This window comes from Callospermophilus lateralis, chromosome 11, assembly GCF_048772815.1.
Source record: "Callospermophilus lateralis isolate mCalLat2 chromosome 11, mCalLat2.hap1, whole genome shotgun sequence".
Lineage (NCBI taxonomy): Eukaryota > Metazoa > Chordata > Mammalia > Rodentia > Sciuridae > Callospermophilus > Callospermophilus lateralis.
The window spans coordinates 23243536-23373509 of record NC_135315.1 but is presented as its reverse complement, the minus strand read 5'-3'; the positions used below and the strand labels follow the sequence as shown (position 1 = coordinate 23373509).

General features: G+C 43.8%; 3 protein-coding genes and 2 pseudogenes across 5 annotated transcripts; 2 read left to right on the top strand and 3 right to left on the bottom strand.

Annotated features, from left to right (window-relative positions):
• The first annotated feature begins 19444 nt into the window (after positions 1-19444).
• Mrpl45 (mitochondrial ribosomal protein L45) lies at positions 19445-35567 on the top strand. Its single transcript, XM_076869741.2, has 8 exons — positions 19445-19554; positions 20777-20954; positions 21356-21473; positions 25689-25787; positions 32499-32547; positions 33809-33958; positions 34640-34813; positions 35116-35567. Exons 1-8 carry the CDS (start codon positions 19489-19491, stop codon positions 35200-35202), a joined length of 921 nt encoding a protein of 306 aa, XP_076725856.2. The 5' UTR covers positions 19445-19488; the 3' UTR covers positions 35203-35567.
• Positions 35568-39566: 3999 nt separating this feature from the next.
• Gpr179 (G protein-coupled receptor 179) lies at positions 39567-54833 on the bottom strand. The gene is made up of 11 exons (XM_076871325.2): positions 54040-54833; positions 52455-52563; positions 50393-50480; positions 49748-49983; positions 48861-48929; positions 48401-48510; positions 47909-48147; positions 47588-47726; positions 46848-46953; positions 46141-46287; positions 39567-44594 (listed from the first exon to the last, which is right to left on the bottom strand). Exons 1-11 carry the CDS (start codon positions 54831-54833, stop codon positions 39567-39569), a joined length of 7065 nt encoding a protein of 2354 aa, XP_076727440.2.
• Positions 54834-56755: 1922 nt separating this feature from the next.
• On the bottom strand, positions 56756-57039 carry LOC143410480 (large ribosomal subunit protein eL39 pseudogene; annotated as a pseudogene).
• A 6446-nt stretch (positions 57040-63485) lies between these two features.
• Positions 63486-109911, top strand: Socs7 (suppressor of cytokine signaling 7). 3 transcript variants are annotated; one of them, XM_076870256.2, is made up of 10 exons: positions 63486-64623; positions 72234-72298; positions 75498-75602; positions 76062-76163; positions 77092-77222; positions 77686-77854; positions 81192-81320; positions 100862-100997; positions 101335-101485; positions 104295-109911. In XM_076870256.2, the coding sequence occupies exons 1-9, from the start codon at positions 63653-63655 to the stop codon at positions 101453-101455; spliced, it is 1929 nt and encodes a 642-aa protein (XP_076726371.1). In that variant the 5' UTR covers positions 63486-63652; the 3' UTR covers positions 101456-101485; positions 104295-109911. The 3 variants fall into 3 exon arrangements, with proteins under 3 accessions (XP_076726371.1, XP_076726372.1, XP_076726374.1); XM_076870257.2 differs by lacking the exon at positions 76062-76163; XM_076870259.2 differs by lacking the exons at positions 75498-75602; positions 76062-76163.
• On the bottom strand, positions 76490-76600 carry LOC143411147 (U4 spliceosomal RNA; annotated as a pseudogene).
• Positions 109912-129974: the final 20063 nt, after the last annotated feature.

Here is a 129974-nt window from a genome sequence, read left to right as displayed (position 1 = left end):
TCTAAATAAAATACAAAATAGGGCTGGGAATGTGGCTTAGTGATTGAGTGCCCCTGAGTTCAATACCCAGTATCCCCTCCAAAACAAAAAGAAAAAGAAAAGAAGTTGAGCTGTAGTGGCATCTTAGAGACCTCACCTCAGTTTGGGAAGGGGGTGGTCCTTCATTCACCTATGCTGATTAGTCTTTGGATGCAAACCATGAGAAGAGGGAGTGAACTTAGGCAAGTCAGGGCTCTTTAGCTGAGGCAATCACTGAAGTGGTCTGACAGTTAAGGGCTGTTTGCTGGCAGCCTTCCCAATAGCTGAGGAATAACTCTTTCTTCCAGAGAGGAGAATTTGGATGATATATCATAGTAATTACTGCAAGCACCTTTTCATGGCTTAGTGGCCATTTATCTATCTTTATGAAGTATCTATTCAAATCTTTTGCCCATTTTTTTTTTAAACAATTGACTTTATTTATTTATTTTTTAATATTTGGCAGACACAACATCTTTGTTTGTATGTGGTGCTGAGGATCGAACCCGGGCCGCACACATGCCAGGCAAGCGCGCTACTGCTTGAGCCACATCTCCAGCCCCTTTTGCCCATTTTTTAATTGGATGCTTCATCATTTTGTGGTTGCTTTATATGGAATGCCTATAAATATATGTATGTAGAATGTATGCGTATATATGTACTGTCAGTGTTTTTCATAGTACATAATATCATATTCAAATCATAATATGAATGTTTCCCTTTCACAGCACTTTTGCTTCCATGGTCATATTCTGTGTTTCATGTCCCCTCCCCCCTATCTTTCTCTACATCCTTCATTGTCTCTTTGTATCTATTCTCTATGTTCATCATTGTAGAAACTACAAGATAGGGGCTAGAACTGTGGATCAGTGGTAGATCACTTGTCTGACATATGTGAGGCCCTGGGTTCAATCCTCAACACCACATATAAACAAATAAAGTAAAAAAGACCCATTGACAACTAAAAATACATATTTAAAAAAGAAAAAGAAAAAGAAACTGCAAGATAGTCATAAATCCTAAAAACATAGACTGGAATTTATTTTGTACAATTTGGACTCCTGTTATTATTTCTTCCAGGATATGTAGGTTTATTCAATGAAAACCAAAGATAGCTGGGACAGGGGCACTCACCTATAATCCCGGCTAGTCAGGAGGTTGAGGAAGGAGGATCCAAAGTTTGAGGCCAGCTTAGGGAATATAATGAGATACTGTCTCAAAATAAAAAATTAAAAAAAAAAAAAAAAGAAAAAGATCAACTGAGACAAGGTATCACAAACTTGTTTGCAAGGATTGATAGAAATTCCTCAGGGCCATTGCATGCACAATTGATACAGCACATTGAACTAAGTGTTCTTTTTTTTTTTTTAATGTTTATTTTTAATTGTAGTTGGACACAATACCTTTATTTTTTTTTTATTTATTTTTATGTGGTGCTGAGGATCAAACTCAGGGCCTCACATGTGCTAAGTGAGTGCTCTACCACTAAGCCACAACCCCAGCCCTGAACTAAGCATTCTTAACAATATATTTATCATATCTTATAATATTATTGATCATATATTTTATTGTTTATATTCAGCTATGTTTTAGATTTCATGGCTACTTGTAGTTCATCAGCAGATTTTTTTCTTACCTTTTACATTCTCTACGATCCATATTTCTTCATTGGTATTCTTTTCATTAGAACTGGCTCGTGTTTGGGGGCTGTGGATGTAGCTCAGTAGTAGAGCACTTGCCTAGCATGTATGAGGCACTGGATTCAATCCTCAGCACCGCATAAAAATAAATAAATAAATAGTATTGTGTCCACCTACTACTAAAAATAAAACAAAACAAAACAAATCTGGCTCTTCCCCCCCCTCCCCCCTCCCCCCCCCTCAGATTTTAATGACTGAGCTTTGAAGACAAAATCGAAGGCTTAAGTGGAGTCTCTTGAGAATCTGAAGTTGTAAAACAGTTTAGTTCTATTTTGGCCCTTTCACATTTGTGACAACAGCCAGAATTTCTGTCCCAGTTAAGAGGAGGAAATTATTCAAGAGAGGCCCCTTAGCAACACCCAGCATCCATTTAAAAATGACATATCATTTTTAAATGGTCTTTTTACTTTTCCAAAGCAGTCTGAGAAATTATTAAAAACAATAAAATAAATCTCTACAGAGGATTTTTTACTAAGGACACTAAATGTTTCTTATTCCTTTCTTTCCTTTTCCACAGTAGTATTAAGAGACAAAAACTTCTTATTCCCACTGCACAAATAAGAAACTGGACATAGATAGGTTGTGAATTTCTAAAGCTCACAGAAGTTGCAACAGACCTAAAACCAGAAACTGCATCTCTCTGTGGATTAGGTCTCTTTCCAGGGCTTTCTATCCTGCAAGAAGCTGTCTAGTTAATGTTAAGGATGTGGCTTTCTTATTCATTACTCTTGGAAAACAAACCTCTCTCTTCCTTCCTCCCAATTAAAAAAAAAAACAAACAAACAAACAAAAAAAAAAACCTTGGGTTTTTTAATTACTGGAGATCAAACTCAAGGCTTGTTCATTTTATTAAATGAACAAGAAAAAAAATTTAATTCCTAGCAGTCTGCCATTGGGAATGGCTCAGGTGTTGGTCAGCCACCTAGAGGTAGGGAAATTACTGAGGTCACTAGTGATTTCAGTGATTTTTCCCACCACTAGCTGTCATCACAATTTCCAGAAAAGCTGCCAAGAAATATCAGGAATTAAACACACACACACACACACACACACACACACACACACACACTGTCATGGGTCCTGGAACTTTTCCCAGCTGCTCTTTGCCCTCAGACCTTCCTTCCCCCACCATTCCAGATAAACAGGCAAGGTATTTGACTCATCTACAGTTGAAGAACAGGGTGCAATTTTTTTTAATTACTGGAGATCAAACCCAAGGCCTCATACAGGCTAGGCAAGCACTCTACTGACTCACAGGGTCTCCTTAACTTGCCAAGGCTGACCTCAAACTTGAAATCCTCCTGCCTCAGTCTCCCTGGTAGCTGGGATTACAAGTATGCATCACAGTGCCCACCTAAACTTGATGCCCTTGAAGTTGCCTCCCACTGCAGCAACCCTTACTGACTTCTTTCTTTCCCTAATGGGGATTGTTTTCTTTAAAAAAAAAAAAAAAACAAAAAAACCTGGGCTGGGATTGTGTCTCATGGTAGAGCTCTTGCCTAGCATGTGTGAGGCCCTAAGTTCAATCCTCAGCACCACATAAAAATAAGTAAAATAAAGGTAAAAAATAAAAAATAAGAAACCCCAGGGATAAGCTTTCTCTTTTCCCTTCCTCCTCCAACTGGCTCTCATTCCAAACAGCTCATTCAGGCACTTATTACACTTAGGTAACTGGTAATTGAGGTGCTTATCTTCATTTGTCAAACATGTGATTGTTTATGTTGTACCCCAACACAGCACAGTAGGTATGGTCCATTGTTGGAACGGACTCAATAAAAGTTTACTGAATAGCCTTTGTCTGACTTGGCCTCAGGCATCTCCTGAGTTTCAGTGCGCTGAGTTCCAGGGAAAAGGAGATTGACCAGGCCAATTGCTCCCTTCCTGCCTGTGAAGACACACCCAGAGATCAGAATAGGGAGGTTGTACCCCTGCAGAGGTGCATATTGACAGTGATCCCACCTCCAACTTTCTCCTCTGCCACAGGCTAAGACAGTCCTGGAACTTTTTTTCTATGCTGATCCTGACCCTTTTACAGGGCAGAGCTAATTCATAGAACAGGTTGTGGGTAGGTTTGAATCAAGTTAGAGACCTGAACCTTAATTGTACTGCAGGAATCACAGTGAAAGTTAGTTTAGGATTTGATAGGGGCCTCAAGACTAATCCAAGAAAGGCTTCAGTAGGGATGAAGAGTGTGGTCTCTAAAGACCTGCTCCTGCAGAGCTGGTGGTGCAAGTCTGTAATACCAGAAACTCCAGAGGCTGAAGCAAAAGGATTGCAAGTTTGAGGTCAGCCTTAACAACTGTCTCAAAAATTAAAAATACAAAGAGCTGGGGATATATAGCTTAGTGGTAGGGTGCCTCTGAGTTCAGTCCCCAGTACCACAAAAAATAATATCAGTAACAAATAAAGAACTGCTGTCTAGATTCAAATAGTATTGGTAGAACTTCAACACTGTATGAATTTACAAAAGTTACTTTTCTATACTTCAATTTCTTCACTCATGAAACAAGAATGGCAATAGTATTAGCATCATAAAATTGTTGAAAGCATTAAATGGATTAAGATTAATGTTGTAGCTCAGTGGTAGAACACTTGCCTAGCACATGTGAGGCACTGGGTTCAATCCTCAGCACCACATAAAAATAAAATAAAGGTAATATGTCCATCTACAACTAAAAATATATATTAAAAAAAGTTTTGGGGACTGGGAATATATGGCTCACTTGGTAGAGTGCTTGCCTCACATGCACAAAGCCCTGGGTTCAATCCCCAGCACCACCACCAAAAAAAAAAAAAAGTTTAATGTTAGTAAAGAGGGTGGCAGCGAGTTTACTATGCCAAGGTGTAGTTTGCAGGACCAAGCAGAGTTAAGCAGAAGAGTTTGGAGGCAGTAGAATCTCTTTGTATAATTTAAACTTTGGGGTTGTTGGGTGGAGAAATTAGAAGTGAGAGAGGGAAAAATTAGAGCAATTTTAATTCTTCAGAGTACCTTTAAATAACAGATATATTTAATTTGAAATTGCTTATGTTGCTAAGATCTAAACCATGACTCAAGTAAAATAGTGCAACTCTTTGAGGAGCAATTTGGCAAGATCTATCCAAATAAAAATGTACGTATCTTTGGATCCTTTAATTCTATTTTCAGGAATTTATCCTACATTATCTACACGTTAGTGTTTGCAAATAAATTCATTATTTCTTTGTAATAGCAAAAGTTTAGAAAGCACCTAAATGTCCATCATCATTGCATATCTGTGTGATGGAATACCATAGAGTCATTTAAAGGAGCAGATATGCCAAGCCCGGTGGTGCATGCCTGTAATCCCAGCGACTTGGGAGGCTGAGGCAGGAGAATCATTGTGAGCTCAAAGCCAGACTTAGCAATTTAGCAAGACCCTAAGCAACTCAGCAACACTCTGTCTCTAAATTAAAAAAGGAGGGGGGCACTGGGGATGTTGCTCAGTGATTAAGCACTTCTGGGTTCAATTCCCAGTACCAAAAAAAAAAAAAAAAGATTTATATATATATATATATATATATATATATATATATATATATATATATATATTCCTCTCATGTATATATATATGAGAAAGAAAGAGATATCAGATAAGGGTAGAGACCCTGAAATTTTATATAATTTTTATATATGTAAATGTAAAATATATGTATATGTATATATGTATGCATAATAACTTACATATAAATAAAACATATATACATATACATATAATATATGTATACATATCTATAAAATACCAGTTAAGAAAAATACATATAGTGCTGGGGTTGGAGGCAGGAGGATTGGAAGTTCAAGATCAACCTCAGCAATTTAGTGAGGTCCTAAGCAACTTAGTGAGACCCTGTCTCAAAATAAAAAAATAGGGCCTGGGATGTGGCTCAAGTAGTAGCATGCTCACCTGGCATGTGTGTGGCCTGGGTTCGATCCTCAGTACCACATACAAACAAAGATGTTTTGTCTCCCAAAAATAAAAAATAAATATGAAAAAAATTCTCTCTCCCTCTCTCTTTAAAAAAAATAATAAAATAAAAATAAAAAAATAAAAGGACTGGGGATTTAACTCAGTGATAAAGTTGTCCTGGGTTCAACCCACCATACCAAAATAAAATAAAGAAAGTTAAATAAACAATTCAGAAATTAATTTTTTTATTATTTAAATTAATTTTTCAGAAATTAATTATTTAGGTTCATCCCCAGTACAAAAAAATTAGAATTTTCATTGACAAATAAATAATCAAATATCTTTGTGGGGTACAATGTGGTGTTTTGATGTATGTTTACAATGTGATCAAATCATCCTGACAGATTGGAACAAAGTGTCAAAATCAACAAGGTGAATTTTTTTTTGGGGGGTAGGGTACCAGGAATTGAACTCAGGGGTACTTGACCACTGAGTCACATCCTCATCCCTATTTTGCATTTTATTTAGAGACAGGGTCTCACTGAGTTGCTTAGTGCCTCGCCATTGCTGAGGCTGGCTTTGAACTCGTGATCCTACTGTCTCAGCCTCCCAAGCTTCTGGGATTACAGGTGTGCGCCACTGCACCTGGCAACAAGATGAAATTTAACACAAATAAAGTGAAGACCTACGGTTAGGTTGGAAAAAAAAAAAAATCAACTGGGTTTAATGGTGGAAACCTCTAATCCCAGTGACTCCAGAGGTGAGGCAGGAGGATTGCAAGTTCTAGGGCAGCTTCAGCAATTTAGCAAGGCCTGGTCTCAAAAAATAAATAAAAAAAGCTCAGTGGTAAAGAACCCTAGGTTCCTGCTGGGGTTGTAGCTCAGTAGTAGAGCAATTACCTAGCACCAGTGAGGCACTGGGTTCAATCCCCAGCACAACATAAAAATAAATAAAATAAAGGTATTGTGTCCATCTACAACTAAAAAAAAATCTTAAAAAAGGAACCCCTGGGTTCAATTCCCACTACCCCAAGGGTGAAAAAAATTGCACAGGAAGGAGCAAGACTGGCTTGACAGCATTTTAGGTGAAAAAGGGTTAGGCCTCACTAAACACAGTTCAGTCACAGTTTCATGAGAAGAAACAATGTTAGATACAGAGAGATAATCTCACTCTATTTTGAACTGACAAGTTCTGGTCATACCAGTTAAGAAAGAATTGAGGAACTAGTGTTCCTCGATTTTATGAAGTGAGAAAGAATTTGATAGAATTTAGAGATAACTAAATATGGAAGAAAAGACTAAGATGATAAATAACAGTGTCCTCAAGTAGTGAGTTGTCAACTATAAGGCTAACAATATGAAATTGGTCATGGTCACATTCAACTGTTTGGTCTATGAAAAATGGCAATTTCATTTGGTTTGACTTAATAGAAAAGGACGTAGACTCATTTTGTAATGCTGCAGAGGGCAAACCAGAATCATTGGGTGAAAGAGGAAAGCAAATATTACATCAGTATAGGAAGGAATTTGTCACAATCGGACACTCAAACGCAGAATGAGCTTCTATACAAAGACCCAAGTTCCCTATCACTGCAAGAGCCTAGCTAGAGCTGGATAATATTCTGCTGGGGATATTTAAAAATTCCACATTCAATGGGGAGACTCTCCATGATCCAGCCTGCATCTACAGTCTGTGAAGCTGGACCCCACAATCTCCCAATTAGTCATTCCGCAAATTCCAATTATCTCTCCAAACTTGAGTGTGGCCCCACTTGAATTCCCCAAATGATCCATCAAGCTCTCCTTTGCGCCACCTTGCACTTTGTGCTTACTTCTGTAGTGGCTCTTACATTCTTTTGCAATCTTTTGTGCACTTATCTCTTTCTTGACAAATATGTGCTGGGCGTGGTGGTGTGTGCCTGTAGTCCCAGCAGCTCAGAAGGCTGAGGCCGGAGGGTCACAAGTTTGAGGCCAGCCTCAGCAACTTAGCGAGGCTCTAAGAAACTTAGCGAGACCCTGTCTCTAAATAAAATACAAAAAAAAAAAAAAAAAAGATGAGGATGTGGCTCAGTGGTTAAGTACCCCTGGGTTCAATCCTTGGCACCAAACAAAAAAACAAATGTGAGAGAGGCTGGCCCAGTGGTAGAGTGCTCGCCTGGCATGCGTGAGGCACTGGGATCCATACTCAGCATCACATAAAAATAAAATAAAGGTACAGTGTCCAGGGATTGGAGATGTGGCTCAAGAGGTAGCACGCTTGCCTGGCATGCGTGCGGCCCGGGTTCAATCCTCAGCACCACATACAAACAAAGATGTTGTGTCTGCAGAAAACTAAAAAATAAATATTAAAAAATTCTCTCTCTCTCTCTCTTTAAAAAAAAAAAGTACTGTGTCCACCTACAACATATATATATAATATTTTAAAAAGAGTCTATAAAAAATGTGAGCCACTGGTGGGCCAGAAACATTTTTTTGATCTTTATATTCCTAGTGATTAGAGTAATATCTGCCACATGGTAAATGCTCAATAAATATTCATTAAATAAATGAGGTTGGGTATTTTATTTTCGTATAAATGCAACATCAAAATGTTATTGTGCTGGGGCAGGTTGTGGCTCAGTGGTAGAATGCTTGTTTAGCATGTGTGAGACACTGGATTCGATTCTCAGCTCTACATATAAATAAATGAATAAAATAAAGGTTTATTAACATCTAAAAATATTTTTTAAATGTTGTGATGCATCAATTTTGACTCAAATATTATTGGCCTTATGTAAGAGGAGTTCACTTGATGCTTTGATTATACCCCTTGTTGCTTTGAAACTTACATGTTTTTTTCTTTTTCCCAACTTTCTTCTCCTTGACCTTCTCCTCCCTGGTCTTCTTTCCCCTAACCTTCTCCTTCCTGATCTTCTCAGTGATCTTCTTTTCCTTAACTTTTTCTGTGATTGTGTCCTTCCTGATTTTTTCTCTCTAATCTCATTTTCTTTGAATCACTTTTAAAAAAGAGAGGAGAGAGAGAGAGAGAGAGAGAGAGAGGGAATGTTAATATTTATTTTTTAGTTTTCAGCGGACACAGCATCTTTATTTGTATGTGGTGCTGAGGATCGAACCCAGGCCGTACAAATACCAGGCGAGTGCACTACCGCTTGAGCCACATACCCAACCCCTCTTTGAATCACTTCTTTTAAAATCCCCTGTTCCTGCTGATGGGCAGAATCACAGCCTTTGGGACAGGAGCCCCCTGTGTTTCTCCTTCTCTAGCAAAGCAATAAACCATTTTTTTTCCCTTTCTCTCAAAATCTTGTCCTCTTTATTGAATTGGCATCAGGGACAAGGAACAAACTCTCAGCAACACTTACTATGTGTAATGCACATTGATTTTTTTATTCTATTTTATTTCTAAATATGGAAGTCATGACCTAGGTTCCAAAATTAACTTGGATTTCTAGTTTCATCCTGAAGAACACCGAACTGCATGATTCAGAGATGATTTGATAATTTTTTCTCTCCCTTTCTTCCTTCCTTCCTTCTCCTTTTTTTTTTGGTACTGGGGGATTGAACTCAGGGGTGCTTGACCACGGAGCCACATCCTAGCCCTTTTTTGTATTTTATTTAGAGACAGGTTCTCGCTGAGTCGCTTGGGGCCTTGCTAAGTTGATGAGACTGACTTTGACTCTTGATCCTCCTGCCTCAGACTCCCAAGCTGCTGGGATTACAGGCCTGCACCACTGTGCCCAGCTCGTTCGTTCATTTGTTCTTTCTTTCTTTCTTTCTTCCTTCCTTTCTTTCTGTGTGCTAAGTTTGTGCTCTATCACTGAGCATTCAAATGGAAATTATGATCATGAAACCCTTTGAGAAACTAATGGAAACTATGGGTCTTCTTACCAAAATGAAGCATATGTGCACTAAATTGACATTCAATTTTAGAAGCTCCCTGGACTCACCTGAATCCTTCTGAGAAAGTTCCTTCTAATTCTGCAATCTTATTTTTTCTGAGGAGTATTAAGAATCCCTAAGACTCATCCATAGGAATAGCACAGGATTGAAAGGGAGGTACATAAAGAACAAAGGTTGGGAATAAAATTCTGAAGTAGGAGAGGTAGGGTAGAAATTTATATGTGAAAGATAAAGGAGTAGGGAAAGAAGAAAAAGAAAAGAAATCCTGGCAAATGGTTAAGGAGGGAGAGATGCAGCAATGCCAGGAGTGATTTTTAGTCTGGAATCTGATTTTCTTTTCAGGCTATGGAGCTTGGGTTCCAGCCCTGAAGTTTTCTTCCTTCTCAATGGCTCACTCTCCTTGCCTCACCTTTAGACAGCCCTTATGGAAATTCTGAAACTCTTTTTTTTTTCTTCCAGATGGGAAGCTCTGGCAGAAAGAATGTTCCGGCCCATGTGTAATGACTCCATTCTCTTTGCCAAGGGATAAAGCTAAAATCTTGCTTTCTTGGAAAGCAGCTCGTATCTTCAGGAAGCATGACCCTAGTTTGGGAGAGATTGGGACCTTTGAATAAAGGGAAGGTGAGAAAATAAAGCATCCACTGATACAGGGATTCACAAATGCCACAGTCTGGCTGCAGCAAACTAGCGGGGGGGGGGGGGGGGGGGGGGGGGTTGGGGGAGGGTTGGGGGGGTGACGAATAACGTGTACGTTGATACAGCAGGAATGAGAGCCGTTTATTGTAGGACAGGAGCGGTATTTATACATTTTACACAGCTTATCTAATTAGCATAAAATAGATACAGCAGTTAACCAATAAGGAATCTCCACACTTAATGGCTCGCTTTTGTTACTTCACAAACCACTCCCTCTGGCATTTTGCCAGGCACCATGCAGACTTGTTTACAGACTCTAACATTTCTCTGGCAAAATAACAGGTGCCAATCTGACTTGTTTACAGACCTTAACAACAAAGATATTAGGACCTTCAACAAATGATTTTTTTTTTAAATTTTTTTTTTCAAAGAGAGAGTGAGAATTTTTTAATATTTATTTTTTAGTTATCGGCGGACACATCATCTTTGTTTGTACGTGGTGCTGAGAATCGAACCCGGGCCGCATGCATGCCAGGCGAGCGCGCTACCACTTGAGCCACATCCCCAGCCCTTCAACAAATGATTTAAAAATGTGATCTCCTGTCTCCAAGATCTAACCTTAGGATCGCAGGCTACTACTTGGTCTTCTTTAAATTTTTTTTTTTTTTAAAGAGAGAGTGAATTTAAATTTTTTTTTTTTTAAAGAGAGAGTGAGAGAGAGAGAGAGAGAGGAAGAGAGAGAATTTTAATATTTATTTTTTAGTTTTTGGAGGACACAACATCTTTGTTTGTATGTGGTGCTGAGGATCGAACCCGGGCCACACGCATGCCAGGCGAGCGCGCTACCGCTTGAGCCACATCCCCAGCCCCTTCTTTAAATTTTAAATAACTCTAAAGTGTTTGTTTAAAAAAAAAATAAAATATATATATATATATATATATGTGTGTGTGTGTGTGTGTGTGTGTTATATATATAACACAGCCACATCAATGTTTATAACAGCACAATTCACAATAACTGTGGAACCAAACTAGATGCCCTTCATTAGATGAATGGATAAAAAATATGTGGCATATAGACACAATGTACTTTGAATAATAATGATCATCACGTTCCACTATCATTTCTAACCCCATACCCCCTCCCTTCCCCTCCAACCCCTCTGCCCTATCTAGAGTTCCTCTATTCCTCCCATGCTCCCATGCTCCCTCTCCCTATCCCACTATCCCACTATTAATCAGCCTCCTTATATCAAAGAAAACATTCGGCATTTGGTTTTTTGGGTTTGGCTAACTTCACTTAGCATTATCTTCTCTAACTCCAGCAATTTACCTGCAAATGCCACGATTTTATTATTTTATTGCTGAGTAATATTCCATTGTATCTACATTGGTTTGAATATACTTTGTATACAACCAAAGATATGAAAAATTGTTCTCTATATGTGTAATAAGAATTGTAATGCATTCTGCTGTCATATATAAATTTAAAAAATTAAGAAGTATATATATGTATATAAGTATATATATATATGGTATAGATGGACACAACACTACAACACTTTTATCTTATTTATTTATTTATTTTTATGTGTTGCTAAGGATAGAAGTATTATATTAATAATAAAAAGGAATGGTTCTTCACATTAAAAAAATTTTTTTTAGTTGTAGGTGGACACAATGCCTTTTTTTTTTATATATTTATTTTTATGTGGTGCTGAGGATCAAACCCAATGCCTCATCTGTGCTAGGCGAGTACTCTACCACTGGATAGAACCCACTGCCTCACACCTGCCAGGCAAGCACTTTGTCACTGAGTCACAACCCCAGCCCCTCTAAAGTATTTTTGACAATCCATCTAGGAGGCAACAGAAATATATCTCACATTTTCCACAGGACAAACAGTGAAAGGGTCACATACAAAACCCAGAAGTACAATACAATTGATTTCCTATTGAACTCTCAGGATAAGAACTTTCATAAAGTCCAAAAAACCCAGAATAATTGGGTAGTCTGTAAGTAGTAAAGGAAAGAATGGAATTTGGGGTGGTGTTGGGAAACCTGAATTATGTCCCTAGATAGGCCCCTGACTCACTGTGTGATAATGGCCAGTCACTTCCTGGCTTCATGTTCTAGTCCTTACCTCGTCTCCCCGCTTCCCTTTTCGTTATGTAAGTAAAAGGAGATAACCATTTCATTCTTTCTGGAGAAAATTAAGCATGACTATTTTCATAAAACAATCTGGAAAATAGTAAGTCCTGTAATATGGCAATGTAAGATGATTTTGTTCATTTTATAACCAATGGAAGCTTCTGGGTGGTACATACAATCAGGAAGACTATAAACTCTCTGTTTGTGGTTGAGGATCCTCAAACGGGGATGAAATAAATAGGTGGTCTGCTTTCTCCTTCTCTTGTGCCTTCTGTCTGGGGTGACACCATCGTATGGCTAAGACAGGACCTTGGAGAAGTATTTGGGAGATAACTAAGTAACACCCACCTGGGCCAGAAAATGAGTCAGGGCTCAAGGACTCAATACCAACCTCTCCCACTCCTGCCAGGAAACCTCTGGGGTGAGACAGGGATGAGAGAAGCCAAGGGGCGGGCCTCCGGTTGCCTGCCCTGGGGCCTCTGGCTTGTGGTTTCACCCTGGTTTGCCCTGTAGCTGTAACGTGTCTCCTGACACGCAAGCCCTCACACTCTGGCTCTCCCTCTTTCCCAAACCTCCGCTCTGTCTCAGAAACCCCAGAAGTGACTGTAGGAGAGAGGAAAGGAAAGGGGAAGCAAGTATAGAGCAAGGTGGGGATGTGGCATTTCAGGAAAACACGGGGCAAGATACAAGAGACTTTTTGCGGAGGAAGGGAGGAGGAAGTAGAAACTAAACTCACCTCCTAGGAAACCAAGATAAAGAAAGGGCAGAGGAGTGTCATGGCTAGGCTACTGAGGATGATACAACACAACTGAGGTATGACCCCAAATGCTCAGCTGTGCCAGCCTGCATACCTCCAAGACTCAAGAGCAAAATAGCAAAAAAGCCACACTTCTCATTTGGAGGAAGTGGCTCCTGGAAATCCATCTCTCATTCTCAACACTGCAATTCTCTACGTTTGTGGCAGGCCTTAGAGCTGTCTGTCAGCACGGAAACAGCTTTGGGCAACTCTGCTGTGTCAGGCACATGTTTCTACATATTATTTCACTTAGTGCTTACAACAGCCCTATGAGGTAAGTTTTGTGATCCCTATTTCATAGATGGGTACGCCAAGCTACAGTGGATTTTATTAATTTGCTCACAGAGTTTGGAAATCATGAAGCAAGGTTCACATCAGTTGCCAGAATCCTATGGACTCCAAGATAACAAGCTGCCTTTGATTTAAAGTGAAATCAAATCATAGTGATGCCAAAATAGCAGAGACCTCTTGAGTCTATCAAGGCACACTAAGAGATAGACCATGTGATGAGCAATGAATGAAAGTCTTTCCATCTCTCAACACAGATACTTAAACATCTTGAACTGTTGGGTCTGCAAGGCCCTCCTTGCAATATAATGAGATCCCAGTGCAGCCTTGGTACCCTCTAGTGGAAGTTTTCTGCATTCACACACCCTCATCTAGTCACTGAAAAATATCCCAAAATAATGTCAGGGGGAAGACATGGTTGTATGTTAGGGTCCAAGGAAGGTAGAGGAAGGAACCCAGACTAGAGAGAATGTATGCTTAGCACCAGGGTCACAAAGGGCCTCTAAAAGAGTAATTTTCAGTAATTCATGAGCTCAGGCCTTTGGGCACTTTTTTTTTTTTTTACATTTTTTTACTTTTTTAGGTGTAGATGAACACAACACAATGCCTTTATTTTTATGTGGTGCTGAGGATCGAACCCAGGTCCCGCCGTGTTAGGGGGGCTCTCTACCGCTGAGCCACAATCCCAGACCCTTTGGGTACTATTAATGGGAGCTCAATACACATCACATGAAACTGTGGACTTTTTAGGGCTCTAGAGAGAGATTTTTTTTTCTTTCTTTCTTTCTTTCTTTTTTTTAAGAGAGAGAGAATTTTTAATATTTATTTTTCAGTTTTTGGCAGACACAACATCTTTGTTTGTATGTGGTGCTGAGGATTGAACCCGGGCGCACACATGCCAGGCGAGCAGGCATCCCCAGCCCCCCTTTTTTTTCTAATGGGAGGAAATTAGGGATCAGAAATGCAAAGTGACTTTCCCAAGGTCATAGAACAAACCTATGCAAGCAATAGTGGGACTACAATCCATGTCTCCTGATTCCCAATCCAGAGCTCTTTCCACCACATCATACTTCCTTATTTGTTGGCTGACTGAATTCAGCCACAACTAATGTGAGCATATAAAGACACAAGACTTGTAGAAACAACCCGAGTTTGTTTTTGCCTTCATCTGCTCACAATCTGTACATTTTTTATTCTTTCGTTCAACACAATTATTGAGTGCCTATTATTGCCAGACACTAGTGTAGACATTGCTTTTCAAATCTGTGGACCTTTTTGCAGGGTACTCCAGCATGTACCCTAGATTCCTGGGACCCCATGCCCACAGGCCTCTAGGGCCCTCCTGGAGCTTCCTCCCCAAGTTCCCAAACAAGGTGTTAGATTTATTTCTGTCTCCCTCCCCCTGCGGAGGTAATCCCTGAGAATGGAAATGGGTTAGAAACAGATTACTCTGATCCAAGGGCTTTGCTTTCTCCTTCCTAAACATCATGTTGGGGGGGGGGGTGGTGGGCAGGGAGTCACAAATAGCCTGAAATTCCCTTTTAGGATTATTGCTTGATTTAGTCAGCTGGGGTGAAAGTGGAGCAAGAAGAGGCAAGGGATTAATTCTGGGCCTGACTTGAACAGCAGGATGTATGGGCTTCTTTCTCTGCTGTGCCAGGATGAGCAATAGCTCCTCCTAAACATACCTTTAGAATAGGGAATCTAGGGCAGGCAGAAAGAGGCAAAGGCAAAGGCTTTGTCGCCCACAGCAGGGGTGAGTGGAAGGATGGATGAGAAAGAAGGGCAGGTGACAGAAGAAAGTTATACAACCCAGGAATGAGGATTTGCTTCGGGGCTTGGAAACTACCTGTATTTTGGTAGTCTTAACTTCAACAGAGATGAGAAATGCTCATTAGGGGAAAAAAACTAACATACAGGGAATTTCTAGTTCATGACTCCTTTGGATCTCTCTTACTTTAGGGACATTGCACTGGGATGAACTCTGGAGGCAAGAATGTTCTCTGTGTCCAGCACAAAGAGCAGATACACTTACTAGGATTCTGCTAAGCCCTATATATCCCCTCCAAGGCTCTCATGATGTTTGGAAGTAGTGGCCATAACTAACCAGAGAGACAAGTTTTAATTTATTTCACTTTAATGAGTTAATAACAATTATGTGAATTAGGTACAGAATTATTCCCTTTCTACAAAGGAGGGAAAGCAATTGGAGCTAAGATGTAAACTCAAGCACTATATCATTCTTTTTGATGTTTTGTTTTGGTACCTGGATTAGCCACTGAGCCACATTCCCAGCTCCTTTTTTATTTTGAGACAGGATCTTGCTATGTTGCTTAGAGTCTCACTAAGTTGCAATCCTCCTTGCAATCAGCCTCGGCATTAGGCCTTTCTTAATCATTATGTGAAAGCCATAGATAGTTAACTTGGAGTGACAAAGAAGCTCTGCTAACATTGTTAGCTAAAGATCAGTTGGGAGTACTTCTTAGAAGTCAGGATTCTTGTTTCTCTTGTGGCACCTGGTCTTAGACAACTCACTTCTTTTTTTTGTTACCAGGGACTGAACTCAGGAGTGCTTAACCACCGAGCCATCACCAGCCCTTTGTATATTTTGAAACAGGGTCTTGCTTAGTTGCTTAGGATCTCACTAAATTGCTGAGGGTGGTTTTGAATTTACAATCCTCCTGCCTTAGCCTCCTGAGTTGCGGGATTAGAGGCTTGTGACACCACCATATGACTGGCCACAATTTACTTCTTTTGCTCTTGGTGTTCTCACTTTAGGGAGGGGAAATACAATATAAACACAAAGCTAGCCTATTTCTTTTTTCAATTCAGGTATAATGCTATTTGGAATCAAATTCTTCCAATTCACCAGAAGAATTTGTGGCTTACCGCTGAACCACAAATCAGCTGTGCTGTTTAAATTGGCTGTGCTTCTCCTAGATGTAGGCTACTCAGCAAAATTTCAGAAGTTCCAAACTTTGATGTTATCAGCCACTGGGAGGGGAAAAAATTACAAGTATGTGTCCCACTGCTCATGGGAAGTCCTACCCTCTTTGGGCCCTGCTTAGAAGTTTCAATAGGACAACAAGGGAGTCTAGGAACTCCTAGGAACTCCCGTGTTGGGAGAAATAGGGAATCAATATTTTTATTTTTTAGTTGTAGTTGGACAAAATACCTTTATTTTATTTACTTATTTATTTTTATGTGGTGCTGAGGATCGAACCCAGGGCATCACATGTGCTAGGTGAGCGCTGGACCACTGAGCCATAATATCAGTCCCAGGAAATCAATTTTGCCTTCTGCTACATCATAGTTCATCTCAGATTCTCCTTACCCATTTATTGATTAAATATTTGAGTGTATTCTATGTACAAGACTGTTCTTTTCCAGGCTGAACCCCTACTCCTGTATTTCTTCCTCTAATTGCAGATTTCCCTTCTCTTGTTCTCATCATTAATGATGAGAAATGTGAACTACCACAGTGGTTGTAAGGATGAAGAAATATTCTTTGGTAATATTATCTAAGCAAAGAGCTTCCAGTTATCCTTGGAGTTAATGGGGTAGGAAGATGATATGAATTTTCCAAGACAGCAGCTAATCAAACAACACTCACTTAAAATTCATCTTTAGAATTAATTAAATGATATTGACTCCCCTTATTATTTCATCCTGGCCGATATGGATCAAGCCTGCAGTACCTGAGAAAGTGAGCAGAGAGCAGGCAGAAATGATGTGGGATGTGTTGGCTACTGTATGAGGCCTAGGAAAAACTCAACAGTAGAGAAGATAGTCCTAGAGAGACTATATCAGTGTTATGTATAGTCAATAACCACTAACTACTCATCCATGGAGTGAATTTCCTCACTTGGTGGATATACCAGTTAAAAAAAAAAAAAGAAAAAGAAAAAAATATATATATATATGTTTTATTTTCTAGGGCTAGAATGAACAGATAGGAGTATGTTAAGAAATGATACTTCTCAGAGCTGGGGTTGTGATTCAGTGGTAGAGCACTTACCTAGCATGTGAGAGGCACTGGGTTAGATTCTTAGCACCACATATAAATAAAAATGATTAAAAAAATTAAGCTTGGGCTGGGGATGTGGTTCAAGCGGTAGCACGCTTGCCTAGTATGCATGCGGCCCAGGTTCGATCCTCAGCACCACATACAAACAAAGATATTGTGTCCGCCGAAAACTAAAAAATAAATATTAAAAAATTCTCTCTCTTAAAAAAATTAAGCTCCATCAACATCTAAAAATATTTTTTAAAAGAAATAATACTTCTCATTGAAATAATATATATTTCACAACACATACAGCATCTAATTTCATGTCACTATTAATACGACATCTTATAGGTTTGGTGCTGTGGCTAGAATTTGTGGAGAAATTCTTACCCTTGAAGATTTTCAGTGTAGTTAAAAAGTTAAGATTTAAAACAATATACAATACTTGTATATTGGGCATGGTGGCACACCCCTGAAATCCCAGGGACTCAGGAGGTTAAGGCAGGAGGATCTCAAATTCAAGGCCAGCCTGGACAACCTAGTGAGACCCTGTCTCAAAATAAAAATTAAAAAAGGAGGTATAGCTCAGTGGTGGAGCACCCCTGGGTTCAAGCCTCAGCATCTCTCTCTCTCTCTCTCACACACACACACACACACAAAGTTAAAAGTGATGTATGTGATCTCCATACCCATAAGTAATCTCAGTTTCTCTTATAGTCCCTACCACTTTATTTCAACCTTTTTAGGAATTATCCTCCAGCCTAAAAGCTCTTGTATGCACAGACCATAGTTCCTAATTCATTGCAAAATATTGTAGATAGGTGCTCAAACAGTAATTGATAAAATAATAACCAATGGGTAAACTGGCTTGGTGGTGCACCCCTATAATCCTAGTAACTCAGGAGGCTGAGGCAGGAGGATCACAAATTGGAGGTCAGCTTCAGTAATTATTCCAGATCCAGTCTCAAAATAAAACATAATAAAGGCTGGGGATGTATCTCTGTGGTAAAGTGCCGCTAGGTTCAATACCCAGAACCAAACCAAACCAAACCAAAACTACAAACAACAACAAACCCAGAAAGTAAGTGTGGAATATGTTTGCTTTGACAACTGAATTTTTCAGGATGATCCCCAAATCTTGACTCCTTTAAGAACTGAATGTGAGAAGTACGACCATAGTGGTTAAGAACATGGATTCTGGAGTTAGACTGTTTGGATTTGAACTTCAGTTCTGCCAGTTTTTAGCTGTCTTAACAGTAAATAAATTACTTAATTCCTCTGTGATTCAACCATATAATGCAAAATGGGAATATTGTTCTTATTTGGTGAAGATTGAGTTAAAGGATGTAAAATGCTTAGAAAATTGTCAGGCAGCTGGTAAGTGATTTAAGTATCAACTATTATTAAATTTGTTAATATTAAGCCTGTGACTTTTCTGAAATGACAAATCAAAAATGTCTTGGGTATCTTTTGCCTTAGTAAACACAATGGACAATTCTCCTAATTCAACAATAAGACTTTTCTTCCCAGGGAGATAGGGAAAACTTGAGTCTCAGGTTTTAGGTTACACAGCATATAATATAAGGTCAGATAAAGATCCAGAAATTACTCATTTTCGCCCTTTCTGGGATCCAATAAACCTTCAATGAACTCCTGGCTTTTAAGGTAAATACTTGTCTCCTCAGAACTCTCTTGAGTTCAGAGGGAACACCTTTTTATTTTTTTTACCGAACGTAAGTAAGGTGCAGCAAGGTGTCAAACACATACGAATGCAGAAACCCCAAGCCGCTAGACAGCCTCATGCGCACGCGCAGCTGGCACTCAAGCATTCTTCAGCCGGCGCGTGACAGCCGTGCATTTCTCCATACCCCCAACTGCGCACGCGCGCGTCCGTACGCGACCCTCTCTACCCCCGCGAGCACGTGCGCGTCCACGGGGCTCACATTTCGTCAGAGGGCGCGCTCCCTGGAAAATTCCACTCCCGAGCTAGCTCCACCCTTTGCGCCTTCTTTCCTACCTCACACTTTTCTTGCACAGCCCCCATCCCAGCGGCCTTTGCGTGAACAAAATGGCAGCCCCCGTGCCTCGGAGGTTGTCTTGCTTATCCAAAGCTTTGGGATGGTGGTCTCGGCAGGTGGGTAGGGACAGGACAGATAGGACGCCAGGGACTGGAGAAGGAGGATAGAATAGAAGGGAATATTCGTTGCGCAGTTGTCCTTGGTGCAACTGGGCCAAGCGGCCAGACCTAGTTTGGGGAAAAGTTTTGAGATGGACGAGATTCCCTTACGTGGCTCGGTGACTTAATGGGGAGATCCTGTGCGGGGCCTTAAGGTCAAATGAATTAGGTCCCTTCAGTTTGGATTGGGTCTATCTGGAGGTGTTAAAGGGGAAAGAAGTGGAGCCTTGGCGGGTGGGTCCGCTTCTCCTAGATTCTTATACATAGTCTAAATTGAATGGTAGCTGGAAAGGTGACCTGTAATCCCAGCGACTTGGGAGGCTGAGCCAGAAGGATCCCAAGTTCGAGGCGAGCCTCAGCAGTTCAGTGAAGCCCAAAGCAACTTGGGGAGACCTAGTCTCAAAATAATAAAAGGGCTGAGGATGTAACTCAGTGGTAAAGTGCCCCTGGGTTCAATGACCAATTTAAAAAAAAATAAAAAAGGTAGCTGGAAGGGCTGAGATTTGTGGCTCAGTGTAGACCACTTGCCTGTCATGCATGACGCACTGGGTTCGGATCCTCAGCACCACATAAAAATAAAATAAGAATATTGTATCCACCTAAAACTAAAAAATAAGTATTTAAAAAAAAAAAAAGGTAACTGGAAAGGAGGGAGTCCTTTATTGTCACTGCCCCTTCCTGAGCAAATCTTATGATCAGAGTGAGCAGGTCACCTGGCCTTTAAATTATTTTTTTGTTCATTGGGAGCTAGAACAGCAGAATAGTTTCCAGTGAGATTCCTGGTAGAATGAGCAAAAGGTGTCAAGAAGAGAACTTTGCTTATATTTCAATAACAGCGTTCCACGCATGTGGGTATTGGGTTGATATTAAAGTTCCTCATCAGACTGAAAAGTTCTTTAAAAGTGCTTTGCTTTAATAACTCTGTATCTAGTAGTACTATGGAATGTACTAAAAGAAAGCTTTTTGTAAATAAATGTTGAGTGATATTAATAAAAGTTGCTAACTGGAGTCTGATATGTCCCTAGGTGTTAAGGCATCAGTGCATTTTCTCCATTATAATTCTTCCTGAAACAATCTTTGGATATGCCTTTTCTTTAAGGCATTGCTTAGAGTTTGTTCAAAATATATATATATATATTTTTCAGGTTGCCTATACTCTAATCTGTTCCTTATATTTCAGTCACTCTTGATGACTCAGTCTACAGCTGTTGTTCCAGTAAGAACTAAAAAACGTTTCACACCTCCTGCTTATGAACCCAAATACAAAACAGAAAAGGAGTTTATAGAATATGCCCGGAAAGCAGGATTGGTTATTCCCCCAGAACGTTTGGATCGGCCCATACATGTGGCCTGTACAGGTGAGGTGCAGTATTTTGGGGATCTTTACCCAATACTCTACTATCAGAGACCTTCTGGAACTTGGAATGTCTTGAACTAAGATTGATAGCATTTAATTAACCACTAAATCAGTTCAGCCTCAAAATTTATTTTATATACATTGTGTTTCACAAAATCTTGATCTTGTTTTCACAGTATTTCTAGAAAGCAAATGTGAAATTTCCACATTTTGTAGAAGTAGAAATAGATTTTTAAGTTATTCTGTTTTTTTTTCCTAGTATAACATGGTTTCTTCTGTGTGGAAGTCTATTTTATAGATTAGTTTACTTTTTATCCAGGATCCTTCCCAATTTTAAGTGACCTGAAGGTGATTTTTTTATGATTCTTTTAAAACCTATTTAGTTTTCTTCTCTCCTTACAGCTGGTATCTTTGATGCTTATGTTCCTCCTGAGGGTGATGCTCGAATGTCATCTCTTTCAAAGGAAGGACTGAAACAGAGAACTGAGCGATTGAAGAAAAATGCAGCATCACAATTGTCGTAGGTGTTGGAGACAATTATGGGTCAATGTTCAAATAGAAGTTTCTTATTGTTACTTTATCCCAGAGATGCCTTCTTGGGTTAATTGGGTTGAGTATAATTTCTTTAATGTTTTGGCAGTATTTTGAAATAGATTTGTATTTAATGCAGAATAATGCAGGCATTCTAATTCCTTTATTTTTGAATATTTATTTTTTAGTTGTAGTTGGACACAATACCTTTATTTTGTTTATTTATTTTTATGTGGTGCTGAGGATCAAACCCAGGGCCTCGCACGTGCCAGGCGAGTGCTCTAACCGTTGAGCCACAACCCAAGTGGCATTCTGATTCTTAACATCTCAACCTTTATTGATAATTTAGTCAAATCAGTTAATATGTGGACCCCTTTTTTAAAAAAAATATTTATTTATTTATTTTAGTTTTTCGGCGGACACAACATCTTTGTTTGTATGTGGTGCTAAGGATCGAACCCGGGCCGCATGCATGCCAGGCGAGCGCGCTACCGCTTGAGCCACATCCCCAGCCCTATGTGGACCCCTTTTACAATCACATTTAAATTTTTTAATAAATAATAATAAAGGCAGCATATTTATTTAAGAAGTATCTTAGAGTTAAAGCTTCAAAGAGTAAGAAAAGTTTAAAAAAAAAAAGGGTCAAGAAGACATCTGTTACAGGGAACGAATAGGGCCTTAAGGAGCAGGATCTTGAACTTCTTAATTGAAAGTACAAAATCACTTAATATTTGTCACTTTCTGAATCTAAATTATAAGTGCTTTGGGATTATGTATAAGTGCAAGTATATTGTCAGTGTTAGTTTTTCACATGGCCATGACTTACTTCTCTAAATACAGATCTTATCATGTCACCTTCTCTGCTTTAAACTCTATGGTTCTCCATTGCCTGAAGAATAAAATCCAGATTTCTTCAGTGATAGGCAACACTTGTGATCTGGCCCTTGCCACCTCCTCTATCATCATCTTTTGCCCCTTGTTCCATTTTTCTCATCCTAAACTTCAGCATTTCTGAACTAATTGCCAATTCCTTAAAGTTCTGTGCTGTGCTTCTCTCTTTGCACATCCTGAAAACACCCTCCCCTTGCCTTACTAACATAAAACCCATTTCAAGAGTAGTGTCTGCGGCCTGGGGATGTGGCTCAAGCGATAGCGCGCTCGCCTGGCATGCGTGCGGCCTGGGTTCAATCCTCAGTACCACGTACAAACAAAGATGTTGTGTCCGCAGAAAACTAAAAAATAAATATTAAAATTCTCTCTCTCTCTTAAAAAAAAAAAAAAGAGTAGTGTCTGCTGTTAAGCCTTCTCTAACTCTTTTTAGTGCTGCTTTTGCTTTAATTGTAACTGAATACTTAGACTTACTTTTTCTAATAACTATACTGCTAATATTTGCTCCTGAACTGTGGGGTCTCTGATAATTATGATGAACAAAACTCATACAATTTTTTCATAGAGTTGCCATCCTAGGAAGGAAAAACAGTCATTGTAAATACTGATGGCATACAATTAAATAATTATAGATAAGCTGAAGTATGAGTGCTGTGGAAGCACATGACAGGGAAAGATGACAATCTGGTGGAGCAGGGAAGGCTTCCCTGAGGAAATGATATTTTAAAGTTGGGACCTAAGGGATTGTTTGGAGTTAGCTGGGTGGAGAAGGATAGCAGGGAATGGCATTCTAGGGAGACAGAACAGTACAAGCAAGGCTCTGTAGTGAAAAACATTATTAAAAAGGTGTTGGTTTTTTGTCAAATGCCACCCCATTCCCATCCCATAATGTGGATTGAGCCCAGGGACACTACCACTGAGCTTCATCCCTAGTCCTTTTTTTTACATTTTTAAAATTTTGAGACAGGTTCTTCCTTAGTTGTCCAGGCTGGCCTCAAACTTGTGATCCTGTGCCTCAGCCTCCCAAGTAGCAGAGATTATAGACATATACCACCAACGACTGTCAAATGCTTTTTTGGTGTCTTTTGAGATGATGGTCTATTTGTCTTTATTCTGTCCATATGGTATGTTATACTAATTGACATTCAAATTTTAAGTTAACCTTGCATTCCTGGAATAAATTCTACTGGATGATGTTCTTCATACTTTGAATATATTTATAGTTACACTCTGATTAAATCAGGATTCCCTAGTTATATAATTATAACTCAAAATGCTATTGACTTGTGAATCATATAATACATTATGAATGTTTTTCCTTTCCAACATAAATTTTTTTTTCTGAAGGTCATGTTTTCTATTTTGCTTTAAAAAACCTGTATTTATGTAAATCCCCTTTTATTGCATTTAAAACATTAAGTATTTATCAATTTAATCCTCAAGAAATTGTTCCTGGAACCTATCTATTTCAGTCTTAGTTGCTTTTTGGGCCCCACTGTACATCTTGGGATCTATTTAGTCAACAGCCTAACATTCCTTTTTTTTTTTCTCTTGTGTTGTATTCCCTGTTTCTTGGATCCTATGTCTTCCCCTTTCATGTGTTGTTTGGTTTTGGTTTGTTTTTTTTTTTTTTTTTGCTTTTTGAGATGGGATCCCTCTATTTCCCAGACTGGCCTTATACTCATTATTCCCCTGCCTCAGCTTCCCAAGTTGCTGGGTCTACACTACTGCACCTGGCTAATGCTTCATTTTTCACTCTGATGACATATTCTTTAATAGCTTCCTAAGAAACAATTTATGGGGGGCTGGGGCTTTAGCTTAGTGGTGGAGCACTTGCCTAGCATGTGTGAGGCACTGGGTTTAATGCTTAGCCCCACATAAAAATAAATAAATAAAGGTATTGTGTCCATCCACAACTAAAATATTAAAAACAAAACCAAAAAACAGTGCATGGTTAATAAATGAGATCTTGCAAATATAAAAGAGAAATCTTACTGGATATTGTGGTATGTGTGTATAATCCCAGCAGCTCAGGAGGCTGAGGCAGGAGGATCACAAATTCAAAGCCAGCCTTACCAACTTAGCAAGGCCCTAAACAACTTATAAAGTTCCTCTCAATAAAAAAGACTGAGAGGGATGTGGCTCTGTGGTTAAGCACCCCTAGGTTCAATCCCCAGTACTCAAAGAAAAAATAAATCATCTTTTATTCTCCTACTTCATTTATAATTTTCTCAGGAATACAATTCTGGGCCAGATTTACTTTTTCCTCAATTAAAACCACTGTTCTGAAGCTGGGGATATACCTCAGTGGTATAGTACTTGCCTAGCATGTGTGAGGCCCTGGGTTCAATCCCTAGTATTGGGGGGAAAAAGTACTGCTCCACTTGGCATGCTAGTGCATACCTGTAAACCCAGTGACCTATCTCAAAATAAAAAATAAAAGAAAAGGGCTGTGTAGCTCTGTGGTAGAATATCCCTGGGTTCAGTCCCCAATACAAAAAGTACTTTTTCATTCTGATTTTTATTTTTGTCGTGCTGGGGATTTAAACCAGGGTCTTGTGCATGCAAGGCAAACACTCTGCCAACTGAGCTATATCCCCAGCCCACCATTCTGACTCTTGAAGCTTTGTATGAAAACTGTTTGATCATCCATTCTTCCTTCCTTTCTTTTTTCCTTGCCTTCCCTCCCTCCTTCCTACCTTTTTATCTTTCTTTCTTTCCTGTCTTTCCTTGGGATTGAACTAGATACTCATGTGCTGAGCATGTGCTCTGCACTAAACTATGCTTCTGGGTTGTTCTTTCTGTCTTAATGCTCATAGGATAATTTTTTTAAAATATTTTTTTTAATTGTTGATGGACTTTTATTTTCACTTATTTGTATGTGGTGCTGAGAATCGAACCCAGTGCCTCACGCATGCTAGGCAAGTGCGCTACCGCTGAGCCACAACCCCAACCAGGATAATTTTTTTCAATCCCAGAATTCTAAAATTTCACTTTGAGAGCCTTGAATGATTGATTTGAGAATTTGAGGCTTGAATTTACAGAAATTGACACATTCAAAAATTAGTTATTGAATGAGCAGATACTTTTTTTTTATTCATTTATTGTTTTTAGTTTTCGGCGGATAAAACATCTTTGTTTGTATGTGGTGCTAAGGATTGAACCTGGGCTGCACGCATGCCAGGCGAGCGCGCTACCGCTTGAGCCACATCCCCAGCCCTGAATGAGCAGATACTAATGGAGGTTAATGTAAGCTAGGAGTTATGGGAATTCTATGAAGGTTTCTTTATAATGATTCTCATGCTTAATTTTACAGAATCCGGAAGATAAAAGAATTTGATGCTAATTTTAAAACAAAGGACTTCCCTGAAAAAGCTAAGGATATTTTCATAGAAGCTCACCTTTGTCTAAACAAGTAAGTGAACTCCCTATCTTGTATGTGTTTGTTCTCAATAGCTATTATACTAGGCACATTTTTTAAAAATATATATTTTTTAGATTTTGATGAACCTTTATTTTTATTTACTTGTTTATATACAGTGCTAAGAATTGAACCCAATGCCTCACATGCTAGGCAAGTACTCTACCGCTAAGCCACAACACAGCCCCAAGGCACAGTTTTTTGTACATATGTATTTCCTTTTCCTTCAAATAAGAGTTCTAGAGTGAGAGGCAGGGGTTGTAGCTCAGTGGTACAGTGCTTGCCTGGCATGTGTGAGGCACTGGATTCCATTCTTAGCACCATATATAAATAAACTAATAAAATAAATGTCCATCAACAACTTAAAAAAAAAGAGGACTGGGGATGTGTCTCAAGCGGTAGTGCGCTCGCCTGGCATGCATGCTGCCCGGGTTCGATCCTTAGCACCACATACAAACAAAGATGTTGTGTCCGCTGAAAACTAAAAAATAATAAATAGTGAAAATTCTCTCTCTCTCTCTCTCTCTCTAAAAAAAAGAAAAAAATTTAAAAAAAGAGTTCTGGGGCTGGGGTTGTGGCTCAGCGCTCACCTAGCATATGTGAGGCCGTGGGTTTGATCCTCAGCACCATATATAAATAAACATTGTGTCTAACTACAACTAAAAAATAAATATTAAAAAAAAAAAAGAGTTCTTTGAGAGAACTTGCAATGTGAAAAGTAATTAGTGACTGAAGTGATGTTTTGCTTCTCTCCCTGCTTGTAGGAGTTTTTACCATTTGGTCTGTCTCAGTTTCACCTGCAAGTGTTAGGACTATGCTGGAATGACTTAAATCATCCTGATCTTTTTTGTACATTTGTCTTATGTATGTACATTTTCCTTTCCTTGAGTTATTTTGAATGAGTTACTTTTGAAAATTTCCAGCTTTTTAAATTTTATTCAACCAAGGACATTTTAACTTTTTTTCAACCAAGGGCATTTTAACTTTTTTTTTTTTTTTGAGGGGGGTGCTGCTAGGGATTGAACCCAGAGGCACTTGACTACTGAACTACATTCCCCAGCCCTTTTTATTTTAATACCAAGTCTTGCTAAGTTGTCCAGGCTGGCCTCAGACTGTAGTCCTCTTGCCATAGCCTCCCAAGTATCTGGGATTACAGGTGTAGGCCACCATGTCTGGCAGAACACTTTTATCTTGAGATAGGGTCTTGCTGAATCACTTAGGGCCTCGATAAGTTGTTGAGGCTGGCTTTGAACTCAACCTCACGCCTCAGTCTCCTGAACTGCTGGGATTACAGATGTGCGCCACTGTGCCCAGCAAACACTTTAATTTTAATCACTGCCTTATCCCCCTTCCATGCTATTGTGGTCTAAATTTTTGGTTCTGGTTTCTTTTTATGTAGCTTTCATTTTTTGTTTACTTCCCTGCCCAAACCTGAAAGAATTCCTTCCTTCTTTCTTATTTTCTATGACCATTTTGAAGATGTAATCTTTTGGTTATTGCTGTTTCTATTGGAAAGTTATCTATTTTTTCTAATTGTTTCTTTGAAGTTAAAGTTTCTTTTCATCTGGCTGCTTTTAAGATTTTTTTTCTCTCCCTTGAGTATTCAGCAATTTACTATATGTACTTACAGTTGTGTGTGTTTGTGTGTGTGTCTTTGTTTTGGTATGTTTCCTATTGGTTTTTAAATTTTGGGGTGTTTTGTCAGTGTTGGAAGATTCTCAGAATCTCTCTTCAAATGTTGCTTCTGCCCTACTTTTTTGTTTCATTGTGTGATTTTGAATAGACATGTTAGAGCTTTTCACTGTGTGCCAAATGTGTTTTAGGCTCTTTTTTTATATTTTTCCAGTCATTTTTTTCCATCTCTACATCTTTAGTCTGATTATTTCTGGTTTGTCTTCTTGTCTTTTTAATGTATGTAATTTGCTGTTAAACTTAGCTTGATCTTTTTTCACTTGATTTTTTGTTGTTGTTGTTTTTTAATATTTTATTTTTTTTAGGTATAGATGGACACAACACAATGCCTTTATTTTTATGTGATGCTGAGAATCGAACCCGGGTCCCTCCCATGTTAGGCGAGCGCTCTACCACTGAGCCACAATCCCAGCCCTTGTTGTTTTTTACTGTGTCCAGTTTCTCTGCTAAAATTCTTCATCTTGTCATCTAACTTCTTACTTTATTATGTTTTTAAATTATCTATTTATTTATTTATTTTTAAAGAGTCAGGGTTTTTTGGGCTGGGGTTGTGGCTCAGTGGTAGAGTGCTCGCCCAGCACGTGCAAGGCTGTGGGTTCGATCCTCAGCACCACATACAATAAATAAAATAAAAGTATTGTGTCCAAATACAACTAAAAAAAAAAAAAAAAATCAAGGTTTTGATATGTTGCCCAAGCTGGCCTTGAATTCCTGGGCTCAAATATCCTTCTGGCTCAGCTACTCCCTGTGCTCCCCACCCCCAAGTAGCTGGGATTATGGATGCACATCTGTCTTGTCACCTAATTTCTTTCTCTCTCTTTTTTTGGTACTGGGAGTTGAACCCAGGGGTGCTTTGCCACTGAGCTATGTTCTCAGCTATTTTATTTTTATTTTTATTTATTTATTTTTTTAAAGAGAGAGTGAGAGAGAGAGGGGGAGAGAGAGAGGGAGAGAGAGAGAGAGAGAGAGAGAGAGAGAGAGAGAGAGAGAGAATTTTTTTTATATTTATTTTTTTTTAGTTTTCGGCAGACACAGCATCTTTGTTTGTATGTGGTGCTGAGGATCGAACCCGGGCCGCATGCATGCCAGGCGAGCGCGCTACCGCTTGAGCCACATCCCCAGCCCTCTTTTATTTTATTTTGAGACAGAGTTTTGCTAAGTTGTTTAGGGCTCAGCCTCCTGAGTTGCTGGGTTTATAGGCTTGTGCCATTGTGCCTGGCCCTAATTTATTTATTTCTTTGTTTTTTTGCAAGAATGAAAGGAGTAGGATTTATTTAAGTAAGGAGAAAAGTGACAGAGCTCCCACAGAGCAAGGGGGGACTCAATAGCAGGTTGCTCCTGAATTCTTTTTTTTTTTTTTTTGGGGGAGGTATGGGGATTGAACCCAAGGCCTTGTCCATGCAAGACAAGTACTCTAACTGAACTGTATCCCCAGCCCCTGAATTCTTAAACATATTATTACACTTATTTTAAAATCTTTGGTAATTCCACAATCTATATATGCTGTACAGTTGTTTTCAGTTGTCTTTTCTCTCCCCTCTTTTTGATTTTGTGTTAGTTCTTATCTTTTGTATGCCTACATTTTTCTAAAAAATAGTTTTGTTTTTTGGTACTGGGGAGCAAGTCCAGGACCTTATGCAGTGCTAAGCACATTCTCTACCACTGAGCTACATAACTAGCTCTTTTATATTTTTTGATTTTGAGTAGAGTTTTGCTGTATTGCCCATGTTGGCCTTGAACTTGGAATCCTCCAGTGTTAACCTCCTCAGTAGCTGGAATTATAGACCCACACCACCTTACTCAGCCCAAATGTTTATTTTTTAAGAATCAAAAGATATGCTGGGTACCATGGAGCACACCTGTAATCCTAGCTACTTGGGATCTGAGGCTGGAGGACTGAGGCAGGAGGATCACTGAGCCCATGAGTTCTAGGCCAGCCTGGACAACATATATAGAAAAACCTTCTCTTAAAAGGAAGAAGAAAGGGCTGGGGATGTGGCTCAAGCGGTAGCGCGCTCGCCTGGCATGCGTGCGGCCCGGGTTCGATCCTCAGCACCACATGCAAGCAAAGATGTGTCCGCTGAAAACTAAAAAAAATAAATAAATATTAAAATTAAAAAAAAAAAAAAAAGGAAGAAGAAAAAGAAAAATTAAAGATATAATCATGTCAAAAACTATTCCTTTAGGGGCTGGGGTTATGGCTCAGTGGTAGAGTGCCTGCACTGTGTTTGATCCTCAGCCCCACAAAATAAATAAATAAATAGATAGATAGATTTATTTATCTATCTATTGTGTCCATCTATAACTACAAAAAAAAATACACACACACACACACACACCTTTAGCTGGGTGTGATGATGTACACTTGTAATCCCATTTATTCAGGAGGCTGAGACAGAGGATTACAAGTGTAAGGGCAGCCTCAAAAACTTAGCAAGGTCTTGAGCAACTTAGTGAGACCTTGTATCAAAATAAAAATTTAAAAGGGCTAGGGATGGAGCTTGGGTTATGGCTCAGCAGTAGAGCGCTTGCCTGACATGTGCGAGGCCCTGGGTTCGATCCTTAGCACTATATAAAAATAAATAAAATAAAGATATTGTGTCCAACTACAACTAAAAAATTAATTAAAAAAATAAAGGGCTAGAGGTGTGGCTCAGTGGTTAAGAACTCCTGGGTTCAATCCCTGGTACAAAAAAATAAAAATTTTATATATATATATATATGTTTTTATTAATATCTTTTATATGTTTATACATATTTGTAGTAAAATATGCCTAATATAAAATATTATGAAATTTTATAATATAAAATTTACCATTTTAACGATTTCAGTGTATAATTCAGTGGTTGTTGTACCACCATTATCACTATTCATTCTAGAACTTGTTCATCATCCCAAACAGAAGCCTTATGGTCATTAAGCAGTAATTACCCATTTTCCCTTCTCTTTTGTTAACATCCATTCTATTTTCTCTCTTTATGAATTTGCCTATTCTAATGCTGTTCTCTGAATAATTGTGTCCTCCTAAAATTATATGTTGAAATCTTTTTTTTTTTTTGTATTATTGGACACAATGCCTTTATTTTATTTATTTATTTTTATGTGGTGCTGAGGATCGAACCCAGGGCCTCGCACATGCTAGATGACCACTCTACCGCTGAGCCACAACCCCAGCCCCATATATTGAAATCTTAACGGCCAAGGTGATCGTATTAGGCTTTGGATCCTTAGGGAGGTGATCAAATTATGAGAACAGAGCCCTAATGAATGGAATTAGGGCCCTTATAAAAAAGGCCTGAGAGAATTTTTTGCCCTTTGAGGACTTAGCAAGAAGGCACCAATGTACATTGAATGGGTCCATGCCAGACATCAAATTTGCCAGTGCCCTGATCTTGGGCTTTCCAGTTTCTGGAACCCATGACGAATATATGTCTCGCTGTCCAGTCCCTGAGACTACAGGTACGCACCCATGCTGCAGGTATTAAACCCATGCTAAGCATATACTTGATCACTCTTCTTTTTAAATGTGGGCATTTGCATCTCTGAATTTTCTTCTTAGTATTACTTTTGCTGCATCCCATAGGTTTTGGTAAGTTGTATTTTTTATTTATCTCAGAGTATTTTCTGATATTCCTTGTCTTCTTTGACCCATTTAAGAATGTGCTATGTAGGGGCTGGGGTTGTGGCTCAACGATAGAGTGCTTGCCTAGCATGTGTGAGGCCCTGGGTTCGATCCTCAGCCCCACATATAAATCAATAAAATAAAGGTATTGTGTCCAACTACAACTAAAAAGTAAATATTAAAAAAAAAAAAAAAGAATGTGCTATTTATTTCTGGATTGCTTAATCATCCTTCATGCTGTCAGGTTGAATTTTTTCCTTTTTGAATGTTTTTGGATCCCTCTTCATTTCTTGCATCTGGGGATTTTCCTTTTTTCCTTGTAAATTAGGCTTGCCTGTTTAAAAATGTGTGTGCAAATGATCCCTGACTTACAATGGTTCAACTTAGGATTTTTTTTTTTTTTTTTTTTTTTTTTACTTCATGATGGTGTGAAAGTAATACATATTCAGTAGAAACCCATACTTTGAATTTTGATTTTTGATCTTTCCTGAGTTACCAATATGCATATGATTCTGTCTCATGATGATGGGCAGCTGCAGGGGAAGCCACCATTCAAAACTCTGTGGTATGCTTTGTTACTATGTTAGGTTAGGTGTATTAAGTGTGCCTTTAGCTTTCAGTATTTTCAATTTAATGATGGGTTTACCAGGATATAACCTACTCCTAAATGAAAAAGCAACCTCTGTGTGTGTGTGTATCTATTATATTTTACCCAGAATTTCTAGATGTTTGCAGTGGGAATAGGTTCACTTGAGTTCTGTCTGTTATGTTTCAGAATGTCTTCCTTTCATTTTTCAGTGTAAGTTCTCTTCTAACATTAAGTGAACTTAAGCCAGGCATGGTGGTGTGTGCCTATAGTTCCAGCTACTTAAGAGACTGAGCAGGAAAATCCCAACTTCAAGGCCAGCCTGGGCAACACAGGCAACCTAACAAGACCCTGCCTTAAAATAAATAAATACTCAGGAGCTTGGGAGGCTAAGATGGGAGAATCACAAATTCAAAGCCAGCCTCAGCAACGGCTAAGCAACTCAGTTAGACCCTGTTTCTAAATAAAATACAAATAGAACTGGGGATATGGCTCAGTGGTCGAGTGCCATATCAAGTTCAATCCTCGATACCAAAAATAAACAAACAAACAAACCCCAAAAATACTAAGAGAGCTCATCAAAAATGGAATTTATTTCTCCTGAAAACTTCTAAGGTGGGATAATAGATAAGAAGGGTTCATTTTTGTGTCTCTAGAACTTAGCATGTCATCTGGCTTACAATACATGTGCAGAAAAATGTAAAAATGAATTGTTTTTCACTTTTAGGTCCATATTCAACTTTCACACAGGGCATCATAAAAGAAGGTGTCAGTGATATCTCTCTCTCTCTCTCTCTTTCCTAGCTCAGACCATGACCGACTTCATACTTTGGTAACTGAACACTGTTTTCCGGTAGGTTTTCATCCTTCTTAGAGCTGCTGGATACCTGAAGGGCAGAGCATAGATGTGTTGTCTTACAAAAGATCAGTTTTTTGTTTTTCTTTTCAATCAATTCTTCTTTTATTTATTTATTTATTTATTGGTACCAGGGATTGGACCCAGGGATGCTGAATGACTCACTGCTACATCTGCACCCCTTTTTTATTTTTTATTTTGAAACGGGACCTTGCTAAGTTGCAGAGGCTGACTGAACTTGCAGTCTTCCTGCTGCAGCCTCCTGAGCTGCTGAGATTACAGGCATATACCACCACCTACACCTGGCATGAAGGATCAGATTTGAAAGTGTAGAAAGTTTAAGGCATAGGCTTAAATATTTTTAGTTTTAACTAAATGATAATGACTTGGCACAGAGTCTGGTAAGGTCCATAGCAAATGAAGAAAAGCAGGAGTACCTCAGTGGACAGCGCTGAAACCATGGCGTGTAGCTCCTGAGGTCACAGTAGGCTGTGTGAAGCCACACCTACACATGTCTGCAGTGCAGCAAAGGATTTAACAAGGGTTCACAAGGCTTATTTGGTAACGGGCCTTAGGTGCACTGGGAGCTCTCAAGAATAGGGCTTTATGATCCTGCCTCAGCAAATAGCAAGGCATTAAGCAATTCAGTGAGACCCTGTCTCTAAGGAAAATACAAAAAATAGGGCTGGGGATGTGGCTTAGTGGTTGAGTGCCCCTGAGTTCAATCCTTGGTACCAAAAAAAAAAAAAAGGGAGGGTGCTTTATGCTTCAGTTAGAAGTTCAAGAATAAGAACTTCATTTTCTACAAATTCAGCTGTAGTTTCTATCTGTAGAACTTCAGTTTCTATCAGTCCTCCCAGGGATAATTAGAGCAATAGGTCTTGGTGAAATTCTCACCTTTACTGCTAAAAGGTGAGGGGGGAGGGAAGAGAAATATGCAGTCATTAATAGATTATGCAAGTGAATGAGAGGAAATATGGCTCATTGGGTATGCTGGCAATAGTGTGGAATGCGGTTTTCACTTGAAGGGTCCTTGAGGTAGGTAGGTCTCAGGGGAGGTGATTTAGATGAAAAGTCTAAAGCTTGAGCTTGAGCAGTAGCTTAATAATGACTTGGGAATAAAAGGCACAAGAGAGTATTTGGTGGGAAACACTGCCTGTGGGCTGTAGTATTGCAGGAAGTGAGAGCAAGTGTGTCAGTACCAGCAACCCTATAGGGAGGGGGAAACCCAGTTGAACTTGTTCTTCTCTGCCCTTAGGATATGGTCTGGGACATCAAGTATAAGACTGTCCGCTGGGGCTTCGTGGAATCTTTAGAGCCAGCCCAGGTGGTGCAGGTTCGATGCTCAAGTATGGTGAACCAGAGCAACATGTATGGCCAAGTTACTGTCCGCATGCACACACGGCAGGTAGAGTCACCAGTTTGCTTTCCTTCCAGCTTCTCTTTTCTCTCAGATTTAGAATCTTCTTCCAGAGTACTTAGTTCAGGACTTGAGGTTTGGGGATTTTTTTTTTTTTTTTTTTTTTTTGGTGATGCTGGGGATGGAACCCAGGGCGTCATGCATGCTAAGCAGGGGCTTTACCACTGAGCTGCATCTCCAGCTCCAGTACTGTAGGTTCTAAGGAAAGGTTCACTGTGGTCTTCTTTCTGTCATTGCCCCTTCCTAATGCTAATAATGTTAGCCCTACTAAGGTGTGGTGTAAGGACATTCTCTCTCACCCTTCCTAGTGTTAACCCCACTCTGCCCTTTCCCATCAAAGAATCTCTAAGAACAAAGTGTCAGCAGTTGATTAATTAGTCTTTGATTCAGACTTCTGAGATTTTTTTATTTTTAAGATGGACACAATATCTTTATTTGTTTTATTTATTTTTTATGTGGTGCTGAGGATTGAACCCAGTACCTCATAAGTACGAGGCAAGCATTCTGCTGCAGAGCTATAAGCCCAGCCCTAGACTTCTGAGATTTAAAAAAACTTTTTTGAAAATTTAAAAATTCTTGTTAAGATTATTTCTAAAATGGTTGTTTGGCAAAACAAAGGAAAACAAAACAAAAAAACCTAACATGCCAGATTTGCTTTCATCCTTACAGACTCTAGCCATCTATGATCGGTTTGGGCGGTTGATGTATGGACAAGAAGATGTACCCAAGGATGTCTTGGAGTATATTGTGTTTGAAAAACACCTGCTGAACCCCTATGGGAGCTGGAGAATGCATGGCAAGATTGTTCCCCCATGGGCACCCCCTAAGCAGCCCATCCTTAAGGTAAGGAAGCTTGTACAGTTTAAGAGGCCTGAGGCAGGGGCTGGGGATATAGCTCATAGGTAGATCCCTTGCCAAGCATGTACAAGGCCCTGGGTTCTATCCCCAGCGCCACAGAGGAAGAAGAGACCTCAGTCGATAGATGGGCATCCTAAGTCCTCTTGGGCTCCACCTAAGGAAAGAGGGAAAGATTCAACAGTGGAGAAGAAGAACTCTTTGTTTTGGGATGGGTAGAGGCAAGGGATGAAGTCTTCTGGGTAAGCCATGGTCTTGACTGGCAGGTAACTCAGCCTACTATCTTTCAGACGGTGATGATTCCTGGTCCCCAGCTGGAACCTTGGGAAAAATGTGAAGAGGCACAAAGAGAGAACCATAAGTCTCAGCTAGCCTGACGACAAAAATGACTCTTGGGGTAAAGCACTGATAGTGATGATTCTGGACGTTGTGAAGTCATCCATCTCTTTCAGACCACCCCTGTTTCCTCCTGCCCTGCTTGGATCTTTTGAGCAGATTCATCCTTACAACCATGTCTGATGGCTGGGCCCAGGTCGTTGGCTAGTATGCATAGCCATGGACCCTTTTTCTTTTTAAAATCATATGTCTAGCTTCTGAGTCTAGATGACAATATATTTCACTGAACAAACATCTGATACTTTTTTCACAGCAGAGACTGTGGGAGCTAAGAGGCAACATTCTTTTGTAATCACTGGGCAGAGATCAGAGTTTGAAATAAAATACTACCAGAGTGTTGGACAAATTTTGGTGTTGTGCCTTGTGTGGTGACACCTGTAAGCCCAGTGACTTGGGAGGCAAGAAGATTGTAAGTTTGAGGCCAGCCTAGGCAACTTAACAAGATTCTGTTTCATAACAAAAAAAGAAAAAGACTAGAGATGTAGCTCAATGGTTAGATCACCCCTGGTTTCATTTTTTCTTTCTTTCTTTTTTTTTTTTGGTGGATTCTCTATATTTTCCCCAGTTGAGATTCAACTGGGGGAATAAGCCAACCTTCAAGTGGAGAAGTGGAAGACAAGCCTAGTTGCGAGTGATGTGACTTCTAGGAAATCCAGATTTGGGAGGATAATTAGTGTTCATAAAATTGGGTGGGCTGGGGATGTGGCTCAAGTGGTAGCGTGCTCGCCTGGCATGCGTGCGGCCCGGGTTCGATTCTCAGCACCACGTACAGACAAAGATGTTGTGTCCGCCGATAACTAAAAAATAAATATCAAAAAATTCTCTCTCTCTCTCTCTCTCTCTCTCTCTCCCCTCTCACTCTCTTTAAAAAAAATAAAATAAAATAAAATTGGGTATCACTTAAGAGGGTCTTTTTCTCATAGAGTGACTTACTGAATTAGCATTTATACTTTGTAGAAGAATATAAATATAAAGAAATAATTTACTCCTTAGCTTTTGGATTGTTTTCTTTTATATATATATATATATATATTTTTTTTTTTATTTGTTTAATTTTCGGCAGACACAACATCTTTATTTGTATGTGGTGCTGAGGATCGAACTCAGCGCCGCGCGCATGCCAGGCAAGCGCGCTACCGCTTGAGCCACATCCCCAGCCCCTGGATTGTGTTCTTAATTAGTAGCTGCTTCCTGGTATGACCCCTTGAAGTTTAGGAGGAGGCAAGGGCACAGAAGGGTTAGTACATTTGGGGAATTCATCAGCAAGACTTGGTTCCCTGATTTCTAGCACCTCCTGGAGATGGCAGCTATTCTTTCCAGCCCAGAATTGGGAAGGTAAATGCACCAGAAAACAAACCTGTGTCAAATAAAACAGCCCCACCCTTCCTTGTTCCTTAGCTCCAGTTGGGCTATTAGGAGAAGGATGTGGGACTTCGTATGCTCTGTGTCCTGGGTCATCTGAGTAATGACAAGGCAAATCTCACTTGCCCAGCAGTAAGCTTGGCTCATAGTGCTGTTGCTTTCATCAGCTCAGTATGGGCTCCTCTTTAAAAATGGGGCCTTTAATTCTCACATTTTCTCTTTTTCAAGCATAGAAGTTTCTTTTTAAGGAGTCTGTTACTTTTTTTTTCAGAACTAGGGATCGAACCTAGGGCCTCACACATTTTAGGCCAGCACTCTGCATTCCCATCCTATCTATCACTTAAACTAAGAAATAAACTGTTCTGATCTTGTCTTGAAAGTACAGTCCATAGAAGCTGGAATCAGGTCAAAAATAAATAACCTATTTTTCAGTCTCTCTGTAACTATCATTTCAGCAAAGCAGCAAACAGACCAGGTCTTACTGGGCAAAACTGGTGTTTTTTCAACAACTTTTAAGTGCTGATGGTAGAAATCATTGTATATGCTTAGAGAGGAAACAGCATTGATGGGATAATACAAAGCAGCCACTCTCATCATACTACTTAGTCTTGACCCTTTTGGCTTAAAATGTACATCACTTTGCAGCATTACTGCCCAAGTGAGGTTTGGTTGCATCCTATTTGCTTGAGCCCTGGATTAAGGCAAAATGAGAAGTGCTTTGAACAGGATCCATAGCTGGGGCATTCGGAGGAAGGGGATGTAATCCTGACAGGAGAGGGAAGCAGAGAAACAACAACAAAAAAGCACATTTAATGGGTAAAAGTTACATTGGTTTCTCTTGAATGTGTAAAAACAATGTTTCAGTTTTACATATTCCCCTTGATCTGTCTTGGGGGGTCTTTAGATAATCCTAAATAGCATCTAAGCAATAACTGCCACCGGGGAACCAGAGGATAAGTGCAATTTTCATTTCCCTTTGGGATCAAATCCAGCTCAGCGAATGGTCCAGATGTGAAGGGTTGACTAGAAGGATCAGGCAGAGACCATCTGCAGTGTCAGCTACATTTCTGGATACTGGTAGAGAATTAGTCAGATGACCTGAAGTCCTGTAGACTGTAGTGTTATTACCCTGGACTTTGGAGCAGGCCTTGTTTTACCTTATCTATCTGTTGTTCCTTTGTTGAAAAAGAAAATCACCATTAGGAATAAGCTGGAGCCAACTGCAGTGGTTGAGAAAAAGCATTTTTTATTCCTTCTCCCCATGGTTTATTTCACAAAATTGAATGTGGGGGCAGCTTTGCTTTTCCAGCTAGACCACACCCAATAGAATTGCTCTGGGGTGAACAGTTGGCAAAGTCCACATAAGCTCTGAAGCTGTGGGGTTAAGCAGCCAGGACACGGAGTAACAACACACTTAAGTTACTACTGTAAAAGCCAGGGTAAGTGGGAGGGTCTCCATATGGGAACAAAGGCCTCTGAACCCCAAAGAAGGGGAAGTTTCTCTATTCCTTTGCTCCTTTTTGGAAATGGAGAACTTTGCTACTTTTTCTGGAAACTATAACTACCCAGACTCTTTACATGCAAACTCATTGTTTTCCTCCTGGATATTTGGTCTTGTTTTGTCTTTTCTCCCCATGAATGACATCCATACCTGTACTGTTTGAGATTGGGGCTTACTGCCATCTTGAGTGCCACGGACAGTTTTGCCACATTAGCCTGCAAGTTTCCACCCCCACCTCACCTCTGCCAATTCCAGAACTTCTTGGTATGTTTTTCTTCTTCACTTTCCTTTGGTAGTATCATCTAATCCTAGCACTTTGTTATCTAGCACTGCTTAAGCAAGAGTAGCCTGAGCCTGACTGTTGAGAGAGCTAAGAAAGAGCTGCCTAAGAAAGTAGCCTTTGTCCTAACACCAGGCCATTTCTCAATCCTGGCTTCTGACCTGCCCTGGAGTTCTGCTCTTTCTGAGTGCAGAAGTCATTAGGAATGCTGGCAATAAACGACCTCTTTCCTTTGTAGGGCTCCTCTGAGAAGGAGAATGATGTGGCCTCTTGTTACTGAGTAAGTGATTTGAAGCAGTTCTTGCATCAGAACCACAGTTTCTCCTTTGGTTCCAGTTACACTGGCAAAAGAGGGGATAGTGATAGTGCTGAAAGGCTAGGAGGAGAGCACTGAATGAACCAGTGAGATGAGCTCTGAAGATCAGCAAGAGCTGGGTCAGGAAGAGAAGGAGATCACCCAAGAAAGCTAGCAAGAGGCATACTAAGGATATCTGTACCTCTCAGTGTGGGGAGGACCTGGAGAAATTGCTTTTCCTTTTCTATTCTCTTTGTCTGATGTCACTTTGGATGCCAGATGTTGGCATGGAAGGAAGAGTACCTGATTGTCTCTACTTCAATAGTCAGGCAGGGTAGAGAGAAGAAATGGGAGACAAAAGACAAGGTCCTTAAAGCTTTTTAGGCACCTGTTTTGAGTCCTTTTAGTTTTCCCCCAGTTTATCTCTCAACTTGAATTAAGTACCTTCTGAAGCTGCGTATAGTGACTTTATAACCTTATATGGCTCCACAGTCCCTATGTTGCCAACTCCTTGGGTGCTTTTTGTTTCTTAAAAAAATCACCCTTTTATAGACTCCAGAGAAGAATTAAGTTTCCCTATTCTGGGCACTGCTGACTTCTTTTCATCAGTAACACTCCAGTGGCTTGTGTCAAATATGTTAGATGGGTGGGTGGGAGGAGTCTCTGGAAGTAGAGGGTCCAGCCTTTGTATCTTCAAACAGAAAGAAAAGTTAAAAGCAAAGAATGGGTGGGACTTTCCCTGGGGTCTGAGCTGAACCCTTCTTGTATAGTTGTATTTTGAATGAGTGGACCTTTGGCCTTCTTAGAAGTGGTCAAGTGTCTTTGATTCAGCTCTTTGGAAACACTAAGATTTAGAAAAGACTTTGGTTCCTGAAGCCTAGATCTGTTTGACCTCACCTGATAGAGCTTATTCCAAGTCCCAAGGATAGACAAGAGGGGTGAGTTCTTCATCTTGAGCTTCAGAAGCCACTTGTCCATGGTCTTCCATTAAGGAGGAAGACCTTTGAGCCTCACCTTCTTGGAGACTTGATTCTGTGCCTAAGCAGGTCTTTGGCCCAAGTCCTGAAGGTCCTTGTGGTTCTCTGATACCTCCCAGAGTAAGAGTATTGACTGGCTTGCTCATCTTGGGGTGGGAGCTCTTGCTCTCTGAAAGGAACCTTTCCAGAGGTCTATGAACTAAAAGGCATGATGATTTTTCAGGAGCTGTGGGGAAATTTTCTGTCTGAGTTGCTGTTAAAGCCAGGAGGCCAGATTCCTCCAACAGGGCTCCAGTTTCCTCCCAAGGACAGATGTCTGCCATGATGCCCCTTATTTTGTTTCCTTCCGGATCTGTTACTTCCCATTGACACAGTTCTGCTATCCTACTCCCCATGCTGCTTGCTCCGTGGGGACTGACTGTGGATTGGTTGGTGTCTAGAGCATTTTGCTGTGGGAAGAACTCTCCTGATCCTGTGCCTTTCTCAGGGCAGACTGTCAGCTGTTCTTTGCCAGGTTTTGCTGCTGTTTTTGAAAAGTGTCCTTCAGTCCCTCCAGATTCTGCCTTTGCAAGGAACACCTCTCCTTGCCCTTGTGGTTCTCTGCTCACCCACTGCTCTAGTTCCCCTTCCCCTGCTGCTTTTTTATCCACCTCCCAAGGGCAGATCTCTGCTTTCTTGGCAGAGGGAGTCTCTTCCACTTCCCAAGGACACACTTCTGCCACCCTGGCCCCCACTCTGCCTGCTGTCTCAGAATTGCCTTTGCTTCTATCACAAGCATGTGGATATGATTGTGAAGACAAACCCCCCAAATCTTGGCTCTCTTCAGCCTCCTGCTTCTCAAAGTCAGCTATCTCTGATGTTTTCTGGACTGTCACACCTTTGGGCTTTAGTTTTTCTGGGGCTCTTCCCTCCTCTTGAGATTCCCTCTTTCTATCCTGTCTCCATGACCCTTTCTCAGGGATTTTCTCAGTTACCTCCCAGAGACAGATCTTGGCCTTGGAGCTGCTGTCAGGTTTATACACATCTGGATCAGGAGCATCCCATGGACACACCTCAGCGACCTTGCTCCCAGCACTGAGCAGACTCTGGGAACTGGCTGTAGGTTGGTCAGGGTGCTGATGGTCTTGCTGCAAGAAAGAGCCTGCTGGCACCATGCTCTCCCATGGGCAGATGGATGATAGTTGGTTGCTTGTTCTTCCACCTTCAGTAATTAATTCTGCTTTTGAAGCTTGAGCTTTTTCATGAGTCATGTGTTCTGGGAGGGAGTCTGTCCTTGGATCTTGTCTCAGGTCCCCTTTCTGTGTTGCTTCATCAGTCACTTCCAAGGAATGTCCCTCTGCCACCTGACTACTAGTGTTGCTGGACAAGTCTGAGACCTTGGAGGTCTGAGCAGATGATTCCCTCAAGTCCTTTTCTTCCCAAGGACAAATAACTTCCTGTTCTTGATGGTGTTTTGCCTCCCATTTTGATATGCCTTCTCTAGGGAAAGTGAGTCTCTCCTTTTCTAGAGTTTTCTCCCTCTGCCCTGCTGATTCATTCCCCATCTCTTGCTTCAGTCCCTTTCCAGTAGCTCCTTCACTTACCTCCCAGGGACAGATGTTGGCTTTTGCATGGGTGAGGGTTTCTTCTACTTCCCAGGGACATACCTCAGCTGGCCTGCAGCGCACATGGTCCAGTTCCTGGAGTCGAACTTTTGGTTCATCAATGTCCAGAGTGTCTGAATTCTGGGAGGAGCCTCCTGGACTCAAGCTCTCCCAGGGACAGGCAACCTCCAGGCCTGGACTCTGTGGCTTCTTTGAATCAGTAACTGTTCTCTCCTTGGATACAGAATCTGCAGACATTTTTCCTATATCTGTTGGTGATTTCCTAATGGCCTCAACTTCCAAAGCCCTTTCCTTTCCTGCTCCAGCACTTACTTCCCAGGGACAGATCTTTGTCTTCTCTGCTGCCAGAGTCTCTTCCATGTCCCATGGGCAGATCTCAGCAGCTTTGCTTCTTACACTGTCTGACCTCTGGAAAATAGTTCGGGGTCTCTCTGTGTCTTGAGCACCTGGTTGTAGGGGGAAGCTACCAGGGTCCATGCTCTCCCAGGGGCAGACTGCCTCCAGCTTTTCCCGTGCTGTGACCTCTTGGGGGATTCCTGCTTTTTCAAGCATTTTCCCCTTGTCCTTTTGAGATTCTCCTTTTTTTGGTGCCTGTCCCAATGTCCAGTCTTGTGTTTCATTTACCTCCCAGGGACAGATTTCTGCTGTGGCAGGAGTTGTTCCCTTTTTCTCTGGCTTAAGAGCTTCCCATGGACACAACTGCATTGTTCTGCTGTTCCCATTGCTTAAGAGTTGGTCACCAGCTTTGGATGAGGAGATGTCTGGACATGGGCTAGACTGTACAGGGGCTATGCCCTTCCAGGCGCACACCGACTCCTGCCATGGACTTACTGTCGGCACAGCCTTCACAGTTTGTTCCCCCATTTCTCCTGAGCTCCCCTTTCCGAGGGCTTTCTGCTTTTCTTGGAGAGATTCTCCTCCTGCCCCCTGACTTGGTGCTTCCTTCCCTGGGAGCTCATCACCTAGCTCCCAGGGACAGATCTCTGACTTCCTATTAGAAGGTGAATCTCCTGCCTCCCATGGACACACTTCTGCAAGACCATTGCCCAGACTTTCTGGGACCTGAAGTGAGACTGCCAAGGGGCCCCGGAAGTCTGTACTCTCCCACGGACAAAAAGACTCCAGATCTCCACCCAGTTTCTGTTCTCTCCAGAAAGCTGCTTTCTTGGGAGCTTTTTGCCTTTCCTGGGGGAGCACCATCACCTCCTGGGCCATTTTCCCCTCCCTTTCACTTTCTTTCTGGGAACACAGGTCTTCCTTGGCAGTGTCAGGTGAATAAGCCTCCGGGTCCATGGCTTCCCCCGGGTCCTTTTCTGCCTTCCTTGCCTCCACACTGCCCACTGCCTCACACCTGCCCCTGGTTCTGTCAGAGTCCTGAGGGACTGACTGAGGGGACAGACCTCCAGGATCGGCACTCTCCCAAGGACACACTGCCTCCTGGCCCCTCACCAGCCTCTCTGGCTTTTTCCTAGTGAAGACAGTCACTCTTTTGGACTCTGATTTTTCTGGAACTTTGCCTCTCTCTTCATGGGCATCCTCAAGCTCTTGCATTACTGCCTCCCTCTCGGGGGCTCCTTCACTCACCTCCCAGGGGCAGATTTCCACCTTGTTGTTACTGTCTAGCTGACATGTTGGTGACTCAGTGACTTCCCAGGGACATACCTCCGCCACCGTGAAGTCAGCACTGTCCAGGGGTTGGAGGCCAGCTTTAGGCAGTTCCAGCTGCCCTACAGGGGCTGCCTTTGCCTGTTCAGCATTTTTGTCCTTGGAAACTTGCCTCAGTATGGCAAACCCTGTTTCACCCGTTTTCTCAACTTTCTGCTCCCCTAGACCCTGGGATGTCCTTCTGCCTCTGTCCTCTTGTTCTCTGCTGCCTTCCTGGTGCCGGACTTGGAGCATTCTGCTGGTGTGGGCATTCTGTTGGTTTTGGAGGGACTCTTCATCATTGCAGGGGGCCAGGGCAGCCTGCTTACTCACTGCCTTGGGCCACCCCAGCCTGGGAGACCGGGGGGAAGCCCCTGCACCCTCCACTGGAGCCTTGTCCTTATCCCTTTCTGGACTTTCCTCCCCATTCTCCTTCTCCCTGTAAGTGCTCCGAGAACGGGTCAGCGCTTTGATAGCCAGGCCTAGGCTGCGCATGGAGGCCTGTTGCACAGGGGTCCTGAGGCTGTGGGCTTTAGAGATCTTGGGCCTGTCCCCACCCACATCATCAGCTTCCCCCTGGAGACACCCTTCCTCTGTGTTCATCTCAGGTTCCCCAGCTCCCCTTTTCTCTATTGCAACAGAGAGGGCCCTCCAGAGCCTGGCTGTAGCTAGGGTGGGGGAGTGGCTGCCTCTCTCGGGTTCTGAGGGAGCTTCCTGGGCAGCATTTTCTTTCTTGACTGGCAATTCTTCATTCTCCCAGGGGCAGATGTAGGTGATTACGCTGGGGCTTTGTGGGGATACTGGCACTGGTGCCAGGGCAGGGGTAGGGGTTGGGGCCAGAGGTGGCATCAGAGCTGGAGTCAGAGTGGAGTTGGGAGACAGCGTTCTTGGCTCTCCCAGGCAGGCCCCAGACAGGGCCAGGATGGGTGTGGAGACCTGGTGCCTGATGGGTGGGTGAGGCAGCTTCCTACCAGCCTCTTCATGAAGCCTCCCAGAGATGTGAGAGCTGCCCACGCTGCTGCTCTTGGCAGGGGAGGGTGGAGCTGATAGGGGGGCCCTTCGAGCCGGCTCCAGCCTCCTGGCTGATGGTCTCCACGCTGGGCTCATCATGGCTGCCTCGGCCTTCTTTTGCTCCTCTCTTTCCTTTGCCTGCAGGTAGGTCTCTTCCAAATAGGCTTGGCTGGCCACAAGCAGGGCCTTTTCCCTAGAGCCAGCTACAACACTGAGGGACTTCTGCAGGGAATTGGGCCGCTTCCTGGGTACCCTGTCTCCAACAGTCAGGTTATGGGCACTGGCTGACCTGTAGCCCAGGGCAGAGGGCCCTTCCATCAACTCCCTGCTCTCCACCTGAGGGGCCTTCTTGGATAGGTTCCTCCTCAGCAGGGAGTCAAGGAGAGGTGGGTCCTGCTCCCTTTGGTGGTCATAGGTGCTGCAGGACTTGGGCAGGGCTGGTGGCCCTTCTGCTTCCTGCACGCTAGAACTGCAGAGCCGATGGCGGGAGGAGCCAGGCAGGCTGCCATGGCCCAGGGAGCCTGAATCCTGGGAATGTTGCCTGGTCAGGGCCTCAGGGAACTCAGCCAGGTACCTCACGAAGGAGTGGCCCAACCCCTGGCGGGAGCTGCCACGCTTCTTAGGCAGGTGGGGGTTATTAGCAGCCATTTCCTTGGTCTTGCGGACCTCTAGCTGGGCATAGAGCTTCTTCAGCTCCTTCTGAGGAAAGGAACAAGGAGAGCAGACCTGCCATTGAGCTGCTATTGAGATGTACAGACTGAGCAATCCCTGGCTGGTCTCCCCCTTGATCCTTATTTAGACTTCTTTGGGCATCTCTTTTCCATTAAATATGTGCCTTCCCTGCTTTTAAGACTCTGAGATTCACCACTCCATTCCTACAAGACCAGTACCAATCTGCTTTAAGCTGGATCCATTAAATACCCAGGGATTAGAGTGCCCTCCATTCTCCGGGGCACTGTGGTCTGGTGGGAAATTACCAACATGGTGAACAGAAAATGGATTTGACACTGCTAACCCATTTGGGCCTTAAAGCTATTTTCTTGACGTCTCTGAGCCTTTGCATCTTCTAAAAAGTAATGCTACCTGACTGACCAGTGTTTTTGTCCTTAAGAGGATTATGAGCTTGATGGAACTAGTGCATCAGAAAATGTTGTGTTTAGATAGAAATGATGGAACTGGAGCTTTGCATGTCTGTTATGCTCAGTTTCTCCCCTGAGCCAGCACAAGGGGAGCACACTTATGTTCCATAAAGTGGGAAGACGAGTGTGGCATGGTTGTGGCAAATTCATGACCTCCCAGCTGGATGGGAGTCTGAGCTCAGTCTTTGCCTGAGAGGGGTCAGAAGCTGAAAGGGTTAGGAGGACGTGGGGAAACAGGCAGAGGCAGTTGGATGAGGAGGGAGTGAAGAGGTGGAGGATTCTCCTTTGCAAGACTGTAAACAAGTAAAGTGTAGGTGGGCCTCAGTGGAGTGGAGGGGATGGACAAAATGGTTTCCCAGGATGGCTCCTGTACCTTAGGTTTTATAAAACCCCTGGGTCTCCTTGTTTCCTCCCTACCAAGCCTCTTCTTATGGTTCCTGTGCATATAATGCTCCCCTTGAGCAGAAAAAATTAGAGTAGAATGATCTTCCAGGATAAGCCCAGAAAGAACTTTGTTTTTTCATGATTTACCAGGTCCAGGGAAGGGATTCTGGTGTGGAAATCCTGATGGTCATTCATTGCCTGAACTGCCCAACCCCACAGCTGACCCTTAGGTCACCAACCAGCTTGCTTTGCTGGGTACCAAGGGGTTTCTTATCTGCCCACCATGATGAAGACAAGAAGGATTAGGGCTCCACTCAGTTGTGCCTCCAGTTTGCTGCGTGGCCTGGGCCTGGGCCTCCAAGATCTGGGTTTTGGGTCTTTCTACTTGGGTGCTATATAGCCTCATTTGAATAGAGTCAGAAGAGTCAGTTTTTAGGGCTGTGTTGGAGAAGGGAGAAGGCAGTCTTGAAGGGTGGGGAACCTTTGGGGAGGGAACCTGCAGTGTCACACAGTGTCACACAGTGCTACCTCTGCCCAGGCTCCCCGACACACACATACTGGGGATTGAGCCCAGGGGCACTTGACCACTAAGCTACATTCCCAGCCCTTTTTATTTTGTATTTTGAGACAGGTGGGATTATGGGCCTGCACCACTGTACTCAGCCTCTGCCCAATCCTTAAGAGCTGGTATCAAAGAAGTCAAGGAGGTGGGTGGCACCTACCCTAATGTCTCCAGGGTCCAGGCTGCGCTCACTCCAGGCTGAGGCGATACTGCTGTTGAGATAGGAGCCTGAGCGCTGCAGGTCCAGCTCATCTTCATACACCTCATCCAAGATCTCCTCCCGGGGAGGAGCCCCTGACTTCCGGAACTAGCCAGGGTGGGTGTGCATGGGGGAAGAGATCATGCTCATGTAGCTGCTTGTGGAAGGCCAGGGCACAGCTCACTGTAGCTCCCCACTGACTCCTACTTTCACCTGCCCTGTGGGATACATCTTTACTTTGTGTTCTTCATCCCTCCTCTGATTTGGAATTCTGAGGATCTGTAGGATGTAATTCCTCCTCATCCCCTCTGCTCTTCTGTAGCTGAGACCATGGCAATCCCACCCTCCCTAGCTATGTCCTTCAACTCCCCCACCTGCCTCTTTGTAACTACTTCCAAGCAGATTTTCAGAGGCCACCAGCCTTCCACCTGTGGATAAAGGGACCCTCTCCAGCTCTAGCACTTATTTCCTTTGCCCAAGAACTGGAGCAGAGAATATCTTTCTCCTCCCACCCATGTCCTTGCCGAGGGCCCTGTCACTCAGAGCTCACTCACTTCTAGCACCTTCTGCCATCCTTGCCCTGATCTGGAGAGGGCGCAGTGGTGGCAGATGTACAGTGCTCTTATCAAGGGGAAGGGTCTACCTCATGCAGAGGGGTAAGACCTCACCTTGGGGATGAAGATCAGAGCCAGTGTGGCAGTGACTGTGCTGTGGGTGTGGAAGAAGAAGAGGAGAAGAGTCCAGTCTGGGTGCAGGGACGGAACCAGCACAAACCTGGGGGCCGAATAGGAGGGGGGTGATCTGTAGTACAGGTGGGCGTGGCCTCCTGGCCTCACCTGGAAGGCTCCTCTCCCCAGCCCAGAGCTCCAATGGTTGAGGAAGGTGCTCTTCTTCCTGCCCTCTCCCAGATAGTGGAAGGCCAGGGCATAGCTCATGTTAATCCCACCTCTGAAGAAGCCCTCCCAGGATGCTCCAGCTCTCCTTCTCAGAGTGCCTAGTGTGCAGAACAGAATCATGCTCCGTGACTTGTCAGGATCACCTTGTGGGTTGATTCTGCCTCCACCACAGGGCCAGGTCCCCATGGGCATACAACAGACCTACTGTTCAAATGGCTGAGTGAGGAAGAAGGCAGGGAGAAGTGAGGGTGCGTTGGAAAGTACATATTGGGGGTTCTAGAGGGGTGTCTTAGGAAGGGGACAGGAATTAGAAGGGGGACAAACTTCCTTTTGGGTAGTTGCCTCTCACCTGGGTGAGGCATGGGGTGCAGAAGGGGTATGGAGAGACCCTTCCTCATCCTGTTGTGGCATAGCAGTGTTGCAAGGACAATCATTGGATGGGCCCCCTCGCCTGGGAGGGGAGGAGTAGCATCAAGGTGGGAGGAGCCCCAGGTAGTTGGGCCTGTCCTCACCTGGCCATGTGGAACGCAGCCGAAAGCAGCAGCTCATTGTGCAGGGCAATGCCCATGTAGCGTGGCTCATGGAAGGCCGAGGGCACAGCCCTGGTGGCGTAGCAGAGGAAGCTGCCCCAGCACAGCAGCAGCATCTCAGCTGTGGGGCAGTGAAAGGGACAGGGTGGCACCACCTCAGCAGCCTGCTGCTCCTGTCTCCACAGGGTATGCTGAGGAGCCTGGGCCCAGGGTCTGGGCACAGGGTGGGAGGACCAGCACAAGAGGACCCTGGAGGTATGGAGCCGGGCCAGAGTGAGGTTGGGCTCAGAAGAAGCAGCTCACCCACAACCATGATGTAGTCCCAGCGGTCGTGGTGACAGAGGTAGAAGTGGCGGCCAGTGAGAGTGTGACCTCGAGTCACCAAAGGTGTGTGCTGGATGCTTCGCTCCAGGATGCCCACTGTCCACATGGCCAGAAAACCCAGCACCAGCAGCACGAGCAGCCCCAAGCGCTGCAGGAGGTGCCCACTGCTCAGGTGTGGGCCCCGCTGGGCTGTGCGAGACAGGAACAGCTGGAGCACTCTGCAAGAGTCAGGACACACGTGGAAGCTGGGGGCTGAGGAGGGCGGCCAGATCCCTGACCTCTGTTGTAGCTGCCCTCCCCGCCACACATTTGTGTGTCCTATTCTTTCCATGGTTTCCCCAAAAAGTTACATGTCGGGGAGTGTGAATGATGGGGACAGAGCGGAGTGGAGCTGGTAAGGGTTTGATTTGCAGGAATGAGCCCAGGTGATCTAGGAGAGCAGTGTGAGAGCAAGGTCTTCCCGGGCCCTACCTATAAAGCTTGAGTATAATGGTCCCATAGACGATGGCAAAACCCAGCAGCCGAACCCAGCGAAGAGCAATGCAGCGGAACATGCTGGGCTTGAAGTATAGGATGAAGACCTGGTGGGAAGGGAACAAGAGGAGCTGCTCTCCACTGCACTACTGCTGTGCTGGGCTCTGTGCAACATACACGGCTAATCCTCCCAAGAGCCCTGCAATAGAGGCATCATCATCTCCATTCTTCAGAGGAGTAGCTTAAGTATCAGAGAAGTTAGGTAACTTTTCCTAGATCACCACAGCAGATCATGGAGCTTTTTTAAGCCTGGGGCTATTTGGCTCCAGAGCTCACTAGACCAGCCTGGGTAATTGGAGGTCTCTGAATCCTCTGAGGGCTTTATGGTTTGGAGAGTGCCAGGTTGGGGCTGTGGAGGATCCTGGGAGGTGAGGTTAGCCGCTGGCCACAGACTCACAGGAAAGTAGAGAAGCAGGGATCCAAAGAGGATGATTTCCAACAGGACAACTCCAGATGCCCGGATTCTCTGTGAACCCATGGAAAAAAGAGAGGCCGTGAGCAGGGCAGTGGGGGGATGGAGCCTGGATGATGATGTTAGAAGGTTGTAGATCTGTTTAGGGGTCACTCTGGGCCTAGGGTAAGGCTTCATCCTATACTGACTCCACCCTCTGTCCCGAACACATCTGCACTCCCACTACCTACGCTCTCAGCTGCACGGCACTAAGCCTGGCTATCGCCAAGGTTTCACATGGCTTCCTGCAGTCCTGTGCTCCCCACCCAGTCCCCTGCTGAACTCATATCAGAGGTTGCTGGAGATAGGAAGGATTTGAGCTTTGAGTCACACTGCCCCATTGTCTGGAATGGAATAAACCTTCTCTGCCCAACAAGTATCCAGTTAACCTTCAAGCTTCACTCATATGTCACATTCTCCAGAAAGTGCTTCCAATGCCATCTTTGGCAGGATACCAATCCCTTCTCCAAGCTCCCATAGCAACTGACAGCAGCCTTTTCCTTGCCCCTGTCTCACTGTGCTGTCATTTTAGTGCGTCCTCCATTAAACCAGACGCTCCAGGAGGGTCCAGATCACTTCCTCTAGTGCCTAGGCAATGATTTGCTTAGCATATATATTCAACAAGCATTTGCTGAATTAAGTTCAGTGCCTTCATTTTGCAGGTAAGGAAACAGGATTAAGGTAAAGAGGTCACTTGCCTAATGTCATATAGTGAGTTAGGTTTAGAATTAAGACTGGCCCATTCTCCCGAGTTCTAGTCATAAGTAGACCCATGTCTGGACTAGGGATGGGTAGGATGTGTGTGCAGGAGAGAGTGGCAGGGCCTTCCTTGCCTTGCTCCAGCGGCAGTGGTAGGAGACCAGCATGCTCAGGAAGACGGCCAGCATGCAGCAGGTCTGGAAGGCCAGTACTGCTGCCCGCAGTGCTGGGGCCTCCTCTGCCAGGCATGGTGTGGCATCTATGCAGCTGGTGCAGCCCTCGGAACATGGCTGACACCTCAGCAGCCTCCCCAAGCTGCCTTGTGGAGACCCAAATTGGCTGGTAGTCTGTGTGGCACTTTCCTCTAACCCTGTAAAGAGCAAAATAGGTGCAGAGATAGGGGCTTGTTTGGAGCATCCTGAGATCCTAGCCTTCTGTCCTGCCCTCCTATGGTCTGTGGTCCCAGGGCACGAGGGAGTAGGTATTCCCTGGGGAGGGCAGGGTAATAGGAAGAGGTGGTACCAGAAAGAGGTACCAGGAAGTGGTAACAGGAAGAGTTTAGGGCTCATTGGGAAGCCAGCTTTCAACATACCTATATGTTCAGGCTCATTCTTAGAAGGCAAATGCCCCCACAAAATCCTGCTGCCATCCCCTGCTTTCTCTTGACCTTCTGCTTTTGCCCCACAAACTCTCTCCCAGGATCCTCAAACTGCCTTTCCTCCCCATGTTTCCTCACCAGTCTAGCCTGTAAAAACCTACCTGGTCTTCACTGTACTTACCCCCAAAGCCACTTGCTCCATAGAATCCAGGTCGGCAGTGACAGAGGTAGCGGCCAAGAACAAAGCCCTGATTCTCCAGGGGGACACACTGTGAGGATGATAAATATGTATTTATATGGGGTCTTCAGGGAGGTATTGGAGGGTACATCTAGCTCCTTGTCCATGATTTTTGGATCTACTCTTGGAGATTCCACCAGAGGCTCTTCCTGAGGAGAGCCTTTCTTCTTTGGAACCCCTCTCTTCCCTCCTACTGTTGCCCTTTTCAAAGAGACCCTAAGCAAGGAGTATGAGATAGATCACCCTTTTGTTTAGTCTGGCAGTGACAGGAGCTTCATAGGTCCTAGGTTGCTAGGGCAAGGTACCAGGGGGGAAGTGGAAGAAGAGAGCTCTGAGCCACAGAGCTCTGCCTCTGTGCTGCTTCAAAGGGTCCCCCATCATCCGCCCTCTTTGATGCACAGGTGGACTGAAAAGGCTCCCTGTGGTGGAGTAGCTTTCTGCATCAGGGGCCATCTGGCTTGGGCACAGAACTGCTTTCGCTGGCCCTAATGCCAGGCTGGTGGGATGCCAAGGCCAGTCCTTTATTCTACCTCCACCCATTGATGTTTGCCCAGCAGGGAACAGAGTCTGGCAGAGAAGATGAGCACGTGGATGAGGTCAGATCTGTTGGGGAGAGTTGCTGGGAACAGACATCAGTGGGGCAAAGGAAGGAGCTAGCCTTAGGAGATTCTATATGTAGCTCCTGACCTCACCTAGGTGCTTATGAAATTGAGGCCCAGCTCTTCCCCTCTAGGCTGGACCACTGGAACATGCTCTGTTCCTGCCACAGTCTGCACAAACATTTTCTATTATTATTATTATTTTTTACTGGGAATTGAACCCAGAGGGGATTTACCACTGAGCCACCACATCCCCGTCCTTTTTATATATATATATATTTTTTAGTTGTAGATGGACACAATACCTTTATTTTATTTATTTTTATGTGGTGCTGAGGATGGAACCCAGTGCCTCACACATGCTAGGCAAGTGCTCTACCACTGAGCTACAACTCCAGCCCTCCAGTCTTTTTTCTTTTTTATTTTGAGACAGGGTCTCACTAAAGTATTCACTTAGTTATTGAGGCTGACCTAAAATTTGTATCCTCCTGTCTGAGCCTTCTTAGTCACTGGGATTACAGGTGTGTGCCACCATACCCAGCCCAGTCTGCACAATCAGATAAATGTATACCCAGGGAAGTGAATGTGGCCAGGTTAAAAAATGAATGAGTGCTTGCTTAGCATGTGAGAGGCCCTGGGTTCAATTCCTTCTATTCTTAGACTTCTAGGTCCAAACACATGTCCCTGAAGAGCAATAGGGCCACCTGTGTGTCCAGAGCAATATGTCCACCCACCCAACAAGCTGCAAAGCTTGTCTTGGCTTCAGTACAGCTCAGAAACAAGCATGCACTTGGTGTAACCCATAGAGTGGACAACTTCACTGGCTTCCTGGCCTCCCAGTATTGGGCTTGCAGGATTGCCAGCCAGTGATGTCCATCATCTTGATGTACCTGTGCCTGTGGCTTTGACTCTGCCTGGGTCTGGCCTAGGGTCCATCCCCCACACCAGTCCCAAATTGCTCGTCACCCAACCAGCAATTCCATTTATTTTGACAAACACAGATGGAGTATTCTTTGTGGCCATGAGGATTTCAGAGCTGTGTTGACATGCAGTATGTGATCCAGAGGAAGGAAAGAAGATGATTAATAGAGGCTCAGAAGTGGCTCTGGAGCAATGAGCACCAGGAAGGAGGGTAGGCAGGGAGACACACTGAGATTTCAGAGGCATGAGGGATAGTTTCCTGGGGGGGGGGGGGCGAAGGCTGGGAGTTAAAGGGATAGGTCATTCGTGGTCTCACTTTTAATAAAAGACTGGCATCTCACCTCTGCCAATCACTAAGGACTTCCCTGAAGCCCTGAGAGGCTGGGTTGGCTTTGTCAGCTGCTTCTGGGAGCTGGGTGGTGGCAGTGATGGGCAAAGGGCAGGGAGGCAGGACCTAGAGGCCCCTCCACCTTCCTTATCCTTACCTGGGTGCTGTTGAGATCACACAGGTGTGTATTAGAGTACCAGCCTGGGCCACTTGCACACTGATTGATGTCCACGCCCTGGAGATCTATGTCCATCTGCACCTGCCCCCTAGGGCAGTGAATTAACAGTGATGAATGTCAAGGTGAGCATGGATACTTGGGTACTAGACTGTGGGGCAATGTAGTCTTTGCACACTTTAGCACAATGGCTGCAGCATAGAAGGAGGGAACACATGGATTCCACTTCTCCAGTGCTCTGTTCTCTGTAGCAACAAACTCCTTCCACTGGTTGTTCCCCCACCCCTCCACTTTTCAACATCTTATCATTTTACAATTTCTGTCAATGAGTAAAGGGTGGGGGCATGCCAGGACATGCAGGAGCTGGGGCTCTGAGAATCTATCTGTCTGAAGGGGATTTGCACAATTCCACTTTGCATGTATACACATACACAAGCAGCGGGGCTGTTACCCCCACCCCCACTGTGTCCGTGCAATTCTGAATTGATCATAGCAAAAGGAGGAGCCCTAAACTGGAGCTGCCTGGCCCAGCAATTCCCCAATCCCTGCTCTGGGTTGAGTGAGGAGAGAGCTGGCAAAGAGCCATCTGCCTTCCTGAAGGAGGGGGACTCTGCTGAGAACAAATGGGGACACTGAGCTAGAAAAGCAATGTTAATTGTTGAATTCCTCGTAGTACTGTGTTCATCTTCTGCCCCCTTCCCAACACGACTCCCAAGCCCCTTGCTCTAGCTCAGAGAGCAGTCAGTTATTGGAGGAGTATCACAAGCTCCTGGGTCAGGACAGGCAGGACAGTTGGGGCCTGCTCAATGTAAGAAAATTGGCCTTGGGAATGACCCTGGCACCCCAGATAGAAAGGGTGTTGGTTCCAAGCCCCTTCCCAAGAATTTTTCTCCTGGGGAAGCCTTCTCTTATAACTCTCCATTCAAACAGCAGATTTAACTCCTGGAGTGCCCACCCTGGCTCCTTGGAAAAGCCTCATATATGGATTGTCACTGTCACCTAAGCCAAGCCCTTTCTTGCCTTCTTTTTTTATTTTATTTTTTAATTTCTTTGCAGCACTGGGGATCTAACCCAGGGTCTCCACATGCCAGGCAAGCCACATCCCCAGCACCCCCTCCTGCCTTTCACATCCACTCCTCAGACCTGAGGATCAAGACTGATGCCTGTCTATATCCACACACCTCTATACCTACAAGTGTGTATATCTACATCTAGATGTGTTCCTACATATGCATACCTTCCTGTACATGCACACCTTCCTGTACACGCACAAGCTCATAGGCATTCATTCATATGCTCAAGAACATAAATACAAATACCAAGATAAAGAAGCATAAATGGACTGATTCATACTCAGTATGTACACTCACACCTGCGTGTGTTAACAGATCGTTATAGATTCACAGAGTTGGCTGCAAATACACACAGCTGAATGCAAACACACACATCTGTGCCCCCCAGACACACACACATGTTCTTGCCAAATGTCCCATGCACAGCTGGGTAGACTAATGTCCCCACTGCCACATACCCACAAATCCATCAGATCCTATGCAAACCCACTTACCTGACCTCTGGACTGAGGTCTGGCTTGAGTCCATAGAAGGTGGCCGAGAGTGTAATCAGCCAGCCAGGACGGAGCTGGCCCTCCTGGCATTCCAGGAAGGGAGAAGACAGTCTCACCTGCTGTATGTCCCCAACATACCCATCCCCCTGTGGCCACTTGGGGCTATTGAGGCTTCTTAGGTCATTGGTCAGCACCCGTTTCTGCAGGGGAAGTCTGTCTGGTTCCGCAGCTGAACTCTCTTCCTGCATCCTGTTCCCAGACAAGTCTTGAAGGATGGTCTCCTCCCCGATCCTAGTGGCCTGGAGGGCCAGCTGTAGATGGCTGGCTCCTGGTGGAGGGTTAAAGATCAGCAAAGCCCGGTAGGCCCTTGGGTCCCCCTCCGCCACGCTGCGGACCAGTGCCTGGTACCACTCCACATCCTCCTCCACACTGGACTCGCGGATGTCATTGGCTTGTAGCAGCATGTTGAGAAAATTGGCAGCCTGGGCAAGAGTACCTGCTGCCCTCTGTAGAACTTGGGGGAGCCCTGGTCTGGCTTCTGCTCCAAGAGCTTCATAGCGCTCACTGCAATTAGCCCCCAATAGCTGTTGGGCATCTCCGGAGTAAAGAAAAGCCAGAGCTGCCTCAGCCCCCTGTGAGGCCACCCACATGGGCATAGATCTTGGCTTGGCTTGGGAGGGTAGTAGAGGAAGAGAACGGAGGGGCCTCGGATCTCCCAGAGCCCAGCTGCAGAGGAAACAGCAGCCCAGCAGCCGCCATGCAAGAGAGGGCATCATCATTGCCCAGGTACCCATTCTTTGGGCCGCTCTCAAGACCCTGGGGATCAGGCTGCCTTGGGATTTAGTTACTCAGGAGATCCCAGGCAAAGGCTGGCTGCTTCCAGGTCTCCTCTCCTCTCCCTCTCTCTCCCTCTCTCTCTGTTTCTCTCTCTCTCTCTCTCTCTCTCTGTTTCTCTCTCTCTGTTTTTCTCTCTCTCTCTCTCTCTGTTTCTCTCTCTCCCTCTCTCTCTCTCTGTTTCTCTCTCTGTCTCTCTCTGTCTCTCTCTCTCTCTCTCTCTCTCTCTGGCACTGTCTCGCTTGTTTTCTTCCTTCTAACGTCATCAGCTGGCTGGCTCCTGGATGTAGGTATGGGAGCCCTGCCCCTGCTCTCTCAGTGTGGCCCCTATCGCAAACCCTTTTAATCCTGGCATATCACTCTTTCCTCTTGCTCTGATCCAGTACCCAGTCTCCCCCCACCCCCACCCCACATCTGCTTCAGAGAGAGAGAGAGAGAGAGAGAGAGAGGGGAGGGGAAGGGACCAGAAGTTCTCTCTCTCCTCCCTCTGCCCTTTGCTCCATTAGGAGAGATGGGCAAATCCAGGATGGGGTGCCATAGCAACCATGGGTGAGCCCGTGCCCCTCTCTCCACCCCTCTGCTCCACTGGGCCTCCTGACAGCAATTGCAACAGGCATGATAAGGGCCAGGCTGCATCTCCTGGCAGTCTGCTCTGGCTGTGTGCACCCCCCTGACACCGTGCTGCTTAACTGGATTTTGAGATTGGGAGTGGAAAGGATAGAAAAAAGAGCTCAATATAACCATGATCAGCCTTTGAATAGACTGGGCAGTTTATTACATGTTTATTCTATACATAATCTCAATGAATTCTGCCCCATAACCGTGTATGGTGGATAGCCTTATCCTCATCTCACAGGTGCAGACACTGAGGATCAGAGACAATGTCCCACCCCAGATTACACAACTCATTTTTTTTTTTTGTTTTTTTTTGTTTGTTTGTTTTTTTAAAGAGAGAGTGAGAGAGACGGGGGGGTCGGAGAGAACTTTCAACATTTATTTTTTAGTTTTGGCGGACACACATACATGTTTGTATGTGGTGCTGAGGATCGAACCCAGGCCGCACGCATGCCAGGCAAGAGCACTACCGCTTGAGCCACATCCCCAGCCCCCACACAACTCATTTTGAATTGAAACTTGAACCCAGAACTCTGACTCCCCAACTCTTCCCAATCAAACCACCACGATCCCCGCAGTACTCAGCCTCAAGGACCATAATAGCACCTCTGACAGAGGAGTAACTCTAGGCCCAGAGAACTGAAGGCACTTCCTTAGGAGCATACTGTTGTTCATGACAGAGCTGGGGCCTTACCCAGGTCTCCCTTCCTGACCTAGGTCTTCCTTCTCCTGTCTACAGGGTTAACAGGCACAGCAGCATGGGAGTGCACAGCAGGGGAAAGAGTGAACAAAATTTTGCTTCCATTTCTTCCACCTTTACTTTATCATCCTAAGCCCTGCTTTCTTCCTCTCTTCATGAAAATTGTGATTAGTCTTTCTAGTTCTTCCCAGTTTTCTTATACCTCACATCATTCCCGCTGTTGGACACAATAACTGGGAACCCAGAGTCAGGGCCACCTGAGGCAGCCTCCTGGGATCTGGAAGGGAGTGAATTCTTGGAGGAAGCCATAGCTCCTGCCTCCTGCCACCTGCTCTCTCTTCCATCATTTCTGCATCGCTGATGTGCTTCCCACTTCACCAGGCAACCTGGCCCTACTTGTATAGACCGTCTCTCTCTCTCTCTCTCTCTTTTTTTTTTTTTTTTCAAATGTTTCACATATTTATTAGCAAACCAACCCAAACCAGTACTACAGCTTCTGTGACACTATCCAGATAGGGCAGATATTTACAGGTGGATGTGACAAAATGATCACAGCTTTGATAAATATGTGCGCCATTTCACGTCATTCCTTATAGACCCAGCTTGGTTCTCCTCCAGTGTCTCCTCTTGGAATTGTACCTGATTTTATTACCAGTTTTCATTCGAATCCACTGGGGAATGGGACGATTTTGCTTTTGTTTCTTGGCCAAAAATCGCTTGATCCTGAAAGTCTTGTAAGAAGACGTGGTGAGGGACCGAACTTGGTGCTCGCACCACAATGGCCGAAAAAAGGCGAAGAGATATAGACCGTCTCTTGGCTTCTTCTCTTTTCAATGCCCCACCGTCAACATTTGATGTCCAAGATCACTGAGTGTATGTAGGAAATGATGGTTGATTGTGGGAAGCCGTTCTCGCACGTGATTGGGCACCTCCCGGATTGGGTGTGAGGCTTCTGGCCAAACTGTGTCGGAGCTATCCCCACCCTCTTCAGGTGCGAGAGCCTGTCCGTGTGGGGTGTGACTGACCACTGACCCTGAGGCCAATCACTGACCCTGACCTTGGAATGCAGCCCCCTTCGACCTTCATTGGATGGAATTTTCCCCTGAATTTCTTGTTCCCCAATAAAAGGCCACTCCCTGGCGTGCTCTCTCTCTCTCCTGCTAGTCCTGAGTAAGCCTTGCTGCCCCACCGGGTGGTTTGAGGTGAGAGCCAGAGAGGGGAGAGCTGTCTCGGACCTGGTCATAGAAAAAGGTAATTGAGTCTGTGTGTGTTTATTTTGATCTCACTAGTTAACTTCTATGCCACGAACCTCTTTAATGAAACCAGCGTGCTGGTCGCCTGGTGGAGTTGATGGTTGCTAAAAACTTTCCTTGCTTTATGGGTGGCTCTACAAATAAGTCTGCTGTGGAAAATCAGTGGAGATGTAAGGAGTATGGGAGAGAAGGGGTCTAGAGGGAAAGCCCCCAGGAGAATCTCTACAATGTCAGAATGAGACCTTTTGGCCCATAATCTAGACATCTCTTTAACAGATAAGGGAATGAAAACCCTAAAAGGATAGTGATATTTTCAAGGACACTGTGCCAGTTAGTGGCATATCTAGGAACAGAAAGCTATACTGCACATCCATAGTTCTTTCCTTGGCCTTTCTGATACTGTGTGCTGACAGAGAGAGGGAAGAAGGGGGGCAAGTGACCCATTCCCTTCTTTTTTCAGTACCGGAATGCCCAGGGCCTTGTGTAAACTAATCAAGTGCTCTTCTCTGAGCTACAACTCCAGACTTTTATTATTCTTATTTATACATTTATTTTTGCAAAGCTGGGGATGGAACCCAGGGCCTCAAGCATGCCAGTCAAGTACTCTACCACTGAATCACATTCCCAGCCCCTCCTGACCTTTTTAAATTTTATTTTTGAGAAAGAGTCACTAAGTTGCTGAGACTGGTCTCAAACTTGGGATCCTTCTGCCTCGGGCTCTGGAGTAGCTGAGATTACAGGCATGCACCATCAAGCTCAGCAACCCATTTTCTTACAGTGGCATTAATTGAGGGTCAACAAAATACACCTAATGGTAAGTTAACCCAATTTTTTTCCTAAGAATCTTTTTATAAAAACAGTTAATATTAATATTTCTATAATGCTTTAGAATTTATCAACCACCTCTGTGTGTAAATTTTCATTTAATCCCAAGAGCTCTGTCAACGGTGGATTATGACTAACCTACTTTTAGAAATGAAACACAGGTTCAGAGCTGTTTAATTATTATTATTTTAAAGACAACCTCTTGCTATGTTGCCCAGGTGGTCTTAAACTCCTAATTCTTCTGCCTCAGTCTCCTGAGTAACTGAGACTACAGGTGCATACGAGCACACCTGGCTGTTCAGAGATGTTAAATTATTTGTACTTGGTTATATTCCAAGCAGTGGCATGATTAGGACTTCAACTAGAGCAGCCACAAAGTCCAGAAGGGCAGGGTTTGTGTCTCATTGATTGCAGCTCAAAGCCTTGCCCATTGTTGGAATGACTAAATGAACCTCAGAACTTCTTTAGACCCTCTAAGAGCTGGGGATGTGGATTAGTGATAAACTGCTTGCTTAGCATTTGAGAGGCCGGTAGCAACACACACACACACACACACACACACACACATACACACTCACACACAGTTTTTAGATCCTCTAAATCTGTCTTCATAAGCCTTATAACTAAGACTCTACCACTGTAGAGATCACATTTTGTTTGTTTGGGTACTGAGGAATGAACTCAGGGGTGCTTTGCTACTGAGCTATAACCCCATGCCCTTTTATTTTCTTATTTTATTTTTTTGGGGGGTACTGGGGATTGAACTCAAGGGCACTCAACCACTGAGCCATATCCCCAGCCCTATTTTTGTATTTTATTTAGAGACAGGGTCTCACTGAGTTGCTTAGCACCTTGCTGTTGCTGAGGTTGGCTTTGAACTCTCAATCCTCCTGTTTCAGCCTTCTGAGCAGCTGGGATTACAGGCGTGTGCCACCACATCTAGCCTCCCATGCCCTTTTAATTTTGTGTTTTGAGACAGAGGCTCACTAAGGTGCTCAAGGCCTCTCTAAATTGCTGAGGTTAGCCTCGAACTTGTGATCCTCCTACCTCAGTCTCCCAAATTGCTGGAATTACAGGTATGAGTTACCATGACCAGTACAGGGACCACTTTTATAACCCTCAGTGAAAAAGTTATACGTCAAAGTAAAAACAGATCAACAAACAGAAATCTAAGTCATACAAAGATACACATCATCTGCTTACAGCTTAACATCAATGTATTTTACAGGACCTATGACATAGGCCTGGACAATTGAGGAAGTAGGGAAAGACAGCATTCCTTTGTCCTGCCTTACAAAGAGCATGTGTGTTCTCTTGGACCTCTGTGTTCTCCACGCCATGTGGGATTACAAGGGATGGCTGACTATAGGCAGCCTCTTCTGGGACCAAGAAAGTGACTGGACAGCAGAGGGTGCTGCAGAGCCACAGATTTTTTTCCTCTATTAACTAATCCCTGGGGTCAGAATGTGGGAGAGTCAAGAATAGTAGGGATCTCCTTAGGCCTCAGTATTCTGGGTATTCTAGGTATTCAGGTATTCTAGCAATTTCCCTAGAAAACTGGGTGGCATCTGAGAAGGATCTGGGGAAAGAGAGGGTAGAGAATAAACCTTTTGGGGTCAGACAGCTGATTTTGAACTCTATTACATCTTTTTGTACAGAGTGACTTAGCTAAATAACTTGAGATTCAGTTTATTTCTTCATGTGCAAGGAAGAGTATTGATTTTGTGGTGTTGAATTAAAAACGAATTTGTATTAGGTGGCTTTTTTCAAGCCTTAATGTTGCAGAACCATTTCTGTATATCAAGAGCCTACTCTGCTGGGAACAGTCCTTAGCACTGTAGAGTCCACACAAGGCAGAAAGCAAATGTGTCTCTGTCCTCATAGAATTTACAGTTTAGGGCTGGGGATGTGGCTCAAGCGGTAGCGCGCTCGCTGGCGTGCGTGCGGCCCGGGGTTCGATCCTCAACACCACATACAAACAAAGATGTTGTGTCCGCCGAAAACTAAAAAAAAAATAAATATTAAAAAAAAAAATTCTCTCTCTCTCTCTCCCTCTCTCACTCTCTCTTTAAAAAAAAAAAAAAAAAAAAAAAAAAAAAGAATTTACAGTTTGGTTGTAAAGATTAACCCCCTCCCCCAGTTCTGGGGATTGAACCCAGGAGTGCTCTAGCACTGAGTTACATCTCTGGCCTTCTTGATTTTTGAGACAGAGTTTCACTGAGTTGCCCAGGCTGGCTTTGAAATTGCAGTCTTCCTGCTTCAGCCTCCCAAGTTGCTGGGATTACAGGCCTGTGCCACTGGGCCTGGCAGGAAGACAAGATCAAATCACACACCCACAATGCAGTAAAACAAATGCCTCCTCTTCAGGCTCAGAGAAGAGGAAGGGCCCAGGCAGGGGGATTTCTCTGGTGCAGTGAGGAGTGTTTAATCCAAAGATGGACAGAAGTTTGCTAAGCACAAAGAGAGGGAAAATTCTTCCAAGAAAGGGGCTTTTCTTACACAATGCCCATAGATGTGGGAAATTGCCACAGTGCAAGTGGGACTGCAGGGGACAGACAAGAGGTGTCGCTTGGTGGAGATATGGCCAGAGAGAGGCAGGTGTGAGATCACACAGGGCCTTTAGGCCTCCTTAAGGAGTTTTGTCTTTAGCCTAAGAACAATGGGAAAACAATTATAACAGATTAAGAATGCATTTCCACTTTGAAAAGGTCTCTCTAGCTGCAGGACTTATCACCAATCCTCCATCCTCTTCCCCTCAATGCCCCTTCAGGTAATAAAGTCGGCTAAATTCTGCTGGCTGATCCTTCCTCTTTGTCCCTTATAAATTTCAATGTCTCCCACAGGGACAATTGCAATGAGTTCAAGTCTCACCTTACACAATAAGCTTGATCTTGTCTTGTCCTCATAACATCCTTGCCAAGGATGAGAAAACTGAGGTATAGTAGTTTTAAACAGGCCCCTATCAGCTCTTGAAAGTCAATTGTTAAAATGTCAGAATTTGGAGCTGGGGTGGTGGCTCAGCGGTTGAGCACTCATCTAGCACATGAGAGGCGCTGGGTTTGATCCTCAGCACCACATAAAAATAAATAAAATAAACGTATTGTGTTCAACTACAACTAAAAAAATATTTTTTTAAAAAAATGTTCAGAATTTTGCAAACATATCTATGTTAAACATAGCCACTGATAAAACATTAAATTATAAATCGGGCATGGTGATACATACCTGTAATCCCAGTGATTTGGGAGGATGAGGCAGAAGGCTTCGAGTTTGAGGCCAGCCTGGGTAACTTAGCAGGACCCTGTTTCAAAATAAAAAATAAAAGGGGGGGAATAGCTCAGTGATAGAGTATCACTAGGTTCAATCCCCTCCATCCAAATGGTTGGGGATATAGCTTAGTGGTACAATGCTTGACTAGGTTTGATTCAGTGCTTAAAAAAAAAAAAAAAGAAAGAAAGAAAAGAAATTAAATTATAGAAATTTGGAGAGTTAGGGATATAGCTCAGTAGTAGAACATTTGCCTACCATGTGCAAGGCCCTGTATTTGATCCCCAGCACAGCAAAACATAAATACATACAGACATACATGATTGAATTATATTAAAAATAAAGGTAATAAATTCTCCAAACTCATCACTTCCTAATAATTTTACCTACACTTTTGGTATTATATTCCTTGTATCTGTATGATTAAACTACCACATAATGAAGATATGTTACAGATCCTGTCTTCCTCTGTGTCTAGTAAGGTCAGGTTGATAGATTGAAGCCAACCATGGGGCAAGTGCTTTATTACTGTTTTGTTTATTTATCTGGACTTAAGAAAGTGATGGGGATGGGGTGGGGCTCAGCGGTAGAGCTCCCGCCTAGCATGCCAGGCGCTAGGTTCGGTCCTCAGCACCACATAAAAAATAAATACATAAAATAAAGATATTGTGTCCAACTACAACTAAAAAAACCTTTTTTTAAGTGATAGAGAACATGTTAATAATTCAGATTTAAACTTTATGTTTATGTCTGTTATATTATGAATAGCACAAGCCGGGGAAGGTGGCACACACCTGTAATCACACTGGCTCAGGAGGCTGAGGCAGAAATATTTCGAGTTCAAAGCTAGCTTCAGCAATTTAACGAGGCACTAAGCAACTCAGTGAGTCCCTGCTTTAAATTAAAAAAAAACAAAACAAAACAAAAATAGGGCTGGGGATGTGGCTCAGTGCTGGAGTATCCCTGAGTTCAATCCCCGGCACCAAACAAACAAAAAAACAATAACAACAACAAAAAAAACCATGATGAACAGCACAAAAATAAATAACTCTTCCAGTATTTGAAACTGTTTTCTGATTCAGCAAAGAAGTTACTCCCATCATTGACAATTCAAACTTTTCTGCTTTTTCACTTCCCTCTTGTATTAACACGAGACAATGGCAATCAAGATTCTTGTTGCAGTTACATTCCTTGTAACATTTGGCTACCAAAGTAAGTGTGGCAAGTGCTTGGGGATGTAGCGCAGTGGTTGAGCTCATGCCTAGCAAGGCCCAGAGTTCTGTCTCCAGTGGCATGTGTGTACGCATACACAAACACACACAATACATAAAGAATTTAGCAAAAATAAGTGAAAGAATTCTGTGAAAATCAATTATATGGAGTTTGCTATTGTGTATTTCCATTATTTGTAAATTGTGTGCTACACATTCTTTATATCAGTAAATTTTGATAAATGTGTGCTTATATATAGCACACACATTCCCTTTCTTCCCCTGGACAGCCAGTTGTTAAACACTCATCAGCCCACCACTGGATCTAGAACACATTATTCATGTAGTCACTCCATAATTCAGTGGATGTCACCAGGGGATACAGATGAACGAAATGACTTGGCCAAGATCACATATTTCAAAGGACTTAAACGGAACAAGAATTATACTCTCAAAGCCAGCAACTCTCTCCCAGTACCAGATCCAGGACCACTCTACTGAAAGGGATGGCCAAGGTCTGGGTGCCCAGGAAGTGAAAAGCAGGGGTCTTAGGTGCAAGAGACAAACGCCGGCAGAAAACCGGCTCACCGCCAATAGCAACTCTGGGCGCGCGCAACGTCAAGCGCAGCGGAGGCCGGCCCGAGCACGCCCTCGGGAAAGGGGAGTGGTCTAGCCTTCCGGAAGTGACGCATCTGGGGGCGGTCCTCGGCGGCGGTGGCGCGCGGCCTGGGCTCGCGCTGGGCTCCGCGCGCCCCCCGCCCCCCTCTATGAGGCTGAGGCCGTGGTGGCCGTTAGTGCTGTCGCTTCGGGGGCCGCGGCGGGCGGGGCTCCGGTGGGGCCCGACCTAGTCCCCACCCCAGCCCGGCTCCCAGCCGCCCGCCCTCCCCTCCCTCTCCTCCCTCTCCTCGATGCAGGGAGCCGAGCTCCGGGGTGGCGAGGCGGCGGCGGCGGCCGCTTCGTACCGTGTCCTGAGCCGCCTTCTCGGCTATGGAGAGGCGGCCCCCGAGCCAGGCCCACCGCCGCCGCCCCCGGGCCATGGCCCCCCGCCGCCACCCTTCCTCGCGCGGCCGGGCCCGCGGGGCTCCCGACCGCCGCAGCTGATGGTGTTCCGCAACGTGGGTCGGCCGCCTGAGGAGGAGGACGCGGAGGCGGCTTCGGAGCCAGGACCCTCGGAACTGCTGTGTCCCCGGCACCGCTGTGCCCTGGACCCCAAGGCCCTGCCACCGGGCTTGGCGCTTGAGCGGACCTGGGGCCCGGTGGCTGGACTAGAGGCTCAGTTGGCGGCTCTGGGGCTGGGGCAGCCGGCGGGGCCGGGGGTCAAGACAGTCGGAGGGGGCTGCTGCCCATGCCCATGTCCGCCTCAGCTGCCCCCTCCGCAGCCCCAGGCGCCTGCTGCCACCCCGCAGGCCGGGGAGGACCCCACAGAAACGAGCGATGCACTGTTGGTCCTGGAGGGCTTGGAATCGGAGGCCGAGAGCCTGGAGACTAACAGCTGCTCGGAAGAGGAGCTCAGCAGCCCGGGCCGTGGAGGAGGAGGGGGCGGCCGGCTTCTGCTGCAGCCCTCAGGCCCCGAATTACCCCCAGTGCCCTTCCCGCTGCAGGACTTGGTCCCTCCAGGGCGCCTGAGTCGAGGGGAGCAGCAGCAGCAACAACCTCCCCCGCCGCCGCCACCTCCTGGGCCCCTCCGGCCGCTCGCGGCTCCTTCTCGTAAGGGCTCCTTCAAAATCCGCCTCAGTCGCCTCTTTCGCACGAAGAGCTGCAACGGTGGCTCCAGCAGTGGGGATGGAACCGGCAAGAGGCCTTCTGGAGAGCTGGCTGCTTCAGCTGCGAGTCTGACGGACATGGGAGGCTCTGCGGGCCGGGAGCTGGACCCGGGGAGGTGAGCCCAGTTCGGGGGCTGGCGACAAACTTCCTTTTCTTGTTTCGTCCCCCCCCCCCTTTTTAATACTGCTAACAGGATCTTGGCAATTCTTAAGATATGGTCTTCATGAGAAGACAGAATCTTGTGGTTAAAGGTTGTGACATCTTACATGAGATCAGAGCTAACTGTGGTAACAGCTGGAAACAGCTTTCACTCAAGAGAGTTTACACTGGATGGATGACACTTATCATTTGGTTAGCATCTCTGGAGATGATTTGAAACCCGCTGCCCACCCCCACCCTGGCTCCGCTATTTTTTAGATGTTCCAAAGTGTCTTTCCACCTTAGCTCTGCAGAGAGATTGCTAGAAATGTTTGGGCCTTTGGGTCAAAAAAGTTGATGAAAATGTTTGGTCTTTGGAGCAAAAAGTGTGACCCCATTACCTTGCTTACTGTCTTGACCACCTTGTTGTTCTCTTTACCTGCATCCCACTCCCCTTCACCCTCAAACATACAAATGACCTAAGGAACTTGTGTAGTTATAGGCCAGTAATCTGTTGGGCACCTGAATTCAGTTGTAATGTTTTCCTGGTTGTTCTTTCTATCTAAATCCTCTGTACTGACTACTGTCTGTGAAAACAGAAAATAGCTTTGCTCTGTCTCTCAAGCCCATGTGAGAGTTCTGAATGAGGTATAGACATTGGAGTATGAGTTCTAGGCCAATTAATGAAAATTCCAAAATTAGGCATTGAGATTTTTTCTGCATCTCTAAAAGGTGGACTGATCTTTGACATCTAGCATTACATCTTTATTATCAGTTTAGAAAGCTGTCAATTTTTGTGTCAATGAAATAAGATTTCCCTTGTGATAACTGCTATTGTGGATTCTTGAAACACACTGGGCAGACTAGCCAGGCATGGGTGCATGTGCCTGTAATTCCAGCTACCTGGGAGACTGGGGCATGAGGATCACAAGTTCAAGGCCAGCCTCAGCAACTTAGTGAGACCCTACCTCAAAATAAAAAATAAAAAGGGTTGGAAGGGTAGCTCAGTGGTAGAGGTTCACTGTGTTCAATCTCTGCTCCCCGCAAAAAAAGAAGGTAAAAAGGTCAGTAGCCTGTATAAGTTGACAGTCTTGCTGTGCACCAGAATCAATGGTGGGCTCTCTGAAAAGATCTGTGTATCTGGAACCCACAGAATTTTGAATTTTTGTTTTTGTGTTTTTGCAGTATTAGGAATTGAACCCAGAGGCCCTCTACCACTGAACCACTTCCCTATCCTTTTTTAAAAAATATTTTATTTTTTAGTTGTAATTGGACACAATACCTTTATTTTAATATGGTGCTGAGGATCGAACCCAGGGCCTTACACGTGCTAGTCAAGCACTTTACTGCTGAGCCACAACCCCAGCCCCTTTTTTGCGACAGGTTCTCACTAAGTTGCCAAAGGTGGCCTTGAAATTGCAGTCCTCTTGCTTCGGCCTCCCGGTATGTGCACTGTACTCAGCAAGAATTTGAATTTTTATAAAGCTCCCAGTTGATCCTGGACTGGGAACCTTTCATCCGTTGACTTCTCAAGGAAACTAGGATATTCCAGGAGGAAAATGTGGGCTGGATATGGCTTTGTTGCCCTTTCTGAACAGCTCTGCTGTGGGTTTATTATCTTGGGGATCAGGCCAAACCCAAGCTCCCTGAAGAAACCAGTGTCTTACCATTTCAGGTAGGCCCAAATTTCTACATTTGCTTCCTGATGAATACATTTGCTGGGAGTTTAGGTCTTGAAAAGTGTGTGACTGATGAAACAGCTTTTTTTTTTTTGTGGTTCACCTCTGCATTTGATGCTCCAGTTACCAATAGAGATGAAATTTTCATCAGATCAGGGTAGAGGGTGGGATTGAAGCTCTATGTAAAGACATAGAATAGATTGCTAATTTTCTTGTAGTTTGTCTTGCCTTTGTTCCATATTGACCAGGACTTGGTCTAAGATTTCAGAAACACCAAATATGAAGTGGCGTGAAATTAGCTGTTATGTCTAATAGATTAGGAAGAGGAAAAGGCATATAACATTATACGGTTTTTTGCCTTTGGAAGCAGAATTTAATGGTCATTGGCTGCTCTGTCACCAACCCTCACACTAAGCACAATACAGATTTCTGCTGCAGAGCAAATTGGGCTGTACATCTGCAAAGAAGCTTAGTTCAGGGCACTGGAGAATTACATTTTTTGGTCCAAGGGTTTTTTCTGATGAATTGGAGAAGAGCTAGGTATTTGTGTCTAAATGTTTGGTTGACTGCTGTTTGGTATAGAGAATGCAAAAGTCTTTATTTCCTTTTGACCCCCGACATCATCTGTGAGATAGAGGTTGAATTTGTCTTTTTTTTTTTTTTTAAATCTAGAAAATGAGAAGAGCTATAGCTATCTTGTTCTTGTTCTTACAGGAATAGAATGAAAGACAAGAAAAATCTAGATGGAATATTTTGTGCTTTTTGGAAAAGAAATAATAAGACTGAAATGGTAAATTTTTTCTGTGCATAGGATTTGCTGCTGCTTGTTAGCTTTTCCACAGCTTACTATGTGCCAGTCTTGTTGGCAGCCTCACAGCTGTGAGAAACTTGGTGAGTCTGGCCAGGGTACTTGTGATTTCTGTGGATCTGCACCTCCTAAGCAAGTCCGCCCTGTTGAGAGGAAGGATGAGTTTGAATTTTTAGCTTGTTCTCTTATTTTGATTGGTAGGATATGGAAGCAGTGAGAAATTTCAGTCTTTTGCCAAAGGGTATATGCCTTCCTCCTCATTGTTAGTTAATTATGGGCCTCTGCTGTCTTTGCTGTATAATTTGGGGCATTTACAGTAACCTCTAGGCATAATTCTCTTCACTCTTCTCAATATCTACCTTTCCCACAGCTATCTATTAGAAAATACTTACAATCATCATTTTATAAGGCTTAGCAGTTTTTATATTTTAACACGAATCCAAACTTGACTTTCTTGCTTTGTCTGTCCCTACAGCACTTTCAGATGCTTTTGATTTGCTAAGTGGACCTGACTGAATTATACTGAGCATGAAGAGTAATATGAGTTAGCCTAGAGAATTTTTTTTTTTTTTTTTTTTTTGTGGTACTGGGGATTGAACTCAAGAAGCATTCTGCCACTGAATTACATCACCAGCCATTTTAATTTTTTCAGACAGTCTCACTAAGTTGCAGTTGCAGAGCCTCTCCTCGACCCTATGATGATCCTGCCTCATTCTCCCAAGTAGCTAGGAGTGTAGGCATGTACCACTATGCTTTCAGTGAGAACTCTTTTTAAGTGAAGTAAGAAATGATTCTGCCAACTAATCAGGTTTCTGTTCTTGGGAACTGGCCTAGGCTGTATATACCATGCATATGTTGGAATTCAGAGAGCTGGGCTTGATGCCTATGGGCCTCATAATATAGAACTTCCTATTTCAGGAAAACCAGTGGAGTTCCCTTGTCCTGTTCACATATGTTGAGCTGATTGTCTTCCTTTGGATTTGGTGAAAAATAGCATTTGATCTACCCTTTTTTTTAATCATCATATAATACACACTTGGTTGGAATGGGTACCTTGTTTTACTTTTCAAGATTTGTCTTTACCAAAGTAACAATTGAGGCTATTACGGGTAGTCTTCATAGTTGTGAAGTGGAGAAATGGAGAACAGTTTTATGGTTGCTTCCTGTCTATTTGTTGGTAGAAAAGATATGATGCTAAACAGAGAGGCAAGCTGCCTTGGCCTTTGTTTGAGGCCCTTCTGTCATGGATAGACCTGTCAGACAGGAGAAAACTTTTTTAGTTTCCTTGGGTCTTCAGGCCTAAGGATGCTTTTTGAGTCATAATATGAAAGTTGAATGATTTTATGGTGTGGTGAGGAAGTTCTGACTTTATGTTTGGGTTTAGGGTTTGTTGATCTTTTTAACTATTTTTCCACAAAGTGGTTGTGGTTGGCAACTCTCTTAGAATGAACCCCCTAGCTTTAGAAATCTCTGTGTGTTTGAGTCTTGTGCCTTTTACTTACCATTCTCCTGGCCAACATCATTCTTAAGATTTTAGGTGTTGGACTATGCCTCTTGGCTTTTTCCTGGAAGTTCCATCCGTAGGTTCTTTAGTTGGTTTATGATGTAGTTTTGGATCTGACCTTGCTGCACAGATGTCTGTGTATTGGAACTAAAAATGAACACATGGTTTTGTGCCTGTAGCACATGAACAGACACTGGCTTATGATGTGTTGGAAATGGCACAGGCTGCCTGACTTGGCACTGTGTGCTTTAGCAGGGGCAGAGGTACATTGGGACTGCAAAGCTTGGTATTTGGGTATCCTACTTTGGAAGTTACTTTTAAAAAGGATATTTGTAAGTCTTAGGGCATCAGTGGAGGGATTTATGGACAGGAGAGAGAGGGCTTATTATTTCATTGTTTTAATTTTAGGTTTCAAGGAATTTGAAAATTGGCCAATGGTTATATCTGTGTGTTGTCATCCTGTACAGTTTAGTGCTTATAACTCCTTTTATCTCATAAATCTGTTGCAGTACAAATAGTAATTTGCAGAGTGGAAATGAACAGAGGCATTGTCTCTTGCCACCTACAGCATTGGCAGCTCACACAAAAAGACTGCTAGCCTGAAAGAAGGCCTTTGCCTTATGCTGTCTGCCCCTGTCCTATAGAGGAGTAACCCACCAAATTCTGCCCTAAGCCCATGCCACCCCTCAAATGTTTCTGCTGCTTAGATGCAAATGTCCCACTGGCAAATTACAGTGGATTAACTTTGTACCCTAATGCTTGTCAAGGTGATCTGGGGAGTAATAAATAACACAGGGATATGATATAGAGAATTAGTTTAAAATGTTTATCTGGAGCCACATGATTCATGTTGCTCTGGAAAAAAAGCAGGATGTCCACTTAGAAAGAGCTTTTATCATTCCATATGTTTTCTATATACAAAAGGCGAAATAGAAAATATATATACTTGAGAAGCTTCGCAAATGTATGTTATCAGTACCTTTTAAAACCTGAGTGTTGTTTCCTGTTTACATTTTGCTCCTCTCCCAGATAACTACCATTCTCAATTTTATGTTAATCATTCCCTTGCTCTTTTTTTTTTTTTTTTTCAAATAGTCATCTAGATTAGTCTTTCCATGAGTGACTGCCATTAGAATGCTCTCAGGATCCCCGAGATAGAAACCTCTTTGGATTTTTAGTTAAGCATCTCCCAAAGAATAAAAGAAGCACACATATTCATTATCAGTCTTGTTTAGTCTCTTGGAGCTTTTACCTCTTAGTTCCAGCTTCAAGTCATCCTTATTTGCCAGGAAAAACCATCCCGGTGCTGTGCTCTCAAATAGCTCTGCCTGGGTTTAGATTCAGATGTTTTTCTTTTTCTAAATCCTAGAAACTATGATTCTCTTCTTCAAAATGTCGGGGGTGGTAGAGAAGATGAGCTGAAGTGAGAAGGCCTCCACAAGATATGTGCATGTGGGTACTGCCGATCTTCAGTGCTTGGCACTGAAGAGACTCGTCCCCAGCATGGGCAGATGGCAGAGTAATGCAGCTTCCTTTGAAAAGAGGCAAACAGCCAAATGGCTGAGGTGTGAACCTTTTGAAAGGCCAGTGCTTTGGGTTTCTATTTGCTGAGTTTAATGTTGTAACCACAAGTTATCAAATAAAAGTCAGTTAGGAATCTCTTCAGAAGTTCATGTCCAGTGGAATTAACTTTCCATTTGAGCCCTTTGGATTGTTGGCACTAAGCTGCAGTCATGAAAAGCTTTTTAAATAGAGGAGCTATGTGTGGTTGTGTATTGTTTTTATGTAGCCCTATCTCCTGTGTGTGTTGTGGCTGAGGTATCATTAGACCCTTCAAGTCTCAACAGGAGGAGGTTGCAGAATGAGTGTGATGATACATCTAGGAGAAGGAAACTACCTAAGCTTCCGCTCTTTCTGAGTAAAATCTTCATGGAATGATTTTGGAATTTTGTCTGAATCCTGAGAAGGTTAGATATCCATCTTAAATCATAATTGCATAAACATCTCTGAAGTCAGATAATTTTTAAATAGGATTTCATTTTGGATTTTCTTTGGTTTTGCCTCCCTCTATTAATGCAGTTGATTGTTAAAAAGAATTAAGTCCTATTTATCCTTTGGGTGAGAATATTTTTGGAAGGTGAGCCAGCACTCAGGCCTGGAGTCAGTCCCTATAATGCCATAATTATAGCTATAACACATGGAGTCATTCAGTTAGTCTTGGGTTGGGATTTTTTTCAAGTCTAGTTTATTGAGGTATAATTGTTTTGTGTTGTTTTTTTTTCCCCCCAGTATGGAGATTGTTGAACCTAGGGATACTGAACTACATCCCCAGCCCCCGCTTTTTTTTTTTTTTCCCCCCCAGCCTTTTTTAAATTTTTTAATTTTGAGTCAGGGTCTCACTAAGTTGCTTAGGGCTTCATGAAGTTGCTGAGGCTAGCCTTGATTTTGCAATCCTCCAGGCCGCTGGGATTACAGGTATGCACTACCATATGCAGAAAAATTCATGTTTTTTAGTTGTCCATTTCTATTAATTTTGACAAACTTGTGCTTTGGCCAGCATGGAGCCTATGTTCATCACCTCAACAAGATCTTTTCTTGTAGTTAATTCAATTATCCTGAGTTGAGTTTTTTTAATATAGTACATTTCTAACCAGAAAGCTTATGTTAGAGTCTTTGAATTTCTTTCATTTCTTGCTGAAAAGCCAGTTGAAATTACTAGAAACTAAAGTCACCTTTGGTGTGTAAACAAAAGGAGATTTAGAACTTGGAGTGATGGTGCATGTTTGTAATTCAGTGATTGCAGAGGCTGAGGCAGGAGGATAAAAAATTCAAAACCAGCCAGGGCAACTTAGCAAGACCCTCTCTCAAAAATAAGATACAAAAAGTGAATGCAGCTTGTGGTAGAATACTTGCCTAGCATATATGAGACTCTGGATTCGATCCTCTGTACTGCCAAAGGAAAAAAAAAAAAAGGTGTGATCTGAGTTTTCAGGTGGTCCCTGGAACAGCATCAAAGAAAAGTTAGGAAGAGCAGCTCAGAGAGAAGGGGTCTTGGGTACCAGGCAGGGAACTTATCCTGAAGTGGCGATCTTTTGAACCTCAGGGCAACTATGTAGAATTCAGAGGTCTCTGTGTTTGAAGATTGGAGTGCTTCTGTAGTGTTCTTTCAGGTCAGAATATGTTCCCTGGCTCCCTTTGGGTCCTTCTACTCCTAGATGCAGGCCCAGAGGGAAAGCTGTTTTTTCTTGGCTCCCAAATGAAAATCAACTCTGCTTCTGACTTCCTTCCTCTTGAAATGGACTTGCTAATTACCACTCAAGGTGCTTTACTCTTTGAATGTGCTGGGTATGGAGTGATCCAAAGGGATTTCTCATTGCTTTGTAGGCTGCTGAATTTGGTAGCCAAATCTATTTAAGGAATTGCCTTAATTATTTCATTCTCCTCCTTTAAATTTAAGGCTTTATTACAAAAGTGTTACTGACAATGACTAGGTTTGCTTTGTTTTTCACTGCATCTGAAATTGAGTTTGGTAGTGATTTAAATGCATGCATGTTCTTTTCTCCCCTTTATTCTCTGTGTGCTTTCTTGCCCCTTAGGAAACCCAGGTTGACAAGAACTCAAAGTGCCTTTTCTCCGGTCTCCTTCAGTCCCCTGTTCACAGGTAAGGGCGATATCTTTTTCTTCTAACATCTGAAAGCAAGAGTATTCTGAGGCCTGTTAGGAAATATATTTGCAGATCCATCACAGGGAGGCTTCAGGCATGTCTGCAGTAATTTCCTCCATTCCATACCCACTGGATTTGGAGTAAGGCTATTTTTATGGTGTGGAGTGTATTCTTGACTTTGGATGTTTTAAACTTGGAGGTAAAGGCTGCTTTTTGGTAATTGGGTGGCCTTAGCAGTTATGCAGCGCTTAGTTCAGGCTCATCACAAATAAATTAAATGTAGAGTGCAAATTTAAATTTATAAGCTCACAATGCATAAAAGACTCTCAAGTCATATAATTCCCGTCCCTGCTTCCAAGAGAGTTCATAGATTACCTAATAAAAATGATCCATAGTATCTGATCTATTTTTAAAGACTGGGCAAAGGGGATTACATGAGCTCTTGTCTTACCCATTTTAGGGGTGAGCAATTTTTGCAGCTGTTAGAGTTCTTCATGGTGTCTAATTTAAGTCTCTCCTCTTGCAGCAGGGAACACAGTTGCTAGAGTAGGAAGGCTGTTGAATGACCTGTGGGTAATGGGTAACTGCTGCCTTATTTTACGGGAATTTTTTTTCAGATAGGGAAACCTTCTGTTCTGTTAGTTAGATGTTAAGCTCCTGATTGAATAAACTATTGTAGCAAAGGTCTTTACCACACCTCAACTCTCAGTAACTGAGTATTCTTCTTTTTAAAAAGCTTCTCAATTACAATCACTGGTTGTAAAAAAAATCCCAACTTCAAATTATTTTGGATATTATGTCCCTTAAAAAGGTGTTTGGGGAGGGCAGGGTTTGTGGCTCAGTGGTAGAGCACTCGCCTAGTACATGTGAGGCACTGGGTTCAAGCCTCAGAACTACATAAAAATTAAAGATATTGTGTCCATCTACAACGGAAAAAAAAGGTGTTTGGGGGCTAGGGTTGTGGCCCAGTGATAGAGCGCTTGCCTAGCATGTGTGAGGCACTGGGTTCAATCTTTAGCACCACATAAGCAGATAAATAAGTAAAATAAGGGTGTTGTGTCCATCCACAACTAAATACACACACACCCACACACTTTTTTTTTTTTTTTTAAAAAAAGGTGTTTGGAAGAATTACGATTTGGGAATGGATATTTCTGGGAAGATGGTAAGCAGACCAATAGGACCTCCAATTGGGTAGACTGTGATGAGCTGTCAGAACAAGTGAGTTGGTATTTGTGTAGATATCTACTAAACAATTGTATCCTGAAGCCAGGTGCAGTGGCACACACTTGTAATTCCAGCTGCTAAAGAGGCCCAGCCTAGATAACATAGCAAGATTCTGTCTGAAAAAAAAGAAAGAAATAAAAAGTTTGTATATTGTTAGCAATGTGTCTTTTTAGCTAATAGTTATTTTATTCTTAAAATAAGAAATGCACACATTTGTAATTTTAGGTTCAGACAGCCTTAGTTCTATTGAATTATATCTTTTATTTAAGAACTACATTTATAACCTACACCTCTTTGTCCTGCCAGGAAAGAGACTTCTCTGGGCCTGTTGCACTGCTCAGGGCAATGAGGCTGTCAGTTATCAAGCTGTGTAATGAGGCCATATCAGCTTCCTGGAACTTTTCTTATTTTTCCCCCCCTTTAGTACTGGGCATGGAACCCAGGGCCATGGGCATGCTAGACAAGTGCACTAAACTATACCTCCAGCCCTCTGTTTATGTATTTTTTAAATATTTTTGTTTGTAGATGGACACAATACCTTTATTTATTTATTTTTATGTGATGCTGAGGATCAAACCCATTGCCTCATACATGCTAGGGGAGTGTTCTACCACTGAGCTACAACCCCAGCCCCACCTGCTTATCTTAGTGTTTTAAGAATTTTGATAAGCTGGGCGAGGTGACTCATGCAGCTTGGGTGGCTGAGGCAAAAGGATTGGGAATTTAAAGCCAGCCTCAGCAGCTTAGCAAGGCTTCAAGCAACTCAGTGAGACTTTGCCTCTAATAAAATATAAAAAAGGTCTAAGAATGTGGTTCAGTGCTTAATTGCCCTGTGTTCAATCTCCAGTACCCCCTCCCCCTCTAAAAGAAAAGAGAACTTTTTGTGTGTATGTGTGTTTAGATTCTGAAAACCTGCCTCCTGGCTTTTTTTTTTTTTTTTTTTTTGTAGATGGACACAATACTTTTATTTTATTTATTTTCATGTGGTGCTGAGGATTGAACCCAGTGCCTCATACACACTAGGCAAGCGCTCTGCCATTGAGCCCACAATCCCAGCCCACCTCCAGGCCTTTTAAAGATATTGGCTACCTCATTTTTCTCAACCTGAGGCATTTAAATACTAACCAAGGGACTAATTCAGCCCTGAATCAGAAGAATGTGTTGGAAGTAACAGCTCAAGGGTTAAATTTAGGGACATTCTGAGTTCTGATCTGTAGACTTCAGAACCTATCCCTGGCCATTAATCTGCCTTAGAAAATACCCTTCATTTTCTGGTGACTTAGTGGAGAGTGGTTAGGTAGAGTTAGGTGTCAAGGAGTAGAGTATATAGCAAAGAACAAACCCGCATGACATGCTGGCAAATAAGGAAAACCATGAGCCACCCCCACCAATTTCCTATACCCTCTAAACTTATCTCTGACTTAGTAACTGAGGGAGTAGTTTTAGTGTTACAAATCCACTTTCAAACTTTGTAACCTCAACTATTAGGAATGAATTGATAGATGGTTTTAGGTGAATACTCTGGGAAATCTAGTTGTGGAAAGCCATCTAGGTGAATGTTGGGACCTTCATCTGCATGCAGCTTCCCTGCAGTTAAATTTACTAATGTTCAGGGGTGATTCCAGCCCCTGAACAGCATTAGGTTTTCGATTTTTTTTTTTTTAATAAAGGGAGGGAGGGAGGGAGGGAGGGAGGGGGGGGAGAGAGAGAATAATATTTATTTTTTAGTTTTCGGTGGACACAACATCTTTATTTTATTTGTATGTGGTGCTGAGGATCGAACCCAGCACCCCGCGCATTCCAGGCGAGTGTGCTACCGCTTGAGCCACATCCCCAGCACCCCAGGTTTTCAATTTCATGAGCCATGAACCTCTAGTCAACCTTGCTTGCCCTTTTACTTTCCCTCTGCTGCTGGCCTCAGCTTTGGGCAAGGTGCTTCTGTAACACGCTTGCTCCATGAATCCTTCAGGTGAAACAGTGTCGCTTGTGGACGTGGACATTTCTCAGCGGGGCCTGACTTCTCCACACCCTCCAACTCCCCCTCCTCCTCCAAGAAGAAGCCTCAGCCTCCTAGGTATAGTTTCCTCCCCTATCTGCTATCTTTCTGTAGTGGGAGGGTGAGATTTAGGGCCTTATTCTTTGTCAGGAGCCAGATAAACTTTTGAGTTTCTAATGATGACTCAATTATTTCCTGTCCCTTTCTCAGCACTCCTGTCATCTCCCTAGGCATTTAAACAGGTCTCTTACCTGCATGTTGCAATATTTACTGCCCATTTGTTAATTAGCTTTTCATTTATCTTGCCCTGAATCTACTGCTATTGAGATGCTTTAGGAATATCCTTACTCTCCTGCTTTCTAAGCAGAGCAAACCAGATTAAGATGATTGTCATCCTCTGTGCAAAAAGATGGGGTGAAGGTCAGGCCAGCTTGCCCCAGAGGGCAGCCTGATAATCCTTCTCCCTCTCTTCTGCCTTCACCTCACTCATTCTGTGCTCATTTTTCTGAACCTCTTTGCTTTTGTTCTCTCTTCTAGATGATATCAGTGGGACGCTGCCTACATCCGTCCTTGTGGCTCCGATGGGGTCTTCCCTGCAGTCTTTCCCCCTACCTCCGCCTCCTCCACCCCATGCCCCAGGTTAGCTTAGCTTAGAGGCAAGACTCATAAAAGTTGAAGGATGGGAGAAATCTATTTGTGGAAATAAATATGAGAAAGCTTAAATCTTTTCCCCTTTGGCTGGACCACAACTCCTTAGAAATGAGGCCGAGAATTGTTTTTTCTAACTTGTTACTCTGTGGAGGTGAATCTTTTGAGTTTTTTTTAGGAATAAAAGACTATTGTATTTTTTATCTTTGCTACTATAAGACTATTTTGTGATCCTTAGGTAGATATCACATAAGAAATTGTATTAATATCAGAATAGTGAGGAGGTTTAGTATGTTGCTGGTTTTCAAAATTCTGTGGTTTTTCTAAACTTTTAGTATTTACTGCAGCCTTGTAAATAAGTTTTCAATTAGCAATAATCGCGCCTCGGATAAACCTCATTGGCTACGATACTGCCACTGCACAAAACTTGCCTTGTAAATAAGTACCAAGCATTTAGTGGCCCATACCTGCTTTGCCAGCTCCAGTACTCAAGGAATAAAATGAATGAAATCAGCATTGTTTTCTACTTGCCTGGCAAAATTGTTACTCTTCCCGGGCAAGTAAGCAAGTCACTATTTCCAAGGCTGCTTTACCGACACTTCACTTCGAGGTGGGAGAAGTTGGAATCGCTCTAGGCTGGTGAAGTCCCTGAAGTAGTCACCTTAGTCAGGTTAGTGGGCAGCTCCCTTACCCCTTTCCAGGGGTTAAGTGCCCCCACCCATCCTTCACAGCTTACACAAGCCCACACAGCTTTTTGTTCCAGCCCATCCAGCTCTTTCCCACTGCTTTGGCTTCCACCTTTCCAGCTTAGCTTCTAATGCCTTGCCCCTCTTCAGTTAGCATCTCTTTTTGGGGGGAAGGTATCTGTGGGTGGGAGCAATAATGGTAAACAAGTGACCCCCACTTTCTTGCTGTGCAGATGCATTTCCCCGGATTGCTCCCATCCGAGCAGCTGAATCCCTACACAGCCAGCCCCCGCAGCACCTCCAATGTCCCCTCTACCGGCCTGACTCTAGCAGCTTTGCAGCCAGCCTTCGAGAGCTGGAGAAGGTAGGTGGTACCTGAGAAATGGCAGCCCACTTCTTCTTTCATGTCCACGTTCTGTGCCAAGATCCTCCTTGTTTTTAGAGGAAGAGTAGTTTCCTTGCCTTCATATTTACAGTGAAAAATACCGTGTTATTTTTGTTAATTCTACAAGAGATTTAATAAAATTGAATTTGAGGGGGAAAATGTGAACATGATGAAGGAAGGTTGTAGAGAAATGTTCAACTTAAATCTTTTTTCTTTTCTTTGGAAGGGCCTTGGTAAAGGAATTGTAGAATTAATTTTCCATTGCTTTGAAAGCCTAAAGGTATAATGAGCTTGATGATTGTTGCTGACACTTGCAGTGGCTCTTGCTTACTCAAATGTTTTGGAGATTGGCGGGGGTTCTCCTTTGCTAACATGGATTGTGCTGAAAACATTGATGTTTCTTAGTTCTTTTAACCACTTGTCTATTTCTTACCTTTGATAGTGTGGTTGGTATTGGGGACCAATGAATTGGGAAGATGCAGAGATGAAGCTAAAAGGGAAGCCAGATGGTTCTTTCCTGGTACGGGACAGTTCCGATCCTCGTTATATTCTGAGCCTCAGTTTCCGATCACAGGGTATCACCCACCACACTAGAATGGAGCACTACAGAGGTAAGAGATGCTGGTGTTTCCCCCTTTGCCTTTTTCTACCTTTGCTACCTGACATTTTCAGAAGAAGGATTTATAAGAATGGAACCTAGGAATAGGGGGCAGAAATACCATGAACTCATTGAATGTTGATATAGGTTTTAGTCTTTAGAAAAAATGTTGGACAGGTGGTAGGAGAGGGAGAAGAAAGATTCTTCCTTCCATTTATGTATTTATTGCAGTACTGGGAATTAAACCCAGGGCCTTGTACATGCCAGGCAAGCACTTTACCACTGAGCTTTATCCCCAGCCCTGAAGTTCCATTTTAAAGTCTCCTCAGCATCTTGTCTTCTAAATAGGAAGAACAAAATTACTGACGAGTCTTCTGAGAACAGAGTCAGTAAAACTCTTTTGATAGAAGTAAGAAATAATCTAGGACAATTAGACAAATTCTCCTAAGTTTTATTCATAATTACACTTACCATCCAGAGATCCTGTGATTTCTTTGCCTGATAGTGACATTTGTCTGAAAGTCACTTCTTGTCAGGCAGCATGGTGATGACAATTTTCTCTTTTGGTCAGGTTTGTATTGTAGTCTCTTAGGAAGTATTCATTGGAATGCTTAGAATTTGTGTGATCCATGTGCTTTAGACTCTCTGCTGTCTTCCCAGTGATACCTCTTTCTTTGTGGTCAGGTGGTGTTTTGGGTACCCAGAGTATCCATGAGCTGACTTGTAAATATAGCTGTTTGGATCCATATTTATATTGAGACAGTTGTTTTTGACGCAGGCCTGAAACTTGTGTTGGTCATTGGTGGTACATCAGAATCTTTGCATATACTACAAATAAAAAAGTATAGAGAATTTTAGGGCATTTCAGGGATTTGTCCTTCCTGTCCCTCACAGTTTTCCCTCATGTGCTCAACCTTAAAAAAGCTCTGCATCTCAAGAGCCTCTCATGCTCCTCTCAGGCACCACGGTGTCTTCCCCAGTCTCAGCTCACAATTTGTTGGACTTATTTGCATTTGTCTTGTGAGATAGGAAGTAGCTGTTTAGGTCAGCGTGGCCGTGGTTTCCTCTGCCCCCCCCACCCCCGCCCCGCCCCCCCCCCACCTTAAAGGTGCATGAAGAGAAAAGAACTTCAATCCAAAGACCTGAGAATGAATTGCATAATAAGGAAACTGCTGCCTATTTCCCTGCTGTTCCTAAAAACCAAAATGAAGCTGGGCCTGGTGGCTTACACCTGTAATCCCAGAGGCTGGGGAGGCTGAGGCAGGAGAATTGCAAGTTCAAAAACAAGATGCTAAGTAACTCAGACCTTGTCTCTAAATAAAATATAAAATAGGGCTGGGGATGTGGTTTAGTGCCTCTGAGTTTAAATCTCCAGTATCAAAACAAAACAAAACAGACAAAACCAAAATGCAGGACAAAGCATTTCAGAGTGTTTTTTTAAACCTATGAAAATTAAAATGAATATGTTAAGAGAGTGATGAATAAATGCTTGACCTTTAAGTTTCTGGTAGGTGAGACACCAGAAATGAGAACTCTTGCAAATAGTTCTCCAATTACTTTTTTTGGCGGGGGCGGGTAGGATATATTGGGGATTGAACTCGGGCATTCAACCACTGAGCCACATCCCCAGCCCTATTTTGTATTTTATTTAGAGACAGGGTCTCACTGAGTTGCTTAGTGCCTGGGTATTGCTGAGGCTGGCTTTGAACTCGAGCTCCTCTTGTCTCAGCTTCCCGAGCCTCTGGGATTACAGGAATGTGCCACTGCACCCAGCCTTCAGTTACTTTTGATTCAAAGAGACTTCTTCCTTGAATAAGTGGAGTTTTTAATAGTAGCCTTGTAGGCCTTTCAGTTGCCATATTTGTCTTTATCTTTATCTTTTAAGTGATACTGTAAGAGTAGCTAGAGGGACTCAAATCACAGTTCCCTAGTGTGATTAATACCCTTATTTGTATTTTATTTTTTTTTTTTGGTTGGTCTTTTGAAATCTAGTGCTTTAGTTTTTGGAGTTTTTGTTGTTGCTGTTGAAGTCGTGGGATTTCAGGTTCCCTTTTGTCTTTGGGATTCTGATATTTGAAGTAGAAACTTTGTCACACACTGGGGCTTGGGATTTTAAAGAAGGAAAAGACTACTGGGCATGATAGGTAGCATATGCTGTAATCCCAGTGGCTCAGGAGGTTGAGGCAGGAGGATCACAGGTTCAAAAAGACAGTTTCAGCAACTTAGTGAGGCTCTAAGCAACTTAACAAGATCCTGTCTCAAAATGAAATATAAAAAGGATTGGGGATATTGCTCAGTGGTTAAGTGCTCCTTCATTCAATTCCTGGTACCAAAAAAAAGGGAAGAAACTTAGATTTTGGTTTTCTGTGCCTAACACACACATGAATGAGTGAGACCCATGAACTGCTATGCTTGTCCTTACTTAGCTAATCTGTGAATGCTTGAAGACTTAGATCTTTTTTTTTTTTTTTTTTTAAGGTGTAAATGGACACAACACAATACCTTTTTTTATTTTTATGTGGTGCTGAGGTTCAAACTCGGGCCCCGCCCATGTCAGGCGAGTGCTCTAGGACTGAGCCACAATCCCAGCCCAAGGACTTACATCTTTTTAACAGGGATATCATTTAAACTTGGTTTTTCTATTGGTAGTCTTTTCTTATAGTCTTTATAGGATGTGTGTGTATTTTATATACATATGTACATATATCTGTGTGTGTGTGTGTGTGTGTGTATACACACACATAAACATATAAGTATATATGTATATATAAATATAGCAAGTCTGTGTTTTAAGAATTAAGTTCATATTTGACAAAATCTTTATATGTTTTTCGTATTTGAATTTATTATTAATAAAAACCTTATAAGGGGCTGGGGTTGTGGCACACTGGTAGAGTGCTTGCCTCACATGTGTGAGGCATTAGGTTCGATCCTCAGCACCAAGTAAAGATAAATAAACAACGGGCTGGGGATGTGGCTCAAGCAGTAGCGTGCTCGCCTGGCACTCGTGCGGCCCGGGTTCGATCCTCAGCACCACATACAAACAAAGATGTTGTGTCTGCCAAAAACTAAAAACTAACTAACTAACTAAATAAATAAAGATAAATAAACAAAACAAAGTTTTTTTTTTTTTTTTAACTTATAAGACTTAATTCATGTCTTATTAAAGGCAACATCTTTCTTCCCATTGATTGTGAGATAAGCAGGAACAGGTGACTTCAGGAATCTTGAACCCAGCTTGCCCACAAACTATTCCCTCCTAAAAGTGAGAATCAGTGTAAAAATGTTCAAACCTTCTTCTTGGATCTTTCCAAACTAAATTTTGAGGTTTTTACTTTTTAATTTTCCAGGAACTTTCAGCCTGTGGTGTCATCCCAAATTTGAGGACCGCTGTCAATCTGTAGTAGAATTCATTAAGAGAGCCATCATGCATTCCAAGAATGGAAAGTTTCTTTATTTCTTGAGATCCAGGGTTCCAGGTAAGGTTACAGTATTGATTGTTTAACTTAATGTCAGTATGATCCAATATAGTATCCAAATCCCCCCCCCTTTCAAACAAAGGCCACACTTGAAGCTTTTTTTCCTGGCTATTAATAGCACCCCTGTTCCTACAGATTCCAGTGGTTAATAGTCTCCTTTTGTATATTAGTCCTACAACATAATGAGGAGGAATCTTTGCTTTTCCAACAACCTGAATGAGAAAAGTGTTCCCACCTTTGATGTCCAGGCATCATATGAACATTTGACATTCTGAGATGTCTTCTTGTTGCTAATCCAAGCATCTTGACATTTACTGTGAATCAGAGCAGTGAGAGCTCTCAGGTCATTTCCACAGGAACAGGGAAGGTAAGATTGAGTGTTCAACAGAAAGGCAGTGGAAGGGTCCAGGAGGCTAGATTCTGTTGTAGTCTGTTAAGGAAGTATTTGCTGTGGATTTGCCTTCATTGTGCTAAACTTGCTGTCAAAAAAGTAGACATTTTTTGTTGTATCTTGTTATCTCTACTGTTGTTAAAAACAAAGACTTCTCTCCATTTGGTAGCACTGGACTATTCCCAGCCTTGCTGGTATGGTTATGTAGGCTTCCTGCCTACTTCATCTGTATAATCTCTGTTGGAGGGGGAAAAGGGATGGTATAGAGGAGTCTGCTTTTATTATCATTGGGTAAAGTGACAAGCACATTAATGTGAGAAAATTGTAGGATACAAACAGAACTTAAGATGAGAACTTAATGCTTTCCCATTGAATCAAATTAAGATTCTTAAATAGGGTGCCAAGAAATTGCTCTAAAATGTGGAAGTTGCCAGGGAGCTTGGGCAGAACATCAGGAATAGGATGGAGCCAGGTGACAGGATGTTTTGAATAATCTTGGTGATTTAAATAAGACATGACAAGGTGTGAACTGTTTTAATTCCCACTTCATTTAGTATTTGCCTCAGTGCTGTCAACACAGTCAGGTCTCATGTAGTTGACTTGGTTAAAAGGAAAATTTAGGGGCTGGGGTTGTACCTCAGTGGCTTGTCTAGCACATGTGGGCACTGAGTTCGATTCTCAGAACTGCATATAAATAAATAAAATAAAGATCCATCAACAACTTAAAAAAAAGAGGGTTTGTGGATGTGGCTCAGTAGGAGAGCACTTGACTGGCATGTGCAAGGCCCCAGGTTTCTTGTCCAGTGCTGGAAAAAGAAAATAAAACCAGACACAAATTTAGGTTGGGTTCAATGGCATGTGCCTGTATTCCCAGTAATTTAGGAGGCTGAGGCTGGAGGGTCACAAATTCAAGGCCATTCTGGGCAATTTAGTGAGACCCTGTCTTAAATAATTGGACAATTAAAAAAAAAAACTGGACAATTTCTTTAAAAGGCTGGGAATGTAGCTTAGTGTAGAGCGCCCCTGGGTTCAATCCCCAGCACCCCTCCCCACCAAAAAAACAACAACTTAGAATCCTTTCTCATAGGAATTGACTCTGCTAAGCAGTTTTTAAAGTTTGTAGCTTTGGGGGGTATTTATTTAACAAGCATTTTGTCATTTATTGTAAAAAAATAAGCCACACCATTGCCCTCAGAGAGCTAATAGCCTCAAGAAGACAAAGGCAAAAACATATTCAACACAGAACCAAGCATCACACTGATTGACAAGGGCAGGATAATAAGCTCTGCTTGTGGAAGAACCAGGCAACTCTCAGATAGTCGTCTTACTTTAGTCTCTCTCTGCTTGCATAGTGTTGAGAGAATTCCACAAATGTGCCCCATTTTCAAAAATTTTAAGATTCTGACACTGTATTGAGATACAAGTGTAGCTTGCTACTGTTAATATACCAGATACTTGGTTAGTTTCTCAATTTAAATATCTCTAGAGCCAGGTGCATTGTAATCCCAGTGTCTGGGAAGGCTGAGGCAGGAGGATTGCAAATTTGAGGTCAGCTTCATCAATATAGTGAGGCCCTAAGCAACTAAGTAAAGACCCTGCCTCAAAATAAAAAACAAAAAATGGTCTGGGTGTGTAGTTCAATGGTAAAGCTCCTCTGGGCTCAATCCCCAGGAACCTAAGTAAGTAAATAAACAAATAAATAATTAATATCTCTAATTTCTTACAATAACCTCAAAGTTAGTTAATAGATCAATCTATTAAAGAAATATATATTTATTTTGTCTGTTACCTGAAAGGTAGCACTAATTAAATTGAAACTTGAGCTTGCTGACATTTTGGAAACTAATGAATGTAGAATCATATTTATTAGTACTGATTACAATCTGGCCCCATTCATTTCACAGTTAGGAACTAAACCCCCAACACTACACAGCATTCTCAATAAAGAGGATGCAGCTGGTTTGGCACAAACCTCCGCTGCTGTTAGAGCAAACTCAAAGTACACATGGCCTTTCTAGTTGGGAAAATCTTCATCTGTGAAGTGCATGAAGAATAAACACCTTCTAAAAAATTCACACTTAAGGAATTGAACTTATAATTACTTGTTCAATGATATGCCTTCCTTGTAGACCAGGGTTTCTCAACTTGGTACCCTCAGCAGCTTTGACATTTTATTTTTAGCATTTTTTTTTTTTTTAGAGAGAGTGAGAGATGGGGGGAGAGAGAGAGAATTTTTAATATTTATTTCTTAGTTATTGGCGGACACAACATCTTTGTTTGTATGTGGTGCTGAGGATCGAATCCGGGCCGCACGCATGCCAAGCGAGCGTGCTACCGCTTGAGCCACATCCCCAGCCCAGCCTTGACATTTTGGGATGGACAATTCTTTGTTGTGGGGAGGTGTCCTGTACATTGGGGAAAGTTAAGTAGGATAGAATCCCTGGCTCCTACTCACTAGGTGCCAGGCAGTACCATTCCCCTTCAAGTTGTAATAATCAAAAGTATGTCTTCATATGTCTCTAAAGGCCAAAATCATCCCCAGTTGGGAATCATTGCTATATGCCACAGGGTTAAAAAAGTATGGAATCTGGAGCTAGAATACCTTCTCTCCCTGGCCCTGATCTAAATACTAATTGTATGATCTTAGGCATGTAACTGAAATCTGTCCTGCCTCAGTTTCCTCAGCAGAAAAATGGGGATAATAATAGTACCTGTTTTACAGGATTGTTTTAAGAAATGCAAGAGATAATTCATGAACAATATTTGAGACAATGCCTGACACACAGTAAACACTTAATAGATGTTACTTTTTCTTCAGTCGTCTCTTAAGATGTAGTATATCTAGACCTCTTAGTCCTGTAAAGGAGTCACTACTCAAGATATATTTGTGAATGACACTCTAGGTGGCCCCTGGGTAGCCTTTGTTGTTAATTTTTTCTCAATTACTAGGTTCTCCAGGGCAAGAACTATCTTTCCTTTTGTTATTTTATTGCCTACTAGTAAGCTAAAATATTTGCTGATGAGATATTAAGCCTGTTCAGAAAAGATTATTTCATGGATGCTTGTGAAAAAAGTCAGGACTCCTTTCCTGGGGATTTGTGACCAGAGTCTCCTGGCTTCTCATGAGAAGTGGTTTATCCTTGTCTTAGAGGCACACAGTCGTGCCACTGAAAGGCCTCCCTTCTTTGCCCTCGCTACACAGCCCCCTCTAGCAACTCTCCTGAATGTTCGCAAATCAGTCTTACTCTGGGCTTTCCTTCTTATACCCATTTGTTTAGTATGTGAATAGTGCAATAAACCCTCTAACCCCAGCAGCCTTCATTCAGCCCATGACCACTCCTGCTCTGTCCACATTATGTGTCCGCTCCCTCATTGCCTGTTAGTATTTTCTGTTAAAGTTTACTTTGTTGAAGAATAACATATATAAATGCATAAATCAGATTTAATGTTTTGTCCTTATTATTTTGGAGCAAATCCCACATATCATATGCAAATACTTCAGTATGTTTCTCTTAAAGATTATTATTTTTTCAAAATCTTATTTTAGAATATGTGTATATTAATAGAAAAATTACAAAGATTAAAAAGAAAAATTATAGAATTTCCATACAACTCCTTGCCTAATTTATTCTATTTACATCTTACACTAGTCACAATTATGTTTGTCACAATTAATAAGCCATTATTAATAAATTATTATTAATTAGTATTCAGATTTCTTTTTCACCTAAAGTCCTTTTGTTTCAGAATACCATCCAGGCTACCAGATTATACTGTTATGTCTTTTGGTTATGACAAGTAGATAATGTCTATTTAAAAAACATATTCGTACTCTGGTTTCTTTTAAGATCATGTGAGTCTTTTGCGGAGAGGAACAATTCTGGGGAAAAACAAACAAATGTGTATTTAGCCATGAGTGGTGATTACACATGTGTAATCCTCATCAGCCATGAAGATTACACATTCCTGTAATCCTAGTGACTCAGGAGGCTGAGGCAGAAGGATTGCAAGTTAAGGCCAACCTTGGCAACTTAGTGAGAACCTGTCTTAAAATCAAATTAAAAGGACCTGGGACGTAGCTCAGTGGTAAAGTACCCCTGTGTTTAATCCCTAGTACTGCCAAAAAGAAAAAGGAAAAAAGTATATCCGTGAGATCATTATATACCTAAAATATATATATATATATATATAGTGTGTGTGTGTGTGTGTGTGTGTGTGTGTGTGTGTGTGTGTGTAGTTTTGTACCTGGGATTGAACTCAGGGGCACTCAACCTCTGAGTCATATCCCTAGCCTAATTTTGTATTTTATTTAGAGACAGGATCTCACTGAGTTACTTAGCATCTTGCTTTTGCTGAGGCTGGCTTTGAACTCGAAATCTTCCTGCTTCAGCCTTCTGAGCCACTGGGATTACAGGCATGTGCCACCGCACCCAGCTAAATGTTGACAGTTTTTGAAGAGTACGATCATTATTTTTGAGAATTTTCCTCAATTTGAGTTGTTCTAATTTTTTTTCTCTTATGATTAGATAGATCAAAATTATGCATTATTATCTGGCTGGGGTTGTGGCTCAGTGGCAAAGCACTTGCCTTGCACATGTGAGGCACTCAGTTTGATCCTCAGCACCACATAAAAATGAATAAAGATAGAATCCATTTATAACTAAAAAAAATATGTAAAAAAAACTATGCATTAAAGTCATAATCCCAAAAAAGCCCCCCAAACAAAACAAAACAAAACAAAAACTCAGCTTTTGAATTGCATATGACAATTGGTTAATGTCTCCTAAATCTTTATTTCTTTAAGAGACTGGGTCTTGCTATGTTGCACAGGCTGATCTTGAGCTCAAGCAATTCTCCTGCCTCAGCCTCCTACATAGCTAGTAACACAGTGCATGCCACTATGCCCAGCAAATCTATTTTTAATTTATAGTTTTCCTCTTCCATCTCTTCTTTGTTCTATTTATATATTTAATTTTTTTGAGGAGGTGCTGTGAACTGAGCCCAGTACCTCATGCATACTAAGTATATATCATTGAGCTACGCCCCCAGCCTATATTTAAAACATTGTCCTGTCTACAATTTACCTGTTGCACATGGTATAGTTTAATATATTCAGTTGTCCTCTGCATTTCCTATAACATAGTAATTGGATTCAAAGACTTGACTGACTCAGTTTGGATATTTTTGAGGTAAAGGGGTGCAGTATTTTATAAATGATAGATTTCTTTTCTTTCTCCTTTTTAATTGTAAAAGAGAAAAGCACACAAATCAAATGCATAGTTTAATTATATAAGATGAACACCACTCAGGCAGAAGAACTAGAACTCTGAAAAATCCTTCCATGAACCCCATTCTAATCTCCCTCTGTCATTACTAGTAAACATTTCCTTTTTTTTTTAATTTAAAAAAATTTTTTTTAGTTTGTAGATGGACACAATACCTTTATTTTGTTTGTTTATTTAGTTTTTAATTTTTTTTAGTTGTAGATGAACACAATACCTTTTTTATTTTGCTTATTTTTGTGTGGTGCCAGAGATCGAACCCAGTGTCTCACACATATAGGCAATCACTTGACCACTGAGTCACAACCCCGGCACTCCTTTTATTTTTCTATGAATACTTCTGTCACCCAAATATGACCAAAATATAATCTTACTCATTTTTAGAAATTTGATGTCTTCTAAATCTTTTAATTTAATCTATAGGTTGAATTGGGCTGTTAAGATGGAGAATTTCCCTGGATTTTAGTGATTGCACACTCATAGTATAATTCAGCATGTCATTCTGTCCTCTGTATTTCTTTCCTTTTTTTAAATATTTATATTTTTGGTTTTAAGTGGACACAATATCTTTATTTTATTTTTATGTGGTGCCCAAGATTGAACCCAGTGCCTCGCATGCTAGGTGAGCACTCTACTATTGAGCCACAGCCCCAGCCCTCATATTTCTTATAAGTAGCAAAATAGCAGGAGTCTGATCCAAATTTGTTCTTTATCCTTTTCACAAGACTATAGCCTCCCAAGTAGCTGGAACTATAGCAGGTACCCCATACCCTGCTCTTTTTTTTTTTTTTTTTTTTAAGCTTTTATTTTTTATTAAATTTTTTATTCATTTAAAAAAATTTTTATATTGTTAAATTTGGGGAAACAAAAAAGCAAATCGGTATTTTAAGACATGAAAATTACTTAACATTCAAAACTTCATTTTTGCTGAGCATGGTGGTACATGCCTGTGATCCCTGTGACTTGGTAGGTTGAAGCAAGAGAATTGTAAGCTCAAAGCCAGCTTCAGCAACTTAGTGAGCCCCTGAGCAAATTAGCAAGACCCTGTCCCAAAAAAGAAGATGGGGGCTGATGTTGTGTCTCTGGTTAAGTGCCCCTAAGTTCAATCCCTGGTATCAAAATAATAATTAATTAATAAAAAGGGCTAAGGTTGTAGTTCAGTGGTAAAGTGTTCCTGGGTTTAATTCCCAGTACCAAAAAAAACCAAACCAAAAAACACACTCTGCTCTCATATATTGTATAATTTTAAACACTTCCCTTCATCTGTCATTTGTTTACTGAATTCAAGGAAAATTGTATAAATGCTTTATTATTTTTATTTACCAGTTTTCAAGATAATAAACTGATTCTGCATTGTCCTTTTTTTAAATATTTTTTAGAAGTAGCTGGACACAATACCTTTATTTTGTTTACTTATTTTTATGTAATGCTGAGGCGAACCCAGGGCCTCACACATGTTAGACAAGAGCTCTACCACTGAGCCACAATCCCAGCCCTCTGCATTGTCCTTTGAAGGTGACATTTAAAAAAAAAATAAAAAATTAGGAACATGTGGGGTTTATATATACTTGATGGATACTATATTTTGGATCTGGAGTGTCCTTCAAAGGCCCATGTGTTAAAGGCTTGGTCACTAGGCTGTAGCACTATTTGGAGATGGAGGGACCTTTGGGAGGGAGGTGGGGCTTTGTAGAAGTATGTTAGGTCATTGGGGGCATGACCTTGAAAGGGACATTTGGACCCCAGTCCCTTGCTCACTGGATGTCATGAGGTGAGCACCTTCCTGCCATGTGCTTCCTGCCATGTGCTTCCATCTGCTAGGCCCAGAGGCGGTTGGGCCTAGCAGCCGTAGACTGAAATTTCCAAAATTTTGGCCAAAACGAACTTTTTCTTCTTTAAAGTTGATTATCTTTGGGGGGGAGGGCGGATACTGGGGATTGAACCCAGAATATTCTACCAATGAGCTATACCCTTAATCCTTTTTCATTTTTATTTTGACAAGGTTTTGCTGAGTTGCTGAGGTTGGACTTGAACTTGTGATCCTTTTGCCTCAGCCTTCAGAGTCACTGGAATTGTGTGTGCCACTGTGCACAGCTTACAAGTTGATTATCTTAACATATTTTTCTATAGTGACAGCTGACTAACACAGTGGGTTTCAACCCATTACAGTTATGATTATTGAAACTCAGATTGTCCTCTCTTTGGCTAATAAAAGCCTCTGCTTATTCGTGATTGCCTTCCTTCCTTTCTTTATTGAGATTTAAGTTATATAATGTAAAATTCATGTATCTTTTTCTGTTTTGAGACAGGATCTCACAAACTTGCTTCGGGTCTCCTTACTAAGTTTCTGAGGTTGGCCTCTATCTTACCATCCTCCTGCCTCAGCCTCTTGAGTCACTGGGATTATAGGCATGCATCACCATGCCCAAGCTAATTCACCTATTTAAAGTGTATGATTCAGGGCTGGGATTGTGGCTTAGTAGTAGAGCACAGGCATTCTGTCACTGAGGTCTATTTCCAGCTTCTATCTTACCATTCTCTTTCTTACCAGCCACTTACTCTGCTCATTTTACAATTAGGTTATTTATTGGGTTATTAGAGTATTTTATATATTCTCAGTATAAGTCCCTGGTTAAAAGAATGATTTGCGGGCTGGGGATGTGGCTCAAGCAGTAGTGCACTCACCTAGCATGTGCAGGGCGCTGGATTCGATCCTCAGCACCACATAAAAATAAAATAAAGATGTTGTATCCACCGAAAACTAAAAAATAAATATTAAAAAATTTTCTCTCTCTCTCTCAAAAAAAAGAATGAGTTGCAAATATTTCCTCCCATTCTGTGGGTTGTCTTTTTACTTTCTATACTTTGAAAAACAATATTTCGATTCAGTGAGTTCCTACTGAAAGAAGATGCTACGCGAGACAAATCACCGGAGAAGTTCCACTTTATTACAAAAGGCTGTGGGCTTATATAGATCTAAGGAGAGGTGGCAGAGCTTACGTAAATGACGGGTTACCCGTTTATTGGTAAGTTCTTCCAGATGTCAGTTCCGGAGCCCACAAAATTAGTTCTAATTGGGGCTAAGGTTTCCCGCTGGCGGGAGTGAGTATTGGCGCCATCAGGAGTTTTTGGTGCCAGCGAGAAATGGAGACACGGGAAGAGAAGCACCTCAGGCACCATATTGGGTTTTTTGGGGTGTGGCTGCTGTTATACGTTTTCCCAACATTCCTCCCTTTTTGTTTTCTTAGGAACTGGGGCGTCGTTGGTCAGATCTGGCTGCTTCCTGCTGTGCGGGGGGCGGTGTGGGATCTAGAAAGGGGAAGTGGAGGAATGTTGGGGGGGGCAAGTCTGGGGATACCATGGTAACCAGAAATAAAATCCAGTGGCTATAGACACTACTTCGGTAGGGGTGAAGTCTATAAAAGTTCCTTGAAGCCACAAGTCATCAATGGCATCAAACCAGTTCTGGATGGAGGAGATTGTTGGTATCAGCCACTGGTCTTGTAACAGGGACTCTAGGAAATATTGGAAGCGTTACCTCGACATGATGTTACCAGCACCTGAAAATGATCAGAGCGAACAAAAACAGGATGAAGATTAAAGCAAGGGTCAGTTTTTGGCAGGAGTTCCATGTTGGGGGACTGACAGAGAAAAGGCCAAGGGCCATGAGGAGGCTTAAAAGGACATAAAGGCTAAAAAATTCAGGGTGGCAGGCTAAGAGGTCCTCTGGGCTCATCGTCTCTCGCTGTCCGATGGCCATTGTTTTTGTGTTGTCAGCATCGGGAGAGAGCTTCGAGAGAGGAGTTGGAGTCATCTTGTTCAGGAAGCCGTTGGTAATCCCTGAGAAGAAATATGCCCATAATCTATTGTGTCAAGTAGTAAGCTTCAACACTGAGTGATCTGTTCTCTTGATAATGATAGGGGTTCATCAGTTCTGCTTAGGCTGGTAGTTCCTAAGCAGAAGCTGGTTGAAAGTCTGGTTAGAAATTTTCTGTAATAGAGTTTGAAGAAACTTCATTATGCAGGGCAAGAGAGAACAAAAAAGGAGTACCCCAATAAGGGGTCCCAAGAAAGGTAGCGAGTACGTGGCAAGAGAGGATTGGAAGAACTCTGCTATGGGATTAGGGGGAGTGGGTTTGAGCAATTGGGCCGATAATTCCTGCAATTTGACAACATTATTTTCTTTTAACCCCGACTCATTAATATAGTAGCAACATTCCTCTCTGAGGAATAGGCATGTGCCCCCTTTTTCTGCAGTGAGGAGATCAATTGCTCATTGGTTCTGTAAAGCCACTTGCGCTAATGAAGTAACCTGCCGCTGTAAGGAGCCTAGAGATTCAGCAGTGGTATCAAGTGCATCTTGCAGTTTTTGTTGAAGGTCATTGGATGCCCATAGAGAATGACCTATAGCTCCACCAGAGAGTCCGAGACTCACTACTGAGGTTGTTAATGTGAAGCCTACCAGAACCAGCAGAAAGACTGCCCTTACGAGTGCGGGAAGGTGGGACCAATTGTCGGAATTCGGCGGAAGTGTACAAAGACAGCTGAGGAACTACAGTAACCAAGAAACAGGTGCCAGAGACATTGGTCGTTGAGGTACTTAAAGACCCGTTACACCAGAGGAAATGTCCAGGTTGCATAAACGCAGGGCTCGATGGGGTGCTATAGCTCAAGGAACAAATGGGTAAAGGATTCATTGTTGGTGAGTGGAAACAGATGAAGGGGAATGAAGCATTGGTGGAATAACTTTCCCACCTTGGGATACATGCCACGTGTAGGGGTTGTCCTTTCTTTGAGAAATTATAGGTTTTTGCTGAAATATTTCCTGCTGATAATGGGACTGCTGCTAGAAGCGGACGACTAATGAAGCACAGAGGAAGCACTGAGAAGTGGGCACAGAAAGAGGGGTGGAGTTCAATAATCAGAGGGTTTGGTGCAGCAAATTAAGCCATGTAGGGGGGGGCTGAGGGGGTTGAAGGCTCTGCATCCCTTTTGGATGGGCTATGGATAAGATCTTTGAAGTTTTGGTTCGGACTCCCTAATATGCTGGACTAGTTGGATGGTTGCCTCAGGTGGCGTTATCAGGGAGCGGGCAACAGTCATCCATCCTGTGGGTTTGGCAGCAAATTGTTGAGCATAGATAGCAATCTCAACATAATCCCAATGTTTAGCCTTGGGGTCAGATATGTCTAGTGTATACCATCCCCCCGGAAGACCATGTGCACCATGTCTTGTGAATAATTTACCTCGATTAGAGGCTTTATATGAATGATCCTCATAATGAATCATACATGACCAGTAAGGACACCTATTATAAACCTCTGGCCACCAGCGGCAATAATCTTCAGTCTGATCAAAAAGGAAGCAAATGAAAGGCCAGTTCCAGTTACCAGGACTGAGGGATTTGGAAGGTGACATTATTAGGGACACAGAGGTGCAGTGTGGATGAAGCAAGTTTTTTCATCAACTGTGCGGACCTTCTGCATGCTGTGTTCCGAGTATTATTCCCGAAGGGTGAATTTGTACATAGTAGGAGGGGAAGGTGAAGACCAGGCCCAACAGAGCACAGAAAATAAGCAAAGAAGGAGAATTAGAGTGTTGGGAGAGCTCATTGTGCCTTTTTTTTTTTTTTAATTTATTTATTTATTTTTAGTTTTCGGCGGACACAACATCTTTGTTTGTATGTGGTGCTGAGGATCGAACCTGGGCCGCACGCATGCCAGGCAAGCGCACTACCGCTTGAGCCACATCCCCAGCCCTCATTGTGCCTTTTTTAAGAAGAATTGGGCTTCAGGGAACACCGTGTGAGCCGCAACTTGAAGGGATGAGATGGGTGTGGAGAGCGGAGTAAAGGGGAGGTTCATGAGGTGACTCTTGGAGTTCCTCTGGGATGGTCCTGTCGTCAGTAGATGAGACCTCTTGATGGTATGGCTTCAACCTAGAAATGTGAATCCAGGAGGTGAGATGGTTGTCTGGTAAGGAAAGTTTGGCGGTGGTGGGGGTACAAAGAATGACCGGATAAGGGCCTTCCCATTTGGGGGCAAGAGGCCCTTTTTCCTCCGGGGTATTATAATAGACTAAACCCCCAGGTGTTAAGGGAGGAATGTTTGGAGAGGAGTCTGGGTCCGGAAGAAGCCAGTCCTGATATTTCCAGAGTTCCCCAGCGGAGCTGAAATGAGAGGTAAAGACAAATCTTGTATGAGAGGTCCTTGTGAAAGGACCAACCCAGTGGGGGGTATAAGAGGTCTCCCATACATTATCCCAAAGGGAGATAGTAAAGATGGTTTCTTAGGGAGAGCTCTGATCCAAAGCAAAACCAAGGGAAGGAGTTTGACCCAGTCTAAGATTAATTCCATAGTTAATTTGGTGAGAGCCTCCTTCAGGGTCCGATTTACCCTTTCCACTTTTCCTGAAGCCTGGGGGTGATATGGACAGTGGAAATGCCACTTGAAGGAGAGGGTTTGAGAGACCCTTTGTGTGATCCTAGAGATAAACTCAGGGCCATTGTCGGATTGTAGGGAAGTGGGCATACCGAATCTTGGGATGATGTCTGTCAGCAAGATTGAAACTACAGTGGAAGCCTTTTTATTGGAAGTGGGAAATGCTTCAACCCAGCCAGAGAAAATGTCTACAAAGACAAGGAGGTATTTAGTGTGCCGTACTGCGGGCATGTTGGTGAAGTCTACCTGCCAGTCAGCAGCAGGAATATGTCCCCGGGCCTGGTGGGAGGGGAACGGTTTGGGCCTTAAAGGAGTATGAGGGTTAGTCCGCTGACAGATCTGACAACTAGAGGCTATATTCTGTAGCAAGGCTTTGTCAGAGGATATGAGGGAGAAGAAGCTCTGAAAGAAGAGGGTCAAAGACTGAGAATTGGAATGGAATAGAGTATGGAGGAACTCCAAAAGGTCCTTCTTGTTACTGGAAGAAGTAGGGGCTTCAGGTGGACAGTCTAAAGTGGCCATTATATGTCCCCCAGAGGGGTCATAATTGGAAGTGGTAGCGGGGGGAGGAGACGAGAGGTTCATTAGTGGGTCCCTTTGCTAGGTCATACAGGGGTTTGGCTAGAAGCGAATAATTTGGGATCCAGGCCCTAATATACCCTGCTAGTCCTAGGAATGATAGTATTTCGGCTTTCATATGAGGTACTGGAAGATTAGAAAGGAGTTACCTCCTATCCAATGTTATCTCCTTTTTTCCCAGTGCAAGGCGAAAACCAAGGTAGGTGACAGTAGACTGGGAAACCTGGGCCTTGTGGGGAGATACCCTATATCCCTTATCTGCTAGGAAATTGAGAAGCTGGGCGTTGTGGGATTGAGACTGTTTCCAAGAGGGACTACATAAAAGAAGATCATCAATATATTGAAGGAGAGAGAATTTTTTAATATTTATTTTTTAGTTTTCAGTGGACACAACATCTTTGTTTGTATGTGGTGCTAAGGATCGAACCCGGGCCACACGCTTGCCAGGTGAGCGTGCTACCGCTTAAGCCATATCCCCAGCCCTGGGTCCCTTGCATTTCTATGTGAGATTTAGAATCAGCTTGTTAATTTCTTCAAAAAAAAACACCTCAGATTTTGATAAGAGTTTGAGCTGAGTATTGCCATGTTATTAATAGTAAGTGTTCTGATCACTGGACATGGGATGTTTTTTCTGTAAACTCTTTGAACAATATTTTGTAATTTTTCATAAGAAAAATTTTGTACTCCTTTTGTTAAATTTTTCCTAAAATTCCTAAGTGTTTGATCATTTTTATGTTATTTTAATTAGAATTTTCTTAATTTTAATTAATTTTTACTTACATATAGAAATTCAGTTGCTTTTTGTATATTTATATTATATCCTTCAACTTTGCTGAATTCACTTATTCAGTAATTCAGAAATATCTGAATTATTATATTTCAGATATTATATCCGAAATACTCTGTATTTCTTTTTCTCTCTTTTTCTCTTTCTTTCTTCCAGGAATGCTTTACCGCCGAACTAGATTCCCAGTCCTTTTTATCTTTTATTTTGAGACAGGGTGTCACTGAGTTGCTCAGATTGGCTTTGAATTTGCAATCCTCCTATCTCATCCTCTTGAGTTTCTGAAATTACATGTGTTCACATGTGCCAACACACCTGACTTCTATGTATTTCCTTTTTTTTAATTGGTTCTTTTATACATGACAGTAGAATTCATTTTGATATAATTGTGCAAGCATGGAATATATTTTATTCTAATTAGGATCCTATTCTTATGGATATACACAATGTATTTATATATGTACATTAGGAAAATTATTTTGGATTCATTCCACTGTCTTTCCTTTTTCTGTCCCCACTCCCTTTCCTTTATTCCCATTTGTCTAATCTACTGAGTATTTCTTCTTCCACTCTTCCCCTTTATTGTGGGTTAGCTTCTACATATCAGCCAAAACATTCAACCTTTGGCTTTTTGGAACTGGCTTATTTCAGTTAGCTTGATAGTCTCCATATCCATCCATTTATTTGCAAATATGATAAAGTTATTGTTCTTTTTTTAGATATTGATGAACCTTTATTTTATTGATTTATTTATATGTGGTGCTGAAAATCAAACCCAATGCCTCACACAAGTGAGGCAAGTGCTCCACCCCTGAGCCACAACCCCAGCCCAAAGTTATTGTTCTTTATGGCTGATATTTCACTATATATTTATTTTTAAAAATATATGAAAATACATGTAGATGTAAAAAGGCCAAATACTCTGTAAGATTATATAAGGAAGAATGAATCTCCCTCCCACCCCTACTCTCACACCCCAGAAATCTGCATTGTCAATAATTCATTACATTGCAGTTGTTTGTTTGGTTTGATTTAATTCTGAGAATTGAACCCACTGGGGATTTACTGCCAAGCTACATTCTCAGACTTTTTTATTTTTCATTTTGAGATAGGGTCTCACTAAGTTGCTGAGGCTGGCATCCTCCTGCCTTAGCCTCTCAGGTTGCTGGGATTATGGGCATGTGCCGCTACACCGGCACATTGCAGTTTTTCTTAAGTTGAACAATGGAGTGGGATATTAATAGTATGTCACTGTTAGTTGAAACTTCTTTGACCCTTAGCCTTTTATTTTTTTATTTATATATTTTATTTGTGTGTTTGTTTATTTATTACTGAGGATTGAACTCAGGGACACTCAACCACTGAGCCACATCCTCAACCCTATTTTTGTATTTTATTTAGAGACAGGGTCTCACTTGAGTTGCTTAGCACCTCACTTTTGCTAAGGCTGGCTTTGAACTTGTAATCCTCCTGCCTCAGCCTGGCAAGCTGCTGGGATTACAGGTAATTTATGGTTACCTAGCTTCCCTAGTTTATTCTCTATATTTACATTTCTAAGAAAATTTATCCTCTGTGTTTCTAAGAAAAAGAGGACCTAGCCAAGTCCAGTGGGCATACCTGGTAATCCCAGCTATTTGGGAGGCTAAGGCAAGAAGATTGCAAGTTCAAGGCCAGCCTCATCAATTTAGTGAGGCCCTGTCTCAAAAGTAAAAAGGATTGGGAATGTAGCGCAGTGATAAAGTACCCCTGGATTCAATCCCTAGTAATGGGGGCAGGGGAAGAGACCCCTGAATGTGAAGCAAATGTGGTTCCTGATCTGATTCTGGAATTCAGGGAGCAGAACAATCCTGGGTGTTTAGGGTGCTCACACCTGGAAGATATTTTTTTGCCCTTAACTTGGCATTTGTTGGGGAGAAGAAAAAAATAGTGGCATGACTGGAAAATGGATTTGTGCCAGGGACTCCTGAAATGAGAATCAGAGGAAAGTTGCTTATGATTAGTGTTCCACCTCACTCTTACCTTTCAGCTACACTGGTGTCTTATCTTGGATTTCTTTCCATTTCTTTTGTTTGTTTGTTTTCTTTTTTTCCTCATTCCTGCAATTGAGCCTGGGGCATTTTATCACTGAGCTATGCCCCAGTCCTTTTTGAGACAGGGTCTTCCTGAGTTATCCAGGCTTGCCTCGAACTGCAATCCTCCTGCCTTAACCTCCCAAGTCAAACTGATACAGATATTTGTTACCATACCTGGCCTCTTTAGGAACTTTTAAACACTGTGTTAAGCTCCTTTATTTGATACATATCTGGTAGATTTCTTAACATTTCTAACCTCTTCTGTTAATATGTTCTAGATTTATGAGAGTGCAGTAAACATTTGCTGTATTTGGAGGCAAACAGTAAAATGGTCAGGTTGACACCAATGAATATCAGAAGGTTAACAACAGGTTTCAAATTGCTATTTGTGAACCTCAAAGTTAAAAATAATACAATTAAATAGGCAAGTTTATGTGGTCATTAAAATCCAAGTAAGCAAACAATCAGATAATTTTGTGTTGCTTATTATCCTGATCTCTTTAAACATAAGTTGTTTAGCACTATATCTTTGGGAATAAATGTTTAGATACATAATTACTTTTATCTCTGAAACATTATGCTGAATTTAGCAATATTATAAGCAATCCCACAAAGCTTTCTCTTTGTTGTAGTACCAGTGAGGAAAAGGATAAATTCAAAGAGGCATTTGAACCCAAGATAATTTTTTTAATATGTTCAAGAGAAATTCATGTGTGAATTTTTTGGGGGGGGGGCAGGGAGGAGTACTAGGAATTGGGCGCTTTACCACTGAGCTACATTTCCAGCCCTATTTATTTATTTATTTTTATTTTGAAACAGGATCTCAGTAAGCTGCTTAGGGCTTGCTTAATTGCTCAGTCAGAACTTATGATCCTCCTACCTTAGCCTCCCAGATTGCTGGGATTTATAGGCATATGCCACCTTATTCGTTCTCTGAGTTTTTTTCTTTTAATGGAAAGGACCAACCACATCAGGATGGAAGGGCTGAAGTGTTTCAAAATAAGTTGTAAAGGGTGAGAGTGATCGGGAAGAGACTAGAACATTCATGAAACAGTGCTATAACTGTCCTGGACTACCTGACTGTCAGAGGGGCAGGCTCTCTAAGGACAGTCCTGGAGAACCCCTTCAAGAGGTTCCCTGGGCTGTGGCAGAACCACCGCTAACTCTTCCTTAGATAGAACAGGTGTTCAAGGCAGGCCATTTTTATTGGTTCTGTACCATGAGCAGGATCTCTAAGCTCAGTGGGCCTCAGTTTCTTTATAGGTAGAATGGATTGAACTTGGAGGCACTTGACCACTGAGCCACAACCCCAGCCCTATATTGTATTTTATTTAGACAGGGTCTCAATGTGTTGCTTAGTGCCTCACCATTGCTGAGACTGGCTTTGAACTCGTGATCCTGTCTCAGCCTCCTGAGCCATTGGGATTACAGGTGTGCTCCACTATGCCCAGCTCTCTCTCTTAAGTATAGATTTGGTTTCTTTTTTACAGAACTAGGGATTAAACTCAGTGGTGCTGTACCACAGCTACATCCCCAGTCCTTTTTATTTTTGAAATAAAAGATGAAGGATCTTGCTAAGTTGCTGAGTTGCTAAGTTGCTGAGGCTGGCCTGGAATTCATAATCCTCCTGCCTCAGCCTCCTGAGTCTCTAGGATTATAAGCATATGCTTCACTCCTAGCTTTTAAGTATAGTTTTTTTTTTTTTTTTTAAAGAGTGAGAGAGAGTGAGAAAGAAGGGAGAGAGAGAGAATTTTAATATTTATTTTTTTAGTATTTGGCGGACACAACATCTTTGTCTGTATGTGGTGCTGAGGATCGAACCCGGGCCACACGCATGCCAGGCGAGCGCGCTACCGCTTGAGCCACATCCCCAGCCCCTTAAGTATAGTTTTGAGTTAAATGTTTTTAAAGGTAAGTCTACTTGCTTAGTAATAGTATAGTATGGTTGGTTTTGTTTGTTGAAAATGTCAGTTGTCAGCAACCATAGAAAGGTTTTTGGGAGACAGTCGTCAGCCTTTCTTCTTCTCATGCCTTTAAATAAAATATATAAATGGTATGAAACTAAGCCCCAGTAGTAGTGGATATTTTCTTTTCCAAACAGTTATGTCCACGGAATTTCTTTTGATATAACAATGACTGAGAAAATGTTTTTCATTTCTGATTCTCACAATAGTTTGCTTGTTTATCTAGTCTGGTCCCTTTGTTTATTGAAACCAAGATATTCTTAGTTCCTTTGAACCTGTTTCAGTGTCTCCGCCATTCTGGGTAGAGGTGTCTGTTATGTGGTATAACCCTCTGAAGGCTGAGATTCCCCAACACAGTGCCTGTTGCTAGCTTAGGGTGTGGTGCTCCCATTGGGCCTGGCTGGTGTTGGTCACCCAGTGATTTTGCACTGAGTAGCATTAATTTCAATTTGCCCATACTACAGGAGTTGTTGTTCTCTCTCTCTTTTTTTTTTTTGTGGTGCTGGGGATTGAACCCAGGCAAGCACTCTACCAACCGAGCTATGTCTCCAGCCTGTTGCTGTTCTTTTAAAAACATCTTCCTCCTTTTTTCCTCTTTCTGTTAACTCTTTAGAAGCAGAAAAAGGAGTGATGGTGGGGAATTAAAGTTGATTGTCCTGTCATGAAGTAAATGGCCGAAGTAATAGGCCTGTGATATTTAATCCCAGTTGTTGCTTTCTACTTACCAGTCTCTCCACTACCAGCAGGAATGAAGTGGGGACCTCTCTTGTCTTAGTCTATTTTCTGTGGCTGTTACAAAATACCTGAGGCTGTGTATTCATAAATAAAAGTTTATTTAGCTCATTGTTTTAAGATTATGGTGTGCATCTTTTTGGCTCTGGTGAAAGCCTCATGGTAGATGGCATTGCAGTAACAGATGCCATGATAGTGGCAGGAGTGTGTGCAGAAGAGGGGTTCAGGGGAGGTGCTGTTCTGTTTTGTTTTGTTTTGTATCAGTGATTGAACCCAGAGGTGCTTAACCACTTAGCCACATCCCCAGCACCCCCACTTTTTTGGATTTTTAACTTTGAAACAGGATCTCTTAGTAAGGGCCTCGCTAAATTGCTGAGGCTGACTTGGAACTTACAATCCTTTTGCGTCAACCTCCCAAGCTGCTGGGATTACAAGCATGCATTACCATGCCCGGCAAGATGCCCATTCTTAAAGGAAATAATCATTCCCTAAAAACCTGACCCACTCCTGGGAGACCAATTCCTTCTAAGAGTGGAGCCCCATGATGTAATCATTTTCTACTGGGCCCCTTCTTTTAAAGATTCTACCACTCTACCTGTCATTGCCACAGAGGGTCCAAGCTTCTGACACATGACCCTTTGGTGTGGAACAAACCACATCCAAACCATAGCACTTCGGAACAGTCTAAGTTCTCACCAGGGTACTGCTAGATAATGCTGAATAAGTATCTCCAGTTCCCAGTGGGGAGGATTTTGTTCCTTGCCATTCACCGAGATCATTAGGCCTGAGGTTGGCACTAGGCCCTAGGCAAAGTCTCTAGCTTGACATTATTCACAGGACTATTCTGTGGAGCAAGACACTCAACTGTTATGCTGGGGAAGCTGGGCACAGTAGTGCATGCTTGTAATCCCTAGAGACTTGGGAAGCTAAGGCAGGAGGATGGCAAGTTCTAGGCCATCTTGGGCAACTTAGCAAGACCATGTCTCAAAAAATAGAATAGACTGGGGATGTAGCTCAGGGTACAGTGCCCCTGGGTTCAATTCCCAGTATTGGGGGGTGGGGAATGATACTGGGGAGACCTTCAGGAGGGAGAATAAATCCCCTTCAATGTGAAATATGGGAGTGCTGCTTCTGCAAATGGAAATCCATGGTCCTTTTGGAACTGAACTACTTTTGCACAATACATATATGAACTATAAAGAAGCACCATTTCCCTTCTCTGGATTCTTTTCATGAGGAAGTTGTGGTCAGCTGCATTGTTCCCTCTGAATATTTTCTTTTGTTTTCATTCCTGAAGGACTGCCACCAACTCCAGTCCAGCTGCTCTATCCAGTGTCCCGATTCAGCAATGTCAAATCCCTCCAGCACCTTTGTAGATTCCGGATCCGACAACTCGTTCGGATAGATCATATCCCGGATCTCCCTCTGCCTAAGTACAATGGGGACATAGGATTGGGGCAGGAAGGGGTGGGGGGTAAATTACAAATGTCAGTCATACCTGTAGGCTGCTTGCACAGGCAGTCATTGGCATAAAATATTTATGGGCATATCCTTTCACCTTTGCAGTATTTTAACACCTAATTCTAGAATTATCATACTGTAGCCAAAAGGCCCTCTGCAGGCCCTTTGAAGAGTGCAGTGGGAATGGTAAGAGTAAGGGAGTCAGGGCTGGCTCAGAGGTAGAAGAGTGCTTGCCTAGCATTCATAAGAACATTATGTACAATTAACACTGTATGTGTCCTTCTTGTTTTTTTTTTTTTTTTTTAACAGACCTCTGATCTCTTATATTCGAAAGTTCTACTACTATGATCCTCAGGAAGAGGTATACTTGTCTCTAAAGGAAGCGCAGCTCATTTCCAAACAGAAGCAAGACATGGAACCCTCCACGTAGCGAGGGGCCCCCTGCTGGTCACCACCAAGGGTAGGACCTCTCTGTGTTAATGTTCAGCCTTGGGCAGTTACCATGTATTGAACTTTACACCTGCCCCTCTCTGGCAGTTCCCCATGTGATACCCCTGATCTAGGCATCTGCCCATAGTATTACCAAATCTGATAGATGACCTCCCCAAGGGGGCACATGCTCGATTTGGGAGAAAGGCAGACAAACATGAAAGGCTTAAAGAATATTTGCCAAGCAACATGCCAGCTAATTACAGAGTGTAAGTGAGGAGGACACACTGTTGTAGCTAAATGCAGCCTTCTCTCATACTTGCCTTGCCTATCTCCTTGTTGTTGCACAAACAATACAAGGTAGGAAACAAAGCAGGAAAACAAAGGGGAAGAAAACTTCACCAAAGGGAATGTAAACATGCCTTTCATTGTAATGGGCACGCACTTCAGCGAGAACTCCACCTAATCTCACGGTGTGGTATGGGGATAAGGAAAAACATCCTGCCCTTCTATTTGAAGTCCTCTTTGGGCCACTGTAAAGTAAATTGCTGAAGAGAATAAATTAAATGAATTAACTGAGGAATTCATTTTTCTAAGAGGCTATTCTGTCATTGCTACACTGAGTTCTACTCATTTATTTTCTCATGAAATGTCTTGAAATATTGGTTTGTGCATGTGAATTCTAATTCGTCTTTTAAGTTACACTAAAAAGTTAAGGCAAGTAGGGAACAGACTTGCAGGGAGCTAATTCTGGTGGTGCTGGCTAAGAGTAAGAGTTCACGTTCTATTATCTTCTTCCAGTTCACAATGTTTTTCCTCTTACTGTAGGGTGTTGTTTCTTTTTGTTTGTTTGTTTGGTACTGGGAATTGAACCCAGGGGCATATTACGCTGAGCTACATCCTCATTATTTTGAGACAGGGTTTTGCTCAGAGCTGAAAGTCCCATTAAATTACTAAGCTTGGTCTCAAACACATAATAAGAGAGAGAGAGAATTTTTTTTCTTCTCCATTTCTGCCACCCAGTTTTTTATTTTGTTTTGTTTTTACAGAGAGAGAGAGAATTTTAATATTTATTTTTTAGTTTTCGGCGGACACAACATCTTTGTTTGTATGTGGTGCTAAGGACTGAACCCGGGCTACACACATGCCAGGCGAGCAAGCTACTGCTTGAGCCACATCCCCAGCCCGCAAATCATTCTTTTAACCAGCCCCCATGGATTTTCTTTAGCCATGACTGAGGTCAGCCTAGCTTTGTCTTCTCTTTGCTCCAGAAATCCCAGATCCTGCAGTGCTATGGGAAAGCATGTGAGCCAGGCTAACAGGGATTAATAGGGAGAAGGGATGACAAAGAGAGACCAAGAAATGGAGACTCTGAGAGGCTGCAGAGTTTTAAGGAATCCTGGATTCTGTGTACATATCATACTGTGTTAGCTTTCTATCACTCTGACAGCATATTTGAGATGAACAACTAAAGTAGTTTCAGAGGTTTCCATTCAAAGTTAGTTGGCTCTGTTGCTTTTGGAGCTATAGAGAGAGTGCGTGGTAGAGCAAAGCTGCTTACCTCATGGTGGCGGGAAGCAAAAAGAGAAAGGGGTTAGAGTCCCAATATGCCTTTCAAAGCCACACCCCCAGTGACCTAACTTCCTTCTAGGTCCCACCTCAAATAGTGCCACAGGCTGGTGACCAAAGCTTTTAACACATGACCTGTGGGGGATATTAAAGATCCAAACCATAATGCATATCTTTTATTATACAGATTGTATGCTTTGGAAGTAACTCCTAAAATGTGTCTAAGTACTCTGATGTCTAGAACCTTGTGGTGGCTTTGCAGGCAAGAATGGGGTGGGAGGGTAGTTTAGAACATGGGAGTCCACCTCTGTGACTGCTCTGCTGAAGGGTAATAGAACCCTTCAGCAAAAAGCACCAATTCTGTGAGTGCAATGTCCTGGGAAGAACCCACATAAATAGCTCAATCATAGAAAGGCCTCTGACAGTGGAGGACTCTGAATTCATCCTATAGAAAGTAAGTGAGAGGACCAGAAATATGATTAACCTAAAGCAAATAAACCTACAATTAACCTAGAGAAAGAACCTAGTAAGTAGGCTGGGGATATAGCCTAGTGATAGAGCACTTTCCTAGCAGCATGCTCAAAGCTCTTAGTTTGATCCCCAGCACTGTTTAAAAAAAAAAAAAAAAAAAAAGCTAGGCACAGTGGCACATGCCTATAATCCCAGAGGCTTGGGAGGCCTCTGGGATTATTATCATTTAACTCTGAGATTATCATTTCTCAGTGTGGAAAACTCACCTTGAAGGCAGGAGGATCATGAGTTCAAAGCCAGTCTCAGCAACAGCAAGGCACTAAGCAATTCAGTGAGACCCTGTCTCTAAATAAAATACAAAATAGGGCTGGGGATGTGGCTCAGTGGTCGAGCGCCCCTGAGTTCAATCCCCAATCCAAAAAAAAAAAAAAAAAATCTATTTTGGCAATCAAGTCTTGGGCTTATAAGACCCTTTTAACTATGCCATTATCACATTCTCAGCCAGACATAATATGTGTGGAAGCATTTGGCTATCCAGGCGTCGTTTTCCTTTTTTTGTTTTTTTATTTTTTTGAGACGGGGTCTTGCTATGTTGGGTTCAACTGGTCTCCCATCTCAGTCTCCTGAGCAGTTAGGACTATAGGCAAGCTCTGTGACTACTCTCCTTTTGAGATATGCTTCTCCACCTTTAGCAGCTAGGTCTTTTGTTTTATCTGGGTTCTACTCTGTTGAACTGGTCTAATATATATATATATATATATATATATATATATATTTTTTTTTTTTTTTTTTCCACCTAGGCATTTGGTTACCAAGCTCCAGTTTGAAGAACCAATTGAAGCTACCATGAAAAGAAGAATAGGAAGGTTTGGGATTCTGTGTTCAAAGACTATGGTTTCTCCTGCAGCCCCTGGGGCTTGGAAGAAGCACACAACCAGAGTCTGAGTTGGGGACTCCACTGTTCATATCCACCCATGGTATCCCAGAACTAGATGAGCTCTTTGAAAAACTGGAAGAAGTCTCAACACTGTTTGTTTTCAGAAGTTTTGTTTTCAATATTTGCATTTCTCAGAATGGAAAACTCACCTTGAAGGCAGCTGGGTTTTGGAAGTGGTGTGAAGGGTGAGCAGGTCCAAAGAAGGGCAGGGAGGAAAGGAGACACCATTCACATTCAGTTGGTGCCAAAGGTAGAGTTAGGGTCTTCACCATGGACCTTGCATTATGGAGGAGAAGCCAGAGAAGTGCAAACAGGATTAGAAGCTGGAAGGGAGGAGAATCTGCTTCTCATTGTTAGCTTTGGTAGGAGAGAAAGGAGGGCAGGTAGTCTGGAAGAAAAGATTGTTGGATAAAAACTGGCAAATGGCCTTTGCTAGAGGAAGTAGTGACTCCCCACATCTTTTCCTTTTTAGGGTTTAGGAACCTAACTTCAGAATCACCTCTCTTGGAAGCTGTATTTGTTTTGTTTTACTTAATTCCTTAAGCTCTAAGACCTGAAGTTAACCCTGTTCTCCCTTCACCCTCCTTAGTCCCTTCCTCTGAGGTAATTGTACATTTCACTCCAGTCATGGGAACATCATTCCTATTGCTTTCACCAGCTGTCAAGACAATAGTGTTTCTCATCACCTGAGTAGTTCAGAGCTCTAGTCATGGAGTCATTCCGTGTTTAATGGAGCATGCTTCCAGATTCTTCATGGAAAACTCTATCTACGATTTAGGAGTCAGCATTACCTCCATATGTCTGTCAGAGAGTGAGAGGGAATGTGAAGGAAGGTGAGAAACAAAGCTATTGTGCTCTTCTTAGAAGAAACCTTGAATGTACCAGCCTTAATGGGATTTCCTTAGTTAAGGGGAAGAGAGCGTCATATCTTATGTTTTTAGGTTTATCATTGTCGTGCCACTTCTATGACGGGAGGTAGCAAGGGCTTCTTCATTTTCCTGCATTCATTCTAGCAACCCAGACATTTCCTGAATCAGTTTCCATTGCCCTTCATTCTTTGGGAAGTCTTGTCAGATGCTGATTTGAGAGTTGCCTGTTTTCTAGGTGAATATGGAAGGGGAAGGAGAAAAACTCAGTACTTTTCAGTAGTCTTTAAGTTTTTTGCACCTGATCATTGTCAAATCATAAAACATTGTGAGTTTGCTTTCCTCCAGTTACTCTACGGAGAGGTTTGCTATTGAGATATCATAGCATAGTTGGGCTGTTGGGTCTTATTACTCTTCTACAGGAAGTGTTCCACCAATCTTGGGTCCCCTGTGCTTATTTCTGCTTCAGTTCACAAGATAAATCACATTGTCAGGTTTGTGGTCTGCTGATAGTTTGGGATGAGACTCCAGTGTCTTAGTAATTTATAGGACTGCCTCATTTGGAAGCACTGGCCTTTGACCTTATACCCTGTACAGAATGTCCAGTCTTCCTTCTTGGAGCTGAATATAGGGGAAACTTGAATCATTACCTGGCCATAAAGAAATGAGCCCAACAATGAGCTTTGCAGCACAAACCTCTCCTACTTCTGATATGTCCTGTGGAATACCTTTTTTCTTTGGCCTCCAGGGAAGTATTACTAACTAAATAAGATTGGGATCCCAGAGTTCAATTAAACCTCTAGAGTCTTGCCTCTGGAGGGTAAAGTCACTCTCCATCTTATAAAAACAGTCACTCCATTGTAGAGCCTGAAGTCTGGAATCCATTGATGTTCTTTGAGTGGCTAATATGCAACTGCCTAGGATTGTTTTTCTGTCATTTTATTAATAATTATTAATAATTTTTTTAAAAATTAGAGTGTATGTGGCTCTGGGCTAGATACTGTGGAAAACATAAGAGGTAGAAGACATGATCCTTACCTAAGGGAGCTTTCAGGTGACTGCCACACATGAAGCAACTGGAGAGCGACTCATTGTGGCAGAGAATCAAGACGTGCAGAGTGGGTGAGTTTGGGGGAGACCAGATGGTCTAGGAAAGCTCTGTGGCAGTGAGGCTTTGGGTTGTAGGCGGGGGCAGCACCATAAGAAAAGAAACACATGAACAAAAGCAAAGAAACAGCAGTCTATGTGGCGTGTACTGAATAGTGCATAGCCCCACTCAGAGCAACGACATTAAAAAACCCTATTTCAGTGCAGTGGTCGGGGCTGAAACTTCATAATCATCAGATAGGTCTGGAAACTGAGGGATTATAATGATGAGGTTAGAAGTCAAAGCCAAAAGTTGGCAGGGTGCCTATACATTGCCCAGGACCTCACTATTCTTGTCAGCTCAGGCCCTGTGAGGGAAGCAGAGCCCCTGTACCCACTATGGTGCTGGGGTTTCCACTGGATAATTCATACACTCAGGTAAAAAACCAAACCAGCTATGAATGGCCTCACCTCACCACCCACCTTCTCTGTCCTCCTTGGAAAAGTATTGAACTCTGTCCATGGTCCATCTGTGCTTAGGCACACTCAGACTATAGACTGATCCTTCTTCAATAGATTGGGCTGCAAAACAAAACTGCACAAGAGTCTCCACCATGCATGGGTATTTGACAGCTGTAAGGGTGACCTTGTGTAGAGCAAGTTAGGCAAGGAATGAGGGTGGCATCTGGGGCAGTGATAAGCGCATGCTGGCTAAAGAGTCAGCAGAGCAGAGGGAGCAGGAGCAGGGCTAGTGGCCAGTACTTGGCCTTCACTCTTTGCCAGTGCTGTGCACTACTAATTGAAATGCACTGTGCAGAAGGAACTCATTCCTTTCTGGTTGTTATAAATTAAAGTCACAAACTGGGAAAGGCTCTCTTCTCTAGGGACCCACTGTTGATTTCTAAGTTGTTTGATGTTAGTATCCTCAGGCCCTGCTTGTGTGACTTTCACCTATTTATGACTGATCTGCTGTAATCTTCCTCAGGACAGGTATGAGCCAGTGTGAGCTAGTGACAACTACTGTTACAACCTGCCATTACTTGAAATACGTGTGCTATGTTGAGAGCACAGGAGTAGGAGGGTGGCACTTTGGTGTGGGGGGCTAGATAAATGCCTGTCACTCTTAGGACCAATGACAATAACCTTGGCCTGGTGTCCCACCTGTGAAGATGAAGAGAATGTAGCATCCTGCAGTGGGAGCCGTGTATGTCTGTGCCAGTCCCTGAGGAGAGAGACTTGGCAGGGAATTGCCTCTGTGGTTCCTCCTCCTGCCTTCTTTCCTAATTTTCACTTGGGCTGATTGTGTAAGGCTCTTATTGAGTTTGGGAGTGACGTGGAGATAGCTGCACACACTCCTCCAGTGTATACCCCAGGAGGATTGGGGGGTCAGGAGTGGTCAGAGTTCCCAGATCCAGGTATAAGAGACTGGAAAGCTGGAAGTGGCCTGGTGAGCCAGCCTTTTCAGCCCTCATCCCTGAGCCCCCAGTAGAGTATAGCCTACTAAGCACCCTAACTCAGCAGGAAATGTGGATAGGAGGAGCTTTCAAACCCCCAAGGTGAGATCTTTCCCTCCCCTGCTTCCTCTCCCTTAGCTTTTGAGCCTGGAATTTAGAGAACCAGGCTCCAAGATGTAGCTCTGTGACTCTTGGAGGGAAGTCTACAAGTCTGTTTGAGTGTGAGTGTGTGTCTTCATTTGCCCAAGTCTTGTCACCAGTCGGGGTGTTGCAAGCATATCCACTGGAGGAGGCTGGGATTTGTTTTCCACTTCTAAGAGAATGACATGCCCCCTGTGCATAGGGGAGGAGCTTTTGAATTAGACATTTTCCCTATGGGAATCCTCTTGGTTTGGGTTGGTGGGGGGTGGATAAGTAGTTTTTATCTCTAATCGTCAACACAGCTGTTCTTACACTGAATTGTGCTATTGCATACATGTAGCCATCTTTCTTTTCACTGCAGCAGTGTTTATCAGTAGTTCAAAATGATTTATTTGCTCCTGGGGAGTAAAACCTTTTTTATTAAAAAAGAAAAAAAAAAGAAAAAATTGCCCCACTATGATAGCTTTAGGATTATTGGACCTCAAAGGTCAAGTCTGCACATCCCTGTGACATATTCTGTTTTGGCACTGGAGGCTTCATGCTCAGCCCAAAATGACAGGAGGGCTTGAGCAAATGGAGAACAAAGTCTTAGGGGTAGTGAGATGGGGTTGAACTACAGAGACAGGCACTGGGGACTCGGGTACTGCGGTTAAGAAACAGGAATAAGTCGCATTTAATATATTCTCTAGTCTGTCAGAGAAGGACCTTTATTCACATGCAAATTTCATATCATCTTTGTCCTTTTCATTGATTGGCCTTCCTGATAGGTGTCACCTAATTTCTTCCTGTCTCCTTTTCTGTCCTTTTTGTACCTTCCCCCTTCCCACTCTCATCTACCTCCCGGGAAGCCAGTCCTGCATGCTAAGTGTGTGACATGCCTTCACTCCCATTTCATCTTCAGAGGGTTTTAGAGGGTACCTGGAACTGCTCCCTTCCCCTCTCCTACCCCCTCCTCCAGAACACCAAGGAGCATCAAGGGGCAGGCAAAAGGCAGCCAGCCATGATGGGAAGACATGAATGTCTGTTTGCAGCTGGACTGCGATTGAAGTTGCTCCTGGAGATAGTGTGTGAGGAAAACGGGACACTCCTCTTCAGAACCCAGGGTGATCGTGTGCTGCACACACAGCTGCGCTCAGAGCTGCGTTCTCAGCTCCCTAACCAGCTCAGGTGGAGCGGGCAGGCTGGTCTGATGACTCCATCCCTGGTACTCCGTTGAGGGAGAGGCAGGACCAAGGCATCGCTCTGGGTAGGCCGGTCGTTGGGGTGCCCAAAACTGGTGCTGCCCATGGCACAACCACTGCTATACTTTTTGGTTGTTTTTAAGAAACTCAAAAGAGGGGTGTCATTCTGGGCTCAGGTGGTTGCCAATTTTTCACCAGACACCCCTGCAACCACTCTGTCCTCTTAAGCCACCCCTGCCCTCCTCCAAGCCAAAGTGTGGCCTGGCTTTTGTCTTCCCATTTGGTTTTCCTCCTTTACTCTCCCTTTTTGTGCTTAATTTATTAAAATAGTTGCTGTATAATTTATTTTCATAAATATAAAAAATGACTAAATGGTTAAAATAGACTTGCAGGCCAATCTTAAATTGGGTGGGAGGGTTTGAGGGTGGGATGGGAAGAGGGAAAGCTGTTTTGATATAAACAAAACAAATGCACTTTGGGTGTGTTTTGGTATTTTTCTGGGGATAGAGGGGGTGGGTGTTGGGAAGTCCCTGTAGATTAGTTTCAGAATGGGGTGTCTGTATATACTGTATTAATAGGCATGTTTGACTCTTGTAAAGGGACATTAGTAGCTGCTGCAGGTCCTGTTTGGAAATCCCATGTACAATTCCCAGTTTTTTGTAAGTGTCAGTGCGGGAGACATTTGACTCTTGTGTTTGTATCTCCTTTTTATGATTGCTGTACCGACCCATGTCTTTTTGGGGAGGGGAGAAAAGAGATTTAAAATAAAAATGTTTAGAAATTATCTCATGTTATTTGGGTCTGTGTTTTTCAATCCCTTGCCCATCTTAGGACTCCTCACCCACCCCCAAGAAATGGCAGGAGTGGGAGCTTCCTGTGATCTTAGCTGAGTAGTGCTGAGCTTATCTGAACTAGAGATGTTAAAAAATTTCTGAAGTTTTTGGCCATTGCTCAAAGCTGTCTTCTCCCTTAAGAAGTATAAGAGAGGGCTGGGGCTGAGGCTCAGCAGTAACACTTGCCTGGCATGTGTGAGGCACTGGGTTCGACTCCTCGGCACCACATATAAATAAATAAAATAAAGGTCTATCAACAACTAAAAAAATTTAAGAAAAAGAAGTGCAAGAGAATTCCAGAGAGCTCTCTGGGACCAAGTGCCTTCTTGCCTTGGGTAAGCAGTGGGCTGGGCTCTACCCAGGGCAATTTCACATTTTTCCATGGGAGTTTGGAGTTATCCCTGGCATTATCAAGGCTGGCCAACAAGATTTTTCAAAACTTTAAACTGCATCCCTCCTACTGTCTTTCTAGCTCATTCCCTCACGGATCTGGCATGTTCCTCTGGTTTATACCAGTATGTACTTGGAACCACTCAGATTGCCTGTCTTCATTTTCCCATCTGAACTTTGTCTTCAGGTTCCCTGCCTACAGGACCAGTGTACCACCTTGATGCATTTTTGGAAATGGTCTGCAAGTTCCCTGCTGCATTTGAAGCATGCTGAGCAAGATGAAAACCCTGTGTGTGAAGTTGTATTTTTCAGGACTTATCAGAAGCCCCAGTCACCTCGTTCCCAAATCACAGCCCCATGTTAGGATGAAACAGCATCCTGTCAATTCTGATAGCCCTTATATGAGAGCACTTCTTGATAAAGTTTTCTTCCCTCTTGAATAAGTGCTTCAGTGAAGTGTGAAAAACATTACAAGAGAAAATGTTTCACTTGGTATCAGGTATAGAAATAGCAGCCATTTGGAGCAGGCAGTTTATCACAAGGGATCCTTGCTAGCAGTACCTGGACCTAGAAGATGCCATCAGTCAAGAGTAGTGTGTACATTCTTGCAAATAAAGATGTTGGTTTATATCATTTCCACTTGGCATCATTCATATTAGTGAGGACTGTTGGATTTGTTTGACTAGTTAGGTACTAGTTGAACTTGAGACATAAAACCCATAGGATGAGCAATCTTTAGGGAAACAGTAGGCCCAAAATAAAGTTACCCACTTCTGCCTTCTTCACTGCTACCCCACCTTGAAACCACCTTCATTTCCTGTGTTCCCCACCTATGCCTTCTAACTACCTTTTTTTGTTTTGGCACCAGGGATTGAACCAGGGCGCTTAATCACTGAGCAATATCCCCAGCTCGTTTCTTACATTTTTATTTAAAGACAGACTTCTTAGACTTTTTATATTAAAAAACTCACCCTGAGTTGCTGGAATTACAGGTTATCTACCACCACTCCTGGCCCAACACCACTTTTTTTTATAAACTTTTTTTAGTTGTCAATGGATCTTTATTTTATATGTGGTGCTGAGGATCAAACCCAGTGCCTCACACATGCTAGGCAAGCATTCTACTACTGAGCCCCAACCCCAAGTCCTCATTTTTATTCTATCACAAATGCACTTCTATCTCATCTCTATAGTTGAGGCTCATGCACATACATAACTTATAAGCACATGGCAAATAATGGTGTAGAAGATTCCCCTCTCCATTCCATGTTCCCATGATTGAAGATGAGATGTTCTTAGTTGCTTTCAACCCCTCATAGTATGGCATTTTTATTTTATTTTTTTTATACTGGAGATTGAATGCAGGGGTTCTTAACTACTGAGCCACATCCCAAGCCCCCCCCCCTTTTTTTTTTTTTAAAGAGAGAGAGAGAAAATTTTCATATTTATTTTTCAGTTATCGGCGGACATAACATCTTTGTTTGTATGTGGTGCTGAGAATCGAACCCCGGGCCGCACGCATGCCAGGCGAGCGCGCTACCACTTGAGCCACATCTCCAGCCCCCCAAGCCCTTTTTTAAATATTTTATTTTGAGTCGGGGTCTAAGTTGCTTAGGGCCTAGCTAAGGTGCTGAGACTGGCTGAACTCACAATCCTCCTGCCTCAGCCTCCTGAGCCGCTGAGATTACAGGTGAGCACCATCATGCCTGGCTAGTGTGAGCATCTTCTGTGTAGTGATTCTGATGCATATTTGTGCCACATGGTTTTTGAAGCAGACTGTTTTCCCATGATGCTTGTCAAAGGCACAAGAGTTCATTCCAGCTCAGGAAAGGCCCTACTGGGTTATTGTTGATCTCTAATGGGGCCCTTTCCTGAGTGATTTTCAAGAGGATTTGTGCAGGGTTATGCTATGCATGGATTTTTATTGAAGCTGCTTCATTACCATATCCTTATTTGAGCATTCCTTCCCCCCGCTTCTTGGTACAGGGAATTGAACCTGGGGTACTTAAACACTGAGCCACATCCCTGGCCCTTTTTATTTTTATATTTAGAGATAGTCTTGCTAAGTTGCTTAAGTCCTCACTAAATTGCCAAGGCTGAATTCATGATCCTCCTTCCTCAGCCTCCCTAGTTGCTGGGATTACAGGCAGGTCTCATCACACCTGTTTACCCAGACAATTTCAGCAATTTCCCAACTGGTCTCCTTGCTTCCTTTCCCTTTGCAGTCTTTTTAAAAGATTTAAAGTATTTTGAAAACTGAAGATGTGCTATGTCACTTCCTCAGGATAAAATCTTCAGTATTTTACCTAGAGAAGACCTAAAGAAGAACATGTCAACTCAGCCTGCCTTTCAAGGCTATTTTTCCTTTCCCTGCCACACATGCTGCAGTGTGTGACCAGAAACATCCCAGATCAGACACCCCTTCAACCACTTCCTTCAGATTGTTCTCTCTGTCTGGAGGACCCTTACCTGTTACTGTCTCTGCCTGCATAATTCCTGCTCATCTTTCAAGGCCTTGCACTAGGATCACTGGAATTTTTCACAAGTCATTTCTAGCCAAACAGATGGCTGTTTTCACTGTGAAGCCATGTGTTCACTACCTGCTTGCACCCCGGTGACCTCTGGAGACACAGAGTCTGTGTCCTGTTCATCTATCTCCTATCTCCAGAGCCTGGAACAGTTTGAAAAGATGTGCCTCATGGTAGGTGAGTTGAGGAAATAGGATCAGCCCTCTTTCCCAGGAATGTTGCTTATTTTCCTTGTTCTCTAGTCAAGACAGTCCTTGAACTTAGGACACAGGACCTAGTGCATACCGGATAACTTGATTGTATAAAGGCAGGATTTTTTTAGTCACAAAATGTCAGTCTTCTACAGGGTTTTCTCAAAAGGTTGAATCAGTGGTTGGAGTAGGAGTGTGAATGATAGAAGACAACTGAAACAAGATATTCTAGAGGTGGGAGGGAACCACTTCCTCCTGGTGTCATAGAAGATAACAGAACTGTCATTGCCCTTTGGATGGAAGATACTGCTGATCTAGAGTCAGCAGGCTTTGTCCAGTGACCAGAAGTCGTGCCAAATGCCCACTGCTCCCTCCTGACCTCTCATTTATCAGAAGCCTGGTATATAAAGAGAACTCAGCCCAGGCACCCTTCCGCTTCACATCCCTGGCTCCTTAGCTCATCCCATGGGTGTCAAGGCCTGGCTTTTCCCTTACCCCTTCTGAGAAAATTGGTTTTATCTCTGTGCCTTTAAGCTGCAGATTGAAGGGTGATAGCATAACTGGAGAATGAGACAGTAGTTGTTTTAAGCTGGGTTACAGCTAGAGATAGACATTGCTTTCTCCTGGATGTGGGGCCAATATTTCTTTGATTGGGGTGCTATATGTAGAAGTTGCATGAGCCTGACTTTAGACACAAACTCCTATTAGAAGGGAAAGTGGATTCTTTTCTTGCTCACCTTTGTGATTCCCCGCCCACCACCTAGTCCAGCACTGTGGCTAGCACACAGGAAGATGCCTCATGAGTGTTTGGGCCAGACCAGGAGGAGAGGAGGCAGTGGAGAAAGATCCTCTGGGCTGGAATACTTTGGGCCTGAGTGGGGGGGGGGAGGTGGGGGCAACTATATTGGATGGAGAATGTACATGGTAAAGATTTTTGGCAATGCTGGCAAGGGGAGTACCCAGCATTTTATTTTATTTATTTTATTATTTTTATTTATACCTTTATTTTGTTTATTTTTTATGTGGTACCAGGGATGGAACCCAGTGCCTTGCAAGCGTTGTACCACTGAGCCACAACCCCTACCTAGTACCCAGTATTTTAATGCATTGTGAAAGGGGAGGAGGCAGCAGGGTACAGTGCAGTGGTGCCCATTCAGGGCAGGAGCTTTATGGTTTGAATCACTTGGCCAACTTTTTCACACCTGAGACACCACCCTCGGCTCTCAGGGATGGGTGGGAAGAGGAGGTGGTAAGGACAGCAAACTTCTCAGATGCACTCACGGCTCCTCCTACACCTATGTCTACCTATCAATACCCTGAGAGGGGGCTGGGGTTGTGGCTCAGTGGTAGAGCGCTTGTCTAGCACTTGCAAGGCCCTGGGTTCGATCCTCAGCACCACATAAAAATAAAATAAAGGTATTAAAAAAATAATAAAAGCGACTAAAATGAAAAAATAAAACTGAAAAAAAAAAAAAAATACCCTGAGAGGACCTGGCCCAGGACTGGCTACTGGACTTGGAGTTCCAGCTCCATTACCAGCTGGTTATGTGACTTTTCTTTTTAAGTATTTTTTTTTAAGTGTCGATGAACCTTTATTTTATTTATTTATACGCAGTGCTGAGAATAGAACCCAGTGCCTCACACATGCGAGGCAAGCGCTCCACCACTGAGCTACAACCCCAGCCCATGGTTATGTGATCTTCAGCAGTTCATTGATTTTTTTTTTTTTTTAATTTGTTTTCTCCTCTTTAAAGGGGGGGAGAATATTATTATCTTCTCCATGTGTGAGCAAGTGAGATAATGCCTGCAAAAAGCTCAGTACATCTTAAGCACTCAATAAACAGCCACAAGCAATAATCCTGAGCGTTGTAATTAGAGGTCTTTTGAAAAGAACGACCAAGAGCTTTCTGCTTTCCCAAAGGCAGGAGGGAGGACGCCCAGCCTTCAGGAGCCGCTCCCTGGAGGCTGCAGAGGGGCTGGCTCTAGGAGGAAGGGAGGAGCTCGGGGAGTCCGCCAGGTAGGGCGGGTGCTGGGGCTGACTGCGAGTGGGTGGAGCCGACGAGTCCTTGGGCCTCTCCTGCCACCTAGCGGTCCTCTGGGCTAGGCCACCCAGCTTTCTCTCCAGGTCTGGGCGGTGGGCGAGGCAAGGCTTAAAACAGCATCTCCCGTCCTCTTCTGAGGCCCCACTATATGCCCTGCCCCCTCGGGACCCTGGCTCATCCCACATTCTCCACCTGGTCCTGTTGGGTGGGATAAGACCCCTCTTTCCAGGTGGAGGGAGAGGGGGAAACCTTTGTTCTCTAGGCTCCCTGGCAGAGTAGAGAGCTTAGGCAGGCCCTCCCACGCTGTCCCTACCCGGGGGCTGGTGGATGCCATCCTCTCTCCCGGCTCCCGCTAGCTAGCTTGACGACTGACAGTGGGATACGTGGGGACCCGGGCTGGCTCAGGTCGGCTTTTGGTTCTATTTCATTCTATCAGTATGTACCGTTTTGTGCATACAATTTCTCCGGAAGATTTTGCCCTTTGTCTCCAGGACCATAGGAGCAGGGACAGAGACCTGCAGTCCAAGGCCTGCTGGTGAAGGACCAGCGGGGGATGGGGCGCGCAGACAGCTCTAGTCTGGGTTTCTCATCTATCCTTCTCCCTGCAGGGAGGTGCCACCCCTTGAGGAGGCTGCCTGCAGTGATGTCCTCATTGCATCATGTCACTCCTGTTTCCAAGGTGGCTATGCTTATTTGGGGAGGGGTCTGGCCCCTGTGTGAGAGGCTTTGGAAGGAGGCTAGGAACCACCAGAAAGAGACACATGTTGGGCTGTGAATCCAGGATCAGGCATCCACAGCACCTTGTGTCCACCCTGCTGCCCCCCGACCTTCCCACCCTGACATCCACTCTTCCCCTCTCAGCCTGGCAGCCTCAGCTGCACCCAGCCAGGATTGCATCATCGTTGGCTTTGTTCTCAGAGCAGCAGGTGCAGGAGTGGGGCCCACAGCCTGCTGCCCCCCTTCCCTCTCATTGCCATCACTCCCTCCTGGGTAATCCTCCTCCTTCCTCCCTTCCCAGACCCATGGCACCCCAGGATTTGTCAGCCTTATCCAGGGCTCTCTCTCAGCTCCCCAAACAGAGGGAAGGAGACTGGGAGGCAGGGAGGAGAACGAGGCTGGAGACTGCCCTCCATCACTGTGTTTCCCCCAGAGAAACACCTGGTTGAAGCCAGGGTATGGCCTCCCAGAATTGGGTGACAAGGTCAGAAATCGTCACCTGCTGATTTGAAACTAATAATAATCAACAGAAGAGGAATTAATTCAGCCTTTATGGAAGGTATTTAACTTCTATTGGTCATTTATGTGGACCAATAACTTTCTACCCACTTATTGTCATTCCTGGTTTACAGAGAGGAAGTAGAGCATAGAACACTTGCCCAAGACCATACAGCTACCAAATGGCAGACCTTGGATTTTATATATATATATATATATATATATATATATATATATATATATATATATATATATATATTCTTTATTCATTCATTTGTTGAAGGGCATCAACATGTTGGTTCCATGGCTTAGCTACTGTGAATTGAGATGCTATAAACATTGATGTGGCTGCATCACTGTAGCATGCTGATTTTAAGTCTTTGGGGTATGTATCATGGAGTGGGATAAGTGTATCAAGTGGTGGTTCCATTCCAAGTTTTCTTTTTTATTATTATTTTTTTAGTTGTAGATGTACACAGTATCTTTATTTATTTTTATGTGGTGCTGAGGATCAAACCCAGGGCCTCACACATGAGAAGCAGGCGCTCTACCACTGAGCTACAGCCCCAGCCCCCATTCCAAGTTTTCTGAGGACACACCTTGGATTTGAATTTTGTGTAACTCGAAGCTTCACCAAGACAGGGTTGGAAAATTCAATGGTAACCAGACTTAGACATTTTCTTTAAAAGAGGCCTTTGCCCAGGGCATTCATTAAGAGATAAGAGTATCTTTTTTTTACTTTATCAAGGAGGTAAAATAAAATATACATCAAGTGACCTGGGCTGAACCCTGATGCCATTCCCTGCTCCCCACTCTCCCACCTGAGACAGTGCTATTGCTGCAAGTCCTGGTCTATGTCAGGAACAGACAAGCAAGAGCTCATTGGGGGTCCAGTCTTCCATAAGAGGAAGTACTGCAAGGTTGTACACATCTACACCAAAGGCAGGAGATGATGAATGATCCCATCTCTTAATTTTTTCCAAATATTTGAGAAATATTGCTTAGTCCATTAGTAAAGTTATCCTTCACATGAAAGGAAAATATATTTGGTCTGTTTCAAGATCTCAAATCCATTCCTCGTCTTTAAAGGAACTCAGATTGTGAAGTTTCCTGTGGTGGTCCTCAGGGTATGTTGATAAAAATAGTATTGGGGCTTAGCAATCCAGCCGCCATGGTTTTGGCTAGTAGGAGTCTAGTCCTGAGAGCTAGCTAAGCATCTGTGAGGACAGACTGTCCCTGACCTTGCAAAGCCCAAAACCAGAATTTAGGCCTTGCCATGCAGCAACTACTTTAGAGCTCAGCATAGGTGGCTACTGTTGCCACCTCCTCTTTTCTTTCACTTCCTAGGCACAGAAAGAGAACCAGAGGGAAGCCAAAGGGAAAGAATGGAGCCTGGCTTCCATAGCCAGGGCCCAGCTCTGCCAGGGTCTGGAAGAGGCCAGTTGGGGGGAGGAAGGGAGGGACAGACATGCTTGCTGGCTGGCACTCTGCTGTCTCCAGTCTCTTTAGTTCAGAACAGACTTCCTCTGAAAGGACAAAGGGCCCCATTGACACCATAGCCTTGTGACCCCACCCAAGTCTGCCATCCCCTCCTCAGGCAGCCAGCAGGGCCCTTGGGGAGCAGACAGGGGGTATGAGGCTGCTTAGAGGGCAGGCAGGGGAGCTGAGAAAGGGTGCAGCCAGGAGGGCGGGGAAAATAGGAAGTGCATGGGCAGTGCCCACTGGATCCCCATCAAGGGTGGCCAAGTGTGAGGGACTTCTAGGACTCTTGGCTGTAGTTCCAGGAGCAAAGCTGCCAATACCTCACAGAGCCAAAACATGGGAGGACCTGGGGAGTCCAACTTCAGTCCCCAAATGAGCCTCCTGAGAGCTAGGGGCCTCGAGCCCACATTCCTGTCTTCCTGCCTCCAGCTTGCCCCCCACACCCAGCCTATAAAGCCCCCTTTGTCTGGCCCACAGAGGATCTTAACTCTCCCACCCTCTGGTGGCTAAAGAAGAGGCCAGGGCTTGGTGAGAACTGATGAGGCCACCTTCATACCAGCCTGAACACTGGCCTGGGAGCTCGGGCGCACCCAGGGCTGAAGACTCCCCCTCTGCCCTGGGCGGCATGCCTGCCTCTCACATGCCTGTTCATGTGATGCCCCTTTCAGTTTGGCCCTGCCCTATCAGGGGCAGGACACAGGAGAAGTGGGCAGTCAGGAGCTACCCTGTTGGGAGCTGTCGGTGGGACAGGGATGGAGTTATTTTGCCACTTCCTTGGGCTTCATCAGAGAAGTTGCCCCACAATCCTCAAGTCAGGTTCCTCTGGGGTGGGTCTGGGGGTTTAAATGCCCCTTCTCCAGTAGTGGATTAACAACAGGTCCATGTCCTCCTCCTGCTTGGCACATGACTGGAATGGTGGGCGCCAGGAATCTCTGTTCTTGTTCCCCACCCCCAGGCAAGAGCCTCAGAGCACATTTGAATATAAGCTGGACCTTGGCAACAAGGAGTTGCCCTCCCCTTGCTTCACCCAGGAGGGCATACAGTGTCTCCCTGTGTTCCCGGCTCTGTGGGTGTGCCTTGCTTCTCCCAGACAACCTCTGAAGTGGCCTAAGAGACAGTGGGTCTGGGCCATGGGGTCAGCTCTGCCACCCAGCTACTTGGTGACCTTGGACAAGCCCCTTTCTGGCGCCTATAAAATGAAGGGTGGGTTCCTTCTGACTCCGATGACTCTCAGGAATAAGAAGAGGGGCTCCCTTTGAAGAGAGTCTTCTCTCCCCTGCCCCGCCCCCCCCCACAGGCACAGGGTGGAGGCAGCAGGAGCTCTGGACATATGAGGTCGTGTGTGTACTGTGTGTGAGACTGAGCGTGTACGACCCCAAGTATGTGAGTGAGTGACAGTATGTGAGCCGGCAAGTGTGCTCCTGCATGCGGGGCCCCCGCCCCGGGGTGGGGGAGGGGGCGGGCGGAGGGGCGGGGCCTGCTGGCGGGGCGGGGCCGGGAGGGGGCTCTGGCGGCTGACACCAGGCGCTCCTTGCGCGCGGTCGCTGGTGCAGCTGCCCCTCCAGGGCGCATGGAGGGGCCGCTGCCCCCTGCGCCCCCGGGGGCCAGCGCGGCGACAACGGCATAGTCGGGCGCAGCATGGAGCAGGTCAGCGCGCGCGGGGCGTGGGTGTCTGTCTGAGAGCAGAGGGCTGCGGGTGTTGTGACCGGGTGAGGGTGGGCGCGCCGACAGCAAGGGACCCTGCCACATGGGAGGGGTTAGGGCGCGGGAGCTCTGGGTGGGGCCGATGTGACACGGAGCTGGTGAACACACACACACACACACACGCGCGCGCGCGCGCGAACACGCATACACACTCACACACACAGGTGTGTATTCCCCCATCACTGACATTCAGGGTGGCGCGTGCAGAGGGTGCACTTCCCACCCCCTTCTCAGAAAGAGAGCACCCTCATTTAGAAGCTCCCATCCCCGTTCGGGAAGGTCCCAGCCCCTGTGCTCCGAACCTAGGCTTGAGGCAGGTGCAGGTTCTACAGAATGAAGGGTGATCGGAATGAAGGGTGATACCGGGTGGGGGATGGCTACCTGCCACACAACTGCGCTGCCCTCCAGACCCCCCAGTGAGACCTCAAGACACAGCTGCCCCTCCCCCTCCACGTCAAGGGGCTTCTCCCAGCCAGGCTCCCTCCTTCCCAGTTACGGCAGCTGCAGCAGCTGCTGCCACCATTTCATGGCAGTGAAAAGATGGGGTGGGCTGGCTCTTCACATGCGCCCCAAATACACAACTGCAGTCCCAACCAGGAGGGGGCTGCCTTTCTTTCACGCAGGCACTAAGGTGCAGAGCTGGGCATAGTAGCCCCCCAGTCAGAGTTCTCATCTCTGAAGACAAGCCCAGACAGTCCCCAGGGGTAAGGGGTGGGGGGATCTATCTTGGCTTGAAATCTCCTGCTGTAGGAGGACAGGGGGCAGAGTGATCTGGCTGCTGCTCCTGAGGTGGCCTTGCTCTCTTCTCAATTTCCACTTGGAAACTGGGGTGAGGTCTGGGGTGATGAAATGGGTTTTTCTGTTACTAGGTGTGCCTTTAAATGCTGAACAGACCCACATCCTCCTCCTTTCCTTGCCCCAAGCTGTTTGAGCATTGCTTAGCCTAAAATAGTGGCCAGGGTCCCTGGGCTCTGGGACCCCTCCCCACTAGAGCTCCGGCCTCCTACACAGTGGTAGAGGGAGTTGTATATAGGCTGACAGTAAGGAGCCAGGGGATGGGGTGATCCTAAACTCTGGGGGCTTGGGGAGAGGCACCAGAGAGGTATGAGTGTTCTGGGCATCTCCCCTGAGTTGAGTGAGATGGTTGGGGTGGGGTTGTGGGCTGCTCTAGTCTCCAGGCCTGTTTGGCATCTTGGTCATTAATTTAAATGACCAGTGGCAGCTCCTTGGAATACTAGACCTGGCAGGGGGAAGGGGACTCGATTCCTCATTTTCTGTTGTTGCCATTACTAAGTGGAACACACAAAAGCAAGGGGCGGGGAGTGCCAGATGCCTCTGAGTTGCCTATTATAAAATAATTAATTTTATGTTATGTGACCTTCATCTAAATTAAAAAAAAAAAAAAAAGGAGAACTAGGCCTAGGGGCCACCACTGTTTCCTGTCTCCTGCAGCTCAAGGGGCCCATGTGCCCCATCATTAGCCTTTACCAGCCTTCCCTACCTGTCCTGGCAGTCAGTCACTTTCCTTTCCCACCGGACAGACCAGGCCAAGCCTGCACCCCAACTCCTCCCCTGAGAGGAAAGTCAGGACATCCAGCTCCTGTCTTGGCTCCATCAAGAATCTCTGGGAGCCAGGCGAAGTGATGCACACCTGTAATCCCAGCAGCTTGGGAGGCTGAGACAAGAGAATCACGAGTTCAAATCCAGCCTCAGCTGGAGCTGGGGTTGTGGCTCAGCAGTAGAGTACTCGCCTAGCATGTGTGAGGCCCTGGGTTCGATCTTCAGCACCACATACAAATAAATAAAGGTATTTTGTCCAACTACAAATAAAAAATAAATTAAAAAAAAATTCAGCCTCAGCAACTGCAAAGGCATTAAACAACTCAGTGAGACCCTGTCTCTAAATAAGATATAAAATGTGGCCGAGGATGTGGCTCAGTGGTTGAGTGCCCCTGAGTTTAATCCCTAGTACCAAAAAAAAAAAAAAAAAAAAATCTCTGGGAGATCAGGCAAAGTGGCTCAGGCCTATAATCCCAGGGACCCAGGAAAATGGCAAATTTGAGGCCAGCCTGGGCAATTTGAGACCCTGTCTCAGAAAAACAAAAACAAACAAAAGGCTGGGGAAGGCTGGGGATGTAGCTGTAGCTCAGTGCTAGAGCATCCCCTGGGTTTAATCCCCAGTACTGAAAAGAAAAAAAAAAAAAAGTTACCAGGAGGCCTTGGATATGCATCCCCTTTCCAGATTGCTGTGAAATCCCTGCCAGCTATGCCTAGGTACTTTTTTTTTTTTTTTTTTTTTTTTAAGTGCTAGGGATTTAACCCAGGAGTATTTTACCACTAGGCTATATGCCCAGCCCTTTTTATTTTTTATTTTGAGACAGGATCTCACTAATTTGCTGAGAGCCTCACTAAATTGATGAGACTGACCTTGAATTTTCCATCCTCCTGCCTCAGTCTCCCTAGTGACTGGGATTACAGGTGTGGGTCACCATGCCTGACTCCCTGCATGTAAATTTTACCTTGATTTAAAAAATAAGAAGGATTTTGATTATCTACATACTTTGGTATGCATGAATGAGGTAAGGTTATGAGAAATGGCTAGAATGTGTGCAGAGGTGATTCCAGTGCAAAATCACACACAGTGGGTCTCCATCTATTCTGTGTCCATGGATTCAACCAACTGCAGATTGAAAATATTAGTAAAAAATTATGTGAGTACTGAACATTAGACTTTCTTTCTCATCATATCTTTTATTTTTTTTTTTAGTTGTAGACAAACACAATACCTTTATTTTATATATATATATTTTTTTGTGGTGTTGAGGATAGAACCCAAATGCTCAACAACTGAGCTACAACCCCAGCCCTCTCATTATATCTTTTCTGAAAAAAAAATTTTAGTTGCCAGGTGCAATGGTGCACGCCTGTAATCCCAGAGGTTCTGGAGGCTGAAGCAGGAGGATCATGAGTTCAAAGTCAGCCTCAGCAATGGCAAGGCATTAAGCAACTCATTGAGACCCTGTCTCTAAATAAAATAGAAATAGAGCTGGGGATGTGGCTCAGTGGTCGAGTGCCCTTGAAATCAATCCTCAGTACTGCGGGAAAAATTAGTTGCAGCAATACCTTTATTTTATTTATTTATTTTTATGTGGTGTTGAGGATGGAACTCAGTGCCTCACATATGGTAGGCAAGTGCTCTACCACTGAGCTACAATCCCAGCCCATTGTCATAAACAATACAACAGCTACTTATACAGCATTTACATTTGTTAGGCTTATTTATTTATTTAGGTAATAGGGATTGAACCCAGTGAGCTACATCTCTAGACACTTTTTTTTTTTTTGAGACAGGATCTCAAGTTGGTTAAGGCCTGGATAAATATCAGAGGCTGAGGCATGCCTGGCATGCGTGCGGCCCAGGTTCGATCCTGAGCACCACATACAAAGATGTTGTGTCTGCCGAAAACTAAAAAAATAAATAAATAAATAAACAAATAAGTTGTTTACTTAAAAAAAAAAAAAAAAATATATATATATATATATATATCAGAGGCTGGCCTCAAATTTGTGATTCTCCTGTTGCAGCCTCCTAAATCCATAGTATTATAGGTATGGAAGCTCCACCGGGCTGTATTAGCTTTTATAAGTAATCTAGAGATTATTTAAAGTACATGGGAGGAAGCTGGGTTTGGTGGTACACATCTGTAATCCCTAGTGGTTTGGGAGGCTGAGGCAAGAGGATTGTGAGTTCAAAGCCAGCCTCAGCAAATTAGTGAGGCCCTAAGCAACTCAATGAGACCCTGTCTCTAAATAAAATTTTTTAAAAGGGTGGGGGTGTGGCTCAGTGGTTAAGTACCCCTGGGTTCAATCCCCAGTACAAAAAAAAAAAAAAGAAAAAAGTATGTGGGTCAGGACTGGGACTGTAGCTCAGTGGTAGAGCACCTGCCTCGCATGTGTGAGGCCCTGGGTTCGATCCTCAGCACTGCATAAAAATAAATAAAGATATTGTGTCCATCTACAATTAAAGAAAATTTTTTAAAAAGTATGTGGGTAGATATGCAGGTTATTTGCAAATACTACATATGCTCCCCCCCTCTTTTTTTTTTTTTTTTTTTTTTGGTACCAGGGATTGAACCCAGGAACGCTTAACCACTGAGCCACATCCCCAGGCCTTCTTATTTTTTTGAGACAGGGCCTAGCTAAGTTGCTTAGGGATTTGATAAATTGCTGAGACTGGCTTTGAACTTTTGATCCTCCAGTCTCAGCCTCCTGAGCTGCTGGGATTACAGGTGTGCATCACCACACCGGGATCTCTCTGGGTTCTTTCCAGAAGTCCTAGGATAACTCTGAGCACAGTAACTTAGCCTTCCCCCAGCCTACCCCCTGGATTATGAGGCCCCACAGGTGTTGACTCTGATAATCTGCAGTTTAGAGGTGCCAGGCTCCTTTGTTTAAGGCCCTGGAGGACCCCAGCCCTGCATCTGCTGGTGCTTTCTGATTGAGTGGGCAACGTGGTGTGTATGGTGTGCTCTGGAAATCAGAGCTGCTTTTCATGACACTGGGGAAGCTCCTATTTTAAGTTTCCCATGTGCTGAGCCCTCTTGTAAAGCAAAGAATCCTTTTATAGTGCAAGAGCCCTCCCTGATGCGTCTGTATGGTATGTGTGGATTTTGGCATGTAGGGTTTCCTGAAAGGGGGGTATGTCTGGAATCTCTCATGGGGGCTGGAATTGCTGGCGGAGTGGGCACTGGGATGGAAGGGTTCCCCCCATGGTTGGCCCTACCCCTCTTCTCCCCATCCAACTCCCATCACTCTGTCCAGGGCTGGCTCAGGGCCAGACAGAGGAGAGGGGAGCAGCTGCTGGGGATTTCCAGAGCTTCCAGGGGGAGGTGGGAGCCACTCCTGTCCTACTTCCTCCCCTCCCCTTCTCTTCCTCTCTTTCCTTCCTCCATGTCCCCTTCTCTTCTCCTCATTCTCTTCTCTCTTCACCTGTCCAGAGGTGCAAAATAGAGAATGGAACAAGCTCATCCTATGTGAAGTGATGTGTGGGGACTAGGCAGAGTCTGGCGCGGGGGGGGGGGGGGGGTGCAGTGCAGTAGCAGAAGCAGGAGGAATCAATCTGCACATAGAACCATAAGATCTAGCATCCAGGAGCTGGGAGGGACTACCTGGCCAGACCTCTCCCGGAGGGAACATGTTGTGGTAGAAAGAGCAAAGGCTTAACATCGGACTTTGCTTGAGTCCTGAATCCCAGCTGGGAGATTCTATACAAGTTACTTAACCTCTAAAGATGGTGATGTGTAATAGGCGCTCCACACATTTTGATGCCTTTCCTCTCCATCTTGAGGTTTCTAAGCTCCTGCTAGGGGATGTCATGGTCCTCACAGGTCATCATTTAGCCTTATCTATACATGCTTGCCCATGCAATCCGTATCACTGGCCAGTGGCACATAGGAGCCTGCAGAGATGCAGTCCAAGGTCTTTTCCTCTCTCCGAACCATGACATAGTTTCCCAAAGATGAGTGTCCTGAGGGACAGCCATTCCCAAGTGGCGGGGGTGGGGCATCTCTCTTTTGCCTCCTGCCCTGACATAGGACCTGGCTGGGTGTGGCTTACTATCCCATCTGCCAGCCTGAAGGAGCAGCAATCTCTAGCTCCCACTGAGCCAACTGTCCAGAGGTTGCTGGGCTGGGGGATCCCAGAAGTTTGGCAGGTTCCAGTGCCCTTTGGCTCTAGGTAGCCAGAGGGCTATCTGGTGGGTAGGATGGGAATTTTAATTCAGGTCTTTGGACTCTCATTCCAGAGCTCTTTTGATGACACAATAGACCCTTCACCAATTCCTGGGCCCCTAACCTCTATCATGCTGCTCTTTGGGCCTTTCCAGGATCTCTAGTCTCCCTCTCTAAGGGACGTTCAGGTAGGATTCCTTTCATGGGACTCTTCAGGGACCTGGCAACAAGAATGAGTGGGGACTGGCATCATCCTGAGTGGACCACTGCCCCACCCAGCACCATTAAGGGTGCTCTATGAAGAACAGTCTATGGGATGCTTGGGGCTGTGCCAGAGCCTGTTTCCTCCTCAACCTCTGAAAATTTGCCAATTGGAGGCCTTCATCAAGGTCTAGGTCAAACTGTTTCCCAAGGTCCTTGCATTTTCCCCTAGCTCCTGGAGGTTTGTTCTTGTTTGGCTTAAGCCTATGCTTGTACCACCATTAAACCATCTTCCCTATTATCCTTTGTGGGATTCATTGCCACCACCACCCCCAGAATAGGGGCTCATCAATATAACGGATTCATTAAACTGTCTCCACCACACCACACAGGAATTTGCATGTAGTAGATGATCAACAATTGTCTTTTGACTTGATCGAACTGGATCCCAACTCTTCTGGAGATGCAAATTGGAGTAGTGTTGCCTTTGGGGAAACAGCAGAGGATCTTGGGGCTCTTCAAGAACAGCTTTCCCCTCTACTCTTGCCCTCCTCTCCTTCTCCACCAGGGGTTGCTCTCTCCCCTTTCGTGGAAGGACCTGTACTATGGCCAGATTTATGGCCCTGTAACCCACATTTCACACATTATAGACATCCCTGACTTATGGTGGTTCAATTTACCACTTTGGGACTTAACAGTGGTAAGAAAGCAATACAAATTCAGTGGGAACCATACTTTGAATTTTGACCTATTACAGGGCTGATGATATGTGCTCCGATCCCAGGCAGCTCCACCATCGGAATGGCAAACAGTCCGTAATGTGCTGTGTAGAGAGGTCAGGGGTATTACATGCATTTGTGACTTATGATATTTTCAACTTGTGATGTGTTTATAAGTAGCTTGCAAAATTCCACTATGAAGTGGAGAGCACCTGTCTTGCCCTTCCCTTCAGCTACCAGAGTATAATGAGTCCTTTACCAAATATGAGCTTCAAATCAGAGGCAGACTGAGAAGGCCCAGTTGTTTCTATCTTACAGAGGGTGAAACTGAGATTCAGAGAAAATACTTGACCTCAAAGCTAGAGAGCTACCCGGTGGGTAGGATGGGGATTGGAATTCAGGTCTTTGGACTCTCATTCCAGAGCTCTTTTGATGACACAATAGACCCTTCACCAATGCCTGGGACAGGCCTGATCCCGACAATGGCTCTGGCCTGGGGATCCCCTAACCTCTACCATGCTGCTCTTTGGGCCTTTGTCTTGCCCACTCCCTTTCCGCCTGTGTCCTCAGGCTCCCACTCAGGTACCTGCCTCTCAACCAATCAAAGAGAAATGTGCCTTGCCTGTGGCTCACCTGCACTTCCGGCTGCCCCTTCCTGCTCCCTCTGTCCTTGGGCCTGTTCCACTTCCTCACCCCTGTGACTCTTATTGAAGTCTGACTTCTGCCCCTACTGACCGGCTGAAGGTGCCCTCTCTGCCCAACACTTGCACTGGCTGCCTACTTCCCCTGGGTCTTTTTCGGTGCTTCCTCCTCTTCTTTCTGTCCCTAAAGGGCTCATGCTCCTCTGGACACTGTCCCATAGCTGGTCTCCTCACTCTTTATTCTCTCAGGAGACTGAGCCACAGCCCTGGTCTCAGACACCAGCGGACTTCCACAGCTGAGCCTCTAGCTCAAGCTTGTCTTCCCTCCGGTGTTTAAGTAGCCAGTTCCTACTCTACCAGCAACTCAGCCTGAAGGTTAAGTGTGTGGACTTGGAGTCCAAATGTCTGGGTCCAAATCCTGTGTGGATGTGCATTCTCTGGACCTCAGTTTCCTTACCCATAAAACAATATCTATTTCACAGGTTTTTGAAAGGTTCAATTGGAATAATGCATATAAGGACACATCTCAGCACCTGACCTGTTCCCTAGACAGGGAACAACCTAGACAACTGGTCTACCTGATATTTACAAGCCGTGAAGTTTTTCTAGACTTTTCCATCTCCTTCCTCCTACCCAATAGGTTACCAAGTCCCAGAAGCATTTGATATTTATTGTTCTCTGCCCCTTGCCCTGGTGAATCCCCTATCCCCTCTCCTATCTCCTTGCTGGCTGCCCTCTGTTCTGGTCGCCATCACATGCCAGAGGGGGCCTGGCACATCTCTGTTTAAAGTCTCTATTCAAACCAGGCTAGAATCTAAGAGCCTAGGCACTCCATAGTCACATCCCGCCTGTTTCCTTCCTCATCTCTCCACACTTCCTGCCCACAAGCCTGCTCTCCCCCTGCCTCCCTGCCTTTGTCCATGCCTGCTCCCAGGAGTGCCTTTCTCCCTGTCCCCACCCCACCCCTGACCCATCCACAAAGCTCCAAGGAGCTTAAGGCACTTCCCTGCTGGCCCTGCTCCTGCTTCTCCAGCCTTCCACCACTCTCCTGGGATCTCACTATAGAGGGGTGATTTGGGAAGACCAGGCCTCAGCTAGGGAAAGAGCTCAGCCCTGTCTCTACATCCCCAGGGGCAGCCTGCCTGCTCCCCTCACTCCCTACTCCCTCCCATAGCAGAGCTCCCAAAATGCATTCATGAGAGAAGGAGGGTGACTAGGCTGGGGTAGGAATTTGGGAAGAGGGGGAATATAAGGAGGGTTGTTGGTGAGGGGTATGTTCCACCTTATGTTGGGCTCTATTACCGCAACCCCAGAGAAAGAGCACACAAGGAGAAAAATGGGTTTGGGGGTGGATGGTAGGATACAAGGAGTGGGACACAGAGTCTGAGGAGCCACAGTAGACAGGAAGGATAGAGCAAGAGGGCCTGGAGTAGATGGATGGGAAGGGCCTGGGCAGGATGGGGGTACAGGTCAAGGTGCAGGAAGAGGTGGGAAGGGCAGCAGGGTGGGGGAGAGTCGCAGTTTCTGGGAAGTGGGAGAGGGTGGGGGAGGTATGTGTAGTGCATTGTGGAGGGAGGAATTGGACTGCCGGTCAGCGTGAGCTCATTTCCTCTCATCGCCTCCTGCAGGGTCTGAGGGCATCAGGCCCTGGAAAAAGTGAGCCAGGGGCCCTCCAGGGCTCCCCGCCCCTGCCCCACAACCCACAACCCACAGTCAGTTCAGTCTGGCTCTCAGATGCCAACCCTCCCCCTTACAGAGTCAGCCCTTTGTTTCCATTGGAAAGGACCCCTACATCCAGGAGGTGGCACACCTTGGAGCTAAGGGCAGAAACAGACAGGAACAGGTACTGGGTTGAAGATAATGCAAGAAGATCCAGTAGTGTGATGGTTTACAGTTAGATAGCAGGAAGGACTTTCTAGAAGTGGGAGATACTTCTGGCTGCATATGACCTTGATGAAAAGGGGTGGAGAAGGAAGAAGAGTCATTAACTGCTCCTCCATCATTAGAAAATTATTTTCTGCTGACTGCAGAAGAATTAAATAAAGCATTTGATTTAAAAACCAGTCAGTATCTCCTTCTTCAGGCTCAAGGGAGGAGGATGGCCTAATTGTTGTCTGCCCTACCCACTATACCTGAATTCTAGACCCTGATCAAGGGGTAAAGGGTGGGGCTCGGGGCTGATCAGTGACCCCCCGAGGTGGTGAAGCAATCTCTAAGTCTATTCCTATCTATCATTGGCTTCTGCCTTCTTTTCCTTATAACCTGAGAAAAGGAATACAAGAGACTTTAAAACTGCAAGAAAACATGAAGAGGTCAGTGTAGGCTGTAGCAGGTAAGAAGGGGGAAAACTGGAAGTTAGACAGCAGAAAGAATTTTCCAGTACAATGAAGGATGAGCCCCTCCCTGAACTGTCTGGGAATGAGCTGAAGGGGTCCTGTTGGCAGGAGGGGAAAGCTGGCTAAGACCCAGTAAGTCTCATGTCTGTCTGTCTCTCTCTCTCCCCCTCTCTTCTCTCTTGTTACCAGGCATGAACTCAGGGGTGCTTAACCACTGAGCCACATCCCCGGTCCTTTTTATTTTTTATTCGGAGACAGGATCTCGCTAAGTTGCTGAGGCTGGCTTTGAATTCAAGATTCTACTTCCTTAGTCTCCCAAGCCGCTGGGATTACAGGCGTGTGTCACCTCACCTGGCTCCGGGGCGTCTCTTTGCTCTTTGAGCCCAGCTCAGAGTGAAGTCAGAAAGGGTTGGCTCTCAGGATCGCCAGCAGAGCAAGTCCGTGGGCAGTCTAGAGCCCAGAACCACAGGACTCGCTTGAGCTGGGCCAATTAGAAGAGTTTATGCACCTGCCACACCCTCTTTTCCAACTTTGTGTCCCCTGCCACTGTGGGATCCTGGCTGGGACTGTGCCTGGAAAGGGACCTTCCCTAGATTGAAGGGCACCCCCGACCAGTGCAACATAACTGTTCTTGTACCTCAATTTCCATGAGTCCCTAGAGTGAAGGCTCCCTAATCCTGCATACTCCTTCTCTCTCTCAGATCCAGCGTCGCTTCATCGTTGTCTCTGACTTTCGTGGCCTCTCTCAACTGTCTTACCATTCATGCTTTCTGGGTCTCTGGGTCTCTGTTTCCGTCCATCTTT

Coding starts and splice junctions, on each gene's coding strand:
- Mrpl45 (XM_076869741.2), top strand. CDS start 19,489: ATGGCAGCCCCCGTGCCTCGGAGGTTGTCTTGCTTATCCAAAGCTTTG. Junction 20,955..21,355: donor CATACATGTGGCCTGTACAG/GTGAGGTGCAGT, acceptor CTCTCCTTACAG/CTGGTATCTTTGATGCTTAT. Junction 34,814..35,115: donor CTAAGCAGCCCATCCTTAAG/GTAAGGAAGCTT, acceptor ACTATCTTTCAG/ACGGTGATGATTCCTGGTCC.
- Gpr179 (XM_076871325.2), bottom strand. CDS start 54,833: ATGGGTACCTGGGCAATGATGATGCCCTCTCTTGCATGGCGGCTGCTG. Junction 48,511..48,860: donor CCCTGCTTCTCTACTTTCCT/GTGAGTCTGTGG, acceptor CCTTCCCACCAG/GTCTTCATCCTATACTTCAA. Junction 47,727..47,908: donor GGACTACATCATGGTTGTGG/GTGAGCTGCTTC, acceptor ACTGCCCCACAG/CTGAGATGCTGCTGCTGTGC.
- Socs7 (XM_076870256.2), top strand. CDS start 63,653: ATGCAGGGAGCCGAGCTCCGGGGTGGCGAGGCGGCGGCGGCGGCCGCT. Junction 77,223..77,685: donor GCCTTCGAGAGCTGGAGAAG/GTAGGTGGTACC, acceptor TACCTTTGATAG/TGTGGTTGGTATTGGGGACC. Junction 81,321..100,861: donor CTTGAGATCCAGGGTTCCAG/GTAAGGTTACAG, acceptor TCATTCCTGAAG/GACTGCCACCAACTCCAGTC.